General features: G+C 32.7%; 13 protein-coding genes and 1 pseudogene across 19 annotated transcripts; 7 read left to right on the forward strand and 7 right to left on the reverse strand.

Moving 5' to 3' along the window:
* Positions 1-11,174: 11,174 nt before the first annotated feature.
* On the reverse strand, positions 11,175-12,575 carry LOC133676969 (UPF0481 protein At3g47200-like). The gene has a single exon (XM_062098796.1). The coding sequence runs from the start codon at positions 12,573-12,575 to the stop codon at positions 11,175-11,177; it is 1,401 nt and encodes a 466-aa protein (XP_061954780.1).
* An 11,124-nt stretch (positions 12,576-23,699) lies between these two features.
* LOC133676651 (UPF0481 protein At3g47200-like) lies at positions 23,700-25,900 on the reverse strand. 2 transcript variants are annotated; one of them, XM_062098364.1, is made up of 3 exons: positions 25,720-25,900; positions 24,903-25,616; positions 23,700-24,722 (listed from the first exon to the last, which is right to left on the reverse strand). In XM_062098364.1, exons 2-3 carry the CDS (start codon positions 25,544-25,546, stop codon positions 23,843-23,845), a joined length of 1,524 nt encoding a protein of 507 aa, XP_061954348.1. In that variant the 5' UTR covers positions 25,547-25,616; positions 25,720-25,900; the 3' UTR covers positions 23,700-23,842. The 2 variants fall into 2 exon arrangements, with proteins under 2 accessions (XP_061954348.1, XP_061954347.1); XM_062098363.1 differs by having other exon boundaries at positions 23,700-25,616.
* A 2,318-nt stretch (positions 25,901-28,218) lies between these two features.
* On the forward strand, positions 28,219-31,235 carry LOC133676970 (uncharacterized; annotated as a pseudogene).
* Positions 31,236-34,663: 3,428 nt separating this feature from the next.
* Positions 34,664-36,638, reverse strand: LOC133676475 (uncharacterized). The gene is made up of 2 exons (XM_062098141.1): positions 36,593-36,638; positions 34,664-36,487 (listed from the first exon to the last, which is right to left on the reverse strand). The coding sequence occupies exon 2, from the start codon at positions 36,415-36,417 to the stop codon at positions 34,723-34,725; it is 1,695 nt and encodes a 564-aa protein (XP_061954125.1). The 5' UTR covers positions 36,418-36,487; positions 36,593-36,638; the 3' UTR covers positions 34,664-34,722.
* Positions 36,639-47,205: 10,567 nt separating this feature from the next.
* Positions 47,206-48,111, forward strand: LOC133676971 (uncharacterized). Its single transcript, XM_062098797.1, has 2 exons — positions 47,206-47,359; positions 47,474-48,111. The coding sequence occupies exons 1-2, from the start codon at positions 47,206-47,208 to the stop codon at positions 48,109-48,111; spliced, it is 792 nt and encodes a 263-aa protein (XP_061954781.1).
* Positions 48,112-49,364: 1,253 nt separating this feature from the next.
* Positions 49,365-51,217, reverse strand: LOC133676972 (organic cation/carnitine transporter 3-like). Its single transcript, XM_062098798.1, has 2 exons — positions 49,701-51,217; positions 49,365-49,536 (listed from the first exon to the last, which is right to left on the reverse strand). The coding sequence occupies exons 1-2, from the start codon at positions 51,215-51,217 to the stop codon at positions 49,365-49,367; spliced, it is 1,689 nt and encodes a 562-aa protein (XP_061954782.1).
* A 1,486-nt stretch (positions 51,218-52,703) lies between these two features.
* On the forward strand, positions 52,704-61,159 carry LOC133676579 (mitochondrial fission 1 protein A-like). The gene is made up of 5 exons (XM_062098268.1): positions 52,704-52,986; positions 59,439-59,577; positions 60,425-60,546; positions 60,627-60,690; positions 60,793-61,159. The coding sequence occupies exons 1-5, from the start codon at positions 52,894-52,896 to the stop codon at positions 60,876-60,878; spliced, it is 504 nt and encodes a 167-aa protein (XP_061954252.1). The 5' UTR covers positions 52,704-52,893; the 3' UTR covers positions 60,879-61,159.
* A 4,683-nt stretch (positions 61,160-65,842) lies between these two features.
* On the forward strand, positions 65,843-68,827 carry LOC133676541 (uncharacterized protein At5g39865-like). Of its 3 annotated transcripts, none has more exons than XR_009835628.1 (3): positions 65,843-67,343; positions 67,821-68,198; positions 68,316-68,827. XR_009835628.1 is itself a non-coding variant. In XM_062098223.1 (1 exon), exon 1 carries the CDS (start codon positions 66,137-66,139, stop codon positions 67,373-67,375), a length of 1,239 nt encoding a protein of 412 aa, XP_061954207.1. In that variant the 5' UTR covers positions 65,843-66,136; the 3' UTR covers positions 67,376-67,579. The 3 variants fall into 3 exon arrangements, 1 of the variants encoding a protein (XP_061954207.1); XR_009835627.1 differs by having other exon boundaries at positions 67,821-68,044; XM_062098223.1 differs by lacking the exons at positions 67,821-68,198; positions 68,316-68,827 and having other exon boundaries at positions 65,843-67,579.
* Positions 68,828-71,785: 2,958 nt separating this feature from the next.
* Positions 71,786-75,085, forward strand: LOC133676627 (DNA-directed RNA polymerase V subunit 5A-like). 2 transcript variants are annotated; one of them, XM_062098339.1, is made up of 5 exons: positions 71,786-72,359; positions 72,819-72,995; positions 74,248-74,361; positions 74,695-74,764; positions 74,859-75,085. In XM_062098339.1, exons 1-4 carry the CDS (start codon positions 72,045-72,047, stop codon positions 74,740-74,742), a joined length of 654 nt encoding a protein of 217 aa, XP_061954323.1. In that variant the 5' UTR covers positions 71,786-72,044; the 3' UTR covers positions 74,743-74,764; positions 74,859-75,085. The 2 variants fall into 2 exon arrangements, with proteins under 2 accessions (XP_061954323.1, XP_061954322.1); XM_062098338.1 differs by lacking the exon at positions 74,695-74,764 and having other exon boundaries at positions 71,787-72,359.
* A 588-nt stretch (positions 75,086-75,673) lies between these two features.
* LOC133677453 (pentatricopeptide repeat-containing protein At2g35030, mitochondrial-like) lies at positions 75,674-78,061 on the reverse strand. Its single transcript, XM_062099534.1, is given in 2 exon segments — positions 75,674-75,961; positions 75,963-78,061. Coding segments are annotated over 2 exon segments (1,893 nt in total). The 5' UTR covers positions 77,828-78,061; the 3' UTR covers positions 75,674-75,933.
* Positions 78,062-78,436: 375 nt separating this feature from the next.
* LOC133677456 (uncharacterized) lies at positions 78,437-80,579 on the reverse strand. Its single transcript, XM_062099536.1, has 2 exons — positions 80,223-80,579; positions 78,437-78,809 (listed from the first exon to the last, which is right to left on the reverse strand). Exon 1 carries the CDS (start codon positions 80,394-80,396, stop codon positions 80,250-80,252), a length of 147 nt encoding a protein of 48 aa, XP_061955520.1. The 5' UTR covers positions 80,397-80,579; the 3' UTR covers positions 78,437-78,809; positions 80,223-80,249.
* Positions 80,580-85,372: 4,793 nt separating this feature from the next.
* LOC133677454 (cystathionine beta-lyase, chloroplastic) lies at positions 85,373-90,260 on the forward strand. Its single transcript, XM_062099535.1, has 13 exons — positions 85,373-85,606; positions 85,708-85,876; positions 85,965-86,077; positions 86,418-86,488; positions 86,627-86,718; positions 87,021-87,108; positions 87,194-87,305; positions 87,689-87,785; positions 87,871-87,952; positions 88,622-88,739; positions 88,889-88,996; positions 89,093-89,195; positions 89,834-90,260. The coding sequence occupies exons 1-13, from the start codon at positions 85,541-85,543 to the stop codon at positions 90,007-90,009; spliced, it is 1,395 nt and encodes a 464-aa protein (XP_061955519.1). The 5' UTR covers positions 85,373-85,540; the 3' UTR covers positions 90,010-90,260.
* Positions 90,261-92,033: 1,773 nt separating this feature from the next.
* Positions 92,034-98,161, forward strand: LOC133677267 (uncharacterized). 3 transcript variants are annotated; one of them, XM_062099192.1, is made up of 8 exons: positions 92,034-92,128; positions 93,269-93,454; positions 94,474-94,579; positions 95,316-95,498; positions 96,368-96,856; positions 97,143-97,226; positions 97,303-97,386; positions 97,805-98,161. In XM_062099192.1, exons 2-7 carry the CDS (start codon positions 93,407-93,409, stop codon positions 97,365-97,367), a joined length of 975 nt encoding a protein of 324 aa, XP_061955176.1. In that variant the 5' UTR covers positions 92,034-92,128; positions 93,269-93,406; the 3' UTR covers positions 97,368-97,386; positions 97,805-98,161. The 3 variants fall into 3 exon arrangements, with proteins under 3 accessions (XP_061955176.1, XP_061955175.1, XP_061955177.1); XM_062099191.1 differs by lacking the exon at positions 92,034-92,128 and having other exon boundaries at positions 92,160-93,454; positions 97,791-98,161; XM_062099193.1 differs by lacking the exons at positions 92,034-92,128; positions 93,269-93,454 and adding an exon at positions 94,810-94,923.
* A 1,069-nt stretch (positions 98,162-99,230) lies between these two features.
* Positions 99,231-101,339, reverse strand: LOC133677590 (two-component response regulator ARR9). The gene is made up of 5 exons (XM_062099672.1): positions 100,736-101,339; positions 100,537-100,640; positions 100,336-100,413; positions 99,836-99,906; positions 99,231-99,702 (listed from the first exon to the last, which is right to left on the reverse strand). The coding sequence occupies exons 1-5, from the start codon at positions 100,842-100,844 to the stop codon at positions 99,381-99,383; spliced, it is 684 nt and encodes a 227-aa protein (XP_061955656.1). The 5' UTR covers positions 100,845-101,339; the 3' UTR covers positions 99,231-99,380.
* Between the last annotated feature and the right edge of the window lie 18,481 nt (positions 101,340-119,820).

A 119,820-nucleotide genomic window follows, 5' to 3' on the forward strand; every position in this document is an offset into this window, starting at 1 on the left:
CTCACGTGTCACTTGGTTTTGGTCCTCGTATTACGATCCACCATTTGCACTTTCGCCATCCAGTTAAAGTGAGCCACGTTTCCTTAAGGTTGTATGAGCGGGCTAAGTTATCCAAATTTATAAACAGACAAAAGGTAGAAAAACAAGTCATATAATCCTAATATATCAAAAAAAACTTGGTCCTACGAAAAAATAGTGATGGCTTCTTGCAACTGTTATGATTTATGATCAATCATACATGAAGAACGTGCAAGATCACCATTCCAATGAAAGATGCCAGAATATCATCTTACAACCAACATTGCAGCTTGTATAATCAATACTGCTCCTTGAGAAAAGGGAGTTTATTTTACAAAGAGATGAAATGAAGAACAAAATACACAACGCCAAATTAACAATTCAGACTGTCATAGGGAGAAAGATACACACAGAGGCACAGTTGATGTTTAGGATGTCAAGTGCTTGAATCACTTGATGGAGATTAACACTTAGCCACAGTTACCATTATTATTGAGAGGGAATATAGCGACATAGCTCTGAATGACAGTTAATACAATGGTAAAAGTTGCAGCAACAAGTGCAATAAAGCTCCAAGGACTGCTAAAATAGTCATGCAGCCACTCAGCTACCCATTTCTTGATCATGCTCTTGTGGTCCAGTTCAATTAGCCTTTTCACATCACTATAAGCGTAAGGGTTGGGTACCAGGTTTGAGACATCTGATTGAAGAGATCAGCGACCTCCTGCTCACGAACAAATATACTGAAAACACCCTCTGATTGCAGAACCTTCACGTCTTCGACATCTTGAATTAACGAATCCAGGAAGCATGCGTAAGAAGTGACCCAAAGTTCACCAGATGCATCACAGCATGTTTCATAGGCTATCAAGTTTAAGAGCACGGACTTGAATGACTCTTCTATGGTTACTGGCGGAAGTATTAGTCTGCTACCACGGACTGATGATTTGAACTCCACATCTGAGTAAGCATTAGTCCAGTTTGGCCTGAAGCGAATCCCCACTGTTCTAAGGTCCTTGGCAGAACGGTATGAGTACCAGTCACTGCTTCTTGTAGAACAATGGATGCAGGCTTCTTTGTTGATGTGATCGGTATGTAGAAGTCCAAGGAGATGGACAGGCTGGTGATCTTCTGTTTCTCTATTTCCCCACGTTTTTTTAGGTTGTTTCCAAATACATTTGCCAGCAAACTTCTTTATCATCTCCTTGATTGACTCTTTTCGAGGAGGACGTGCACGAATGTGCCATGAAATCATTGATCAATTTATTACTTCCTCCTCCTTCCCCTTTTCCGAACCTCAAATTCATCAATGACCAGATGACTTGGAAAGGGAGTTGGTTCTCTAGCAGTAACAAGTCCCTTTTAACCAGAACCACCTGATGACCAGGCATCTTTAGATCTACCGGCCTGCGCAAGAGGAAGACAATAAACTGGAGAATGAAGCAACCATCAAGAAACATTATCTGAGTGAATTTCTCATCATCAAACTCATCTGTCGAATCCTCAGAGTAGCATCTTCTAGCGTCAATTGCCACCTCTGCCACCTTGCAGTAAAAGTCTTCAATGCATATTCCACTATCATCAACGAACTTGCGCGTAAATGTAACCTTGAGCTTCTCCATATCCCTGAGTTCAGGCTTTCCGTGGTGATAAGGACCAATGGAGACCAGAGAGGGGTCATAACATTTCTGGTTTGATTGAACCTGTCGAAGCAAACGTGGGACCTTTGGAATCTGTGGCGCTTGCATTTGGTTGTTACCAGTCTTGATCTGCCCTTCAGTGACGATGAATGCTAGCCACTCAGGAGGTCCACCTGAGAAATGTGAGTTTGCCTCCTGTGGGATTGAAATTTCTAGTTCTTCAGCCATTATTAGTACAGACTACAGAATTCTCGACAAAAGAAGGGCCTTTTTACCGGTTCACTCAGCGTAACGTTGACATGTATCCATTTATAGTACTAAACAAATTTAGATGGAAAGAAGAATCTTACCTTGCTTGGCATGGGGGATTTTTATTACTGTACTTTAACTAAAGCATGAGATCTCGTTTTGAAGAAAGATCAGTGGGATGAAACTTGAGAAAGGGATATAAATGATTCTGTTAATATGACAAAATTCAAGAGCTAGAACTTCATGAGGTGAAAGTGATGTACTTGAGACAGATTTGTCTCATAATAGTAATCGTTGACTGAAAATAACAATGAAGCTTAATTTTCTTGCTCCAGCTAGATAAATAGGAAGTTATCAGCAATTTGTTCACTTTAGAAACAAAAAGAGTGAAAACAATACAGGAAAAGATAATAATCATAAATAAAGTAGATGATTATGACCCATATTAAGCAGATAATTTTGACTACCAAAACCAAAAGGTGAAAGGTTCCCCATATTTTTAGTCACTCAAGTTTACTGTCACTTCCAGCTGGATTCCCAAAATAAAGTGATAAGATATTCCAGGCTTGCTTTACGGGAAATACTATGTTGATTTCCTTTATATTTCTATTTTAAAAGTATTTTTTAAAAAAATAAAAAATTTTATTTTAAATTAATATTTTTCTTGATATTTTTAAATCATTTTAATATGCTGATGTCAAAAATAATTTTTTAAATTAAAAAAAATATTATTTTAATACATTTCTGAGTGAAAAATATTCTAAAAAACAACCATAACTATACTCTTAAACACATTTTAATACCAACATGACCTCTATTTTTGGCGATGGTATGTTCTACTATGGTAATTTTACCATTTTATAACATGTCCTGCTCTTTATCCTAGGAAAAGAAAAATATAAGAAAAAAATTATATTCAGCAAGTATCTTTAAAAAAACAAAAACAAATATTAAATAAGATAAATGAATGTCAAATGATAAAAAAATATTAACTCGTATTAACTTATAAAATATATGTCTCATGCTTTTTGATCAGAAACACTAAATATGAAAAAAAAAACCATAAAAATTGATTTTTAACAAATAAAATATTAAAAGATAAAATAAAAAAAATTAAATCAACCACACAAAAGGATGTGAAAGAAAAAACAATAATTAAAAGCTAAAAAAAAAGTGCAAGATCACTTGGATTATCTTGTTAAACTCACGGGTCATATAATAAAATTGGAATAACCCTATAAAAAGGAAGATGAAGGAATCCATAAAGCTTATTCTAAATAAAAAATCATCAAGTAATGGGATCAAAAAAGAAAGAACAAAAAACAATGCAAACCTGTGATTAAGGCCATTTGATTAGAAGTAACAAACCTTGAAAAATCATAAAATTCAAATTTTAATAAATGATGAAATAAAAAAAAATTATTTAAAAAAGATTTGAAAGATAAAATAGCAACTAAAAAGATGAGACCAGATTTTTTTTAAAAAAAGAATGGATTATTTTTTTATTGAAATGTTAAATTAAAAAAAATCAATTTCACAAAAGAATTGAAGAACAAACCGAGAATGAAAATCAAATCTTAAAAAATAAAAAATAAATAAAGAATCAAGACCAAATTTATAAAACAAAAATAAAGGATGGAATTGAAAAAAATAAAAAACAACTTATAAAAAAGCTAAAAATAAAAATTAATAAATAAAAAAATAAAAACCGATACTTAAGTATACTAAAAAAAAAATTGCTCTGAAATTTTAAATGGGATATCGAGTAAAGAGAGTACAAAAAAAAAAAAAACAACTTCGACGATAATTTATCTATCACAACCCAACACACGGTGAGGAAAGGGACGGCATGATGAATTGAATGACATGATGAGAACAAATTCTTAATTGTTGTATGAATTAGCACACGCGCCAAAGCGCTGCGGCTTCTACCGTGTTCACTGTTCTGACAAGAGTTTTTTTTATATATTTTAATTATTATAAAAAAAACTAATTTCCTTCTCAACCAACCTATTATAACAAAAAAAAAAAAACTAACCGAAAATACAAAAATACCTCCAAAGAAAGATCGAATAATTTTTACTCCTTATTTTAGTCTTTTTGTCTGATCTTATGAAGAGCAGGTAAATGATCAGGTAACATGTAAAATAATAATAAAAAAAAAGTAGTATATTTTGTTCCATCAATATGAAATTAGTACATTATTGTTCAATCAATATCTGACACTACTGATTTTCTAATCAAGCGGTTGGATGATTCAACAGTGAACTCTTTTAGAATGGCATGCACTAATCATCTCTGCTCTCGTAGTAATCATGCTCTAATTTTAAAACAAACAGATGCCTGTTTTACTTTCCGAAGAACGAATTGAATTTCAGTAATCACAAACAAAACAGCGGATCCCTCGAACAATAAACAGACACTTTGGCATGCAGCATTAAATTTAATTTGTTTTTCTACGTATTGGCTTAATGTGTTTCCCTCCTCTATTTTATATGGGATTGCCCAGATAATCTTCAGATTCCTGACGTATTGATGGTTGAGATCAGAGTTTAGGAAGGTCGTTCACGATTTATGGGTCTCATCCATGTCCCTGACATCTGGTGAAGGAAAGATTGTGAAGACTATAAAGGCTTTAAAAGAATCTATTAAATTGTGGAACAGTGATTCAATGGGTAACATTGATGGGAAGATCAAAGCCTTAGATCTGGAATCTGAATCCTTTGCGGGTTATAAAGAAAACAGAGAGTTATCAGCAAAAGAATTGGCAAGAAGCAGACTGGTTGTTAATGAACTTGGAATTCTGTACCGAATGCAGGAATCGATTTGGCATCAGAAATCAAGAGTAGTGTAAACTTGGAGACACAAACACTAGATTCTTCCACATAACTACCACTGCAAGGATGAAAAGGAAAGTCATTTTCTCCTTGAAAGTGGATGGAAAGTGGATGGAAAGTAAATGTCCAAGCTTTCTGTCGTGTTTTACAAGCTCTTCTCCCTGGATAAAAGGTACAGACCATCCTGTTCGACCTTGGAATTTCAGAAGTTATTACGTTCTTCTTCATCTGCTCTGGAAATTTCTTTTACAGTGGAAGAAGTTAAGTCTGCTATTTGAGAATATGTTGGTAATAAGGCACTCCTTTTCATAATCATAAAGAAAGCTTGGGACATTGTAGGAGAGGTTGCAAAGTGCATCTTTACATGATAAAACCTTCATGCATTTTAATATTTTCTATAATAATATAATTGTGAGGCCCATAAATCATTTTAATTGTAAGCCCAATAGTTATATCCTAAAGTGCCTATTTCTTTTAGCCCAAATGCATACGGGCCCAACAATCACAAAGTTTCCACTCCCTTCTCTCTCTTCAAATCTTATCTTACAATTTGGTCCTCTTTCCTTTATCTCTTGACTAAGTTTCTCCATCTTTTCTAGTTGTTATATAGCATAGCTATATGGGTCTTTTTCTTTACATAAAAATGTTATAAATTTTAAGGTTTATGTGGGTTTGTTTGAATTGATTTGTGTGTGGGTAATCATATATGTATATGAATATAAATTGAAATGGATTAGAAATGAATTGATATATAAATTTGTTTAATTGATGTGTTAGGGCTCTAGGCACGGGGACGCGCCAACGAAAACACACTGCCTAGAATTCAGCAGCGATGGACAGCGACAGCCTTGCATATGCATAAATGAATTCGGCAAGCAGCGTGCAATGATCTATGCGAGTCTTTGAGCTACTACTTGGCATGGACGTGAGGACTTAGATACTGGACCTTCTAAGTCAGCAGCTGAGGCAGCAGAACAGGCAGTTGGGACTGCCAAGTAGACAGCCAGGAAATGGGGGAAGTTGCAGCTTCATGGGAGGCAAAACGTGGGAGCATAACTGGGGTGTTCTCCATGTCACTAAGTCCTGGAAACATGGGATCATGGGTAAGAGGTAGTGCTCCACTATGTCCTGAAAACATGGGATCATGGGTTAGAGGAAGTGCTCCACTAGGCCTCGAAAATGAGGGATAATGGGAAGGAGCCTGCAGCTCATATTTGTCTATAAATAGGCTGCCAAGCCTCTACTGTGTAGCATGCGATTTTGTGCATAGCACACACACTCTTGTTGTGTATTCCTTTGTTGATGAGATAAATAAAGGTTGAGAGGGATTCTTGTAATCTTGTTGTGCTTGCTTGTGTTTGTTCTATGTTTACGACGATGCAACTGTGAGAACCTCCTTGGGTGAGCGAAACACATAGTCGTAGGAAAACACGAGCGAAAAGGGTGAGGCAAGGTTGAGTCTAGTCGGGACTAGACTGCCGCATCGGGTTGAATTTCGTTGCGGAAAATTTAACCCCGTGACATGATGTATTTTTAAAGTATTTAGTGTAAAAGAACTTGAAGAACTTTAATGTTAAGAATAAAATAGGGAAACATGGAAGAATTGGGTGGAAAAATGGAAAATCTATGTCTGAGGTTTAAAATGCCATAATTACAGTTTGGTCCCTAGATTTTAGGCAAATTATGATTTTGCCCCAAGATTCTAGAAAATTATAGTTTAGTCCCTGGTTGTAAATGATAATTTTTTAGTCAGGTTCTAATAAGTAATTGAGATTTATTGGTGGTTTATTATCAAGTACTATTGTTTTTATTTGAATTTAGAATTAATTCTATTTTGCAAAAAGATCCTTGTATCACTGATAAAAAAATGGTCAAAAATTACAGTTTTCATGCTTGTTATGTAAGTGTGAGCAATTAATATAAATATATCATAGAAGTAATTTTATTTTGAAATTTGATAAGTTATTGTGAGTAATTAATATAAATATGTTTTGTGTAATATCTACAAAGCTTGTGTTTGCATCTTTATGTTTATTATGGAACATGAGTTATATACTTTACATTTCGAACTCAGTCACAATATGTGGCCTGACAGCTAGGCCATGTTTAGTACCTCATGTGTCACCTGGGTTTGGTCCTCATATTAGGATCCACCATTTGCATTTTCGCCAGTCAGCTAAAGTGAGCCTCGTTTCCTTAAGGCTGAATGAGTGGGCTAAATTATCCAAATTTATAAACAGACAAAAGGTTGAAAAACAAGTCATATAATCCTAATTTATCCAAAAACTTGATCCTACGAAAAACTTGTGATGGCTTCTTGCAACTGTTATGATTTATGGTAGATCATACATGCAGAACGAGCAAGATCAACATTCCAATGAAAGACGTCTGAATATCATCTTACAGTCAACATTGCAGCTTGTATAATCAATACTGCTCCTTGAGAAAAGGGAGTTCATTTTACAGAGATGAAATGAAGAACAAAGATACACAACGCCAAATTAATAATTCAGACTGTCATAGGGACCTTTGGAATCTGTGGCACTTGCATTTGGTTGTTATCATTCTTGATCTGCCCTTCAGTGATGATGGATGCTAGCCACTCATGAGTTTCGCCTGAGAAATGTGAGTTGGCCTCCTGTGGGATTGAAATTTTTAGTTCTTCATCAGCCATTATTAGTACAGACTACAGAAGTACTCTACTAAAGAAGGGCCTTTTTACGTTAACATGTATTCATTTACAGTACTAAACAAATTTAGATGGGAAGAAGAATCTTACCTTGCTTGGCAATGGGGCATGGGGGATTTTGATTACTGTACTTTAACTAAAGCATGAGATCTCGTTTTGAAGAAAGATCAGTGAGATGAAACTTGAGTAAGGGATATAAATGATTCTGCTAATTTGACAAAATTCAAGAGCTAGAACTTCATGAGGTGAAAGTGATGTACTTGAGACAGATTTGTCTCATAATAGTAATCGTTTACTGATAATAAGTGCAATTTGTTCACTTTAGAAACAAATAGAGTGAAAGATAATAATTATAAAAAAAGTAGATGATTTTGACTGCCAAAACAAAAAGGTGAGAGGTTCCCCATATTTTTAGTAGCTCACTTTTACCGTCACTTCCAGCTGGGTTGCTAAAAATAAAGTGATAAGATATTCCAAGCTTGCTTTACGGAAAATACCACTGTCGCTTTGCTACCTTCTGTGCCGCCAATCATGACCTCTATTTTTGGCGGTGCTATGTTCCACTTTGATAATTTTACCCATTTTATAATATGTCCTGCTCTTCGCCCCGGGTTGAAAGGAAAGAAAAATATGAGGAAAAAAATTATATTCAACAAGCGCATTTAAAAAAAATATTAAATGAGAAAAATAAATGTCAACTCATCTTAACTTATAAATTTATATCCCATTCTTTTTTATCAGAAATACTAAATATAAAAAAACCATAAAAATTAATCTCTAACAAATTAAATAAAAAAATTAAATCACATAAAAGAATGCAAAAGAAAAAACAATAATTAAAAGCTAAAAAAAAATGCAATAACACTGGGTTAACTTACCAAACACACGAGTCACGGGTCAAATAATGAAATTAGAACAATCCCATAAAAAAAGATAAAGAAATCTATAAAGCCTATTCTAAAAAAAAATTCAAAGTCATATAATGATAAAAAAAATAAAATTAAAAAAAAACAATGTGAATCTAAACACAGGTCATTTGATTAGGAGTATCAAACCTGAAAAATTATAAAATCTAAATTTTAATAAATTAAATATCAAGAGATGAAATTAAAAAAAAATCATTAAAAAAGTTTTAAAAGATAAAATAGTAATTAAAAAAATAAAAACCAAATTAAAAAAAAATATGATGGATTATTTTTTTTTAAGGCTAAATTAAAAAAAATCAATTTCACAAAAGAATTAAAAAAGAGACTACCAAGAAAATAAAGATCAAATTTTAAAAAAATTAAAATAATAAAAATAATTATTAAATGGTGAAATTGTAGATAATTGAAAATTTACAAAAGAGACAAGAAAAAAATAAAAAGAAATAAAGAATCCAGGCTAAAATTTTTTTAAAAAATAGATTAAAGGATATAATTAAAAAATATAAAAAAATTATAAAAAAATCAAGAATAAAAACTAATAAATTAAAAAAATTGCTTTCAAATTTTAAATGTTAAGTGTGAATCTTCATCAAAACCCAACACGTGTTGTTTGGGGGGGGGGGGGGGCATGATGGATTGAATGACATGATCAAAACAATTTTTTCTACCCTTCGCCTGAAAAGGGTTTTTTTATATATATTTTAATTCGTGTAAAAAATTAATTTACCCCTCAATCAACCTAATACAGCAGCAACAATAATAATAAAAAAAACTACTGAAAATACAAAACTACCATTAAATTTAATTTGTTTTTATACGTATTGGCTTATTGTGTTTCCCTCCTCTATTTTATATGGGATTGCCCAAATACTCTTCTTCAAACCACAGACCTATCCACCTGGTGAGAGATTCAGCAAATTAGGGACCGAAACCCTTCAGATTCCTGACCTAGTGATTGTTGAGATCAGAGTTTAGGAAGGTCGTTCAAGATGGATGGGTTTCATCCATGTCCTTGACAACTGGTGAAGGAAAGATTGTGAATACTATAAAGGCTTTAAAAGAATCTATTAAATTGTGCAACAGTGATTCAATGGGTAACATTGATGGGAAGATCAAAGCCTTAGAGCTGGAATCTGAATCCTTTGAGGGTTATAAAGAAAGCAGAGAGTTATCAGCAAAATAATTGGCAAGAAGCAGACTGGTTGTTATTGAACTTGGAATTAAAAGTGTTTGAATTAAAAACAGTGAAAGAGTAAATAAGATTTCCAGATTTTAATCTGAACAGTAGCTGTTTTTTACTGTTTTATTAGCAAGAAATCTTACTAAAGTGTTTCTTGTAATTGCTGGAGTTTGAGGTATTTGAAGTGTGTTTGAAAAACAAGAGAATAGAAGAGAAAACAATATTGATACTGCATTTTTTTATTAAGAATGAATTAAAACAGAATTGCTTAATTGTTGACAGTAATCTCGTACATGTTTATAGAAGCAAATTCCAACTGAAAAAGCTAAAATAAAGCCATATTCTATTAACAAACTAACAGATTAACAAATTCCTAATGACTAGGACAAGCTATTATTATTGCAGGAAAATATAAACTAAAAACAGGATCTTTGACCGCAGCATCTTGAAGCAAACTTCAACAGGAATTCTGTACCGAATGCAGGAATCGATTTGGCATCAGAAATCAAGAGTAGTGTAAACTTGGAGACAAAAACACTAGATTCTTCCACATAACTACCACTGCAAGGACGAAAAGGAATGTTATTTTCTCCTTGAACGTGGATGGAAAGTACATGTCCAAGCTTTCTGTCATGTTTTACAAGCTCTACTCCCTGGATAAAAGGTATAGACCATCCTGATCGAGTTTGGAATTTCAGAAATTATTACCTTCTTCTTCATCTGCTCTGGAAGTTTCTTTTACAGTGGAAGAAGTTAAGTCTCCTAGTTGGTCATAAGGCACCTGGTCATGATGCCATCAATTTCTTTTTCATAAAGAAAGCTTGGGACATTGTAGGAGAGGCTGCATATTGCATCTTTACGCTACCGTCACACAGTGCATGCAGTGCCAACAATCACGAAGTTTCCACTTCCTTCTCCTTTCACGCTACTGTCCCTTTTTTCTACAATTCCTTCTCCTTAAATCTTATCTTACAATTTGATCCAATTGCCTTTATCTTTAGAGTTAGTTTCTCCATCTTTTCTAGTTGTTATGTAGTATAGCTATATGGGTCCTTTTCTGTATATATATATATAAAGTGTTCTTTCAGTTATTTTGTAAGAACTGATCAGCCCAGTTTCTATTAATTCACAATATGTGGCGTTACAGCTAGGCCATGTTTTGTGCCACATGTGTTACTTGGGTTTCGTCCTCGTATTAGGATCCACCTTTTGCATTCTCGCCAGCTAGTTAAAGTGAGCCACGTTTCCTTAAGGTTGAATGAGTGGGCTAAATTATCCAAATTTATTAACACACAAAAGGTAGAAAAACAAGTCATATAATCCTAATTTATCCAAAAAACTAGTGATGGCTTCTTGCAACTGTTATGATTTATGACCGATCATACATGAAGAACGTGCAAGATCAACATTCCAATGAAAGATGCCAGAATATCATCCTACAACCAACATTGCAGCTTGTATAATCAATACTGCTCCTTGAGAAAAGGGAGTTTATTTTACAAAGAGATGAAATGAAGAACAAAGATACACAACGCCAAATTAATAATTCAACTGTCATAGGGAGAAAGACACACACAGAGGCACAGTTGATGTTTAGGAAGTCAAGTGCTTGAATTACTTGATGGAGATTAACACTTAGCCACAATTACCATTGTTATTGAGAGGGAATATAGCGAAATAGCTCTGAATGACAGTTAATACAATGGTAAAAGTTGCAGCAACAAGTGCAATAAAGCTCCAAGGACTGCTAAAATAGGTATGCAGCCACTCAGCTACCCATTTCTTGATGATGCTCTTGCGGTCCAGTTCGATTTGCCTTTTCACATCACTATAAGCGTACGGGTTGGGTACCAGGTTTCGAGACATCTGATTGAAGAGATCAGCGACCTCCTGTTCACGAACAAATATATTGAGAACACCCTCTGATTGCAGCACCTTCACGTCTTCGACATCTTGAATCAACGAATCCACGAAGCATGCGTAAGAAGTGACCCAAAGTTCACCAGATGCATCACAGCATGTTTCATACGCTATCAAGTTTAAGAGCACGGACTTGAATGACTCTTCTATGGTTATTGGCGGAAGTATTAGTTTGCTACCACGGACTGATGATTTGAACTCCACATCTGAGTAAGCGTTAGTCCAGTTTGGCCTGAAGCGAATCCCCACTTTTCTAAGGTCCTTGGCAGAACGGTATGAGTACCAGTCACTGCTTCTTGTAGAACAATGGCTGCAGGCTTCTTTGTTGATGTGATCGGTATGTAGAAGTCCAAGGAGATGGACAGGATGAGGCACTTCTGTTTCTTTATGTCCCCACGTTTTTTTAGGTTGTTTCCAAATACATTTGCCAGCAAACTTCTTTATCATTTCCTTGAATGACTCTTGTGGAGGAGGAAGTGCACGAATGTGCCTGATGAAATCGTTGATCAATTTATTACCTCCTCCTTCTTCTCCTTTTCCGAACCTCAAATTCATCAATGACAAGATGACTTGGAAAGGGAGTTGGTTCTCTAGCAGTAACAAGTCCCTTTTAACCAGAACTACCTGATGACCAGGCATCTTTAGATCTTCAGGCCTGCGCAAGAGGCAGAAAATAAATTGGAGAATGAAGCAACCATCAAGAAACATCATCTGAGTGAATTTCTCATCATCAAACTCATCTGTCGAATCCTCAGCGTAGCATCTTCTAGCGTCAATTGCCACCTCTGCCACCTTGCAGTAAAAGTCTTCAATGCATATTCCACTATCATCAACGAACTTGCGCGTAAATGTAATCTTGAGCTTCTCCATATCCCTGAGTTCAGGCTTTCCGTGGTGATAAGGACCAATGGAGACCAGAGAGGGGTCATAACATTTCTGGTTTGATTGAATCTGTCGAAGCAAACGTGGGACCTTTGGAATCTGTGGCGCTTGCATTTGGTTGTTACCAGTCTTGATCTGCCCTTCAGTGATGATGAATGCTAGCCACTCATGAGTTTCGCCTGAGAAATGTGAGTTTGCCTCCTGTGGGATTGAAATTTTTAGTTCTTCAGCCATTATTCGTACAGACTACAGGCTACTACTATAGAAGGCTTTTTTCTTGCTCTTTCAGTACATCGTTAACATTTATCCATTGATAGTACTAAACAAATTTTGATGGGAAGAAGAATCTTACCTTGCTTGGAAGTGGGGGGCATGAGGGTTTTGATTACTGTACTTTTACTAAAGCATGAGATCACGTTTTGAAAAAGAGTACTACGAAACTTGAGATTGGGATGAAAATGATTCTTTTTGGATGACAAAATTCAAGATCTAGAATGTCATGAGGTGAAAGTGACACACCTGAGACAGATTTGTCTCATAATATATAGAAAGTTAGAAAGTGACACACCTGAGGTGAAAGTGACACACATGAGGCAGATTTGTCTCAATAGAAAGTCTTGATTGAAAATAACAAAAAAAAACTTCTTTTTTTTTCTTTTATAAAATTAGAAAGTTATTGTTTAAAGTAAATTGATTTCTAAAAATTAATTGGTTAAATTGGTCGATCAGTTTAAATTAAGTATCAGTTAAATTAAATAAATCACTGATTAAAAAATAGTTGATCGATTCAATCGGTGGAATACAATTCCTATTCAAATTATAATTTTCTCGTATGAGTTTAGTTCCTTAATTATTTATGACTTATGCCTATAAAAATGTTTGTAGTGCAACATTATTCAATAATACAAAAGAAGAGAGAATAACTAAGAGAGCTTAGAAATAAACACTTGGGCTGCGTTTGTTTTTCGGAAAATGGTTTCCGAAAAATTATTTTTCAAACTTTCCTGTGTTTGTTTATCATTAGAAAAGTTGATTAACGGAAAACACTTTGCAGTCAAAGGAAAATTTGGTTTGGTTTTCAGAAAAGTGTTTTCCTTTTATTTTGGGCGGAAAACACTTTCTACAAGTTGTGAAAAATTTAGAAATGTCATATTATTTGCGGATCATATCAAATTTGGTCCTCAAACTTTTGATTGCTATATATATTTTATTTTGAATATTTTTTTTTCAATTTCATCATTTAGAATTTAATTTTTATATTAATTTTGGTCTTATTTTTATAATTGTTATTTGCTTTTCACTTATTATTTTTTAATTGAAATTTTTTATCTATCAAATTTGATCATCATTCTTTTGATTATTACGTATTTTTATGTGAAATAATTTATAAAATGTTAATTATTATTATTTTAATTTCTTCATCTTTCAATTTTTTTTATTTTTTAGATTTGATCTCTATTATTTTGATTATTATTTATTTTATTTGAGATAATTTATGAAATTATATCAATTTCATTCTCATTCAACTTTTTAATTTATAAGATTTTTTCCTCATTATTTTAATATACTTGAAAAAAATAAAACTTTAATAAGTTATTTTTTAGCTTATTTTCCATGACGTAACCAAACTCTGAAAAGTGTTTTCCAACTTATTTTCCATTACACTACCAAACATTGAAAAATAATTCACTTTTCCGGAATTCACTTTTCAAAATAAAACTACTTTTCAGCAAACAAACGGGGCCTTAATAGAAAAGGAGAAGAAAGCCACCCTATTACTAGTGCATGATGAGAGAATGCAAGGCAAAGAGAACATGTGGTATCTAGACAATGAAGTCAATAACCATATGAGTGGAGACAAATACAGGGTCATAGAGCCTGATGAAGTGATTAGAGATAATATCACCTTTGTGGATCATTCAAAGGTTGCCATCAAAGAAAAATATACGGTTTTGATTAAATTGAAAGATGAAAGTCATTAATTTATTGGTGATATTTATTATATACCAACAGTGAAATCAACATATTGAGCTTATGACAATTACTGAAGAAGAGGTATGAGATTGAGATGAAAAATTATACTTTGACATTACTTGACACTAAAAGGGTTATGATTGCAAAGGTAGCTATGAAAAATAATAGAATGTTCTTGCTAAACATAGAGATAAATGTGTGAAGGATAAGACTTGGTTTTGGCATAGGATACTTGGGTTTGTAAATGTTTCGCAATGCTTTTTAAGCAAGCCCAACACATATTTCAACTAGGTTAAACTTGGTTTTACCCTAAACACACCACAAAAGAGATAAGATAGCTAGTAGCAAAATCAATCAGAACTAAAAGAAAGAAGCAAGAGCACAAATTGTAACAAATAATTAAATGAATGAGTCAAACATCGCATGGGCATAAATCATAACAAGTAATAAAGTGAATCAATATAGTATCATCCTAGATCTTGAAGTGATTGTTATCTTTGGCTTCTTTATTTCAATTATGATTGATTATGCTTCTAGATGTTGCCTCCTCTCTCTTGTGGTGTGTTTAAAGTATCAAAAAACATTTGTTAGCTGCTCTTTAAAAGGGTTTTTATAGACTGACTCTATCCTTCAAATGAAAGAAAATCATTTTCCTTCTTTGCCATGAATTCTAACTTTATTTTCTTTATTGATATTGTGAGCCAATTTTAGGGAAGAAAACATGTGAATTAAAACTTCTATATTTCTAGAACAATTATAAAGAATCAAGGTTTCTATCCAACAAGATTGATCTCATAATTTTTAGACATCGAAACTCGATATATGTGCTAAAAACCAAGACAGTGTCTAGGTCACAGGGATTCTTGGTTCAATTCAAACTTTGTATTTTGACTTAATATTTGGGCTTAAAAAAAAGTGGTTTCTTTCTCTATATAAAAATTGTAAGCTTATGTCTTAATTTTTCAAAATGGTATATAACATATGAAATAGAATTGTAAACCAATTAGTGCTGAAGCTTGTCTAGAACAGACTAACCATTGTTTAAACTCTAAGCTCAGCTCATTATTTATCTTCTTATAAATATTCCCCTCTGCACAAGCATCATACCTTAGACCAGTAATTGCATCAAACAAATTTTTCATCAGCTCTCCATATCTTTCCAACTGATCCAAACCATTTAGCTATTAGCTCTCCATCTTCTTCAATCGCAACTGCACCTAAGCTCACAACTGTTCATAAAACAAGTTAGAAATCACCTTTTCCCAAATTCATACAAAATTGTAAGTTCAGAGGTGCATATTATCACACAAAGAAGATGAATGGAAGCATTTTGAGAAACAAGACAAGGCAAAATCTTTCAGCTTGTAAGTTGTTCATGAAGACAAAATTAGACCACCATCATGATTTGGTAACATATAACATTGAACACAATATTCTTTAATGCAATAGCATGTGTAATGTTTCTCGATTAGTATTGATTACTGATGCAAAACCAATTGCTAGGATATGAAGAAAAAAAATTACTTGTTGCTGCCTCACACATTACATCCATTATGTATATACTAAAATAATATGTTGTTATATTGTTGATCACTGTAACACAATACATAAACTATTATGGATGTCAGTATTAAAAGAACGATGTTATAGTTGTTTTCTCATTTCAACCATTGAACTTAAAAGATCATTATTATAAAATTAAATTTCATGTTGTTGTTGAGATTTAAAAAAAGGACTAAAATCAACACAAAAAAAGCAAGTCTTTTACATTTTTGATATTAAAGGCACGAAAAACTTCAACTTAGTTACTAAAGTTTTACTTTATGCATTATTTGATCCTTATACTTTACTTGTATGATATTTAAACCTTGAAAAATTGAGAAATCACGGAGGAAATCATTGACAAAGAGAAAGAAGAAAGAAAAGTTTTGGTTGGTATCATAAAAAAAAAAACCGATCTTGATTTCTGTAAAGATATCAACGGTCCTAATAATGCCAAGTGTCAGAAGATTAGCAATTAATATTGTTAACATTCTGTTAGTAGTGTTTATTAGTAAAAGAGAATCTGGTAGCATTATATTGAGTGTTAAAGAAAGCATATTCTCCGTGTAGTATCTTCCAATACTGCATATATAAAGTGAGAAATAGTAATGTAAACAGTTAAGCAAAAACAACAATATAATAGTGCATGAATTTCATCTTCTGCTTCTCTGTACAAACAGAACCTCTGTTCTTCTTCCTTTATACTCTTTATTCTTTCTTCATTTCTGTTTCATCTTTATATCAATATTATCTGTCTATCATGGTATCAGAGCGTTGGAATTCTTGATCTTGTGGCCATTAACTTTTGAATTCTGGCTTTATTCTCATTCTCTTCATGCAATTCTTGTGTACTTGTTGATGTGCCTATCAGCTATTTGATATATTGCCTAACAGAGTCTCTTCTTCAAAACTTTAGTTACTCTATTACTTCACTGATCATTACAATCTTCAATTTTCTTCTTTCACTTCCTACATTCTACAATGGTGACTAGTTCTCAACTTCAGATTATCCAATCTCCCATCACTTTTTTGCTTCCTGCAATCTCTACTGCTATAACAGTGAAGCTTGATGATACAAACTATCTCATATGGCAATTTCAAATGAAAATTCTTCTTAAGAGACATGGAATTCTAGGATTTGTTGATGGTTCCAGGAAATGTCCAAGTCGATTTGATACAGATTTCAATATTGAGGGTGTTGAATTTGATGATCATCAGATTTGGAAAATGCATGACAGAATACTGATGCAGCTATTTATTGCCACTTTTTCTTCTACTACCATTTCCTATGTCATTAGCTGCATCAGTTCTCATGATATGTGGATTCAATTGCAAGATCGATTTTCTACAATAACCAAGGCAAGAATCTTTCAGATGAAGAGTGAACTTTAAACTATCAAAAAAGGTTCAAAACTAGTGTCTCAGTATCTGCAGAGAATCAAAGATGCACGTGATCATCTCTCTGCAGCAGGAGTTTATTTTGAAGATGATGATATTGTGATCTTGGCTCTCAATGGCCTTTCTTCTTATTATAACACGTTCTGATGTATGGTTCGAGGTAGAGATAATGTGTTATCTCTTAAAGATTTTCGCTCTCAATTGCTTGCTGAAGAAGCTACTATTGAGCATACCCATTCATCATCTCCATTTATCTCTGCCATGCTGGTTCAGAATCAAGTGTCTCAAGGCAAGGCTCTAATTCTTGATGACGGTAATTCTAATTCTCTTTCTCCTAGCTCTAAGTCAGCTCCATCTTCTCATTTTTCCTCTGGCTTCCATGGAGGTTTTAACGCTTATTAGAGTGGTTTCAATGGTCATAACACTAGTAGTTATTTTAATCACCGTGGCTCTCAGTTCAAGGGTCATGGTAGAGGTCGCAATAATTTTCACTCTGGGCAACGACATTATCATACTCAACCAAGCTCTAGTCCTGGTATTCTTAGTCCTGGAACTAATATTCCTTCTTGCCAAATCTGTGGTAAGAGAGGTCATGTCGCTGCCAATTATTATCAACGTCACAACCAATCCCCGGCCCCTACCTCTTCTGTTTAATGTCAAATTTGCTGGAAATATAGGCATTCTACCATTCAATGTTATCATAGAGGCAACTTTTCCTATCAAGGCCGACCTCCTTCCACCAATCTTAGTGCTATGACTGCTACCTTTCCTCCATCTCATGAACAATTTTGGGTGGCTGATACTGGAGCCACAACTCATATGATATTTCATTTGTCTCAACTTCGCTCGGCTACTCCTTACTCTGGTCCTGATGCTATCACCACTGTAGGAGGTTCAAGTTTGAGCATTTCTAGTATTGGCTCTTCTGTTTTGACTATTCCACAATGCTCCTTACTATTACACGAAGTGTTGCATGTTCCTAAGGTATCTCAACATCTGTTATCCGTTTATAGGTTGTGTAAAGATAATCATTGTCAATTTATTTGTGATGACTTTGGTTTTTGGATTTAGAACAAGATCACGGGAATGTCCTTCTCAAGGGCTTGTATAGTAATGGTTTATATCCTATCCCTTTCTCTGTTTCTTCTAGTTCCCACACACCTTTTCAACTTGCTTCAATTTCCCATCGTAATCAGTATTGCTATCTTGGTCAACAGGTTACAACCAGTCTCTAGCACAAGCGGTTTGGTCAACCCTCTAATAACATCACATCCACTCTTCTCACTCAGTCTCAGATTCTCTTCACTTCAGATCCTACCAAGTATGTTTGTACCACTTGTTTAGAGGGCAAAATTACTAAGCTTCCTTTTCCATATCCAACAATTAAGTCTATCCACCTTTTAAAAATCATCCATAGTGATGTTTGAGGTCCTTCTCCCACAATGTTTGTTGAGGGCTTTAGATATTATGTTAGTTTTGTTGATGAATGTACACGGTACACTTGGATTTTTCCAATGATCAATAAAGGAGAATTTTATTCTATCTTTGTCCATTTCCATGCCTTTTTAGTTACTCAATTTTCTGCTACACTTAGGATCTTTCAAAGTGATGGAGGTGGTGAGTATATTAGTACTAGCTTAAAAAATTATCTTTTTACCAAGGGCATTGTTCATCAATTGTCATGCCCTTATACATCTTAACAAAATGGTCTTGGTGAGAGAAAGCATAGACATATTGTGGAAACTGCCATCACTTTATTACAAACTGCTCATCTCCCTAATAAATTTTGGTTTCATGCTTGTGCTCCTTCCATCTATTTGATTAATAGATTGCCTTATCAAATTCTCCAACTCAAATTTCTTTTTTTCTTGTTGTACGGTTCTTCCCTTGTCATCCATCACTTGCGCATCTTTGGTTGTGCTTGTTTCCCTTTACTTCGGCCTTACAACACTCACAAACTTCAACCCAAAACTTTCACTTGCATTTTTTTAGGGGTATGCCGACCAATATAAAGGGTATATTTGTTTTCCTCTTCATACCAATCATTTCTTTATGTCTCAACATGTCCTCTTTGATGAATCATTATTTCCTTATACATCTGTGCCTATGCCTGCAGTCTCTTCTTCTCTGCATGTGCCTGCTGTCTCTCCTTCTTCCCCATCTGTCTCTCTTCATAACTCTGTTTTACCTCATGTTTCTTCCTCTCCTTCCTTTTCTTCTCCTGATTCTGCATTATTACCTCCTTTTTCACCTGGTCTGTCTTCGCCACCTTCATCTAATTTGACCTCCCCTACCCTTTCTTCTCTACCCGTGGATCATGACTTCCACCCTGAGCGCCTGTGTGTGATTCTGCCTCTCTCCCCTATGAACCTTCAACCCATGACTACCAAGTCTAAGAGTGGCATTTCCAAAAAAAAAAAAGGCATATTCTGCCTCTATTCAGTCTCTTGCTCTTTCTCAGTTTGAACCTCGTTCCTTCAAGATTGCTTCTACTATTGTTGAATGGCAATCAGCCATGCAGGAGGAAATTGAGGCCCTTCATGCCCAGGGTACTTGGGACCTTGTTGCTTTGCCACCTGACAGAAATCTTGTTGGTTGTAAGTGGGTCTATCGGCTGAAGAAGCATGTTGATGGTTCTGTAGCTCGCCATAAGGCTAGATTGGTGGCTAACGGGTTCAGTCAAGAGGAGGGTATTGACTATGGTGAAACCTTCAGTCTAGTGGTGAAACCTACCACTGTTCGTTTAGTTCTTGCCCTTGCAGCTCACTTTAATTGGTCTTTGCGGCAGTTTGATGTTAAGAATGCATTTTTGCATGGCATTCTTTATGAAGAGGTCTATATGACTCAATCTCAAGGCTTTGTTAGCAAGTCTCATCCCTCTGATTTTGTCTGCCAGCTGAGGAAGTCTTTGTATGGTCTTAAACAGGCTCCTTGTGCTTGGAATGAGCGATTCACCAGTTTTTTGCCCAGCTAGGGGTTTCAAGCCTCTTTTGTTGATTCCTCTTTGTTTGTTCAGCACTTTTCTCATGGCACTCTGATCTTGCTCCTCTATGTTGATGATATCATTCTTACTGGCAGTCATTCCTCTCTTTTTCCATCTGTTATTGCTGCTCTGTCTCAGGAATTTGATCTCAAAAATTTAGGTCCATTGCATCATTTTTTTGGGCTGTAGATTTCCTATCTGCCTTTTGGTTTACTTGTGTCTCAAACTAGCTATATCACTGACTTACTTGCCAGGGTTGATTTGCAGAATTCAAAATCTTGTGCTACTCCTTGTCTTCCTCATCATCACCTACTCAAGGATAATGGCCAGCCATATTCTAATCCACAACAATACAAGAGCATTGTAAGAGCCTTGTAGTATCTCACTTTCACAAGGCCTGATTTTGCCTTTCCGGTGAATCAAGCTTGTCAGTTCATGCATAATCCCATGGTCTCTTATGTTGTCGCAGTCAAACGTATTTTGTAATATCTCAAAGGTACCTTGCATCTTGACCTTCACTTTCATCCTGGTCCTTTTCATTTGCAGGCCTACAGTGATGCTGATTGGGTTGGAGATCCTAATGACCGCTGGTCTGTCTCTAGTTCTCTTGTTTATTTTGGTTCCAGATCCATTTCTTGGGCTTCTAAGAAATAACATACTGTTTCTCATTCGTCTACAGAGGTTGAATATTGCGCTCTCGCTATCACTGCTGCAGAGCTTGCCTGGATTCGTCAACTGCTTTGTGACATTCATATTCCTTTACTTCTTCCACCTTTAATTCATTGTGATAATATTTCTGCTATCTCCTTTGCTTCCAATCTAGTGTTCCATTCCTGGATGAAACATCTCCAAATTGATTATCATTTTGTTAGGGAGAGGGTTATCATGGGTGATTTACTGGTCCAACATGTCTTCTTTACTAATCAGTTTGCTGACATCCTCGCCAAAGATCTTTCCATTTCTTTGTTTCAGCATCATTACTCCAATCTCATGCTTGGCTCTTCCCAGCCTGCGATTGAGGGGGCATGTAAAGATATCAACGGTCCTAATGATGCCAAGTGTTAGAAGATTAGCAATTAATATTGTTAGCATTCTGTTAGTAGTGTTTGTTAGTAAAAGAGAATCTGGTAGCATTATATTGAGTGTTAAAGAAAGCATATTCTCCGTGTAGTATCTTCCAATACTGCATATATAAAGTGAGAAATAGTAATGTAAACAGTTAAGCAAAAACAACAATATAATAGTGCATGAATTTCGTCTTTTGCTTCTCTGTACAAACAGAACCTCTGTTCTTCTTCCTTTATACTCTTTATTCTTTCTTCATTTCTGTTTCATCTTTATATCAATATTATTTGTCTATCAATTTCAATTGGTTCGTCTTAAAAAAATAAAAAAAAATCAATAAATGTGATTTTTCTTTTTAAACATGCCTTTTGAACCATGAAAATTAAAAAACTCTATTTTTTAAAAATTAATTTTGATCATTTTTTATTAATTTTTTTATTATATTCTAAATTTTTATTTTGTAATATTGATATTTAATTTAAATTCTTTAAACCTCATTTAAAATACGAGCCTTAAATGATCATGTGCTCACTCTAAAAGAAAAAAAACAATCAAGCTTCAAAATTAAATTTCTCTTGTCCATTGTATTGAAATTTACATGTTGAAAATTATATACTTTTTTTGTATCCCATTGCGTAGTATGTTAAAGTTTTATTTAGTCTAAATTTGTGTTGAAAGTTCATTTCAAAGCCCCTAACTCAAAATTACACTCAAGAAAACATCAATAAAAAAACAACCCTGAATAGATTGATTTAGCACACAATGCCCTTAATTTGCTCTCATAGCATTAGCCTAAATGAAATCATCTTGTGTATTACAAGCTGACATAATTCATTACAGTTTAATTCCCTTCCTGAAACATTACACATTCTGTTGAATAAGAACTATATATAGTTTCTACTGTTAAAGTAATTCAGATCAAACATAAAAGGAAGCTAGAAAATTCTCAATAATCTGTTTATTATGAGTGCTTAAATTAACCTAAATACAAATGAATTATATATAGGTTAAACTGAAAATATTATTCTACCCTTAATAAATAAGACTAGATAAATATTATTTAACATCTCCCCTCAAACTCACGATGCGACAGCTACAAGCATCGAGAGTTTGCCAACTAGAAAACAAAAACGAGAGATAGAATACGCGTTGGTAAAGAAATCTGCAATCTGCAAGGAAGAAGGAACCAAAGGCAAAGTAATGGTGTGATGCTTGAGATGATGACGAGTAAGATGACAATCGATCTCAATGTGCTTACTTCGCTCATGAAAAACCAAGTTGTGAGCAATCTGAATAGAACTCTGGTTGTCACAATACATAGGAGTAGGATGAGAAAAGAAAACTCTCATATCAGCAAGTAACCAACGTAACCAAACAATATCTTTGGTAGTAGATGTCATGGCAGAAGCTGAAGGAAAGTCGAAATACCAAATTTTGCAGAAGCGGAAGACAAAATATCACTCCAAAAAAAATTGCAGAAACTAAACGCAAATACCAAATAGCAGAAACTAAAGAGAAGATGAAATACCAAAACAATTGCAGAGACAAAACAGAAATACCAAATTGCAGAAGCTGAAGGAATGTCGAAATACCAGATTTTGCAAAAGCAGAAGACAAAATGTCACTCCAAAAAAACATTGCAGAAACTGAACGCAAATACCAAATTGCAGAAATTGAAGAGAAGATGAAATACCAAAACAATTGCAGAGACAGAACAGAAATACCAAATTACAGAAGCTGAAGGAATGTCGAAATACCAGATTTTGCAGAAACGGAAGACAAAATATCACTCCAAAAAACATTGCAAAAACTGAACGCAAATACCAAATTGCAGAGACTAAAGAGAAGACGAAATACCAAAACAATTACAGAGACAAAACAGAAATACCAAATTGCAGAAGCTGAAGGAATGTCGAAATACCAGATTTTGCAGACGCGGAAGATAAAATATCACTCCAAAAAATATTGCAGAAACTGAACGCAAATACCAAATTGTAGAAACTGAAGAGAAGATGAAATACCAAAACAATTGCAAAGACAGAACAGAAGCTGAAGAATCCAAAATAAAGGTTCAGATATTAATTCTTCAGCCGCAAGCACACAACTTAATCTTCATCATCCATCTTTTAATAGGCCAAACAACCCATGTCTAATGTTTTGAAAAATAGATCTGAAGTTAAGCTTCAAAGGAATGCATTCAGTGTGCTGGAACATCCTACAGGGAATGAAGTGGATCATGATAATGATTTTGATACCAGCAGTGGCTTTGATATTGGTAAACATGATTTCTACAGGAGCAGCGAGTTCCATAAAATTAGCAAGACAAGGGTTCGACCAACCAGGCTCTGATACCATGTTAAAGTAATTCAGATCAAACATAAAAGGAGGCTAGAGAATTCTTAATAATCTGTTTATTATAAGTGTTTAAGTTAACCTAAATACAAAGGAATTATATATAGATTAAACTGAAAATATTATTCTATCCTTAATAAATAAGACTAGATAAATATTATTTAACATCTACATCATTGCAACAGTATTAGCGTGTTGAATTATTCTTGGGTGGGTGCGCTGTATAGTACGTCTGAGTGGCGGTAAGAGCCAAACCAACAGCCGCGGCAGCAAATGCAATGAAGGCCCAAGGACTATGAAAATAAGTTTGCTGCCACTGAGCTACCCATTTCTTCACGATGCTCTCACACTGCTCATTTATCTCTCTTTTAACATCATTATAAACTCTAATATCAGGTTCAAGAAAACTGCCCATATGGTTGAAGAGATCCGCAACCTGCTGGTCAGGTCCATGGAAATTAATAATTATGCCCTTTGATCGCAGCTCTTTCACGTCATCAGCATCGTCAATCAGCGAATCCATGAAACATATGTAAGAAGTGATCCAAAGTGGATTGAGTGCAGCAGATGTTTCGAAGGCCACTAAGTTTAAGAGCATGGACTTTGTTGACTCAACTATGGTAATTGAAGGAAGTTTCAATGTTCCATAGAGAGATGATGACTTGAACTTGACATCCGTCAAAGCACTAGTCTGACTAGACATGAAATGGATTCCCACCTTCTTAAGTTCCTTGGCAGAATAATACAGGTAATGGCCACAACTTCCTCGAGCAACAACTGGCTTTGTCGGAATGAATTTCTTAAGACATGTGGCCAAATAAGACAAGCAATGGCCGCATCTTCGTGAAGACGACTTGCCTTTTATGTTGTGAGAACCTATGAAAAGAAAATATAGAAGTTGAAGAAGATGGGCAGGTTCTTCATCAGGCTGCCATTGCGAATCATATCCTGAGGCTTGCCTCCCCTTTCTTAGTAGTAACCACAAAAGCCAAGCTGGTATCAGGAGACATAATTCCATCACGGTAAATGCTGGCACCATGCTCAAGAAAACCAGGTCAGGATTATAACTGCCAAAAGTGCGTGATAAAACAAATGGAAGAGCAATTGGAAGAAACATTAACAGGAGACAAACGGTAGACCAAAGTAATTTTCGAGTCCGCAATGGTTGATCTTTCGGGTTGAGAATATGGAAAAAAAGAAAATCATTCACATGTTTCATTCCATGATTAGTTCCATCTTTTTCGTACCTCAGACTCGTCAGTGATTTCAGGACTGGAAAAGGAATCTGGTTCTCCAGTAATAACAAATCCCGCTTCACACCAGCAACTTGCCGATCGGTCATCCCTAAATTTTCATAATTATTTGTCACACAATGGATGAATTGGATAATAAAGCATCCATCAAGAAACATCATCCGGGTTAATGCCTCGTCATCAACGGCTTTCATGTCGTTCAAGTTGTAAAATTCTCTTGCGTTTTGGATACCCTTTTCTACTTCGCTGAAGACGAGTTCTATTTCTTTTCCACTATCTAGGATGAATTGGCGAGCCATCGAAAACTTTAGGATTTCATTTTCTCCGAGAGGCGGAGAGTGGGCATTATGATGAGCCGGAGAGTGGTAAGGCCCAATTGAGACCATCGAAGGACTGTAGCATTCCTCGGTTTTTTTTCTAAGCTCGTCTGCAACTTTCGGAATCTTTGGCCCGAGTGGCTGGTCTTTGTCCTCTCTGATCATTATGGTATTAAACCACCGAGAACGGTCATCCTTTTTCGGTAGGTCATTTCCTAGTGTTTCATCCATCTTCAGCTCTTGAGGTTGGTTGTTATGAATCCCTTCCTCTTTGTTGGTCGATGGATCAACCCTTATTTCACTTAGAAGTGTTTCAGACATTGTTGACACAGACTACTAAGCACCAGCTATGATCATCCGTTGTTGGGGGCTTGATCAAAGATACTGGTAGCTGGGAGACAACATTAAAAACGGTACCAAATATCAGAACAAAATATCCACAGAACACATAAATATGCAAATAAGTAGCTGTGCTAGAGTAGTTTTGAACTTACAAATGACCGGATTTGGTACAAGAAAAGGCCTCTTCTTTCAAGGTGGCTCCTTATTCTCCTCCGTTGTCTTACAAAATCAGCACCTTTTGCTTCTTGTATCTAAAAAGATTATTTCTTAGTTGTTTCTATATATTGCATTCAGCAATTCCTATACTTACATTCATCATCCATCCATATATATATATATAAGAAAAAACATAACAATTATCAACAAGAAAAAAGTATTATAGGATACTAACGCATCAACACTCTTATAATGTTAAATAATATTTATATAGTTTTATTTATTAAAAGTAGAATAGTACTTTCAGTTTGACTTATATATGTTAGAGTACAGTGATGATAAGTGTAAACATGATTACCAAGTTTGTTAGTTGGTTAGTTGTTATTCAATCAATTAGTTAGTTAGCAAAGTTAGTTACATGCAGTTAAATTGTTACAGCTACATGTATATATATAACTAACTAACTAAAGCTGAGATTAAGAAAAATATATACATCTTAACATATATATCTTAACAATATATACTCTATTTGTATTTAGATTAAAACTAAACATTCATAATATACAAATTATTCAGAATTCTAATCTTCATTCTCTATTTGATCTCAATTAATTTAATATCTACAACATTACAACAAAAAATCATATACCAGCATTTGAAATCATTGAGAAACTATCGACTTAGATTTTGTGGACAATAACAAAAGAGGATTTTGTGGACAGTAACAAAAAGAGAAAGGGAAATGTGCATGGAGACAGCTAGCAAAGACTAATTTGAAAAACAACAAAGAAAACATCAAAATCACATACGACAAAGAATTTATCAACTTAGTTTTTATGGACAATGACAAAAGAAAGGGCAATATGTATAGAATCTGCAAAAACTGATTTGAAAAGCATCAAAGAAAATGTCACTATCAGATACCAAAATGTTGCATCATAGCAAAAAATACCACATCGCTCTCTTACGACTGCCATGAGATACTACGGATTAATAAGATAAATCACCTAATTATATAAACCATCAGATAATTAATTCCGTGGGTGATTAATTATTTGATTCACTATAGGTTGATTTATTTATATTTATTTATTTATTTACTATTTAACATTTTAATTTTTTAATTTCTTTTTTCTTTAGTTTTTTTAACTTTTTCATTTTCTAATTTCTTTTTTATTTAGTATATTTGACATTGCAATAATATAGATTTGGGCTTGCCAGCTTTTTTTGTCTTCCTATTAATGAAGATGTTGATTGTCAAAGAAATATTTAGTTGCTTAGTTGATGCATAGTTTGGCATAAAACTGAATTTTAAGATTTGATAACTATTAAACCCCTTTAATTTTCTCCTATTAGAAACTGGGTTGCATGGACCAGAAAAAAATTTAGGCTGATTTTTTTATTACTTAATTTTTTTTAATTTGATCCTTTTAAATGTGGTTTTTTTTTTAATTGACCTAATGATTTATTTTTGTTGCTTAGATATAAGGATCTTACAATATCAAAGAAAAGTTCCAAAGCACTTGGTTGATGCTCAATTTGTTAGAATAAAACTAAATTTTGTTGATTTGGAGCAATTAAGACCATTGTAGCTGGACCGGTCCAAGTTTGTTAAAAGACCGGCCGGTGCAATAACCCAGCGGGTCGACCCATGACTCGGACGAGACATGGTTTTTTTTTAATATGGTTTTTCTCTTATACAGCTCTTTTTATATATTTTTTTTAGTTGGTTATTAACACTTTTTAAAGTTCATTATATAAATATTAGAAACATGTATTGTTTTTTCAATGTGAAATTTGAAATTTGAAATTTTTTAATATATATATTCTATATTCCCAAGAAAAAAATTATTTTTTCAATGTAAAATTTGAAGCCTTTTTGTATACATACTCTATGTTCACAAGAAAAAAGTTACGTTTTTTCAATGTAAGATTTGAAACCTTTTAGTATATATATTCTATGTCCCCAAGAAAAAAAATTATTTTTTCAATGTAGGATTTGAAGCCCTTTCATATATATACTCCATGTTTACAAGAAAAAAAATTATGTTTTTTCAATGTGGGATAAAAAACTTTTAAAAATATTCTTTTAAACTTCATTATTACAACATGTATAGTTTATATTCAAATAAATTGTTTCTTAATTTTTTATATAAAATATTAAAACTTTTAATATTTTTTTAAAATTCTTCTTGGTTGACTTATGAAACCCGGGACCCGACTCTTTAGCCAGATCAATCCTCGGATCGGGTTTGATAATTATGGGTCAAACTATTTTTTTGTGCAAAAAATAATATTTAGATATTAAAATAGAGTTAAATAGTATTATAAAAAAATAGATAATGCATCCCCTGTTATTCATTCCCTCCAGCCTGCCAATATGTTTTTCGTTGCCCTTGTGACAATATCTTGAAAAATGAAAGCCATATAAATGGTAGAGGAGCAAGAAAAACATCCATTTTTAAATAGCAAAACAAGCTCACAAAGAGGAAGAAATGGCGGAGTTGTTCGTTAATCAGGCGAAACAATATGCAGAGACAAGGCCAAGTTATCCTCAAGAACTGTTCCAATTCATTGCCTCAAAAACTCCCTCTCATGACCTTGTTGTTGGGTATACGACCAAAGTCCCACATTGACTAAAAATGAGAAGGATCATGGGTATATAAGGATGAACAAATATCTCCATTAGTATGAGGCCTTTTGGGTATAGCCCAAGAGCAAATCTATGAGGGCTTAGGTTCAAAGTGAACAATATCATACCAATATGGAGATAAGTGGTGTCCATAGTCCTTACAAGTGGTATCAGAGTCAGGCCCCAGAGTTAGCCATGATGGATGAATCCTCGGAACGCCGAACAAAAGGTGGTGGGCCCCCAATCAGGATGTAATCCATGGATCAGCTCTATTGGATAGGCGGTGTGCTCCCTTCATAGACGTGTCCTGATCCCAACACAGTGAAGAGGAGTTGACCTAGAAAGAGCAAACTCTCAAGTCAGGTAGTGCTCTCCGGATGCTTCATGGACGTGTCCTGACCCCAACACGGTGAAGTAGAGAATGAAGAATCCTGGTTGGTTGAGAGTGGACGGATGAATGATCGGTTTGAGGGGAGGCTCGGTGGTCCTTTGTTCGAGGGGAGGATTGTTGGGTATACGACCAAAGTCTCACATTGGCTAGAAATGGAGAGGATCATGGGTATATAAGGATGGACAAATATCTCCATTGGTATGAGACATTTTGGGTATAGCCCAAGAGCAAATCTATGAGAGCTTAGGCCCAAAGTGAACAATATCATATCAACATGAAGATAAATGATGTCCATAGTCCTTACAAGTTGGCACAGGAAGTAGGCAGGCTGCTCGATCGGTGAGTTCTCTTGCCCTCCTCTGTCTCTTATCCAGTTCCTTTACCTGACATTTGTGTTGATTGCAATTCTTGATAAGACTAGTATTCTAACCAATCCAAGTTTCTTAATTTCAGCTAGCTGGGATATACAAGCATATAACAGGAACAGACACAACTTTCAATTTATTTATTTTTAATTTGATTTTTTTATCGTAAATTTAAAAAAAATAATATTTTTAAATTATTTTAATATATTAATATTGAATTTTAAAAATAAAAAATATTTTTTAAATATTTTTTAAAAATTATTTTAAAATATAATTACTATTACACTTCCACGCACTTTAAAAGTTAGAGTTGGGCCACTTATCACTGAATTGAAAAAAGCATCTGTGTCCCTGTTGTGGGCTCTTGGCTTTTGGTATTGTCGTGTTAAAGTGTTCATTTCTATGTCAAAAACTAATCTTCAATGTTAAAATGGGCCCTCTATAAGATTCTTGCTTTTCCTTTGACAATTCTAACCACTAACATAGATATAGTGGTCTCTGATCAGTTGCTTCGTGTGGTCAGCAATGCTTTGCCTGAATGGTAGCTAGCAGGCTTGTTTATCTTTGTATTTTAAAAAAAATTAAAAAAATTTTAAATTTTTTTTATTTTTTTATTAATTTTAAATTAATATGTTTTTAGTATTTTTAAATTATTTTAACGTGCTGATGTCAAAAATAATTTTTAAAAAATAAAAAAAATTATTGGCATGCATTTTGGCACGAAATGTTTTTTGAAAAGTAACCGCAACCACACTGTCAAACAAGCTTAGCAAGCATCAAATAAATGGTGAAATGATATATACACAAGAAATTTCAGGAATACTGCAGTATATGATATTTTTTTTGGTTAAAATTGTAAAAAGGGTTTCAAACTCGCGATTTCACCCAATTTTACCTGATTTTAACCTAATTTTACCCATTTTTTAGTGTTTAAAGCGTTTTGCACTTTAAGCAACTCGGAGTTTAACAACCTTGATTGAAACTCACATATAAACTCTCATACATATATTGAATTCTAGACCAACATCTATAGCACCTAATATTTTTTTAAACCCTGTTTGTTTTTGCGTTTCAAAAATATTTTTTAAAAAATTTGAAATGATATAATACTTACAATGTGCTGATATGCAATTTGATATAGTCATAATTTTATTGACTATTTATTGATGATGTTTCCAAAATAAAATATGTTTATAGAATATCTAAGTTGGGTTTGTATTGATCACAATTTGGTTCTAATAATCATGTTTGAATTGATTACAATGCTATTTAAATTGATTCTTAAATTATTGAATACATGGCATCTAGAAACAATTCCTCTAGTAATAGACTTGATGTGAGATGACAACATAGTATAGATATTGATAAGAATTCAAAAAAAATTTATAATTTTCCTTATATTTATAACAATTCAGTGCAAGTATTGTTAAAAATTTTCCTTATAAATTTATAATTTTATGATCTGAGTTTGTATTATATTTTTCATGTCGTGTCAAAAATATATTTTTGACAACCTTGACACAAGCCTAAAATAATTGGAATTTGCACCAAAACTTCCCAATGTGAGCTACCACCATACGCCTCCAGTAATGTCAATGAGTGAACTTGAACAGACTGTCAACACAATCTAGTGTTGATCTAGTGACTTTTGCTCAAGCCATGCATTGGTTTGATCTCCATGCATTTTACCAACAAGTAAAATGGATACTCAAAAAACCTGATGGAGTCGTCGCTGCTTGGTGCTACACAGTTCCTGAAGTCAATGACTCTGTAGACTCAGTCCTCAATCCATTTTACTCCATTGATTCTGATCCCTACTGGGAACCGCAGCGTAAATTGATCGACGACAAGTATATGAGCATTGATTTTCCCTTTGAGCCAGTTGAAGGAGCTGATCATACAGGACCATCCAAGTTTGTAGCAGAGAAACTGATGGATTTAGATGAGTATTTTACGTACCTAAGGTCATGGTCTGCGTATCAAACGGCCAAGACAAAGGGTGTGGAGCTACTGAGGGATGATATGATTGAGAGTTTCAAGCGTGCTTGGAATGAAGATGGGCACGACGAAAAAGTCGTCAAGTTTCCTGTTTACCTGAGGATTGGCAAGGTAGGAAATGCATGAGATTGTAAATCAAATGGTTCCCTAACTAGATAAATGGAAAATAAAGTCAGACTGAAAGTTAAGATGTTCCTGAATGAAAAGTTCTCTGTTGATCAGTGTAACGCTCATGGAATTAGAATGTGGTTTATCTTGTCTCTACCCCTTGAAGGCTGCTGCTTAATTACTTTGTGTTAGTCAAAATGTCCAATCTTCCACCATCAATAAGTTGATGTTCAACCAAACAGCTGAAGAATTAGCAGGGAAGTTACTGAAAAAAAGGGATTAAAACTGACGCTGGATATGAAGTTTCTCTGGCAATCTATTCTTCAAAATACGTAAGAAAAATTAAGAGTACAAGAACAAAATCATGCTTGGGTTCCAAAATTCCAAAAAATCCAAACCTTACTTTTAAGCCCCATAAAGCAAATTTCATCCCAGCACCAGAACTTCTGCTCGGATCTTTTTCGTGCAGCTCTACCAACCCAATCCACAAAAAGATTTCTGTAATACTCTACGTTCATGGCAAATTAATTTGCTATGGCTTTTGCATGCACACTATTTTTATTCGTAAATAAATTAAAATGATATTTTTTTTATTTTTTAAAATATATTTTTAACACAAACATTTCAAAACGATTTAAAAACACTAAAAAAAATTATTTGAAAACTATAAAAACAAATACAACCTTGTAAGTTGCTCTAAATAACTGCTTTGTCGAATCCTAGACAAATAACTAGATAGATAAATGTTCATCCTTATCTTATTTTTAAGTGGCATTTGCATAATGCAAATCTATATTATTTGCTTTTTTTTATCTTTTATAGCATGTTTGAGAGTGTGGTGGTATTTTTTAAAAAAAATATTTTTTACTTGAAAATACATATTAAATTATATTATTTATTTAATTTTTTATATTAATACATCAAACCAATAAATAAACACAAAAAAAATATTAATTTGAAACTAAAAAAACTTGCCCACAATTAACCAACTCTTGCCATGAACACTCCTGCTTTCATTTGTTTAAGATATCGCTTTTACATTCTTCTTCACAGCAATATCATTTCTTTGAACAAAAACTCTTGTTTATAAATGTGGTTAAAATTAAATTTTTTATTTAAAAATATTTTTTTATATTTTTGATGTAAAAAATATTTTTTTACAAATAAAAAAAATATATATTATTTTAATATATTTAAAAAAAATAAAAAAAATATTTTTTTAATTGTGTTTTATTCAAAAAATTTGAAGGAGATCGCTTGATGACGTAGTATTTTCCGAATTTGATCGCAATCCTAATTTTTTCTTGTCGGGTCCGACCTAGTTAAAAAAAATTAAATTTTTATTTTTATTTTTAATTGTGTTTTATTCAAAAAATTAGAAGGAGATCGCTTGATGACGTAGCATTTGCAGAATTTGATCGAACAATAAAAAATATTTGATATCAATATTATTTATTTCATGATGTAATAGCAGTAGTTAAATTTATAATATTTAAATTAAAATATATATATTATTTTATAACCTCAATTTAAAAAACATTCTTTTAACCAAACACATTAAACTATTTTTTGTTCAACCTCAATTTCAACCACAGTTTTAACCAAATATATATTTTTTTAAACCAACCTCAACTAAAAATACTTTTTATAAAACAATTTTTTTCAAACCATTACTACAACTACCACCACAATATCAAACACACTCGCAAGTCCCGCTGCAAGTTCTCTCTATAGACATGCTGCCACTTCATCAGCCAAAGTTTCTATAGGTATATGTAAGCCCTCTTCCACTGATCATTCATGCAGAAAGAGAATTACGCTATAGCAAAATGCAATTATGCAATCTCTATTTATTTAAGCAGAAAAGCATGTATAGAACAACAGAAAGTAGTGCATTTAGCTTGGCAGATTTAAGAGCCTTGCTCAAAATATAGACGAAGGCAGTATACATATTCCCCTCTGCAGAAGCATCATACCTAAGACCAGTAATTGCATCAAACAAATTTTTCATCAGCACTCCATATCTTTCCAACTGATCCAAACAATTTAGCTATTAGCTCTCCACCTTCTTCAGTCGCAGCTGCACCCAAGCTCACAACTGTTCATAAAACAAGTTAGAAATCACCTTTTCCCAAATTCATACAAAATTGCAAGTTCAGAGGTGCATATTATCACACAAAGAAGATGAATGAAAGCATTTTGAGAAACAAGACAGGCAAAATCTTTCAGCTTGTAAGTTGTTCATGAAGACAAAATTAGACCACCATCATGATCTGGTAACATATAACATTGAACACAATATTCTTTAATGCAATAGCATGTGTAATGTTTCTCGATTAGTATTGATTACTGACGCAAAACCAAGCTAGGATATTAAGAAAAAAATTACTTGTTGCTGCCTCACCAATAAATCAGCTGTGAACCCCCATTACATTGCATCCATTCCAGTATATACTAAAATAATTTGTTTTTATATTGTTGATCACTGTAACACAAGACATAAACTATTATGGATGTCACTATTCAAAGAACGATGTTAAATTTGTTTTCTCATTTCAATCATTGAACGTAAAAGAATATTATTATAAAATTAAATTTCAGGTTGTTGTTGAGATTTAAAAAAAAAAAAGAAGCTAAAATCAACACAAAAAAACAAGTCTTTTACATTTTCGATATTAAAGGCACGAAAAACATCAACTTAGTTACTAAAGTTTTACTTTATGCATTATTTGATCCCTATTGGTCTAGAATTTTACGTTATGACATTCTACTTTATTTTTATGATATTTAAACCTTGAAAAATTGAGAGGGCACAAAGGAAATCATTGAAAAAGAGAGACAGAAAAGAAAAGTTTTGGTTAGCATCATAAAAAACCGATCTCGCGGTTCGTCTTAAAGAAGAGAATTCAATAAATATGCTTTTTCTTTTTAATTAAACATGCCTTTTGAACCGTGAAAATTAAAAGATTTTATTTTTAAAAAATTAATTTTGATCGTTTTTTATTAATTTTTTACTATAATCTAAATTTTTATTTCTTATATTTATCTTTAATTTAAGTTCTTTAAACTTCATTTAAAATACGAACCTTAAATGATCATGTGCTCACTCTAAAAGAAAAAAACAATCAAGCTTCAAGATTAAATTTCTCTTGTCCATTGTATTGAAATTTACATGTTGAAAATTATATATTTTTTTTGTTTCCCATTGCGTAGTATGTTAAAGTTTTATTTAGTCTAAATTTGTGTTGAAAGTTCATTTCAAAGCCCCTAACTCAAAATTACACTCAAGAAAACATCAGTAAAAAGCGACCCTGAACAGATTGATTTAGCACACAATGCCCTTCGCTCTCATAGCATTAGCCTAAATGAAATCATCTTATGTCTTAATTACACAAGCTGGCATAATTCATTACAATTTAATTTTCAACCCCCTTCCCTTCCCGAAACATTACACATTCTGTTGAATAAGAACTATATATAGTTTCTACATCATCGCTTGCAATAGTTAGTTCTTCTTGGGTGGGTCACGTGGGTGCATTGCATAGTACGTCTGAGTGGCGGCAAGAGCCACACCAACAGCGGCGGCAGCAAATGCAATGAAGGCCCAAGGACTATGAAAATAAGGTTGCTGCCACTGAGCTACCCATTTCTTCACGATGCTCTCACACTGCTCATTTATCTCTCTTTTAACATCATTATAAACACTAGTATCAGGTTCAAGAAAACTGCCCATATGGTTGAAGAGATCCGCAACCTGCTGGTCAGGTCCATGGAAATTAATAATTATGCCCTTTGATCGCAGCTCTTTCACGTCATCAGCATCGTCAATCAGCGAATCCATGAAACATATGTAAGAAGTGACCCAAAGTGGATTGAGTGCAGCAGATGTTTCGTAGGCCACTAAGTTAAAGAGCATGGGCCTTGTTGACTCATCTATGGTAATTGAAGGAAGTTTCAATGTTCCATAGAAAAATGATGACTTGAACTTGACATCCGTCAAAGCACTAGTCTGACTAGACATGAAATGGATTCCCACCTTCTTAAGTTCCTTGGCAGTATAATACAAGTAATGGCCACGCCTTTCTTGAGCAACTGGCTTGCACTTTGTAGGAAAGAATTTTTTAAGACAAGTGGCCAAATAAGACAAGCAATGGCCGCATCTTCCTGAAGACGACTTGCCTTGAGAACCTATGAAAAGAGAATATAGATGTTGAAGAAGATGGGCAGATTCTTTTTCAGGCTGCCATTGAGAATCATATCCTGAGGCTTGCCTCCCCTTTCTTCGTAGTAGTAACCACAAAAACCAAGCTCGTATCAGGAGACATAACTCCATCAAGGCAAATGATAGCATCATGCTGAAGAAAACTTGGACATGATTATAACGGTAGTGGATAGAACGGCGTAATAAAACAGTTGGAAGAAACATAATTAACAGGAAACAAACGGTAAACCAAATTAATTTTCGAGTCCGCAATGGTTGATCTTTCTGGTTGAGAATATGGAAAAAAAGAAAATCATTCACATGTTTCATTCCATGATTAGTTCCATCTTTTTCGTACCTCAGACTCGTCAGTGATTTCAGGACTGGAAAAGGAATCTGGTTCTCCAGTAATAACAAATCCCGCTTCACACCAGCAACTTGCCGATCGGTCATCTCTAAATTTTCATAATTATGAGTCACACAGTGGATGAATTGGAGAATAAAGCATCCATCAAGAAACATCATCCGGGTGAATTGCTCGTCATCACAGCCTATTATGTCGATCTCGTTGTAAAATTCTCTTGCGCTTTGGATAGCCTCTTCTACTTCACTGTACATGAGTTCTATGTTTTTTCCACTATCTAGGATGAATTGGCGAGCCATCGAAACCTTTAGAATCTCCGCTTCTCTGAGATTGTTATGATGACCCGGAGAGTGATAAGGCCCAATTGAAACCATCAAAGGACTGTAGCATTCCTTGTTTTCATTTCTAAGTTTGTCTGAAACTTTCGGAATCTTTGGCCCGAATGGCTGATTGTTTTTAGTGTCTTTGACCTCTCTCATTATGAAACTAAACCACGAAGAACGCTCACTCTTTTTCAATGAGTAATTTCCTAGTGTTTCATCCATCTTCAGCTCTTGAGGTTGGTTGTTATGAATCCCTTCCTCTTTGTTGATCAATGGATCAACCCTTATTTCACTTAGATGTGTTTCAGACATTGTTGACACAGACTACTAAGCACCAGCTATGATCATCCGTTGTTGGAGGCTTGATGAAAGATACTAATATCTGAGAGACAACATTAAAAACATTACCAAATATCAGAACAAAATATCCACAAAACACATAAATATGCAAATAAGTAGCTGTGCGCTAGAGTAGTTTTGAACTTACAAATGACCGGATTTGGTACAAGAAAAGGCCTCTTCTTTCAAGGCGGAGTTATTCTCCTCCGTTGTCTTGCAAAATCAGCACCTTTTACTTCTTGTATCTTCAAAAAAAAAAATATCTCAGTTGTTTCTATATATTGCATTCAGTCCCTGTACTTACATTTATCATCCACTCATACATACATACATAAAGTTATACATGTATATCATATAAATAAGTATATATATAGGATACTAACGCATCAACACACAACTAGAACATTACAACATAAAATCATATACCAGCATGTGAAATCATAGAAAATATCAACTTAGATTTTGTGGAAAATGTGCATGGAGACTGCAAAGACTAATTTGAAGAACAACAAAGAAAAATATCAAAATCACATAGGAACATGTGCCATCACAGAGAATATCATATGCCAACATGTGGCATCATAGAAAAAATACATTACTCTCTTCGACTGCCATGAGAGACGGATTAATAAGATAAATCAACTAATTATATAAACCATTAGATAATTAATTACGTAGGTGATTATTTGATTCACTACATATTGAGTTTAAGATATAATGAATCAAGTAATTACGTAATGATGTTGATACCTACTTGTTGTGTTCCAGATAATTAACAAGTATGCTAACATGTGTCAATACTGGAAACTAAGTTGTATTCATACGAACATTACAAAAAATATTATATTAACAAAAGCCTCAATGCCTAGGGATGTTGACGAGTCAAAGAAATATAGTTTCTTAGTTGATGATCAGTTTAGTAAAATAAAATTTTATTTTAGTGGTTTAAAATAATTAAAACTTTGAAGATTAAATTTTAAGATTTAGTAAATATTAAGCCTTTTTAATTTTCCCTTGTTAGGGACTGGAAAAAAATTTAGGTTGGTTTTTTTTCAAGTCCTCAACTTTTTTTTTTAATTTGATCCTTCAAGATTTGTTTTTTTAATTGACTTAATGGTTTATTTTAATTTCCTAGATATTGGGATCTCAAAACATCGAATAAAGGTTTCGACACTTGCTTGATGCTTGGTTCATCAAAATAAAACTAAGTTCTTTTGATTTAGAGCAATTAGGACTTGAGGGACTAGATTTTACTCTAAAACAAATACGGGGAACTAAAGTTAATGTGTAGTTGAAGATTGGCTAGCGCGTGTTTTGCGATGAAAGTCGTAGCACTCTAGTGGCACATGCGGCTTCTCTAGTGATGAAACACTGCCTTCTACAATTGCGTGGGAAAATCTTATGTCTTGAGATAAGCATGTGACATGAAGATCGATCAATAGTTTGTCGCCAATAATAATTTTTTTTCTCTCTCCTCTTCTCAAAACTCGTTGTGATTTATCCATAATTCAGAATTGATTCTTATTCTTTTGATTACTATTTTTTTTTTTGTAGAATTTGTTTTTTTCAAGTTCAATCTTCAATCTAAAATTTTAAATTGTCCTCTTATTTTTTTTTTTCAAATCATATCCTCATATTTTAGTTTCTATATTTTGTTTTTGGTCTTTTGTAAAATTGATTATTTTTCAATTTCATCCTTCAATATAGAGTTGGTTAAGAATTGAGCTTCTTTGTTTTTCCCGATATGGTGATCCTGATATTAAGACCTAGGTCACGGGTTTAAAAGGTTTATCTAGGCTGGCATTGATCTTTTTCTTTAGGGTTAATTTTGTTTACTGATTTTCTTTTTTAAATTCATCATTCGACATTGGATTTTAATTTTTTTTTGTTTTGACCATCAACATTGGGTTGGTTTTATAATTGAGTTTCATAATTTTTTCTCAGTTTACCTTCTCTTTGGATTCGCATAATCCAGGTAGTGGGGTTTGGTAAGTTTACCTGAGTTTGCAAAGTTTTTTTTTCTTTTTGTTAATTGATTTTTTTTCAATTTCACCCTTCTAAATTGGATTTGTTAGAAATTGGGTTGTGTGATTTTTTTTTAATTTATTTTATGTTAGGTTATCTCAGTCTCATGACTCGTGCTCTATGTTTGGCGTTCTAACTGAAGTTGACTCGTTTGGTTTCTTTTGATTTTTTTTTTCAAAATTTTTCATTTTGCATTGTGCTGGTTATGAATTGAACTTTGTTATTTTTTTTCTTTTGACAAGCATTCACTTTTTTTTATTTAATATGATCAATTTACTGTTGTTGCTTTTTTTTCACCTAATTAAATAATACCAACTTATTTGATCTAATATACCGAGTTATGAATTCTTCAGACTTCTTTAAAACACATCTACAGGATATAAGCATTTTTTTTACACTAAAAAAAAAATTTTGTTCTAGCCCACAGCATAGTGCATACTCTTGGAAAAAGTGAACTAGATAGTGTTTTCGGATTAAATGGCAGAGTTGATCAAGGAATAAAGGCAATATTAGAAGGCTAGGGTTAGGTTACTTGTAAAACTGTTTTATTAAAGAATTGTTTCAATTAAAAAAATTAAACTCTTGTATTAGATTTCATTAATAATTTATTTTATTTTTCAAAACATTTTTTAAAAATGAAAACTCTCTCTATGTAAAACTTGCATAGTCCTACCCTTACTTATTTGATTATTAAAATTTTAATATTATATCAAGAATATTTAAATCAAAAGGCTTAATTTGATAAATAAGATTCCATGATTGTTTTTATATTATTGTATGATATGTTTTAATTCATTGCTTAAAAACACTCTTTCGTGGATTTGGGCACGAAAATCTGTGAGCTGATGCTTTTCTTTTCTAGATTGATCCCTCGCATGATAACATGATGTTTGGTGATTGCTAAATTCAAATGTCAATTAAGAAATTAAAGATTATCAATGTTTTCTAATGAAAAACAATATTTCCGAAGATTTTACAATTTAACAAAGTCAAAAGATCCCCAGTTGAATCAGATTAGAGGTGTAAAGTTGACAGCATGAACGTTATATCAAGATTCTGTTTGAAATTGTAATAGCGGTTGCAGTTCAAAGTATTTTTTGTTTAAATATATATTAAAAAAAATTTAAAAAAAAATTATTTTTGAAATCAGCTGATCAGCACATCAAAACGATCTTAAAATATATAAAAAAAATTAAAAATTTAAAAGAATATAGTTTTAACTATATTTCTAAACAAAATATATATAGACATATTTTGCATATTTAAAGATAAATGTACAATTTATTGTTTAGTGATTGTGTGTTCTATGGTTTATTTTAATAAAATAATTAAATTTGGGTCTCAATCACTATACCATATTTGATTAATATATAATATAAAAGGCTTAACCCAGGACTGAAAGAGCTTCTAATGAACTAAAAAAATGAGAAATATATTATTTACTTTTTTAATTTTTTATTAATTCTATATATAAAAGTCGTAGGATCAAGAACATATTTAACATGTCATGCCCAAACCAAACCCTTAAGACGGATTTTGCATATTTAAAGATAAATATACTATTTATTATTTAGTGATTGTGTATTCCATGGTTTATTTTAATAAAATAATTAAATTTGGATCTCAATCACTACACCATATTTGATTAATATATAATATGAAAGGCTTAACCCAGGACTCAAAGAGCCTCTAATGAACTAAAAAAATGAAAAATATATTATTTACTTATTTATTTTTTTATTAATTCTATATATAAAAGTCTTAGGATCAAGAACATATTTAGCATGTCATGCCCAAACCAATGTCAAACACACCCTTAAGACAGATTTTGCATATTTAAATAGAAATATACTATTTATTATTTAGTGATTGTGTATTCGAAGGTTTATTTTAATAAAATAATTAAATTTGGGTCTCAATCACTACACTATATTTAATTAATATATAATATGAAAGGCTTAACCTAGGACTCAAAAAACCTCTAGTGAACTAAAAAAATAAGAAATATATTATTTACTTATTTAATTTTTTATTAATTCTATATATAAAAGTCTTAGGATCAAGAACATATTTAGCATATCATGCCCAAACCAAACCCTTAAGACAGATTTTGCATATTTAAAGATAAATATATTATTTATTATTTAGTGATTGTGTATGCGATGGTTTATTTTAATAAAATAATTAAATTTGGGTTTCAATCACTGCACCATATTTGATTAATATATAATATGAAAAGCCTAACCCACGACTTAAAGAGCCTCTAATGAACTAAAAAAATAAAAAATATATTATTTACTTATTTAATTTTTTATTAATTCTATATATAAAAGTCTTAGAATCAATAACATATTTAGCATGTCATGCCCAAACCAATGCCAAACACACTTTTAAGACAGATTTTGCATATTTAAAGATAAATATACTATTTATTATTTAGTGATTGTATACGCGATGGTTTATTTTAATAAAATAATTAAATTTAGATATCAATCACTACACTATATTTAATTAATATATAATATGAAAGGCTTAACCTAGGACTCAAGGAACCTCTAGTGAACTAAAAAAATGAGAAATGTGTTATTTACATATTTAATTTTTTTTATTAATTCTATATATAAAAGTCTTAGGATCAAGAAGATATTTAGCATGTTATGCCCAAACCAAACCCTTAAGACAGATTTTGCATATTTAAAGATAAATATACTATTTATTATTTAGTGATTGTGTATTCCATGGTTTATTTTAATAAAATAATTAAATTTGGGTTTCAATCACTGCACCATATTTGATTAATATATAATATGAAAAGCCTAACCCACGACTTAAAGAGCCTCTAATGAACTAAAAAAATGAAAAATATATTATTTACTTATTTAATTTTTTATTAATTCTATATATAAAAGTCTTAGAATCAATAACATATTTAGCATGTCATGCCCAAACCAATGCCAAACACACTCTTAAGACAGATTTTGCATATTTAAAGATAAATATACTATTTATTATTTAGTGATTGTATACGCGATGGTTTATTTTAATAAAATAATTAAATTTAGGTATCAATCACTACACTATATTTAATTAATATATAATATGAAAGGCTTAACCTAGGACTCAAGGAACCTCTAGTGAACTAAAAAAATGAGAAATGTGTTATTTACATATTTAATTTTTTTTATTAATTCTATATATAAAAGTCTTAGGATCAAGAAGATATTTAGCATGTTATGCCCAAACCAAACCCTTAAGACAGATTTTGCATATTTAAAGATAAATATACTATTTATTATTTAGTGATTGTGTATTCCATGGTTTATTTTAATAAAATAATTAAATTTGGGTTTCAATCACTGCACCATATTTGATTAATATATAATATGAAAAGCCTAACCCACGACTTAAAGAGCCTCTAATGAACTAAAAAAATAAAAAATATATTATTTACTTATTTAATTTTTTATTAATTCTATATATAAAAGTCTTAGAATCAATAACATATTTAGCATGTCATGCCCAAACCAATGCCAAACACACTCTTAAGACAGATTTTGCATATTTAAAGATAAATATACTATTTATTATTTAGTGATTGTATACGCGATGGTTTATTTTAATAAAATAATTAAATTTAGGTATCAATCACTACACTATATTTAATTAATATATAATATGAAAGGCTTAACCTAGGACTCAAGGAACCTCTAGTGAACTAAAAAAATGAGAAATGTGTTATTTACTTATTTAATTTTTTTTATTAATTCTATATATAAAAGTCTTAGGATCAAGAAGATATTTAGCATGTCATGCCCAAACCAAACCCTTAAGACAGATTTTGCATATTTAAAGATAAATATACTATTTATTATTTAGTGATTGTGTATTCCATGGTTTATTTTAATAAAATAATTAAATTTGGGTCTCAATCACTACACCATATTTGATTAATATATAATATGAAAGGCTTAACCCAAGACTCAAAGAGCCTCTAATGAACTAAAAAAATAAAAAATATATTATTTATTTATTTAATTTTTTATTAATTCTATATATAAAAGTCTTAGGATCAAGAATATATTTAGCATGTCATGCCCAAACCAATGCCAAACACACCCTTAAGATAGATTTTGCATATTTAAAGATAAATATACTATTTATTATTTAGTGATTGTGTATGCGATGATTTATTTTAATAAAATAATTAAATTTGGGTTTCAATCACTACACCATATTTAATTAATATATAATATGAAAAGCTTAACCCATTACTCAAAAAGCTTCCAATGAACTAAAAAAATAAGAAATATATTATTTACTTATTTAATTTTTTATTAATTCTATATATAAAAGTCCTAGGATCAAGAACATATTTAACATGTCATGCCCAAACCAAACCCTTAAGACATATTTTGTATATTTAAAGATATATATACTATTTATTATTTATTGATTGTGTATACGATAGTTTATTTTAATAAAATAATTAAATTTAGGTTTCAATCACTACACCATATTTGATTAATATATAATATGAAAAGCCTAACTCAGGACTCAAAGAGCCTCTAATGAACTAAAAAAATGAGAAATATATTATTTACTTATTTAATTTTTTATTAATTCTATATATAAAAGTCTTAGGATCAAGAACATATTTAACATGTCATGCCCAAACCAAACCCTTAAGACAGAATTTACATATTTAAAGATATATATACTATTTATTATTTAGTGATTGTGTATTGGATGGTTTATTTTAATAAGATAATTAAATTGGGATCTCAATCACTACACCATATTTGATTAATAAATAATATGAAAGGCATAACCCATGACTCAAAGAGCCTCTAATAAACTAAAAAAATTGAGAAATATATTATTTACTTATGAGAAATATATTATTTATTTATTTAATTTTTTATTAATTCTATATATAAAAGTCTTAGAATCAAGAACATATTTAGCATGCCATGCCCAAACCATTGCTTTAGACCGTGATTTTATATATAAGAACATACGAATAACACTACAAATATAAATCGATGATATGTTTTGAGTTATTTAAATAATTATCAGTATAGTATGATACAATTTAATATTATTAAATAATATGAGATAATAATCAAGGATCCAAATTAATAATTTAATATGATTTTATTATCTTTTAACTTTTAACTTTTGGCTTTTATTAACTTATTTTTAAGCATTCTTAGAGTTTTGATAGTGAAGATAAAGTTTTAATGAAATTTTGAATAGTTAAAGTTGATTTAAGAATATTATTTTATATTATTATGGGTTTGTGTGATGTATAAATAATTTAATATGGTTTAATTTAATAAATAGTATTGAATCTTTTTAATTTTTTAAGATAAGATGATATATTTAATTATTGTTAAAGAATAATATAAATTATATATAAATTATATATTAAAATTTATTAATCAAATGTTCATGTCACAACTCTTATTTATTTAATTAAAATTAATTTATTGCACAAAATAACTATAAATTTTAAATTTAAACGGTTTTTATTGAAAAAATTATTTAATAGAAAATATAAATTATATTTTAATGTTGCACCTAACAATTTAATTTCATATTTTATAAAATTAAATATTTTGACATTGATTTCTGTATAAATCAATTAACTCTTAATCCATTTGCCACATTTTACCAAGAAGTGATCGATTGGCTACTCAAAATAACCCCATGGAATCAATTGCAGCCTCAACCTACTCAGAACCTAAAATTAACTACTCTGCAGACCCAATCTTCCATCAATTTTACTTCAATCTTCCATCAATAAATCTCGTGGGACCTAGCCACCACATATAAATTAACCTCCAGTTAAAAAAAATCAAGCTTATATAACAAGCACATAATTAAATATAAGTAAAATATTTCAAATACAAACTTAATATAAACATAAAACTAAAATATTCCCAACACAACTTGATATAAACATTCCAAACAACGAACTTAAACATTAATAATTAAAAAAATAAGATTATTCTACGCTCCTAAGAGATTTATAACTTTCTATTTTTGTCAATCCCATGTTATATTTCTTTTTTTTTTCCTAAAACGCACCCGATTAAAGCTCATTCCACTACCACTAGAAAAAAAAATCAGAAAAATATGAATAAAAATTATGATACCATATATTAATTAATAACATTCTTCATATATGTGAAAATCCATGACAACCTCTTAGATATATAAAAATATTATTTATATTTTTTTAAAGATATATAAAGATTCAGCATCAGAAATGGGAGCTCATCCATGCATGCGAAATGGAGAAGAAAGACTGGGAAGTGGAGAGGGAGTAAAGAAAGGAATTTGACATACCTTGAAGATCTCTCTTGTGAACGGCAGAAGCAGCAGCAGCAACAACGGATGAGAGAATGAAAAGCTAGGATTAAGATGAATGTGTATAGGATATGATTGGTATTAGCAAGAAGTCTTAGTGTAGTTTTGTCCAAAAAAAATCCTTTCATGTGAAAAAAGATGAGATGTATTTTTTTTCTTTAACTTTTTTGATTTGTTGGAATACATTTTTTTGATGTTTTTTAACTTAGGAATTACGGTGGAAAAATCAAAATATTTTTTTAAAATTTATAAAAATATATCATTTGAACATAAATTTCTTTTTACATGTTTCTTTTTTTAATTTTTCTTGAAAAAATGGAGTAAAACTCTGAAAAAATCCTAAAAGGTTTTCAAGTTCTCTATTTATCTTAGGATTGGGAAAGTTACTAAACCATTAACTGGATTAGAAAGGAAATTGATTTGTTCCACTAATTATTTATTTTGTGTTTGAAGAAATTTGTTGTGAAGTTCAAAACCATGAATACAAAATGATTCAACCCTTGCTATCCTAAAAGAAAAATAAAGATAAAAGGAATAAAAAAATTAAGAAGAGAACATTAGCTTATTGAATTAATATAATTAATTATAGTTATTAAACTCGATCTGATACAGCAAATCAATTCAATGATATGTTAATTTAAAACTTGATTTGAATTGAGTTTTTAAAAAAATTAATTTGGACATCAATAATGATTTGATAGATCAAGTTATGACTCAATTAATCTAGTAAATCAACTAATCGTCTAGTTGATATGATAAAACTCAAATGACATTCAGTGAAGTCAATAATAAATAATATTTACAAAAGTTTTATTCAAAACAAATTATTTTATGATTAATCTGGTTTTATCTGGTGTAAACTAAACAATGCCTCCAGATCCTTGATCAGGTTAGATTCTATACTGGGTCTTACTATGTAGCTCATTTGTAGACTTTTTTTGGAACCATGCTGCTGCTACGGTTTCTTCCAAGAAATTGCCCGAGGAGGCAGAGGCAGAAGACTAGACCATGCTGTAACAGGCAAGAGTCGCTTCTCGAACAAAACTTGGCCATCACTCCCATTCGAAACTTGGCGCCTACGCACTGAAAATTGAAGATCTGTTGCCCTCATCATCCATGACGTTAACCCTATCATCCTAGTCCTGCCTCAATTATCGACCACACCAGCAAAATTGGACCAAGCTCTTCTCTCAAAATATACATGCCAGCCACACGTTTAGGGATGAGTAAAATAACTGATTAAACCGAGAAAATCAGAAAAAAATAATTGAAAAAACCAAACCGAAAAAAAACCGATTAAACCGATTAAAATTTTAAAAAAACCGGCTTGTTTGGTTCGGTTCGGTTTCGGTTTTATAAGAAAAAACTGAAAAAACCGAACCGAACCGAAACCAAAAAAACCGTAAAAACACAGAGCCAAACCGGAAAAACCGAGCCAAACCGAGAAAACCGAGCCAAAACCGGAAAAACTGAGCCCAAAATCGGAAAAACCGAGCCAAACCGGTTTGAACTGGTTTTTGCCCTAAAAAACCAAACCGAACCGAAACCGATCGGTTTGACTCGGTTTCGGTTCGGTTTCATTTTTTTAAAAAAAAATTTGGTGTGGTTACTTTTTTGATAAAAACCAAACCGAACAAAAAATAATCACTTTTAGCCACATTAGTTTCTTAGCATTCAGTATATTTTCAAATCATTTTTCTTTCTTTCATATAAAATTTCTTCAATAAATTTCTGAAACCTTAAATTTTTTTTTTCTATAATAATTTGAGGTGAGAAAAGTAAAGTAACGATTGTTTTTTAAAATAATTTTTACTTGGAAATACATTAATATAATATTTTTTATTTTTAAAAAGTTATTTTCAACATTAGCACATCAAAACAATACGAAAATACCAAAAAACATTATTCAAAGCAAAAAAATAAAAAAAAAATTAATTAAAAATAAAAACACTTTTAAAATATAAAAATAAACATACTCTAATGCATTACCTTTTCCCAACCTTTTCATTTGCTCTGAAAACATACCTAATTAGCATTGTGCAGATAAATCAAACCCAATATCAAATCCACTAACAAGAGGGACCATTACAAGAAGAAGAAATCACATCATATACATTGAATTAAGTCAAAAGTCTTTCATAATTATTAAGAAAGCATAATTAGTCAAACCAAATGGAAGCATCAAAATTGGCTACCCATGAAAAATAGATAATGCATCCCCTGTTATTCATTCCCTCCAGCCTGCCAATATGTTTTTCGTTGCACAATATCTTGGAAAATGAAAGCCATATAAATGGTAGAGGAGCAAGATAAGCCAATCACATCCATTTTTCAATAGCAAAACAAGCTCACAAAGAGGAAGAAATGGCGGAGTTGTTCGTTAATCAGGCAAAACAATATGCAGAGACAAGGCCAAGTTATCCTCAAGAACTGTTCCAATTCATTGCCTCAAAAACTCCCGTTCATGACCTTGTATGGGATGTTGGCACAGGAAGTGGGCAGGCTGTTCGATCGGTGAGTTCTCTTGCCCTCCTCTGTCTCTTATCCAGTTCTTCTTCCTGACATTTGTGTTGATTGCAATTCTTGATAAGACTAGTTCTCTAAGCAAGCCAAGTTTCTTAATTTCAACTAGCTGGGATATACAAGCATGTAACAGGAACAGACACAAGCCTAAAACAACTGGAATTTGCACCAAAACTTCCCAATGTGAGCTACCACCATACGCCTTCAGTAATGTCAAGTAGTGAACTTGAAAAGACTGTGTCAACACAATCTAGTGTTGATCTAGTGACTATTGCTCAAGCCATGCATTGGTTTGATCTCCATGCATTTTACCAACAAGTAAAATGGATACTCAAAAAACCTGATGGAGTCATTGCTGCTTGGTGCTACACAGTTCCTGAAGTCAATGACTCTGTAGACTCAGTCCTCAATCCAATTTACTCCATTGATTCTGATCCCTACTGGGAACCGCAGCGTAAATTGATCGACGACAAGTATATGAGCATTGATTTTCCCTTTGAGCCAGTTGAAGGAGCTGATCATACAGGACCATCCAAGTTTGTAGCAGAGAAACTGATGGATTTAGATGAGTATTTTACGTACCTAAGGTCATGGTCTGCGTATCAAACGGCCAAGACAAAGGGTGTGGAGCTACTGAGGGATGATATGATTGAGAGTTTCAAGCGTGCTTGGAATGAAGATGGGCACGACGAAAAAGTCGTCAAGTTTCCTGTTTACCTGAGGATTGGCAAGGTAGGAAATGCATGAGATTGTAAATCAAATGGTTCCCTAACTAGATAAATGGAAAATAAAGTCAGACTGAAAGTTAAGATGTTCCTGAATGAAAAGTTCTCTGTTGATCAGTGTAACGCTCATGGAATTAGAATGTGGTTTATCTTGTCTCTACCCCTTGAAGGCTGCTGCTTAATTACTTAGTGTTAGTCAAAATGTCCAATCTTCCACCATCAATAAGTTGATGTTCAACCAAACAGCTGAAGAATTAGCAGGGAAGTTACTGAAAAAAAGGGATTAAAACTGACGCTGGATATGAAGTTTCTCTGGCAATCTATTCTTCAAAATACGTAAGAAAAATTAAGAGTACAAGAACAAAATCATGCTTGGGTTCCAAAATTCCAAAATTCCAAAAAATCCAAACCTTACTTTTAAGCCCCATAAAGCAAATTTCATCCCAGCACCAGAACTTCTGCTCGGATCTTTTTCGTGCAGCTCTACCAACCCAATCCACAAAAAGATTTCTGTAATACTCTACGTTCATGGCAAATTAATTTGCTATGGCTTTTGCATGCACACTATTTTTATTTATAAATAAATTAAAATAATATTTTTTTTATTTTTAAAAATATATTTTTGACACAAACATTTCAAAACGATTTAAAAACACTAAAAAATTATTTGAAAACCAAAAAAACAAATACAACCTTGTAAGTTACTCTAAATAATTGCTTTCTCGAATCCTAGACAAATAACTAGATAGATAAATGTTCATCCTTATCTTATTTTTAAGTAGCATTTGCATAATGCAAATCTGTATTATTTGCTTTTTTTATCATTTATAACATGTTTGAGAGTGTAATGATAATTGTTTTTTAAAATATTTTTTACTTAGAAATACATTAAATTATATTATTTATTTAATTTTTTATATCAATACATCAAACCGATAAATAAACACAAAAAAAATATTAATTTGAAACTTAAAAAACTTGCCCCCAATTAACCAACTCTTGCCAAGGACACTCCTGCTTTCATTTGTTTAAGATATCGCTTTTACATTCTTCTTCACAGCAATATTATTTCTTTGAACAAAAAATCTTGTTTATAAATGTGATTAAATTTAAATTATTTTATTTAAAAATAATTTTTTATATTCTTGATGTAAAAAATATTTTTTTACAAATAAAAAATATATATATTATTTTAATATATTTTAAAAAAAATCATAAAAAACAACTAAATTCAATAAACACCTCTCTCTTCACGACCACTGTGGCAAACTAAAGTCAGTTTATGGTCTCAACAACATTATACAGGCCGAAGACGTTGCTTTTTCTTGCATATATGAACCCAATCATGACAGGACTTTGGACCTCATCAAAAGATGGGCTTTCCTCATTAGGACGATATTGGAGCTGCTCTGTCAAAGTTGTAACAAGTTGAGCATTAATTCCCCCCCTGATAAACAGACCGAAAGATTTTCAGGTTCCTGTTTAAAATGTGATGTCCACGAAATTAGATTGAACCGAATCAAAGGTGGCAAATAAAATATTTTAATTTAGAAAAGTAGTGTTAAAAGTGGCAGAAATGAATGACATGTAAATTTTCTGTATCGCCATTACATTGCAAGCTGTTCTTTCTCTTCTTGTTCATCCATGGTATCACTAAGCGCCACACCTCTTGTCTCTGGCAAACAGAAAACAAACACACTAGAGCACAAGATCACCAAGCCAAACACCCCGTATGACAAGACCTTGTTACTTCTCCCAGCAGAAATTAGAATTGGGCTAAACACAGCTCCAAATACAAGTGCTTGCCTTACCATCGACGAGGCTCCGTTCCTGACGCATGTTGGAAACAATTCCAGTGTGTAAATCATTAGCATAATAAAAGCTGTACAGGCACTGAAGTATGATACCAGCTCCAGTCCAGTTAGCACCACTTCCTTCCAGTTCATGATGCACATTATGCTGCAAATGCCACCTAATGTAGTGAATGCAAGAAGAGATCCCTTTCTGCTCCATTTGCTTACGATAAAGGAAAAGATGATGTATGATGGTATTTCAGCTAAAGCATTGAATGCAACACTCAAGTAGATGTTGAAGCCCAAGTTTCCCACTGCTAAAGGCATGCTGTAATACACAATTCCAATGCCAAAACCTGTTAGCATCACAATTAACAACCTTTGAAGAGCCCATTTTCTCACGAGTAAAATCTTGATTGGTGAGTAGAGGTTAGTTTTTGGTGCTTCCTTTTCGAGGGAAATGTAGGGTAAGCACAAGTTCAGGCTTGTTGGACCAAGTCTATTCAATATTGCCATAGCAGCTTCTTTGCGGCCTTGCAAGAAAAGCCAGCGGGGAGATTCGAGTACTAAAAGATGAACTAGTACACAATACAAGATGGATGGAGTTGATGTCCATACATAGATAGTTCTCCATGAAGAATTTCTGTTTATATACGCTATACCTGGCAAAGATAATAGCCCTAATGCAAAGGAGACTCCAGCAATGGTTCCCATTTGGCCACGCCATTTGCTTCCTACCTTTTCAGTGGCTAACACAAGAGCAGTTGCTCCAATTGCTGCTCGGCCAAATCCACTTAAGAATCTGAAGGCAGAATAGATCCATACATTAGTGGAGAAAATGGTCATGAGAGAAGCTATGGACATTGTTAGACAAGAAAGTGTTAGCAAGTTCTTTCTGCCAAGAGAAGTGTCAGCGAGTGTGCCTAGAACGAAACCGCCAAGCAAGCAACCGAGACAGAAAGACGATGCTGGCAGGCCTTTTATGAAGGAGCTTGCACATTCAAGATCCCAATCCGATATGATTGTCTTGTAAGTGTGTCCATTCCAGGCCCATGAAGACTTGGAAAGGTCACATATGTTAGCACTTGAGTTGCACATGCCATTGCTGATGCAGTGCCACGCCGGTTCCGAGTCTGCGTAGACACTAATGAATGTCTGCTGAGCATCAAAGAACCTTGATAACAATACAAGGGTGGATTGAACTAATTGGGTCCATCCAAAATCTCCTATTACCCTTTCAACAACCGAATCAAGGGACGCCTGAGGTTCATCGACAGCCGAATTTTCTGGCTCCGCCAGAAGGAATGAAGGCAACAGAGGGCTGGAATCTGCCATGCTGTGATCCTGGTTGTGCTATCAACTAGCAAGTCTACAAGTAGAACTGAAAATGAAGGGGTGTGGATACATGGCGGAGACATTTTGGTTTACTTAAAAGTCTAAGAATGGGACCAAATGCCTTGGATTTGGAACCCCACTAAAAGATTTGGTTCTCCCACAGAGGCTTTAGACTTTCGTTTCAGAAAACTTTGCTATGAGATGAATTTAATACTCAAGCTTTAAGTGCAGGAATCCACTTTGGAATAATTAAAAACACATTCAATGACAGTCAAGCATGAAACATGTGTTCAGAAAAGAATGCCATTGTTTTAGTTCCTTCCACTTTCCCAATTCCCATCTGCTAGCATTGGAATTTTTTTTACTTTTCCTTCTAATAAAAATAAAGAATGATCAGAGACTGTTGAATCAGTTCATATGTTCAGTGATTATTTTTTAAAAATATTTTTTGTTTAGAAATATATTAAAATAATATTTTTTATTTTTAATATTTGTATATTAAAATATTCAAAAACATAAAATACAAATAAATTTAAATAAAATAAAACTAAATTTTAACCCACCTTTATTTAAGTCCTGTTCCCAAACGAGAAAGTGTCTTCATACTACCAGTAATAAAAACTCTGATGTAACTTTATAAATATTGAAATAATCTTCACTATTTATAAGAGCTTTCTTGAATAACACCTTATAAATACTTTGGACAAATCATAAATCTTAAATTCTTAAACACAAATTCATTTAAACAAAGCTATCCCCTTGATTTTTTTGAAGATTTATGGGAGATATTTGGAAGTGAGGTAATGATTATTTTTTTAAGTGTTTTTTTAATATATTAAAATGATAATGTTTTTTAAAAAAATTAATTATTTTTAATATTAGTATATCAAAATATCCAAAAATAAAAAAAAATAAAAAATAAAAAATAATTTTTTTTAACACAAAAACAAATACCATATATTTTTTACATACCACAATAATTAAAACTTTGAAGGTGCTTTTTTAAGATATAATAAAGGGTATTTTTTTAGTCGGATTCCGCTTATTAAAAATTTAAAAGTAGTTTTTTTCTTTTTTCATAAGAAAAGTTAGGCTTTTTTTTTAATAGGAGATTCGTCCACTTTGAGACTGGTCATTTTTAATAAATTATTATTTTACGGCCCTCCATTGTTAGATAAGAAGTGTTAACATCCATAAGATTTATTACACATTTTTTTATTCAATGATAAGAAATATTTTAAAATTAGTGCATGCATGTCTCCATTAAAATTAAATTTATTCTTTGAATAATGTTTTTTTTAAAAGCATTTTTTAACAAATTTATACATTTTCTCAAAAAATGTAAATCACAAGTTTCAAATCTTACAAAAAACTAAAATATCTTTGCTATTTTTTTTACCCTAAATAATTGTGTAATATAATATTAAAAAAAAACCACTGTCTTTCCATCCTTTTACCTAAAATTGAAGTTATAGAATAAAACTCATCCATACAAAAGTCAATTACTTAATCCTTAATCCATGCTAACAAATATCTCCTCTTCTCCACCCTCTCCATCTCTTACAAGCCTTTGCCTACAAAACTACATACATAAACCAAACTAAACCCAGCACGAACCTATAAATATAAAACAACCCTTTAGTAAACGTACCACAACCCCTCCAAAACAACATTTAATGGATGTGAAGATCAGAGAGGTCTTCGAGTCCGTCGGTTCCTTCTTCACCGGCGATGATCATATCCCATGGTGCGACCGTGACATCATTCATGTAAGTATATTTGTGGGTTCTTGAGAATTTGTTGTTGATCATATGGGGTTTGGTAATTTAGCAAAAGTCGTTGCCTTTTTTAGATATATAGACTCGGATTTCTTGTTTTACATATGTTAGAATGCTTAACCATGTTGTGGTTTAGAAAATATTGGTATTCGTGATGCTGGAGTTGATTGTTATGACAGAAAGATTAAAACTTGTGATTTTTTTTTAAAAAATTTTTCTTTTGGTTTATGTAAGGATTGATGATAGATGTTGAATATGAGAGGAATGCAAGGAAAGGGTGAAAGTGTTGTGTGTGGTCCCGCACCATGTGATGGTGGGACCACCATATTAATTAGTAAGAGACAGCAAGGCAAGGCTGTCTCTTTGAATTAATAGAGGAGCTGCCACTGTAGAGGCAGTAGAAAAAAAAACGGGAGAAAAACAAGAGAAAAGAGAAGAAGAGGCAGCAGAGCAGCCTGTGTTCGTTCTTCGATTTCCAGCTCGTTCACCGTTGGATCGGGCTGAGATTTTGACAGCAGCTTCTAGACACATTCCTCTTCATTCTGGACGGTTGGATCGAAGATTGGTGGTGTGGAAGCTGGCCGTTTTGACAGAAAACGGGGCTGTCAGTTTTGTGAGTTTTTCTCAAATAATTCTCCTTTAATCTTGTTGTAATCCGAGAATAAGTAGTTCTTGATGATATATATGTTGTATCCCTTAGTTGAATCTGAGGAAGAACAGTTGTGAACCCATTATTTGTGATAGTGGAAGTTTTTAGGTGGACTCCGGTCCCGTGGTTTTTCCCGCATCGGGTTTTCCACGTAAAAATCTTGGTGTTAATTTGTGTGATTATTTGCATTATATTTGATCATTGTTTGAATCTGTTTTTTACTGCACAAAGAGGGAAAAAGGATTGGGACTTGTGAATTGTGAATGTATTCCGCTTAATTGATCCGGTTAGTTGTCCCGAGTTTTCCCAACAAAGTGGTATCAGAGCCTGGTTGTGTAGATTGAGTTCTTGTGCAGTTAAAATGGAAAAGGAAGATTCGGGCATGATAAAGCTCACTTCCTCAAATTATTTTCTGTGGAAAACAATGATGGAGGATCACTTATATTGCAATGATTTGGCTTTGCCGATTGAATGTAAAGGAATAAAGCCTGATGACATGGATGATGCAAAATGGAATGGACTAAATAGAAAGGCTACCGCTAATGTTAGAAAATGGGTATCTTCTAAGTCCATTAATCATATTTCTCAAGAACATGACTGTTATACAGTGTGGAAGATGTTGGAAGAAACATTTGCCAAGGAGAGTGCACAAAACAAGGTTTTTGTAATTAGAGACCTTGTGAATTTGAAGTATAGAGATGGTGAAGATGCTTCAGTGCATATAAATGTATTCCAAGGGTTCTTGAATCAGCTGTCATTGATGAACCTTGAGTTAGCCGATGAAATGCAAGCATTAATCCTATTGAGTTCATTGCCGGATAGTTGGGAGACTTTGGTAGTGTCACTTAGCAATTCTACTCCGAATGGAAAGCTCACTTTGAAAACAGTGAAGGATTGTATCCTCAATGAAGAGAAGAGGAGGAAAGGGACAAGCACTTCCGAGTCTCATGCACTTGTTACAGAAAGTCGAGGGAGAAGTCAAAGCAGGTTCTCTCACAGCAAGCAAGATGGAGAATCCAGCAATAGAAAAGGCAAATGGAAGCCAAGAGGAAGATCTCAGTCAAGGAAGGGTTTTAAGTGTTATTATTGTGACAAGCCTGGGCATATGCAAAAAGATTGCAGAAAGTATAAAAGAGATAAAAAGGGTAGAGATGAAGACAAGAATGAAGAGAATGGTACAGCTGCAGTTGTATCTGATGGTGATGTTGCCATTGTGTGTGATGATGGTTGTGTTAATCTTGCATGTCAAGATACCACCTGGGTTGCAGATTCAGCAGCTTCTTACCATGTTACACCCCGACGTGATTTTTACACATCCTACACTGCTGGTGACTTTGGTCAAGTTAGGATGGGAAATCAAGGGATGGCTAGTGTTGTGGGCATTGGAGATATTTGGTTGGAAACCAATACTGGGTGCAAGTTGCTACTCAAAGATGTTAGGCATGTGCCTGATATGCGCCTACATTTGATCTCTACTGGTACTCTTGATGAAGAAGGCTATCACAGTTACTTTGGAGATGGTAAATGGAAGCTCTCCAGAAATTCCCTAATTGTTGCTAAAGGGAAGAAGATGGGTCTCTACATGTCACAAGCCAAGGTGATCAAAGGGGAGGTAAATGCAATTGAAGATTGCTCTACTGATTTATGGCATAAGCGGCTTGGACATTTGAGTGAGAAAGGCCTTGGAATCCTTGCCAAGAAGAATTACCTTCCTTTAAAAGGTATGAACTTGAACACATGTACTCATTGTTTAGTTGGTAAACAACATAGAGTTGCATTTCAAAGATCATCTTCACATAGAAGGTCACATGTTCTTGATTTAGTTCATACTGATGTTTGCTCAATGATTGATAAGTCTCTTGGAGGTGCATTGTACTTTGTTAGTTTTATTGATGATCACTCCAGGAAGATTTGGGCTATTTGTTTGAAATCCAAAGATCAGGTGCTTGATGTCTTTAAGGATTTCCATGCCAGAGTTGAAAGAGAAACTGGTAGAAAGCTGAAATGTGTTCGAGCAGATAATGGTGGTGAATACAGGGGTCCTTTTGAGAAGTATTGCAGGGAACATGGTATCAAATTGGAGAAGACAGTTCCTAAGACTCCACAGCAGAATGGAGTGGCTGAGAGAATGAACAGAACCATTGTTGAAAGAATTCGATGTATGCTCTCTCATGCAAAGCTGCCTAAGTCCTTTTGGGGTGAGGCAATGAAGACTGCAGTTGCCATGATCAACCTTTCTCCATCAGTTCCTCTTGAGTTTGATGTTCCAGATAGAGTTTGGAAAGGAAAGGATGTTTCCTATGCACACTTGAGAGTGTTTGGATGCAGAGCATTTGTACATGTTCCAAGGGATGAAAGGTCTAAGCTTGATAGCAAGACAAAGCAGTGTATTTTCTTGGGCTCTGAAGATGATGAGTTTGGTTATAGGTTATGGGATCCAAAGGAGAAGAAAATTGTGAGAAGCAGAGATGTTATCTTCTTTGAAGATCAAACCATTGAAGACTTTGAACTGAAGGAGAAAACAGAGTCTACTACTTTTATTCCATCTAATTCAAATCCAGCACCTACTCCACAGTTATCTTTGATGCCTGCTAATCATGGGGGAGACTTGCAAAATGATGAAAATGGTGGTTTTCTTAATGAGCCATTAGTTGGTGATCCTGAATCAGCTAATGATGATATTGATGTTATTCCTGAACAGGTTATGCAGGAAGCTCCAGATGAGCCACAATTGAGGAGGTCAACTAGACCTCGCCAACCTTCCACCAAATACTCTCCTCATGAGTATGTGCTGGTTACTGACGGGGGAGAGCCAGAATGCTTTGATGAAGCTATGTCACATGAGAAGAAAAGTGAGTGGTTGAAAGCAATGCAAGAAGAGATGAAATCCTTGCATGAAAACCATACCTTTGAGTTAGTGAAACTTCCTAAAGGTAAGAGAGCACTCAAGAACAAATGGGTGTTCAGGTTAAAAATTGATGAACATTGCTCACAGCCAAGGTACAAGGCAAGATTGGTTGTGAAAGGTTTCGGTCAGAAGAAGGGTATTGATTTTGAAGAAATCTTTTCACCAGTGGTCAAGATGTCTTCAATCCGAGTTGTGCTTGGCTTAGCTGCTAGTTTGAACCTTGAAGTTGAGCAACTTGATGTGAAAACTGCCTTTCTCCATGGTGATTTAGATGAGGAAATCTACATGGAGCAGCCTGAAGGTTTTGAAGCAAAAGGTAAAGAGCAGTTAGTTTGCAAGTTGAAAAAGAGCCTATATGGATTAAAGCAAGCTCCAAGACAATGGTACAAGAAGTTTGATTCTTTCATGGTGGATCATGGTTATGACAGGACCACTTCTGATCATTGTGTATTTATGAAAAGGTTTCCAGATGGAAACTTTATTATTCTCCTGTTGTATGTGGATGATATGTTGATTGTTGGCCATGATGCTAAGAAGATTCAGATGTTGAAGGAAGAGTTAAGCAAGTCTTTTGCAATGAAAGACTTAGGACCGGCAAAACAGATTCTTGGCATGAAGATCACACGTGACAGGAAGAAGGAGAAACTTTGGCTATCTCAGGAGAGATATGTCCAAAAGGTACTCGAGAGATTCAACATGAGCAACTCCAAACCGGTTTGTTCTCCACTTGCAAGCCACTTTAAATTAAGTTCTAAGCAGTGTCCTTCAAGTGATGAAGAAAGAGATGAAATGGAAAAGGTTCCTTATGCATCCGCAGTTGGTAGCTTGATGTATGCCATGGTTTGCACAAGGCCGGATATAGCTCATGCAGTTGGTGTGGTTAGTCGGTTCCTCTCCAATCCTGGTAAAGAACACTGGTCAGCAGTGAAATGGATACTCAGGTATCTCAAAGGTACTTCTAGTTTCAGCTTATGTTTTGGTAATGATAAACCTGTGTTGGATGGATACACAGATGCAGATATGGCTGGTGATGTTGATTCTAGAAAGTCCACATCAGGATACTTGATGAAGTTTGCAGGGGGAGCAGTCTCATGGCAATCAAGGTTGCAAAAATGTGTGGCATTATCCACTACAGAGGCTGAATATATTGCTCTTACTGAAGGGGGCAAAGAGTTGTTATGGATGAAGAAGTTCTTACATGAACTTGGCCTAGTTCAAGAGAACTTTGTGTTGCACTGTGATAGTCAAAGTGCAATCCATCTCAGTAAGCATCCTACTTTTCACTCTCGGTCAAAGCACATTGAAGTTAGATATCAATGGATTCGAGATGCTATGGAGATGAAGTCATTTGTTGTTGAGAAGATCCATACTGATGACAACGTGTCAGATATGATGACCAAACCTCTACCGAGAGAGAAGTTTGAGTTTTGTAGAAGGGAAGCAGGCTTATCAGAGCCTCCTAAATTGAAGCTTACATGTTGATCGCCAATATGGCGAATTCCTCACATGGTGCGTGAGGGGGAGATTTGTTGTGTGTGGTCCCGCACCATGTGATGGTGGGACCACCATATTAATTAGTAAGAGACAGCAAGGCAAGGCTGTCTCTTTGAATTAATAGAGGAGCTGCCACTGTAGAGGCAGTAGAAAAAAAAACGGGAGAAAAACAAGAGAAAAGAGAAGAAGAGGCAGCAGAGCAGCCTGTGTTCGTTCTTCGATTTCCAGCTCGTTCACCGTTGGATCGGGCTGAGATTTTGACAGCAGCTTCTAGACACATTCCTCTTCATTCTGGACGGTTGGATCGAAGATTGGTGGTGTGGAAGCTGGCCGTTTTGACAGAAAACGGGGCTGTCAGTTTTGTGAGTTTTTCTCAAATAATTCTCCTTTAATCTTGTTGTAATCCGAGAATAAGTAGTTCTTGATGATATATATGTTGTATCCCTTAGTTGAATCTGAGGAAGAACAGTTGTGAACCCATTATTTGTGATAGTGGAAGTTTTTAGGTGGACTCCGGTCCCGTGGTTTTTCCCGCATCGGGTTTTCCACGTAAAAATCTTGGTGTTAATTTGTGTGATTATTTGCATTATATTTGATCATTGTTTGAATCTGTTTTTTACTGCACAAAGAGGGAAAAAGGATTGGGACTTGTGAATTGTGAATGTATTCCGCTTAATTGATCCGGTTAGTTGTCCCGAGTTTTCCCAACAGAAAGTTTTAAGATAGAGAATAAAGGGTTTTCGTTTTTTTCTTGTTTTTGTTTTGAAGTAAGAAAATTGACGGCAATAGAAATCAATTTTGCTAAAAATATAGGTCCCGTCTGGAGCCGGTTCATTTTGTTTGATTATGGTTTAATTCATTTTTCTTACTGGTTTTGGAGGCATTTACAATCAGGTTGTGTAGATTTTGTGTGCTTGACAGTTCGTCTATATCATCATTTTTTTCCTGGAATGGAATCATGTCACACTGCTCTTTTGCTTTGGAATATTGTATATGCTTGCTCTTGCTTTCTTCACTGCTACTTGTTCAGCTGAATGGCCGTCTCCTGATGTTTTTCCTTTGTATATTTGAAACTTAAGATTCGTTTAACTTTAGTGTCCTAGTTTGCTAAAGAAGTTCTGTTATTGTCCTTTGTCATGGTATGTAAATACTTTAGAGCAAGAACTGCGAAATCTTTTTTATAAAAATGGAAAATGAAGTGTTGGAATGCTTTTTCTCTGATGTTGCATGTGTTTCATTCAGTCCCAACTCCCAGGTCTTTAGCATTTATATTGCCTTTGCTACTTAAAAATACTAAGGACCTATAAGTTGTTTTGCAAGCATTGAATCAATAGTTATTTCAATTTTCCATGATTTTGTGTTTTGGTTAACACTCTATCCTTTTGATGCCAGGGCTGTGAGAGGGAGGTTGCAGAAGCTGCTGAAGGTGACTCAGAGGAACTTAAAAGGGATAGCATTATGCGATTGTCATGGGCTCTTGTTCACTCTAAACAACAAGAAGACGTGCAGCGTGGGATAGCTATGCTTGAAGGTAAACGACAAAAATTTTCTGTCATTTTTATCTTACCGCATCCAACTTCTTCATGCTTATGTCTGCATGCAGGACATATTAGAGAAAGTTGCTCCTTGTGTTTCTTTATGGAATAGATTGTGTTTATTTGGGATTTTAGGGGTCGGCGCAAAATTGGTAAATTATTTGAGGTTTAAACATGTTTGGAGAACAGTGAAGTTGGTGGCAAAGAGTTGATGATTTGAATCAGATTAAGCTACTAGTTTTCTGGTACAGATCCCAAATTTTGAGTTGTGTGGCTTGCTTCCAGAGGATTAAATAATGAGGAAAGCCTTGGATTTGTACCTTTTGTAATTGGAGAAAATGGATGGGATTCTACTGCATATACTTTTGGCAGCTTATCTGCAAATATGTATTAGGTAGAATCCTTGCTTGTCTAGTTGGTGTTGGCTTTTCAGCCACCATAATACTGTCCCTACATCAGTAGTTTTTAGCATGCTTCATGCCACGTTCCCTTCACTGTAACAATTCAAAATAGTAGTCTTATAGTGATTGTATTCCTGATGAATTTTTAAAGTCATTTATGAAGTTCACTATGCTACCACAGTTTTGCAGAAGAATATTTTCTGCAACATGCTTTCTTCTTTTGGTATCAACTGTAAGCGATTGAAAATGTTGACTTCATGAACTAGCTAACTAGCAGGAATATTGAAAGGGAGTCCCTAGATAGACCATTGCCTCTTGTATGTAATTGCTTCCCCTTGTGAGCTAATTCGCTCTTAAGTTTGTATGTGTCTTCCATTTTAATTTTCATATCTTTATTTTAAATTTGCGTGCTCTTTCTTGAACTAAATACCCTTTGTTGCAGCATCATTGGCAAATAGTAGCTCGCCTTTGCAACAGAGAGAGAAGATTTATCTTCTGGCTGTTGGATATTACAGAAGTGGTGAATATTCAAGGAGCAGGCAGCTGGTGGACCAATGTCTGGAGGTCTCTTGTGTTTATGTCTGCATAAGTGCTGTTTTCTTTTTGTTTTTTGCTTCTTTATTCTGAATTTCAACTTTTTGTAGATTGCACCTGATTGGAGGCAGGCTTTGGTCCTGAAGAAGACACTTGAAGATCGAATTGCCAAAGGTATGCTCACTTTGAACATTTGTACTCTCATGATAGCATTAATCTGAATAAGTTTCAAAGGTATTTGTCTGAACAATGCTGAAAGTGTTTGTCAAAATGCAGATGGTGTTATTGGAATAGGCATCACTGCTACTGCTGTGGGACTGATAGCTGGTGGAATTGCTGCAGCATTCGCTCGCAAGAAATGACAACTCTCAATCCCATCAATGTGCATAAAAAATATTTTTTAAAAAAAGCAGCTTTTTTTGTTTTCAGCTTTCTAAATAATTTTAGATTATGAACAGTAGCATCACTCAGTTATATCCATGTTACAACTGCTATATTGTTTGTAGACAATAGCATTACCTAAGTAGGAAGCTTGAGCTATGAGTTGGTTCTGCCATATGGTCATGTTTGAATCAATAACTCTCTGTACCTAGATTCTTGTATTTTGTATAGCAGCAGCCTTGGAAAATTTGAATTTGCTGAAGTGTGTGTGGACTTGTAGTTCGTGTAACATAAAGCAAGAGCAAGATTGAAGAAATCTCTATTGATCTCCATACAGTGCAGGATTGTTTCTTGTATATGTTAGGATGCTGGACCAGCATTGTAATAGTATTTTATGCGTCGTCCTATTTTTTATGAGAAAAGGTTGGTTCTTTTGATATAAAAGAGTCACAGTCATGATTGAGGGAATTACAAATAAAGTGGGGGGTGGTTCCTGATTCCCGAATCCAGGTTTATCACATTAATTGTTTCCCTAGGCCTATTATTGCTCGACTAAGCTAAAAAAACGTGAGCTATAGTTATTACTACAGGTTAAATAAATTTTTTTGACAAAAAAAAAATAAACAAGTTTTAGAAATGTGTTTTTGGTTAAAAAATTATAATTATAAATCAAAAGGTTTATGTATAATTTAATTAAATATATTGAGAATTATTTATGGTAATAAATACAAATAACAAAGTATTAATATATCTATTTAATTTGTCTCGCTGCATATTGAATAATTTTTTTCTAATGCAAAAGAATTAACATGTAGGTGTTACTAATGTGTTTTTGAATATCGAGTAAAAAATACAACCATAATTCAAAAGGTCGATGTTAACCTATAATAAAATATAGTAAAAAAACATCTATAATAAAATATAGTAAAAAAACATGTAAAATCTCAAAGTAGTTTTTAACATAATAGAAGAATGGAACAATATTATAATTGCTATAATGAAAAATCATTTTCTTAGTCTTTGTATAATAATTTTTCAAAAAAAAATGTAAAGAAAAAAATTATAGAAGAATAAAGATAAGAGCAAAAAATATATATATAAATAAGAATGATAAATGTTTAAAGTGTAAAAAATAAAAATAATATTTTTTTCCAAAAAAAGTGTAAAGAAAAAAAACTAAAAAAATATTACAAAAAATAAAGATAATAAAAAAAATGGTGGTATATAGGCCAAGAGTAAAATGATAAAAATACCAAGTATAAATATAAAAAAAATATTAAAAAAACTTGTTTTCTAAAAAAACAAAAATTATAATTTTACCATCGCTACAACACCGCTTTAATAAAATAATTGGCAAAAATTACAATTATATTATTTCTACAAGAAAACACCATTTCTTTTTTCTAAAAAAAACAAAAATTACAATTTGGTCACTACTACAATACCACTACAGTAAAAACAAATTGGTAAAATTTATAATAATTTTATTTCTACATGAAAACATGATTTTATTTTAGTATATGCACTAGTTAAAATATGCAAGCATTTCAAATGTGTTTTTTTTTAATCTAATTTTAAATGAAAAGGCCTATGCATGCATTTAATTAAATACATCCAAAACTATTTATATCAATAAATGCAAAAAAATAAAGTGTTAACGTGTTTATTCAACTCTTTTCGTTATAGGTTGAATAATTTTTTTTTCTAACAAAAAAGAATTAATGTATAGGTGTTATTAGAGCATTTTTTGACATGGAATCAAAAATATAACCGTGAATCAAAAATTCGATACTTACACGTAATAAAAATAATAAAGATCATATATGTTAATAAAAATATGTAAAATCTCATGTAGCAAAAGAATGGAATAATGTTACAAATTGCTACAACAAAACAACTTTTTCTTAGTCTTTGTATAATAATTTTTCAAAAAAAAAGTGGAAAGAAAAAAATTAAAAAAAATTACTAAGAATAAAGATAAGAACAAAAAGAATGATATAATAGGTCAAGTGTAGAGTGATAACTATTCAGAGTGTTAAAAATAAAAAAATAATATTTTTTCCAAAAAAATATGTAAAGAAAAAACTACAAAAATACTACAAAAAATGAAGATAAGATAAGAAAAAAAAAGAATGATGATAAATAGACTAGTGTGAAATAATAAAAATGTCAAGTATAAAGAAAAAAAATAAAAAAAAACTTGTTTTTTTTAAAACAAAACCCTAAAAAATATAATTTTATCATTGCTATAGTAAAAACAATTGGGGAAATTTACAATTATGTTATTTCTACATAAAAGCATCGCTACAGTAAAAACAATTAGCAAAATCTATAATTAAAACCCTAAAAAATATAATTTTATCATTGCTATAGTAAAAACAATTGGGAAAATTTACAATTATGGTATTTCTACATAAAAGCATCGCTACAGTAAAAACAATTAGCAAAATCTATAATTATACTATTTTTACATGAAAACACCATTTTGTTTTAATACATGTAATAGGATCAAGCCCTAGTTTAGGAGTGCAATCTAAACGAAAGCTTTCAAAAATTCAATTTTTTTTCTACTTAAAAGTATTTTTTTCAATGTTTTTAATAATTTTAAGAGGTTGATGTCGAAAATAAATTTTAAAAAATAATAATAAAAATATTATTTTAATATATTTTTAATTAAAAAATATTTTAAAAAACAATTATTATCCATTAATTCGTTTTGCAGGACAAAACGACCTCGTGTTGCTTTAAGATTTATGATGAAGTGAGAAGACTTTATTTGAACCAGGCTTTATTCGCAGATAATGATAGGATAGATGGTGAATGTAATTTGCAAAATAAATTCCCGAGAGTTTTTTCATTAAAATATAATACAAGGGAAGTAAACAGAGAGATATTTTCATTAAAATGTTAATTGTTTTAGCATGCTAATATCAAAAATAAATTTTAAAAAATAAAAAAATATTGTTTTGATATATTTTCAATAAAAAAAACCTTAAAAACTAATTTTTATCATATTCTGACAAGCTCTGGGTGTTTTATAATCTTTTTAAAATAAAAAAAATCCTCATTTTTTCTGGTATATAGCTTACCCTGAAAAAAAAATATAATTTAACTAACCTTTTTGTGACATTTCTAGTTTGTAGATCAATAGTCGTGTCTCGTGAAAGCTTGTACGTGTCACATGTAACTTGCATTGCGAGTGGCTTGTTATGAAAAAGTGATAGCTATAGCTGAAGTTGTAACTTGTACAGGTAGAGGCAACAAAAAGAGATGAGAGAGAGAGAGAGAGAAAGGGAGGAGAGAGAAAAAATGGTTAGCTTGCTGGGCTGTCAATTATTAGCTCAACTAAATTACATGGTGGCTAATTTACCCATATTCTAGCTACTATAGTGATCGTTTGTTATAATTAAAGTGTATTTTTTGCAAAACTATTATTCATGTTTTGTATTTTTTTTATTTTAATGTATTTTTTTTTAATCTCATCTTTTTATAAGAAATCAAAATCAATTAATTTTTAATTAAAACTGAATTACAAAAAAAATTGATAATTAAATTAAAAAAAACATAACATTTTACATAACCATAATAATATACAAGAAGATGCGTGAGAGAATAAACAATAAAATCTTGCACAATAAAAGAAACCTCACGTCATTTAAAATAATACATATTTACTCCTTGCTAGCTGTCCGGACAAAGAAATTATTGTACGAGCAAATTTCGGTCCACGGTACAAAACTATTGCATGTGCTGCGAGCCTTCAAGTCCATATCTTTTGTACATCACCAAAACGAGATGGGCTAGATTCTGAAAAATAAAAGGCAAAAAGAAAGACTAAATGGTCTAAAAGTCACATGTGATCCTCCTACTTTGTGCATTGGTCAAATCAAGTCCTCTAATTTAACTTTGATCAAATCAACCCCTTTACTTTCGATAAAATACGATATGAGATCCTGTGTCCTATTATATCATAACTCACGGCATTCCAGCGGCCGATTATATAGTGATAAAGTTGGATTAAGGGGCTCATGTCAACATTTATTAGAAATAAAGGGGCTGATTTGAGCCAATTTTACGCTAAGGGTTTGATTTGATCAGAGGTAACAAGCAGAGGAAACAAACATGCATGTCTAAGAAAAAGACAGAATTTACAGAGTGCTGCAAAGTTTTTAAGGATTTGTTTCCTTTTCCAGATTTTTAAAGGGCTGAAGAACAACAAAGATGGCATGGCACGACAACGACTTCACCAGCTCAACCTCACATTGCAACAAATGAGTCATGGTCTGTTCTGCCCAATTATGCTTTAGTGGCTATGGTGGCCCAGCAAATTTATAGCCTGTCCTTCTCAGCTTGTTTGCCATGACTACTTTACACACAAAGACAGATTGGATCCATGCCGATGCTGCTCATGATTTTCTTGCCAAGTTGTATTGATAAAGAAAGCATTTCATCCATCCTTGTTCTAGGCAAGGTAGGGAAACAAATATAGTTTGCCCTTAAAACCTGAGTAAAAATCACAGTAAGAGGTTCTGAATCTTTTTTCCCTCGAAATTAACACTAATTTCGAAATCAATATTATTGTATTTGCGAACAAATATAAATTTGATTAGAAGACAAACAGAGATATACCTTAAACATTGCCATGATTGCGTAGATAAATCTTATCTTTTGATTCAAATTTCATTTCCTAATTTAGCCTCTAATCTGACAAAATATAGCTCTAGAACACCAAAGATTTTATCCTTGATCAATTCAAAAATTCAAAGAAAATTCCAAACCTCCTGTCTGGTAGTGCTGTGCAGCTTCTTCTTCTTTTTTGTTAAGATTACATTTAAATAATATATTTTTTAAGATTTTTTTAATTTTTGTCATTAATATATTCGAATTATTGAAAAACATCTAAAAATATATGAATTTAATGTTTTATCACTAAAAAATTATTTAAAAAACAGATCAAATCTCAAAAAGAAAACACTCCCATGATGACATCCATCTTCACCTTCCAACTCACTTGAAAGCTCTCATTCACCAGCGCACACACTCTTCTTTATCCGAACTTACCTCTGTAGTTCTCTCTATCAACCTTCTCATACCTAAAACCCAGGCCAAGAAAGCAAGAGCAAGACTGGAGAAAGCAAAAGCTCCCCAACAAGCAAAAACAAAACAGAAGTAGAGTAAACAAGAAAGGAAGCAATACAACAGTAGCTTGTAGAGAGTCAAAGACATCCATTTCTCCATCATGGGCTGTTATGCTTCAAGACCAAATACCCTCCTCACAGAGAACCACCATCCTGAAGAAACCTTATCTTATGCTTCTCCTGCTAAAGATAAATCTATGTTTTCTCCACAATATTCTTCACAATCAGTCCCTAGAGCTTTCTCTTTTCGAACCCCATTGGTCCACCATCCACCTTCAAGGAAAGGTGACTCTCACCACCTCGTGTCTCTAACTTCCTCCACTTATGGCTCTCTTGTCCTCGTTGACCCCAAAAAGAACACCCCAAAACCCTTTGATCAGCCACAATCACCAAGAAAATCAACCAAAAAGATACATAAAGCACAAAATAATCGAGACCCTTGTGAGCCTTTATCCCCTGATTCTGTCATTAACACTTGGGAGCTCATGGATGGTCTTGATGAGGATGATGGCCTTGATTTTGAAATCAATTACTCTTTTAAGCCAAGATCATCACATTCTGATTGTGCTATCGAGTTTACCTCCAAAGCCAGTTCTCTTCATCATCCGGGTTCTGATGGGTGTGTGAAAAAGCTACATGCTTCCTGTGATTCGGTGAAATTTGAAGTAGTTGCTGAAAAGCCAGTTTCATTGTCAAAGCCATTATGGAAGCACTTTTCTGAGGAATCATTGCTTTCAAAGATGGATCCCAATGTAGCAGCAAGTTATACGCGTGCATTGTCATCAAGGCAATTGGGGTGTCACAAAGAGTCCAAGGATGCAACACCAGTGGAATCTAGTCCCATGAGTTGTACTTTATCAAGTAAACATGGGAACTTTTTGAATGACAAAAAAGGCAAAATTGTTCTGTATTTTACAAGTTTGAGAGGAATAAGAAAAACATATGAGGATTGCTGTGCGGTTAGAATGATATTCAGAGGTTTCAGAGTTGCAGTTGATGAAAGAGATATTTCAATGGATTCTACCTATAAAAAAGAGCTGCAAAGTTTGCTAAAAGGGAAACCAATGAGCCTTCCACAAGTTTTTTTTAGAGGAAATCATATTGGCGGGGTGGAAGAAATCAGGCAGCTAAATGAAGCTGGTGTATTGGCAAAGCTGTTAGAAGGTCTTCCTGTTCTAGATCCCACGTTGGTTTGCGAGACTTGTGGGGATGCAAGGTTTGTGCCATGTCCAAATTGTAGTGGAAGTAAAAAAGTATTTGATGAAGAACAAGAGCAATTGAGAAGGTGCCCAGATTGCAATGAGAATGGTTTGATTCGTTGCCCTGGTTGCTGCTCATAGATTGTGCTTACAATGCTTCAGTTTGGTTCTTGCCTACAAAATTGCAACTTTTATCTTACTGCTTGTAATCACCAATGGCATTGAAAATTGTTTGTTCTCATGATCTGTTTACATTGCTACTTCTACAGTCCTATTTGTCAAGCTCTTGGGTATAATTCCCCCCTGTCTCTCTAAACAAGATCAATAAGAATCAACATTTTTTTATGCTTCTTTGTTTATTTTAGCTTTCAGGATTGTGATCATTTGTCTCTTCTTTTGGTGGAACATTAAGTAAAGATGCATTGGAATGAACATGCAGAGATTTTTTGTGTTGCAACAGTGTTTGGTGAATCTACCCATTACTGTATTTGGTCCATTCATGACATATCTCCACTTTGAGTAATGTACTCGGAAATTAGAGTGATTATAATGGGTATATTTGATGATGAGAAAATCTAATTATCAGGTCCGTTGGTCCACAAAATTGATGCTGCCACGTGCAGATTGAATGACTGGTAAAGATGGAAGCATGGATTCTTCTCTGCCAATACCTGAAGAAAGTCTTCAAAACAAAAAGGCCATACCAGTGGTTCAGAATAGCAAATGATGAACCAATCTCAGATAAGCCTGCTTGCTGCATGATATCAGTGAGAAGAAAAACAGACTGTCCCATGATGTCCATTTTCCCAGGTATTGTATTTCATCTCCTATGCCTTGATGTTTGAACTTGGACTAGATTTTGAGCTAGGGCTGCAACTGCCTTCAAAATCTCAATCTTCCAAACTGAAAATCCAGAGATGCAGCCAAAACAGGCATGAGGAATCCTTTGACAGCATCATAGATGGTACTGATATACAAACGTGATCATTGTCACTAATTAAAAAAAAAAAAGGGAATTCTTAGGATAGATCTCGAGCAACTATTTCACTATCAAATTGAATATATATTATAATTGTGGCAGAGAAACTACCCCAGCTAGCACAAGACCAAAGTTACAACGACAGTGTATCCCAGCGCATATAATCCCGGAGTACACTTCGTATTCGTATCATGTTGGCCTCCGCACGCCTTCATGTGGCTATGGCAGCGGGACATATCAAGAGAGATTCTTCTCCGGGCGGGAAGCTCTGGTCCCCGGGCAGGAGAAAGACGGCGCCGTTCTAATCACCTGGAGGAACCATGTTAGAACAATGCCAGATTAGAATCCTGGGTCGTCCTATGACCTTTTCCACACCCACTACAAGAATAAATCATAAATGCATTAAATGCTGCATGTCCCTGAAGCATATGTCTCCATGCGCAGGGCATCTCCTGGATTGAGTTGGGCGCAATTCTCATTTATTGGACACTGTCCATGACATAAGCATTCACTCCCATCGGTAATCCACAACTCCTAGATAAGAGATTTTGTATTCAGAGGTAGTTTGGAGCTATTGTTCAATTTATTTTTATAAAAAATTTAATTTTTTAATATTTTAAAATTGTTTTGATGGGTTATGTCAAATATAAATTTTAAAAAATAAAAAAATATTATTTTAATAAAATTCAAGTGAAAAAACAATTTAAAAAATAACTATTATTAAACTATCAGATACTCCACCTCTTTGCATGAAAATTAAGGAATCTAAGTATCCTCAACCTTCCTGACAAATTTATTTTATAAGTTTTCAGCTCTCACATTTTTTTACAAGAAAAGAGACACATCGTCATTGTAAATTCTTCAATAACCAATAAATAAATAAATGGCAAGGAGGTAAATAAAGCTTTCAAAGGATACTCAATAACACGTTGACTCCAAAATTTATCAATTTTTGAGAGTGTTTTATTGTTTTAGTTAATCATTAATTAATTATATATAAAAAAAGATAATCACCCTCACTTAGGTGGGGGGGTATAGAGTAAATTTCTAATAAGGTAAATAAAAAAATCCCATTTATTTAAATAAAACTTGTTTTTAAATAATGCTGCCCTCATGCCCGTATGATATACCCCATGCTATGTTATGGGCATGATGATTTTCAACTCTTTTTTTTTTTCTTTTTCTTTTTTTTTTCTAGAGGCAAAGGGTACTTTAAGAGATAATTTGGTAGGACGTCACAGCAGCCTTGTGGCTACTTTATGAAACATCATCTTGTGGGTATCCCTTTCAACTTTCAAGTAAAGCTTCATGTGCTTAGATCCCCAAGAGTTCACTTCCTCGTAAGCTAGCTACGCTGTCGTTTTCAAAAAGAATCATTCTATCATATATCATGTGATCATCATTAATACATCTGTCTCTTTTGAGGATAAATATTTATTATTGATTGAGATTTTTAGATTTTTAGAGTTAATAACCTCCAGATTCATAATTTTTTTTTAAGGAGAATACATTATATAATTGCCTGTTATCAATTATTATTAGGACGCCTAGACCTTCAGTTTTGGCTCCACAGTTGAGAAATTTCTCAGGGAAGTTAAGAGAAATAATGGGTGTTGAATTTTAGAATTAATTTTTTTTTATTAATATGGGTATCTAAGTCAACTTGCGTGCACCTCGACTAATCCCACGAGCTCTTAAGTTAACGACTATGTAAGTCTGCAATAACTTTGAGGTGTGTGAGATTTGAACTTGTAATCTTTAAAAATCAAACTTAAAATCTGACCAATTAAACTATATCCTTCAAAGTTATATATATTATATAATTGCTTGTTATCAATTATTATATCGCTCTATTAGATATAAACCCATTGTAAATATATTATTGAATTATGTTAAATTTATGTGTTTTTCTTTATTATTCATCATAATTGCAGCAGGTTTAACAACAATTCTTTTACATCAACAATTCTTTTGCTTTATTTGGTCTGTGTTGCTTTTACAAATTGGGCATTATATAATTCGGTTAAATTAAAAAATTGCTGGGTTTAGTACCGTGCCATTTCTTTTTTTATTTTTAGCATACTTATGCAAGAATTAAAAAAAAAACCATCAAGTGCAATGAAATTTTGTCTAGTCACGAGTCAATTTTGTTGAGTTAATTAAATTTTATTAAATCAATATTTTTTTATTTAATTTAAAATCTAAATTAATTCGTTAAACCTGACTTAATAACTATATAGAATTATTAGGTTATCAAAACTCCATCGAAAGAGAACAAAATATAACCAAAGTCGAAACAAAGCCCAGCAGGATGGGCCTACCAAGAATCCAGGCCCGTTTAACGAGATCACCCTTACTGCAGTGATGTCACGCGCCAGACTATCGCGTGGGATTTCACGAAAAACGATAACTTCAGACAACACAGAAGTAAACGATTTTGCGAATGACGAGAACTTACTGTCATTGAACATTCAAATCTTAAACGAGAACTTTAACGTCACTGCTTAATTACCTAACCACCTCACCCGCAGGTTTTTCCCTTGGACAGGAGGCAGATTTCCGGAAGAAGAAAAGAATTCTGGCTGTGACGTAATAACAATCACCCTCCATGTTATTTCTGGGTGAAACAGTAATGGCTGTAAGCAGAGAGCACCGGTAGTGGCACTGTAAATTCCTATAAATCCCAATTTAAGAAGGGAAATATCTCACACCCACAGCTTTAGTTACCGTTAAGCAATGTGGTACGATCATATTTAAAAAAAAAAATTATTTTTATTTTTAATTAATATTTTTTATCCTTTTAATATTTTGACATTAAAAATAATAATAAAAATATTATTTTGATATATTTTCAAATAAATATTACTTTAAAAAATAACAAAATAACAATTAAAAATATAATCATTATTATATTTCTAAACAAGTTGATCAATATAAAATAATAATCATTATATATATATATATATTATTAATTATTGATTTTAAACAGGCAATTAAATATAATCAATTAAAAAAATAAACAATGAAACAATCTATTTAATAAAGTATATGTTTTTTTTAGAAATTATAATTTATAACCCAAATTTTATTGTGCGTGTAATATTTTACTTTATATATTATTCTACAGTACAATTTATTTTGTATGCATCAAGAATGTAAATTATAATTTTTTAAAATATAAAGGGTAAGTTTAAAAATTATTAAGCTAGAGGAGGATCAAGATAATTTTTTTCTAAAATAAAAGATGATTTAATATTTGAGCTAAAACTTCAAGAAATATAGGTCTAAGCAGGTATGAAAGAATTTGTTATTACAAAGTAAGATTTATTTATATAAAAGATTACATTACCAAAAAAAATTCATAATGCTTTTACCTTTTTATTATATTTTTAATATTATCATTTTTTTTCTCTAAGTTTAATCTGTTTCCTCCTGAGATTTTGGTATTGTTCACTTTTAGCATTTCTTTGAAAGATTTATAAATTTTTTCTTTATCTATTTTTGCTTGAAACTTCATTTTCTGAATTTTATTTGGAGTATTGCTTCTTCTTTTTATATATAATAACATAAATGATAAATAGGAAATTATTGTATCCCTGTATTATACCCCGTGAGCCAAGGCACACATGTCACCAGAAATTGGAGAGATCAGTCTACTGTGAGAATGTTCTCACCATAGAAAGCACAACTCATCGTTCATGCAGTTCCAATTTGAAGAAAGTAAACAAATAATCTGACAAATAAAGGCACAGTTACAGGCTTCCATTTAGAGAGAGAAAAAATAACAGACATAGTCACGTTCGTTTCAAAGAGAAGAGGTTCTTGGGAGAAATGGAGCAAAATTTACTAACGGAGAGACCGAATGAAGAAGAAGGAGGAGCTCATCAAGAAAAAGAAAATGGGAGTTTTGGAATGGAGTCTCTGGGGAGGTGCTTGAGCAGCTTTGTTGATGAAGGTAGCACAGAGAGCCACAGATACTATCTTTCCAGAAGAACTGTGCTTGAGATGTTAAAAGATAGAGGCTATTCTGTTCCAAGTTCAGAGATTGACATTTCTTTGCAAGATTTTAGAGGCGTTTATGGTCAAAACCTTGATATTGAACTCCTCAAGTTTTCTGCCACCCATAAATCAGATCCTTCAAAAAGGGTATGTTGATTCTAGGGTTTGTTGGTTTTTCATTTCTTATTTGGTTACTGAGAAAATTGTATTGAAAAGGAAGTTTTTATTTTTTGGGTTTGCAATGTATTCCCTTTTCCCGTATGATTTTTGGATGGGTGTATTGGAATTTGTGTCAGTAGATGAAATCAATCACTGCATGTACATTGATCACCTTTATCTGCACCCAAGTTAACCTAAGATTGCAGTTAATTAATCATGCATGTGGTGAAAACCATGATTGAAGCTGTTCAGCTCAAGTAGCATGATAATCAAAATGAAACTGAATACAGTTGACTATGGTGGATGGTGAGATAACAACGTTTGTTGCTGTGATAATGTTTTCTGAATTGTGACTACAAAATTGTGAGATGGAAGTATTATATCAATCACACCATGTTTTTGGTTGAAGGAGTCAGTTAATGCCATTACTGGTTATTTGAATTGCAGATGCTGGTGATTTTCTGTGGCCTTGGTGTGGTTAAAGTTGGCATGATTCGTCTCATTACGGTTCAGATTACTGACAGAGACAGTTTGACTGGTCTGATATTAGTCTTGCAAAACAACATAACTAATCAAGCTATGAAAGCTCTGGATCTTTTCAAATTCAAGATTGAAATATTCCAGGTATGACTCCTAAGTAATTAATCTTATTTCCATGCTTTACATATCTAGATGTTATTAAGAAAGGGCAAAAAAAGCCACTGCCTAGTTATGTACCTGTTAATGTAGAATCTTGAGTAGGAACACTAGAGTTTTACCCTTCAGCGATTCTGCACGAAGTGGCTGTTTTGATGTATGGAATCTTCATTTTCTCTTTTCCAAGCCCAGGACTCTTAATATTGGACTGGGCAATGGCCCTTATTCTTCTTTATGTATTAAATTCATCATGCCATATTTTTATTGTTGTAATGGATGGTGTGAAATAGCATGCAAATCCAGTTTTAGGTTGTTGTTTGAATTTCACATCAAATGTCCTTGTTTGAGTTGTCTTCTTGATGTCATAATGTTAAGTGTCTTTTGGGTTCTTATCCCCATTAACTGTGGCTCATGGGAGTTTTGTGCTTTAGGTGGTACTTCTACAAATTGATTATTGCTGCATTTTTCTTCTTTTTTTTGTTGAGAGAGGTCAGAATGTTCTTCATTGAGTGCTTCTGGAGGATGTCCATAATGAGAATTAACAGTGGTGGAAACTTTCTTTATTGCATTCTGTTAATTTTCAACCGGATTCATTTCACTTGCAGCCTCCAAGAAAATTTTAATTATGCCCCCTTGGTATATCTTCATAATTACTTCTTGATTGCAAATAAATGAGAAGTGATATATCGAAATTCCATTGCTTTGCGAATCATGGGGCCATGAGCATGTCAAAATTAAATGAATTGTTAGGAAGCAATCATATTTCAAAATTGCATCGGCAGAGATGGTTTAATGTTGGAAATTGTTTCGGAAAAACATGTTCAGCTGTTTATAAGTTGTTGACAGAGCCATGCAACAATAGAATAAATTAGACTGCACCCTTGTTCAGGTTTAGAACCTAAAATGCAGGAGTTATAGTTGAAAATCAATATTGTTCAGAACAAATTCTTAGGTTACTGTATGCCCAAATTTGTTAACTTGTGCACTTTTTATCTTATGGTAATTTAGTGCGCCCTCTTGCTTTACAGCATAGACAGTGCTGAACTATTTCTACATGACTTTTCTCTATATAATTTTGTTTTTGGATATTAGACAAAGGGTGAATATTTAGACAGTAACTGCCTATGTTAATGTAGCTTTTGGCAATATGTAACTTGTATGCTGATTGCTTTTTGTGTTCCAGTCACGAAGTTCTATAATTATGTTCCTAGTATTTGACGATGGTTTGGTTTGTTCTCAGATAACTGACTTGCTTGTTAATATCACAAAGCATATATTAAAGCCAAAGCATCAGGTGCTAAGTGAGCAGGCAAAACAAAGGCTCTTGAAGAAGTACAGTATAGAAGAAAAGCAGGTCAGCTTTGAAACCAAGAAAAGCTATAAATGATGTCTCCTGGAATATATTTCTCGCTTGCTCCCTTGCTATGTTTATTGTTTCTTAAATGGTTAATTACTTTTCTTGATTGATTTGTCTGAATATTGTCTGTCACAAGGATATTAAAAAATAGCTGGGATGATATTAGAATAAGACACAAGCAGAAGGCTCGCCTTGAGAAAATATGATCATCCGAATTTCTATATCACATGCATGGTAATGGTCAATGCATCAATATAATAGATTCTAGCTGTATTCACTTGATTAGTAAATGATTAATTATTCTCCTAAGTATTTTCCCTAGTTGTGCAGTGGTTAATGATTCAAAAGTTGTGTTTTTACTACACAGTCAAGGCATGACTGACTAATTCTCTCAATCTGAGTAATGTTTCATTTCTCATATTATTTATAATTTACTTGACTGGTAGCCTCAACTCTCAATTCTAATATTAATCTTCATTTCCTGTATTTGACAGCTTCCTCGACTGTTAAAGAAAGATGCAATTTCACGATACTATGGCCTCGAGAGGGGACAGGTGGTGAAGGTCACCTATGATGGTGATATTACCGGGTCACATGTAACTTATCGTTGTGTCTGGTGATGTAATGTGTTGTTCACACTATGTCTTACTGTGGATGTTGTAGAATCTGTTGTGTGTTATGCCTGCTTGTGCTATGGATACTTTTCAATGACTTTTTATCATTGGTACTGTGTAGCAACCTTATCTTCTCTATGATCTCCTTCTTTCTTTCTGGCTCTTCGAGTGAGGTACGACTTGAACCAGAGAGTTAGAAAGAGTATAACTGTAAGAATGGGGAATATTTTGGGAATTGAAAGCATGTAGTCTGTGTTTGGTTTGAAACTCGACCATAGTGGGCAACCTTATCTCATTAGTTATTTGAAATTGGAAAGTCTCAATAGAAAGAAAAGTGGGATATATCAGATAAGACTAGCAATGGGCTCCATGGATAAATCCTCCACTAGCTACTTAACAATGCTTTTGCCAATTCTGCTAAGGTATGGGCTGGTCTGTTACAATTTCAGGACAGATGGTGCATTGGGAAAGCGTAGTGTTTGCTTATTAATATCTAGGTTATTTCCAGCAGGGTCCCCTCAATAGGGTAGATTCAGCAAAACAACGCAAGCCAGGAGCCCAAGCTGCCTGCGGCAGCTATTCTCCAATAGGTTTTGAATTGTCAAGTTCTGCAAATATTTTTCCCCGCCCATTACAAAAATGATTGATTTTTCCTTTATTTCATATCATCATATGACCACTCTAATGACAGGAAATTCTTGCTCGCAAGACCAAAATGTTATTCATTAAAACACAGTGCACTTTTGGAGAATCAAGAAAAGAGTACCCCATGCACCAAATACATTACACTATAGAACTGAGCTTCAATTTTGGTACATTGACAGCCATCAATTGTGATTCACATTTACAGTGTTTTATAATTAGTCAATCAAATGAATATACTAATATCACATGAATCCTTCTGCCTAGAAATCCTTCATTGTTCATCTTTGACTGCATTTTCATGAAGTTTTGGTTATCTGAGTTGATGAAAAATCTTCCTCATCTACAAAATCATTATTCGGTACATGCTCTGCCTTCTTCATCTCTGCATGAATATCATGGACTAAAGAATAAATACGATTAGATTGATAATGAGACTTGTCACGAGCTAAAAACACATGAACCCTGTTTCCAACTTCAATCCAACTGCAACCAGGTTGCTTCTTCAATCCCTTTTCTTTCATTTTCAACCTCACTCTCGAGGCTTCTCTCCATTTCCTACCAGAAGCATATATGTTAGACAACAACAAATAGGTTCCTGCATTCTCGGGATCCTCCTTTTCGAGCTCTTTTGCAGCCAGCTGCCCTATTTCCAGATCCCCATGGGCATTACATCCAGCAAGTAGACCGCCCCAAATAGAGGATGATGCCTTGGTCCCTATATGCTTAATAAAATCATAAGCCTCCTTGAGCCTCCCTGCTCGGCCACATAAATCCACCAAACATGCATGATGATCCTCTCTTAATTGTATGGAATTGTCTCTCCTAAGCTCGTCAAAGTAGTTTAGTCCCTTATCCACTAAACCAGCATGGCTGCAAGCATTGAGCAATTCCACATAGCTAACATCGTTAGGCTTAAACCCTAAACCCTGCATGTCCTCGAACAATTCAATTGCCTTCATCCCACATCCATGATGTGCATAGGCTGCAATCATGCCATTCCACAAAACCAAATCCCTCTGGCCTATCACCACGTCATCAAATATTTTCCTTGCAATACTCAACTCCCCGCATTTCGAGTACATATTCAAGAGTGCAGATGCGACAAATGTCCTATCCTGATAAACACTTTTACTGATCAACAAATGAACTTGCTGCCCTTCACCAAGACCAGCCAAGTCACTGCAAGCTCCCAAAACATTAACAAAGGTCCCCTCATTAGGCTTGGCTACACCATCCTTTATCATTCCCACAAAGACCTTCAATGCTGATTCACTTTCTCCCTCTTGAACATACCCAGTTATCATGGTCGTCCAGGAAATAACATTCTTTTCAGGCATCTCATTGAACACCTTCCTTGCCCTTGCTAGCTCTCCATTCTGAATAAATCCTGTGATCATTGTATTCCACGAGGATAAATTCCTTTCAGGCATCCTCTCAAACAAATCAAAAGCCTCATCCAGCCTCATATTCTTGGCATAACCAGTAACCATCGCATTCCATGACACAACATTCCTCTCTGGCATCCTATCAAAAACCTTTCTAGCCTCGTCAACTCTCCCAGACCTCGCCAACCCCATAACCATCGTAGTCCACGAAATCACATCTCTTTTAGGCATTTCATCAAACCTCCTCCTAGCCTCCTCTACCCTTCCACATTGAACCAACGCAGCAATCACTGCATTCCAAGAAACCACATTTCTCTCATGCATCCTCTCAAACACCTCAATAGCCTTATCTACCTCCCTATTTTTTCCATACCCATCAATCATTGTATTCCAAGAAACAACATTCTTCACTGGCATCACCTCAAACAACCTCTCAGCTTCCTCAATCCTCTTCAACCTCACATACCCACTTAACATCGCAGTCCAAGTGACCACATCTTTAATTGCATCAACTCTATCAAACAACCTCCTTGCTTCCACAATCAATCCACATTTTATATACCCAGAAATCACTGCTGTCCATGTCACCACATCTCGTTCATGCATTTTGTCAAACACTTGACGTGCGTCATTGATATTCCCTTCTCTACTTAGCCTAGTGATTAGCCAATTGGAACGTGCTATGTCAGAATTGCGAATGCAATCTCTATTAGGTACTGAAATCTTGCTTGAATGATAGACGTTACATAGAATTAAGGGTAGTTTATTAGTTTTTCTTGAATAGGACAAAGTGTTTGATATTTTAAACACTGATTGCATTTCAGAACACAGCAATCGACAAGCACCCAAGTCTTTGTTTTTTTATCAGAGACAAAAGGAAGCTTATCCTGCTTAAGAAACTCAGACAGGCCGGCAGAACCTGCAATCTGACCGACCTGGTTTAAAGTAAAAACCTGGTCACAACCTAATTCTTAACATGTTAACTTTTTCATATTATTCAGGTAAAAGTAAAACTAAGTCAAAACCTAGATCGTAAGTAACACACTAATTTTTTTTAATAAAAAATTAATATCAAAACAATAATATTTTAATTTTTCTTAAAAAATTCTCGTTTAAGATTAACCCTTTAGACAGGAACTCGACCTTGTCCTGAATTAATCCTCTTAAAACTATGTTCAAAATAACGCTCAACTAGTTCTTGAAGTTTTGTTAAGATTTGAATATAAGAAAATTCGAGATTTTTAGTTGTTTCTAACAGATGTATGGAATTTTAATGGCTTAATTCATTAATTTAATTGTGTATTTGCTAAAATCTTTTAATTTTATCTTTATGTTAATAATATTTTTTTATTCAGATATTATATGATATGCGAAATTTGTCGAAATCATATTATACATAATGTTTGTTTCATTTTCCATTTAATAATATTTGATGCAAGAAAAATAATTAAAATTAATAGGTCTCACAATCATTTACAATTGCGTGACAGGCAGAAACAGCAGTCAAGATAATTTCATATCTCTAATGCCTTGCAGGAGCAAGGCTCACTAATAAATCACACCCCCCTTGCAGTGCCAACACAGAACAAACTAAATCGAACGTTCCTTTCATTGGTATATTGACAGTGCCGCCGATCTATATACAATTCATGATGGCTGGCGTTCAACCATCAGTGCAATGGAAAGAACAATTGAAACGTTCATCTTTTAAATCTCACACCTTGCAAACATTCATAGCACAATTGCAGAGGATTGAGAGCTCCAAATTCTGCAGAATAGTCTCCTCTTCTGTGGATATGATCTGCAAAAGTCCGTTTAAATGAGAGTTACAATTCCAATGTGTTGGAACTAAAATTCCAACCATCTTTGAAGAACCAAAATCTTAAACTGTTAAGTGAGATTATGTCTGGCCGTAAAGGTTCTGATATCAATATCATGTTAAAGAACCATTTCAAGTATAAGAAGGATACAGGATCAACATGCGACCACGAATTTAAGCACATGAACACCTAACACTTTATTTACATAATTTGACAAGGAAATGAATTCAACTTCTGTAACTGGCACTAGATATGCTGAACTTCATCACGATTATTTAACATGCATAGCTAATGTCAAGTTCATGCCCAAATTAGTCTGCTTCAAGTCCCCATGTACCAAACAATCTCTCATTTGTTAAGATTCCCATAAAAAGACAAGGCCATAAGTTGCAAAGATAGTTGAAATAAAGCAATAATTGGATTGTGAGGGTCATAAAAAAAACGTTGGCTAGGGAGTAAACAAACCACAGAGACCAAAATGGAACGTAAGTGACTGCCCCAGAGCAAGGTCCTCTCCCAAAACCTGAGGCATTGGAACAACCTCATAGACCCACCTCTGAGCCCGTGCAGTTAAGAAACCTAGCTTCATTCATATGCCTCAGTAGCAATCCATTAGGAAAGGGTAATGGTCCACCACTATCAATAAATTATCTAGTGAACTAGGACTCAAATTCCCCAAAATTCGCAATAATGAAAGCAGCAATTGAGCTTTTCTCTCTCTTTTCATTGATGAATGAGAAATTCATATATTGAAATTCACTAAGCAGGATGCTTAGCAGAGAAAATAGCCTTCAAATGTCAGACATGAATATCATCATATCATGAGATTAATTGAGCTCCATTCTAAATCCATATTGTAATGTCTCAATCCAAAAGTTTAAGATGCTGAGTGAAACCCAAATATATTATTTATATTATTCTCTAACATGTCAAAGGGCTTAAAACTTACACAGTCTCACACTATATTGTGTTATTAATTAATTTCAAAAGACACAAACACAAACACCAGACAGAAAGTTCAGCCATGCCACCGACAAAATGAAGACATCATGCATCCATCTGCTATTTATCAGCAGAAGCTGGGAACTAAAGAAGAAACTGAATTACAAGAAAAACATATGTCTTTCAAGACTAAATTAAAAAAAAACAATTTATTTTGATATTCTAAATCCCAGCAATTAAGCGGCTGTGGTAGAATTTAACAAGCACCAGAAGACATCAGATTGATTCAATAATTGGGGCCAAAGAATCAAATTGAATCCAATAAAGAAAAAGAAGGATGTTTGGGATGATCAATAAAGAAGCAGCAATTTCCAGATTGAATTAGATAAGAGAAAAGGTTTGCAGATACACATAAGATAAGGCGATAAATATGGGAAAAGAGAGAGAGTTACCTTTTTTTTTTTTTTTAAGGAGAAGGATCAGCCAACATGAAAAAGACCAATATCTCCAGTTCTCAGAGAGCTGGCAAGCTCATCAGCAACAGTCAAGCAAGAAGAAACCCATCCAATAAGTGCCACCCACACCATATTTGCCATCCATAAGGCCATAACCCATGGCATTGCCATTTCCCCTCTCTCTGTTTCTCTTTCCCTTTCTTGCTTTCTATCCTTTTCTCTCCCTTTTAAGACAACAAGTCCACTGTTGTTTTTGAGCTTTTAAGGGATAAAAGATAACCCCATCTCAGGATCAACCCTTCCACACAAAGTTTTCAATTACAGAAGGTGAAGTCAAAGAAATGGTGGAAAGACTTGTGTCAAAAGTTAGTTATTACCGAAGGTGAGGTCAAAAAAATGGAAAGACTGTTAGGTTTTTTTATTTATTATTTTCCTTGGAGAATGAGTTGCTAAATTCGACCTGTCGTGTTCATCGTGTGGATCTGAAAAACCTGAATTTTATAGCTTGATTAAGTATATTTAAAAAATAAATTAAATTTTTTATACTTTCATATCAATTTTATCTATTGATATTAAAATAAATTTAAAAAATAAAAAAATATTATTTCAATATATTTTTTAATAAAAATATTTTTAAAAATAACCGTTATCACAACATTAAATAAACATTAAGTATTTAATTAAATTGAATAAATCGATTATATTTTTAATGATTTAATTAATAAGTTAAAACTTAATTAAAAATGAATCAGTTGAAACCAATGAAAAAAAAAACAAAACATTGCTAATTGGTTAAAAATGATTAACCCAAGTTGATAACCATACCATTTTCTAATTAAATCTCTATTTGACAACTATGTTTGTAAGTTTTTCCTCCCCTTTTCTTTTTTAATTAAATGATAGGAATTATTGCGGACTGGACTGACTTGTATATCCATTAAAATTAAATATGTTATTAAAATGATTTCAAAGATATACTCATTACATTACATAAAAGAAATACTAAATGCGTACTTCAATAGTTTTTGAAATTGGAATCTTGTAAGTTAAGTTGGGTTTTTCTTTTTTTTAAAAAAAAATAGCATCATAGAAAAAATATATATAGTTAAAAATTTATTTTAAAAAATAATGTGATTTGAAAAGTGCAAGTTTCATCTATGATTTTAAAGTCATAGATGTTTTCTTTTAAAAAAATATGTAGTTGAGATAATTTTATTAAATTTTTAGAAGCTATTTTAAATTTTAAATTTAATAAATAATTAAATATTATCTCTATTTTTTATTTCTCCAATTAAATTTTTAACTCTATTGTTTTCTAAAAAACATTTCTTGCTATGCTATTTAAAAAGAAAACCTCAGCTAACTTAGGATATTTTAGACAAAAAAAATTTTATTGTTATTATTAATGTAGATGTTCGGGCTAATTTATATGTACTTTGATTAATTTTACAGGTGCTAAAATTAACAATTATATAAATTATTAATAATTATTATATTAACAATTATAAAGCTAAAATATAAGAGCAGGATGCATGTCTTGATTGGCAAATCAAAGACACATGGATACAATTGTGTGATAAAAATGCTGATATGCCTTGCATGTCTTCTTTAACACCAACTAGTGTGCATTTTTCTTTTAAAAAAAATAGTGTGGATTAATTTAATATATATATATATATATATATATATATATATATATATATATATATATATCTACAAGAAATAATTGAATAGGGAGCAATAATTGATCTTTTGGGGTTTGGTTTATTTGTACGTGGATTGATACTCATGTTAATTAATGCATTAATTTTATTAGATTTGATAGCTTATTTTGTGTTATGATGTAAAATGTTTTTTAAAAATATTTTTTAATTTTTTATATTAACACATTAAAATCATTGAAAAATACTAAAAAAATATCATATTTTTTCAAAACAAATATAATTTTAAAAAGTATTAAAAAATGAAAGCTCATGTAATCTTCTCTATATATATATATAAAAAAAAGAGAGAGCGAAAGCCATCGTTATCAATCAATCATCAATGTTGCACAAACGCATCAAATTGGGTTAGGGTTACATTTAGTCCTTCTTTAAAAAAAAATTGTTTCATATCTCAGATTTACATACAGACATATAGTCCATTAGAAATTTATATGTTGAGAAATAGAAAACTCATAAAGATATAAACACTTCCCTCGTCTTGCCTTATAATTGGATTATCGTTGATGGGGAGCCAAAAGCATGAGAGTTAACTTGATGTTTTTTTTATTTTTTTAAAAAATGCAACTTATTTTGATATTTTTTAAAAAAAGTTAACAGGACCAGGTTATTTTTTTATAATTTAAATTAGTTTAAACCTCAAATTAGCTAGGTGTCAAATCAATATGTTAGGTCAATCTAGCATTTATAACTATGCATGAGAGGTCTTTGAAAAAAAAAAAAAAAACTATCCACCCATCGTATAAGATAAAAGTCAAGTATTTTTTCAAACAAGGTTGGATTGGATGGGTCAAATTATCCTCCATCCAACCATCTCTATTTCTTTCTATTTTTTTCTTTTTTATAAAAAAATATTTTTAGACTAGTTTATGCATTAATCAATATTAAATCCCTTCTTCAAACACCTTTAAAAACTAGATATCCTTAACACGGATAAAAATTTATCAAAATAATAATATTTTTTTGTTATCTAAATTCTTTAACAACAAGTCTACTTTTATACTTGTCAATATTATTATAAATTTTTATTTTTCTTATAAGAATATACTTATGGTCTAATATTTAATGGTTTATTTCCAAGAGAAAGATCCACTAATTCTCATTTATAATTATTCATAATGAATTTTATTTTACTATTGAGCGTCTAATTCTAATAAGAAGTTAAAAATAATTTAACAAGTATCTTTATTATTTTTGTACTTTTACTTTTACTACGCCCAACTTTATTTTTTTTATTGATAATTATTATTTGAAATAGCTTTAAATGAATGATTTTTTTGTAATTATTTAAATAGAAACATGTCTTTAAAGAATGTAGTATTTCTTGATTCTATGATAGTATTAAGATGAATGTTACCACTATTTGATTTGTGTACAAGAAATTGATATACACTAATATTGTAAGCATATATGATGAATACACAATCCACAGTTCTAGATCTTATCTAAATCTTTTTAGAATTAGATACTGCCATCTTTTCAAGACACCCCTATAATATGAGATATTTGTAGGGAAATTTTCTATCTTTTCACAATTCATATGGTGTCCTCTCTAGCTTGCTATATGATAATTTATTATGTATATAATTGATGGTTGGAATTGCTTCTTTCTATAAGTTATGAGGTGATTTTAAATTTATCAATATGATATTTATCATTTCTTTTAAAGTTTAGTTTTTATGTTTTGCAATGCTATTTTATTAAGAAAAATATTATTTTATTAAGAAAAATATTAAGCAATAGTTTGATGGATAACACCATTTTAAAAACAAAATTTATAGAATAGTATTTTGTAATATTCACTTGTATAAAGTCTTATTACCTTTCCAAAAAAAGTTACAGCTTCGTTGAATATGAAAGTCAGGGGATAATTCTTGCATCTCCAAAGGGTTATATTTCTTCCTCTTCGAAAGGATCTCTTTCGGGATAGTCACCGACCTGAAATCATATGGAAGGCTTCAAATCCATGAACAAAATGAGCGGTTTGTACAGAGCATAGTTCTGTACAAACCTTCACTTTGTCTGGCCTATTCATAGCACCATGAAAAAATGATCAAGTAAGAAATAAATAATCGGACGCGGAGCAGAATGATCTTTGAGATAAATCTTAAAGGCCTATAAGCATAGCACAATACCAACAATATAAACCAGGATACCAAAATTGAAGACTGCTAACTTTGGTGAAAATTGTTAAGGATTCCAGCAGTAATCACCTGAACAACAATCATCGTAAGTTCATCAAATGTCAATCGAACAACTTTGAGATATTCAGCGATTGATCGATCTCCTCGTTGAACAAGAGTCAAAGACTCCTTGAGTTGCATTACTCTTGTGCGAGAACGATTTGCATCTAAGCGAGAGAGTCTAGACACAAGCCCTCTTACACTTGCTGGTCTGCAGTCAAGAGACTACTTCGCTATCTCAAAGGAACTCTCTATTATGGCTTACATCTTCGACGTGCTTCGTCAATGGTTGTTACTGCATATTTTGATACTAATTGGGCTGGCAATATGGATGACAGAACCCCCACCACCGGTGCTTACATGGTATTTTTAGGGTCTAACCCAATATCCTGGAGCACAAGAAAGCAATGTGCTGTTGCTTGTTCTTCAACTGAAACAGAGTACCCTTGCATTAGTTGCCACAACTTTTGAAATTGGGCGGCTATCTTCTCTTTTTAGGGAACTTTGTATTCTCATTCAGCGATCACCTCTCATTTTATTTGGTAACATTGGAGCAACTCAGTTGAGTCTCAATCTAGCATATCATTCTCGTAAGAAACATGTTACCATCGACTTATATCTTGTTCGTGAATATGTTGCAAAAGGGCTACTGAATGTTCATCATCAATTGGCTGATTTAATGACAAAAGCTCACCCTCGCTCTCGTTTTGAAGCACTTAGATTCAAGATTGGCATCAATGATGGTGAGTCAATCTTGCAGGGGCGTGTTAAGGATTCCAGCAGTAATCACCCTGACAACAATCATGGCAGCAATCGGCAATCACTCCAGTAGTAGACAACAACCATGGCAGCAATCAAGGTAGATCTCAGTTTTAAATTTTTTCTTTTCTTTAAAAACACTTAATTGGCCTAAACATTCTTCTTTTCTATTAAAAAAGATTTTAACCCGGCCATGATATATGAGTTGTCCCTTTTATTTTTGTATTTTAAAAATATTTTTTAAAAAAAATAAAATTTTTTATTTTTTTCTTTACTTTAAATTAATATATTTTTGTATTTTTAAATTATTTTAATATATTAATATAAAAAAATATTTTATTTTAATATAATTTTAAATAAAATATATTTAAAAAATAACCACAACCTAACGAACAAACAAACATGAAGTTCAGAACTAATTGCAACCATAATTGCAATCCAACTTATAAATTATATCTTGTACGTTTGTTTTTATTTATTATTATTGTGATCTGACGGCTGTTTTATTTTGCTCGTAGCCGCCAAACAGGGTCCAGCACTATTCTTGAGACCCCTCTTTCCTCTATATAAATGTTCCCATTTTAGCTCCTTGCAGTGGCGCCAGTGTTTGTCCTCCCAAAACCAGTCCAAAACCCTAAATTTCAGTCTTATAATGACATCTTCGCTCTCTCTCAAACCCTGTTTCAGCTCTCTCTATACTGAAGTCAGCAACAACCGGGTGAGAAAGATCTCTTTTTTCTTTTTTTGTGCGTGTGGGTGTTTTGTTTATGGACTCAATGAGCTAGTGATTCTTATTTTTTGGGTGTAATGATTTCGCAGGGTTTTGGAAGTGGGTTTTTGCCTACAAGTTTTTGGGTTAAAAAGGACTGCAGTTTAAGGGGGAAGAATTTGACTATAGTAAAGAAATTTGAAGTGAATTGCTTGAAAGATAAAGATATGGATGTGAGAACTTCAGCTTTGGTTGATGGTGTAGCAGAGTGTTTAAATGGTATGTGTTTGTTTTGTTTTTGTTGTGATTTGAATTTATGAGCTTATTGTGTTGCAGTTTTTAATGTAAAGTTTGCATCTTTTTACAGAAATTGAGATTAAGGAACCTAGTGTTTCGACAATATTGATGAATTTTGAGAACAAGTTCGATCCTTATGGTGCAATGAGTACACCACTTTACCAAACAGCTACATTTAAGCAGGTATTGTTGAAAGGGAAGCAACTTTATTTGTTGTGTGTTACAGATGATGAGGGGGGTGAAAAGTGTATGTGTAATGTTGGTGAAGTTTTGATGTATTTTTCATGTCATGCTCATAACGAAATTGGGGCAAGAAAGAAACAAGTTTGGATTGCATGTGATGAGAATAGGAATAGAGAGACATTAGTCTAAGAAGCTTGTGGAAGTTGATATGCTTTTGACATGGACTTAGTTCCTTTTTTAATGTGCTATTTCCTTATTCGTATGGCATAACACTTGCTTAGCATCATTTCATTTTGGGGGCTTTAATGAGTTTTTTTTTTTTTTATGCCTTGTATTGCAGTCATCAGCGACAGAGAATGGTCAATATGATTATACTAGAAGTGGAAATCCTACAAGGGATGCCTTAGAAAGGTATTTTTATTTTTTGTTTGTTGGTGTGTATAATGCTGATGAAGCAGTTTTCACAAGTATTAGAAGGATAGCCTTGGTCATTTCTCCTTGCATCTTCTTCCTTCTAAGCTTATTTCTGTTTTTATTCTTTTTTTTTAGCCTCCTGGCGAAGCTAGATAAAGGAGATCGGGCATTATGCTTCACAAGTGGAATGGCTGCTTTGGCTGCTGTCACTCATCTTGTTGGAACAGGTGCTTTTCACTCTTTTTTTTTTCTCTTGTTTGCACCCACAATCTGTTTTTTTAATCTACCATACCGCATTATTAGCTATGTCTCAAAATATCCTCAGTCCACTATGGTCCGGAGATTGTAATAGGCTCTAAACATTTGGCAACTGTAATTACATAGGTTTGAGGTTATGAGTTCCATACTCAGCACATGTTTGTGCAAATTTGTATTTGTAGAATGTCTACTTTGTTCATAATATGGCCAGAAATAGTTAATCTTGAATTTGTGGAATATTTCATGTTAACTTTGTTCAATGCCATCTTAGGCCAGGAAATTGTTGCTGGAGATGACATTTATGGTGGTTCTGACCGATTGTTGTCACAAGTAACTCCGAAGGCCGGAATTGTGGTTAAGTTAGTCTGGTTTCTTTTTTCTTTTTGTATATCATGATCCTGTTGTAATTGAAAATATGAGATACTTATGCTTAGCAATGCGTAGACGGGTAAATACAAGTGATCTACAAGAAGTTGCATCTGCAATTGGTCCCCAAACAAAGCTCGTGTGGCTAGAGAGCCCAACTAACCCTCGTCAACAAATTTCTGATATTCGCGTAAGAGTCACTTTTTCAAAGTTAGGAAATTTGTTTGTTGATAAGCATTCAGGTTTATTGTTATTGTGGTAGAATATCCTAATTTGACGGTTTGGAAGTTAGGCTATACAGAAGTGTTTGCTATTGATTTTTTATATTATTTATATTTTGCATAAGTGAATAAATGCATTCTGGTTATCCTGCTTCATACTGTGCAAAAAAAAAAAGTTATGGTTGGTTTATAAAAATGGCTGACCAATAGTAACCCGCGATGCAGGGATATATTGTTCATAACTATTCTCCCTGTCTTTTTGGTTGTCTGTTCTGAATAGCCTTCAATTGTTCTTGTATTTTTATTGTTTATTTTTATTTACAATGGTTTGCTGATCTTGTCAAGGTTTCAGAAAATTGCAGAGATGGCTCATGCACATGGTGCTCTTGTCTTGGTAGATAATAGTATTTTGTCTCCTGTATTATCACAACCGCTGGAACTTGGAGCAGGTATGGCCAATGCATTGTGGTTGTAACAATTAGGAACTGCAGTTCTGCCTAGCGCTTAGTTTTGAATTATTCATGTTGCTTGCAGACATTGTGATGCACTCAGTGACTAAATTTATAGCTGGACATAGTGATGTCATGGCAGGTGTGCTTGTGGTAAAAGGGGAAAGGTTATGGCTCTAACTTATGTATTTCTTAGTGCATTTGTAAGGGATGTCTTTTGTTTCCTTTGCTATCTTTAAGTTTAGAAAGTTTGCTCTCTTCAGAGCTCTTATCTGTCTTTTCAATCAGGGTTACAAACTGCTTGAGTATAAAGAAACCCATTGGCTAAATACAATTCTACCGCATTATGTGTATTGTTTGGTGTATTTCACTTGCCTTTTTATAGCCATTTGTGATATAGAGTTGAAGTGCCCTATCACTTGTGGTCTTGTGCTTTTTTGTTAACATTGATCTTGTGATTGGAGAAAACCTGTTTGCATACCATACTTTTAATGCCTAGCAATTTATTGTGTTTGCAAACAGTTTTTTCTGTCAAGCTGATGGAGTTCCATATGATGAAGTTGTTGTTTTCTTTTTCCCTTGAGAGGATATAGTTGCTGTATTCTAAATTCTGTATTGGAACTGTTCTGCATGACACACACATGCTCATGCTTTAAGTTGGCAAACTTAGTATAAATACTTGAGGTCATTATTCTCCCTTAGCCAGTATAAATATCTGCAGTGACTACCTATGTAGACTAGCCAGTATAAATATCTGCAGTGACTACCTATGTAGACTTCATTTCTTTTAAACATTTATAATTTATTTATTTCTGAAGTCTTTCCTGCATTACCAGCTTGGCAAGAGATCTGTATTTCCTCCAAAATGCAGAAGGCTCTGGGTTAGCACCATTTGACTGTTGGATTTGCTTACGAGGCATCAAAACCATGGCCTTACGAGTTGAGAAACAGCAGGTGCTAATTTGAATTCACTCATATTTATTGTATATTGTACAATCCGATGGGTGGAAAAGCTGAGGTCAAACTTGACCAAATAGTTTCTTGTGAATATTCTGATGACCTATCTGTAACAACCCACTTAGTAGGATCTTTGCCTTTGGCAGGAGAATGCACAGAAAATTGCTGAGTTCCTTGCAGCACATCCACGGGTGAAGAAAGTAAATTATGCAGGTCTTCCTGGTCATCCTGGACGTGATTTGCACTATTCTCAGGTGTGCCTGATGTTAGGCTTAGCTTCGATACTAACTGTGTTCTTGCAGTGTGAAACCTTTTATATAAGAAAGCCCTTTTATTAAAATCTCTTGCAGGCAAAGGGTGCAGGATCAGTGCTTAGCTTTCTCACAGGATCACTGGCTCTCTCGAAGCATGTTGTTGAGACTACCAAGTATTTCAGCATAACTGTCAGTTTTGGTAATCATTCTTCCTACTCAAAGCTTCTCATGACTTGAAAATATTTTTGGGGGTAATTTAAAATCCAATTAATAAAACCCCTGAGATATCTGCATGGTGAAAGATGATGTTGGAGATACAGACCACTATTGTCTTTGCATGTTAGAATTTGAATGCATGTCCAATGAATATGCAACCAGAGATAATGAAGCTCGAAAAAAAAAAACCACCAGAGGGATTTTGGCAACAGATTATTCCTCATGTGTATTGAAATCTTAGGTCATGGGAGTACTAGTTTTATGTTATGGTTTCCACACCTCATAATACAGATTCAGTTGATATTCAATATCACCATAACCTATGCATCTCATATTTCTTAAAAGCTAAGGTTGTGAATCTTGAAAGTTCCATGAGAGGGCATTCATTTGCTCTAATATATGCTTGCAGCAAGAGGCTTGCAGATTTAATGTTTGCCTCGTGTTGCGTAGCCTCCAATTTTAAAATCCAATCTGTTAACAGTATATAGATGTGGATTGTCATGTTGCAAATCCTGTCTGATCAAATTGAAATGTGATCATTGTGAATGTTTTGAGAACCGATGTTTTTTAGCGCACACTTGGTTGCAAGCTGCCTCCTTACTATGTAATTGTCTATTGTAGGGAGTGTAAAATCCCTTATAAGCATGCCCTGCTTCATGTCCCATGCAAGTATACCAGCTGCAGTACGAGAAGCCAGAGGTCTCACTGAAGATCTTATTCGTATCTCAGTGGGGATAGAGGATGTCAATGATCTGATTGCTGATTTAGACCATGCATTAAGAACTGGACCATTATAGATGTTTGAGCGTCTCCAAATTTAAACCCAAATTTTACGCCAGCCTTCCCCCTGCCTTTTTACCTGTAACAGGCAAATAATGCACAGTTATTTGAATTATGTTGAAACTTTATAGCATAAGTATTTGTTACCTGGGGTGTTGATATATTGGATGGTGTTGTGTTGTTCGTGTTAACAATTCCACTGTATGCATTCAAAACAATAAAAGTTGGTAGAGCAGCTTTCCAGCTGCTGCTTGTGTGATTTGTTCTATCCAATTCTATCCATGGTATATGCAATTAACTCAAATAGAAACAGATCAAAACTACAAGATGGTGTTTGTTTTGCTCAATAACAAAGGGCGAGGCGATTAGCATCTTGCTCTAAGACTGACCTTGAAGATTAACCCCACCATGTTCATTTTTTGAAATGCACCTTTCTTAGGGATGCATTATGGCAAACAGTAAAAGATTTTGAGGCTTGAATGAGTGAAACGTTTAAAGATGCATGATCGGTGAGCGAGGCCAACAAGCATTGATGATTTTGACTTAACAGGCAATACGAAGGAGACAAGCAAAGATTTCAGCCAGATATCTGTCCCAAAAATGGAAAATGCCAAACATTTTGTCCTGCTGAAGGTGCTTCGGGGAAACTCCACCTTCACACAACCATTGATTGATTTTGTTTCTTTTCCAATTGGACTGCCTAGTTGTTTTCTTAGCTGTACAGAGCCCTCACTTTGCAAAGCCAGTTTTTGTATGATTGGAATTCAAGGGGATTTGAGGCATTATCCAATTATGTAGTCCAATCATTGAGCCACCCCCAAATAAATAGTATGTAATTTTTGCAACCATAGGGTTATATTCACAATGGATATATTTTATTTATGGTCACAAAATATGATATTTTTATTTTATTTTATTTTATTGACATAAAAAATATAGAAAACACTAAAAAATATCAATTTAATATTTTTTTCAAATAAAATATATTTTTAGAAAGCATTTGAAAGCCTGGATCATTTTCTAAAAATTTTTTAGATGTTTTATTTACTCTTTACTGTTTACCAAGGGAATTAGAGTTTTATACACTAAGAACTTTGTTGTTATTATCATAATATAATCTGTATATATATATATATATATATATATTAACATATTTCCATTAAATATAAATTTAAAATAAAAAATTTGGGGATTTTCTTTTTTATTTTGCATTTATGCATTAGCTGAGTTGTTTTCAATTAAGGTGGACAATCTATCATTGTCATTCATGTTCATCATCACCCTAAGTAACAGGTTTAGAAATTCCAAAGGGTCAACTTATAAAGTACAATACTTTCAGTCCTTCACCAAAACTCAACCAATCATCATATATAACGACTTCCTTTTACACCTATTTATATATATATACGACTTCCTTTTACACCTATATATATATATATTATTTACTCTCAATGAACTCAAATATTTATAATATTTATAATCATTTCAATAAAAATTATTTACAATGTTATATTTAAAGAGACATGCTTACTTCTTTTGTCTTTATGACTTTCAAGTAAGAGATTGATATTCATAAAAAAAATTATTAATATTTTTTAATATATTAAAAGAACTAACTTAGTTTAAATTAACATAAAAGGAGATTAAAATGACCCTTTATTATTAAAAATAATGATAATAATAATTAACATGGACTTTTAAATAAATTCTTAAAAGAAGACTAAATTTTGAAGGAATTAATAAATTAGATAACTCTAATTGAATTATCTGTAATCAATACCAATTTATTAATTAATTATTTTCTCCCTCCAAATTTAAATTCACGTTATAAAAGAAAGAACAGCAAATTTGGTAAAAGAAAAATCCAAAAGTTGACCAACATTTGACCATGCAGTACACCAACGAAGACTAGAGAGTCCCAATCAATCACCACCACCTGATCTCTTCACTTGTCCCCACAACTCCCACGATTATCCACGTGGCATGATTCCATGCTTCTTCCCACCCATAAAAATAAAAATATTCCTCTTCATTACCAGATTAAAAAAAAAAGCAGACACCATTATCGATCCATAAAAAACCTCTCCCTCTCTCTTTGTTATCTCTTTCTCTCTTACAAAATTTCCAATTTTTAAGGTAGATTAATAATAATAATAATAATAATAATAATAATAATTATCGAACGTTGTATTTTATCCGTTTATTATTATCATTTTTTCTTATATTTATTTAGCTGTCTGCATTTATTTTTTACTTTTTGTCGAAATTAATGTTTTTTTCTTTTCTTTAATTGTTTTTTTGTTTTGATATTTTTGTTGTTATTGTGATTCTAGGGTTTTGGTTTTTATTTTTGGTGAATTATGGTGATCAAATTTTTCTTTTTGTTATTTTGTTGAATTGTGACAGGGTCTGTTTGGTTTATGAGAAAACTGATAGATAAGGGAGGGGAGGTGTTTGGTTCCCGAGAAAATTGAGGGGGAATGGTGTTTGGGCTTGGAAAAGCTTTGAACTTGATGCGAAAGGATTAAGCTTTATAACGTTTTTTTTTATTATTAGTTTTGTAATTAGGGACTTGGGAGGTTATGTATGAACCTGAATTATTAAGGAGAATTAGAGTTAGAGCTGGATGGATTGGAATACAAATCCTGTGTTTGAACTGTTTTTCCATTGTTAATGGTTGTTTCAAAATTGTGAGATAAAAGACAAGTTGTGTGTTAAAGGGTGTTTTTAAGCTTGAAAAGGAATGAACTTGGGTGAGAGAAGGATTGGAGATTATTTTTTTTCTTCGTTGTGTTGTAATTAGGGGTTTAGTGGTTTAGGATTAATATATTATTAACGAAAATTAGTGCTAGATTCAATGGAATTCAAACTCAATCGTCAACTATTTCTTAAATGCTAAGTTGTAATTTGATTTTGCTAAGGTTAATTCTCCGTGTTCTAATTGTTATTGGTTATTTAAGTAATTGGATGCTCTGCGATGGAAAATTTTTCTGACACGCTAACACCTTTTTATACCTTTTTCCTTTTGCTTTTGGGTGCTCCTGCCTGCAGAATTTACTAAGTTCTGGTATTTTTTCGAATCCCCACTACTTAATCCTTTGCTTAGGTGTGAGCACCTGGACAATCTGATGTTAAATAACATGGTTAATTGACTTTTCTTTTCGCTTTATTGGCATAGCTGATTTTGATGGAAATTATCTTTGGTTTTTTGTTTAACATCTGATAACATTGGAGGACTAATTCGTGAATATTGATTCTTGTGTATGCTTGTTTCAGTTTAGACCCTTTTTCATCAAATCTAATATTTCTTGAAGCCTCAAGGAAATAGCATGTAAAATAAAATAGACTAATGAAGGATATTGTCACATAGAAGGTTATTCAGCTTGTTCTCCTTTTCATTTCCAATATCAAGAGATGTCGAGCGGACCAGTGAGAAGGGTCTTACCAAAAGACATACAAGTTGTAAGTTGTAGATCTTTGAATTTTAGAGTTGATGAACTTTTGATATGTGCTATCTTGTTCTACTAATTTTAGCAGTAGAGTTATTTTGTATCAAGTAAGCAGCCAATGAGGATAGTTGAAAAATGCTATTTTTTGTTGACAAAATTAGTTTTGACCTTTGGCTTCCTCAAGCACCTTGTATAACAAATGTAGTTCCGAAATGTTTTCTCTTGATAGGCTACTTGACCCTGTGTTGGAATTGTTCTAGTTGATTTTCGCGGAGATAGATGCAGGAATTTTTGAACTGATTACATGTCTTCGTTGCTAGATAGCAGTGCCTTATATATAACCATTAGCACATTTTGATTCTTTCCTAAGGCCTTTCCCTGATAAATACTGAATTGGAAACTTGATTTTAATATAGAAATCCAGGTCCTAATTGGAAATTCTTCTTCATGTACTGTAAATTTGGAAGTATTAGCTGACATTAGTCACCTGTGTATGAGCTTAAATCTCAGGTTCTTAAGTTAAAGGTCAAATAACAGACAACATTTATGTTGTCTTTCCATGCAAGGGTTAATGATACCAGAGGGAATGCATCTTGTCTATAGGATTTTGGGAGTTCAAATCATTATCTTGAGCTAAATCTGTGCAGGTCCTTTGGCCTTTTTTTAACACTCCTCTAGCCATGCATGTGATAGCTTCGCTTTATTTTTATGTTGGTGACTCAGTAGTACTTTTTCTGTGCTAGCCATTCAACATTAACTAATTTAGAAAAAAAAATAGTTGTAAATAACCACGGAGAATAGGACAGTCTGGATATCTGCTATGCACACAATACCCAGTGTGTCCATAAAATATTTTTATGAACAGCTGTTAATTAGAGATTGTCTCTCATCTATATCTTTCTTTGGGAAAAATGGGTTTCTGCATCAAAACTCTTTTCATGGGGTTGAGGGATCATTAAATAATCTTTTAGACCTTGACATAACAATGCAGTCATAAAAAATCTCCTATGGATTATTGATGTTTTTTTCCAGGTGCAAAATCTCATAGAGCGGTGTCTTCAACTGTACATGAACCAGACTGAAGTTGTGGAAACATTGTTGGCTCAAGCAAAGATTGAGCCTGGTTTCACTGAACTTGGTAACAATTAATACTGGAACTCCTTGTTTATGTGTTACAGAAAGTTTAATAATGAGTAGATTCTATGCATACTATTTCCTACAGTGGCACTTTTGAGGGTTGCTTATTGTCTTCTTGACCCCTTGAAAGTGCTGCTTAATGTAGTGTTAGGATAACTGGTTATGAGTTTTCCCACCATTTTTAAGCATCATTAGATTATTTGTTCTTTATGTGATCATTTGACAAAACAGTATGTAGCACAATGCTATGGGAGCAATTTTTCAAGCGACTATCAGTTCATGAATGGAACCACTAGGCATCATCAGTCTGCCTGTCTGGATGGATGGGAAGTGTCACATGCATCGGTGAATTCCTCAGTTGTTCAAACTTTAGCTACTGAATGGAATTTAAAATTCTTTTAAGTATTCAATCACATGGAATAAATGCACAAGGACTGGAAAATAAATAAATTGAAAAGTTTGGGACCGGATATTAGTTTAGCGATATTGATTGATATTTTGGGAGCATTCACTTAAACTTACTTAAATAGAGTTAACTCCAACTTTTTTTTGTAAATAGTAGGTTGAAAGTGTTCTTTCTGAAAAAGTTGAACTGGCAAGGCCTGTTGATTATGGTTCCTTTTCTTTTCCCCTTGTTTCCATTGTTACATACTTCTAAACTAATATTGTTTAGCTCAGGAAAAACTTCAAGTTAGGTGATCTTGTTTCATTCTCAAACTTGTAAATTTATTTTCCAGTTTGGCAAAAGCTTGAAGAAGAGAATGGTGAATTCTTCAGGGCTTATTATTTGAGGTTGAAGGTAAAGCAACAAATAGAGGAATTCAACAAGCTGCTTGTGCAGCAGGCTCACTTGATGCATGACCTAAATTCAACTGGAGTTGCCCCAATGCCTCCTTCTAATGGATTTCATATCTCACCATGTAAGACTGCTTTTCTTCCCCATGAGCATTTTACTGTCTGATCTGTAGGCATCGACTCATCAAGAACATTGTGATACATAAGTAAGTCTTCTTATAATTGGGCTCAGCTTTGCAGTTGCGCTTTGTAATTGTTATGATTTGATTTCAGAATCATTATATGACTTCCAGAAAAACTGTTTGGTTGGAAAGAAAGCAAAGTTCTGTAAGTGAGAGATTAAAGGAGAGGAGAAATGGTGGCCTTCTGTCGTGTTTTGTATTAATATACAAGTTCATGATGCCTATTTCGAAATTTCCCAAGTGATAGTAATTACTGTATATTAATAACTAGTAGCCAGCAATTTAAATCTCTTTATCAGACTTGCTACTGGCCATTTGCCCCACTATCAAATGAATTTGTAGGGCATGGGAGGCGACTTGTTGGAAACGTTGTGGAGGTATCAGTTTTTTTCATAGTGGAAAGATGTTAAAGATGGTTTCCTTGTTTTCTTCCTTAAAAATAGATTTAAAAAATCTCCTTCTCTGTCAATCTGTATTTGTGGAATGTGCTATTTTGTAAAGTTTTGCTTAATAGTGTGGTAGATAACACAGTTTCCTTCCTTTTTTGAATTTCAATTTCAATTTTTTGGAAGTCATTTTTGGATATTTGCTCTAAGTATGCTTTTTGTTTAGATGGTTTCTTGACATGTGTTTTGATTGCTGAACTATGTTATCTGAATGTCCTGATCATAATGATATCATTGTGCATTTACAAGGATAATTTGATTTTGAATCTTTTGTGTAGTTTCTTGGTAGAGCATGCTTTCTCCAAACCTGTTATCCCTTGTATGATTCCTGCTTTTTATGGCAACTGGTTTTGGTTTCTTTGTCAGTGCACCAGAATACAGCATGCTATGGTCCAGATCATACAGGACCGACCATGAAGCCAGAGAGCATGCATCACCCCATTGGCTCCAGTTTGACAAATGCATACACTAATGGTGGATCATCATTGCACTCACGTATGCATGCTGCTGTTGAAATATCTGCTCGTGCCAATAGAATTGATGCACCTCCAAACATGCTTTCAATGCAGAGCTCAAACATTGGTCTGCTGCAAGGAATGAATGGGGGAATGATCAAATCAGAAGCTGGTTATTCGGGTACTTCCCCTTACATGTTTGGTGCTGATGGCAATGTCCTAGAAGCACGCCCATCTATTGCGGATGCATCTGTTGCATCTTTCAGCAGCGTAGACTCCAGTTCGCAAGCCTTGAATGAGTCTATTCTGGATGCAGACACTTCTTCATTTGGATTTTTAAGTCAGATTCCTCAAGTTTTCAGTCTCTCGGATCTGACAGCTGATTTTACCCAGAGTTCAGGTTTGTTGCCCCACCTTATATTTACCTCTTCTCTCATCTCTTTATTTTCCAATCCCCAACTCGCCCTTTGGCGCACTTTTGCACAAGATTGCTATTTTAGCTGTTTGTTGGCCAACTGAAAAGTTAGGCAACAAACCTCTTAGAGGACTCGATTATGAGCACTCGGGTTGGTCATTGATTAAATTGGAGTCAGCTCTTAACTTGGGTCCTCTGTTGCAAGTACTTCTGTGTGGAACATTGACTGGCCAATTTACAAGTGTTACAATTGTTTGCATTCTATGTTCAGAAATATTGGAGAACTATTCAAGATCACCTTTTCTAGCAGCAGACAATGATAACTTCCCAGATTCTCGTGAAAGAGAACATCCAGGTTTTTTTCCCCCTGGTATTCATAATATTTATTACATCACAAAGGAGCAAGCTAATTGGTTGCCCTGATTTTACAGGAGATAATAGAAGGTTGGACTCCATATCAGAAGGCATGAGTTATGATGATTTTGGAAGTGAATAGTAGCCTTGGAATTTCTATGGTGAGTTCTTCGTGGTGATTTTTATTTTTATTTTTATTTATTTTTTTATTTTTTTGTTGAGTTGCTCGTGCTGCTAGTGTTTACTAGATGTTTATCAGTACAATTTTCTATCAGCAAAGCTTATGCTGCGATTCACCTCTGCTGCGTCGGAATTAAGTTCTTTCATGGTGATATTTCTATATATCTAAGATTGCTAGAAATGGTTTGTGTTGGCACATTCTTCATGTCATATTTTTTTGGTATGATATATATATGTATACTTCTAATTTTGGTTTACATAATTTTACTTTTTCACAAAGATGGAAATGTGGAGATACTTCATGCTTAGAGTCTCATCTTTGCCTTTCCTATTTAATTTGTTAAAGCATTTATTTTCTTTATATTTTCATTTCTTTCTTTCACAGTTTTGTTATTGCAGGTCCAACTGCATCCCTAGTACAGGTTTTGTAAATAGCAATTTAGCTTTGGGAGAAGCTTCAGATGTAGAAACCACTGGAGATATTGATTGGCGTGTAAAATTTCGCTGACTTCTGTATGTAGTGATGACTGTTGACAGTAGGATTGTTTAGGGTGAAAAAAAAAAGTTCAAAATAATGCAACAGTACGTTTTCTAGTACCATGAGAATGCATGGTAATAAGTTATACTAAATCTAGGTGTTTGCAGAAACATATATTTGCAGTTTGGTGTGATGATAAGGTTGTTCTTATTGATTGGTCCTTTGCATTATGTAATATTGGGATTTCATTTTTGAATGAGATTCTAAATTTGATATCATTCTTCTCTCTCTGTCTTGGCATCAGATAATTTTTTGAAATGTAAGACAACAGTGCAGATTGGACTGTCCTCTCCTTGTGTCTTTTGTGTGTTGTGTGTTTGGTATTGTATTGGAGATATTTTTAAAAAATATATTTTTGTTGGAAAATATTAATTTTTTTATATCAATATATATTGAAGCTTTTTTTCATGTGAAATATATTTTTAAAATGCACTCCTTGACAATTGCGGTTGATGTTTTTAAAAGTTTTTTTTTTTTGAAATATATAAAAATAATATTTTATTATTATTTTTTAAAATTTATTTTTGATATTAGCACATTAAAATAATTTAAAAAATATTTTAAAGTTCAAAAAATGTTTTTTTTAAATCAGAATTAAAGATAATTATAACTTAGCCCCGTAGTTCATCGTGACAGTAATTTCTCTTGAAGCATCTTGACTAGGTCTGTGTGGTCTTTTTTTTAAAATATAATTTTTTAAAAGCACAAATCACATTTTTAAAAGTTAAAATACACGAAAATGGGATACCAGAACCCTTCCTTCTCCCATCGCAGATGCATCCTCTTCGGATGATATTTGAATGTGAACATGGTTTGAGCGAGGGATACAGAAACAGACGAATAGATAGAAAGGGAAGACACATGTTTCAGGCTCAGCTACTAAAATGGACCTAAACTGCCAATCAGAATCAGTTCCACCATGGATTTCAGAGTCAAGTCACATGAAGATGCATTGATGACAGAAAATGACATTATACGGATTCTGCCAACATATACAATGACCCTTTTCTTTAAAGTTGAGAAACAATCTAACTACATGGTCCATACAAATGGTTGATTCTTACCGCAATCAAATTGATTTCACTTTATAAACTGTAATTTTTTCATTTTATTTATAAATTTTAAACTCTATAATCTTAATTAGTCTGTGTACTACCAGTATTCAAAGTAAGGATGATTAGGATTTAAAAATTATAAGAGCCTGTAACATTTATAATATTCATCGGATCAACTCCAAATTTAAGTTACAATTTTTTTTTTCTTATAGCTTAATTAGCAAAGACAAAATTGAAATGAAATATTTTCATGTAAAAACTGTATAGATGAAGCAACTCTATTCTACACTTCTGTTGAGCCTGTATTAACCAGCATTAACATCTAGAAAGGGGAGAGAATATTATCTGAATTACATTGTAAAAGAAAAGTCCCCATGATTTATCAGACCATAGTAGGGATGCCATTGTATCTAGGTCTGGTTCTATCTGGTGAAAGCCCTTCTTCCATAGCCTTCCTCTTGTTATTGTTGGGCTGTAGTAGTAGTGCTGACGGTTGTGGTTGTGACTCAGGCTGTGGCTGTGATGATGGCTGCTGCACTGGTTGTTTCTGCTCTTCTGACTGAATAGTTGGCATTTCAAGCTCTTCTTGCTCTTCTTGTTTTTGGTTCTTGATTTTAGTTTTCATCATGTGAGGTTTAAGCCTATTCAAATCTGATAGTCTTACTGGCTTCAAGAAAAATTCCTCGGCTCCCTCCTCCAAACATCTGTGTAATGGATGAAAATATGCCAACTACTCAGTTTTATGACATCAAAAAATCAAATTATAGTTTCCTTGTATTTTTTTCCACAAAAGGCCAAAAAAAAAAAAACCAATTCTAGCTTGGTGTGGTCTTTCACCTGGTGATCCTTGAAGGAACATTTTCAGATGACATGATCACTACAGGTATGTTTCTGAGAGATGATGATTCCTGCAAGATCAGAGGAAAAGGAATAAAAAAAATATACAAGTCTATTTAACAACCACTGTTTGATTTCATGGTAAATAAATGTGCATTAAAATCTTTGATGGGTGACATGACACGAGAAGGTAGCACACAGAAACAAAGGAAATCTTTGAATATCTTGACCTAGATTTGTTTGGATACAAAATAGGTGGCAAAATATTCCTATTAGATTTTCTTTGAAATTCTCAAGCAAGTGGCAATAATAAAACACATGTTGACAACCAATCAACAAACATCATTTAGACCCTGAAGATTTCTCAACCTGGGAAAGAATTTTCAAGGAACCCATTTTGCCAGTAATAGAAATGGATCTTAATGGGATTGAGGAAAAGGAAGGGAATATATGATTACTCAAAATGAAGACATGAGAATGGAAATGAAAAAAGCTTATACCTTTACTTTCTTGAGCAAATCATAGCCTGTCATGCCAGGCATACAGTAATCTGTAATAATAAGATTCACTTCCACTTCCTGCAAAAGCACCAAAAAACAAAGAATAAAATCAGAAAAGATGAAAAATTATCAAGAAAGAAGAGGAATCTCTTACGTTGGGGAGGGAGGGGGGGGGCGAAAAGGCAGGGAAAGAAACTTTACCTGGTGATTGTTAGGAGAAACAAATGGTGTGTCTGGGTTGCTTTGTTCATCTTCTTGTAATCCCAGAAACTTCAAGGCTTTGCTACCAGAATCAACTGTAGTAACTGTCATGACAAAAGAATCAGAACCCAACAAGAAAAACCATATCTCATGTCATAAAAACCATTCCTTTTTTAACCAGAGAAAGTAAAGTCAGTACCTTGATAGGATGATGTCTTGAGAAGCCTCTCAATCAGCTTTCTATCTATTAAGCTGTCATCAACAGCTAAAACATGAAACTGGGAGAGTGAATCCCCTGTTATTGCCATTGCATCAACCTCCAGATCCAATATCACCTCAATATAGAGCGCAATAATACAGAAGAAGATTCTTGTTTTTGGTTTTGGTTATGCTATGTATTGTTTTGTTTTTGTTGGGTTGGGTTGGCTTTTGTGGTGTTGTCTCTATAATGGAAGGAGGAGAGTAGAAGAGGAGAGGCGTATTTTGTAGTAAAAAAATGAGACCTTGACAACAAATTCCACGCACCCCACAAAGCAAAATCCGACCAGATATCTTTTCAAATCTGGCAAATTTTCCAAGTTGATTTCAGGATTGAATTATAGGGCAAGCAATGCATAAAAGAAAAACACAAAGACCTGATAAAATAAAAGAATAAAATCTTCATGGGAAAGGTTAAAGCGGAGGAGGAGATGGGGGAGGCGGGTTTTACCTATATGACCCAGACCACTACACAGACCACACAAGGTGCGAGTAGAGAGGACCATATAAATAAGAACGATGGAGGGGAAGGGGAGAATAGGGAGGAAGTTTTGGAGGAAAGCAAAATACATGGAGAGAGAAAATGAATAGAGGGGTGGCAGTGGGACCCATCAAAATCCCCCGAGAGATTCAGGTGATGTCAGCAGAGGTGCCTTTTTCTCCCCAATGTGAAATCATGTGGCTCTTACCATATCTTGAGCAGAGGGAGAATGGTGTGGTCTGTGGGCAAAGAGAGGCCAATTTTCTGCCTTGATTCCCTTTCGAGATTTGCTTCCCATGCCCATACATCACGCCCACAAGCTCATAAAACATTGCTATCCATCCCATTTCTTTATGTCCATCCTTGCTGCCATACATGCATCTCAGCAGGGTCCGGAGAGCTGGCAATTCAACTCTTAAACCAGTGAAAATTAAATATTGAATGGCTATTTTAATAGTTCCATTGATTTTTCATTAGCAACCAAAAGACTGAGCTTGAGACTAAAGATAAGCAAATTTTTTATTCCAAGCTTTTACTAGTAGGTTATTTCCTAGATGATTAGTTCCATTAATTTTTCATTGGCTTAGTGCCTCCAAGTAGAGTTGATGATTTTCTATTCGTTTTGATTTTTTCAGTATTTTTAACAGTTCAATTCTTTTAGTTATTTTTGTGTTTCCGCATGATTTCTAGTTTGTTGCTCAACCCTTCTTCCAAAGAGTGTTCTTAAAGTCCCTGAATAGTAGTTATAAAACTTCCGTTTGATTTTACGAATCAACTTAGTAATAAACTTACTTTTTAAAATTCCAAAGGAAAAGGCTACCAAGTACACACCAAAGTCAAGCAAGTGGTATATGGATAATTCTCCTATTAACTTCTTCTTTTTTTCTAAACAAATAAAGAATTCTCGGATTTTTTTATATATATTAAAATCAGGTTTCATTTTGGTGGTATAGGTCATAGATAAATTAACTAAATTAATATATTCATAAAAAAATATTATAATTTTTATTGGAATTCATACCCAAGAGAACAACACGAAAAGCAAGGCTAGCATATCAACACTACTGGTGTATGCTCTTTCAAAGATGATTATAATTGAGAGAAGAAAAGGTAGGGTGGAGAGAGACGGTCCAAGTTTTCATAGCAAAGAAAGAAAGAAAAAACAAGAACATGTCGCTTTACAAGTCGATCCTCAAGATTGAATTAATTAAAGAAATGACTTTGTACTATGATTATAACATCGCTACTCACATGGAAACTCATAACAACTTTTCCTTGAAATTTCATAACTTTGAATTTTAGTGGATTTTTTCTGGATTTTACTAGGATTCTCCCCCACAGCATTCAAGATTTGCTTGTTGAGTTACAATATTTAGGATTGCATTTTGAAAGTGATTTAAAAAAAAATAAAAAAATTATTTATTTTTTTTGCTTTAAATTAATATATTTTTTATATTTTTAAATCATTTTTAAAATGCTGATGTTAAAAATAATTTTAAAAAATATTATTTTAATATATTTTAAAATAAAAAATACTTTAAAAAATAAATGTTTGAACACCCCCACACGCTTCCAAGCTCATTCACCTTATAACTTTCTGGAAAGCCATGGATTTTCTTCAAGATTGTTATGAAAATAGGTCAACAAATTCTACGTCAAATATAGTTATGATTAGACCCAAAATATTTTGTCTACCGTGCTATTAGATTTCTACTACTATTAGTGATCGTTTTTAAACTCCACGTGAAGTTGACCAAGACCAAGAAAAGTGTGAAGGGAATAGCGTAAATCTGGGGTAATCTAATTATTTTTCTTTAATTATCAAGTAATTGTTTTTTAAAAAAGTTTAATAAATTATATATATATATATATTAATATAAACCGATCTAAATCCTGTATTAATCTGTCAAAACTTATTAGAATCTTATGATTACAGCAACAGTTGATAATAAAGTTTAGATCCATTAACAAGAAAACTAACTAAAGCTAGCAAACGGCACTTGCAAATAATAAAGTGATCAAGGGAGAGAATTTTAGTGGGGCCGATGGAGCTTAAAATCTTCAAATTTCATGCCTTTCTCTGTTTAACCTTAGACTGCACAATTTGAGATCATGTAAATGATGAAGAAAAGTGGTCAGCATTTTGACAATCCGCGTTACCTTTCTTGGTGATTGCGGTTGCTATGATTTCCTTTTTAAAAGGGCATATTTCTGCTCCAATAATTTTGTCAATCGACCTAATTAGTGAATCAAAAACCATGCACTTCTGCTTTTATCGCAAAGGCATGGTAGCCTAGAGACAAGAGTGCGAGTCTTAGCTGTTCGTCTACAATTTGTATTCCGAGACTTCAAGTTTAGTTTTTTTTTTATTACAATTATAAAACAAGATTTAGTTTTGTGGGTCAATCAAGTGATCTATTGATTTTAAATCTAATCCACGTAGTTTTAATTTTAAAAAAAATTCAAGTTGATTCGGTTAATTTATAACCTAAATCTTGAACGAGCTTTATAACTATATCTTTTACCATTTAATATCAGTTTTTATATATCAAAATTGAGTGTTTGTTGAAGACATCTCAATGAAGGTAAGAAAATTTTGAGGGTTTGATTTCCGTTTGGCGGAAGACATTTCAATGAGGATCGGAAAATTCACAGAAATTCAACATCTTTGCTTGAAATGTAAACACTAGGAGTTAAAAAGGAGAAAGGATGCATGCTCCCTTGCCATGACAAGATCTTACCCCCTCAAGTAATTAATCATGAGATGCCCGAGTTAAAATATATTTTAGATTTCATTTTTTTTCTTCCCGCATTAAATATTTAATGTGATGGCTCCAAGGGGATTTACAATTTATATTTTAAATAAATTTGATTTTAATCATCTCAGCACTCCCAGAATATTATGGTGAAATTAAGGAAGACGATCGCTGCCTTGCATTCCCATTGGAGTGCTCCCCACTAGGGTTGTGACCGCAGAGCTAAATGTCTCCCTAATTAAAGTCTTCACCGAACAGCATTCAAATCTTGTGAGAGTTCGTGTTGTCCTTTTGGACCTTAATTATTTGAATCTTGTCTTGATAACAACAGGGAAAAATAAGAGGGGATTATTTTTAATTTGATTTGGTTTTTATTAAAAAAAAAATTAAATTGAATTTTTTTTAAAAAAAATGAATCGAAACTGGTTCAAACCGACCGGTTTTGGTTTGGTTTTTTAGGACTAAAACTGGTTCAAGCCAGTTTGACTTGGTTTTTCAGTTTGGCTCGGTTTTTTTGGTTTGGTTCAGTTTTTTCGGTTTTAGGCTTATAAAACTAAAACCGAACCAAACCAGTCGGTTTTTTTAAAATTTTATCGGTTTTTTTCACGGTTCAGTTTTTTCAGTTATTTTTTTCTGTTTTTTTTATTTTTTTACTCACCCCTTAAGAAATATACATTCAAAAGGTAAATTTCATGCAACATGTTTAATTTCTGTTTTTTAGGGGAAGAAATTCTCTACAGTATCAATATTGGGGCTCTAGAAAATCCAGTAAAAAAATTGAGTGAAGAGAAATGACTGCACATTGAGTGAATGATGATTAAGAGAGAGGAGATTTGCGGATGATCATAATTAGAGGATTTTTCCAAAATTACACTATATAATAAAACAAAACATAGAGATACTGTGCAGTGTTTTTATTTTTACTATTAATTACATTGTTCCTTGAACAGTTCTTTATTTTTTATTATCGAATTCTATTTTTTTTTTTTATAGTTCCATCCCCTTATATTATGTTGTAATAGTTTTTCTTCAGATAACATACTACTAATAAAAAAATATGTTTTCGTCATAAAAGATTCATTAACAAAATATATTTTCCCTCCATAACTTAATTCAATTACTCTCTTATATATATATATATATATATATATATATATATATATATATATATATATATATATATAAACTATTGAGATGATTTCGCTGTCTTGTTTATATAAGCAATGTTTACACCCTAACTTTTTTTAATATTTTTTATAATTTATAATTAATCTACAGCCATGAATTATCAGCAAGTTGCATTCTTTAACCAATAACTAGCTAGCGATAACTTCTGATATTTGTTAAAAAAAATCAAATTTAATCTGCACTCTAAGAAATAGTGGCAGAATCCCATTTTTTTTTAAAAAAATAATTTTACAGTCAATCGAGCATCGATTATTTGTTATTAAAACAAAAATTAAAAAAAAATATATAATTTGAAAGAAAATTCCCTTCTCATGGTTAGCTACGAACATTAAAGAAAAATGAGAGATTCCCCGACACACTTTAAATCGTTGGACAACCTGTCACGTACAATCCAATCCGGCAAGATTACTACAAATTGTTTAGTGGAGCCATGTAAGCAATTGCCAAACATTACATATGATATGATACCCCCCCCCCCCCACCTAGCTACACCAATAATAATAACTAGGATGTGTGAGTATATGTACGTGTGTGTATATGTACGTGTATATGTATATGTATATGTATATGCATCAAATTTCTTTTTATTGATATAAATTTCAGCTCCAAATTTTATTGATTGGACTAGCATGGTCATGACTCATGGATCACGTAGACAGGGAAGGTTTTTTGGGTTTTTGTATTATTATTATACTCAAATCTAGTTGGGCTGAGTTAGAAAAAAATAATAATAAATTGGCAATCCTATCAAAATTTAATTTTTTTAAAATCAAAATAAAATTGTTTTGATTAATCTAAATCAAATTGTTAAATTAACAATTTAAATCTTAAATTGAATCAATAGTTATACTAAATTTAATAATTTTATATCCGTAATCATATAAGCATGCACAATTCTATGAAGAAGAAAAAATCTATTAATAGAAATAATGAATAATTTTAGAGGTTTTTTTTTCTTTACAAAGCTAGAGCACACTTGAACTTGCTTGAACTTGCTATCTAGTGGGGATATGGGATGAGTATGCAAAACTAAACCATCTCTTGTTTAGCAATATCAAATTTAGTCACAAATTAGTTTAATTTAATCAGCTAGTTTTAAATAATATTATTATAAACAAATTTAAAAAAGTACATAAATCTTGTTGGTAATGTCCAATGATTAAAACTTGTTCTTACCTTCACTCGTATTTAGTTTATGAAAGCATTCTCTTTGATTTTTTTTTAATTTTTTTTTTTTTGCTAGAAGCAGCTAATCAAGATGCTATAAATCTTATAAATCTTTTACCTCTAGTTTAAAATTAGATCCTTAGCCTGTGCTATATGCTATAGGTCAAATCATTTAAAAATATAAAAAAAATAAAAGATGTTACTAAAGTGTTTTTTCAATAAAAAAAAATACTATTAACTAAAAAATGATATATATTGAATGAAATCTTTTTAAATACTAGGATGGTAACATAATAAATAAGACTATTTTTTTAAAACAGTAAAACGATGACATTTTAGATTGAGTCGAATCAACCCTAGCTAATTTGCAAAACTTCTAACTTGGATTATGAAATAATGATAACATCATAAAAAGCAAAACGAAAGAAATTAGAAAGTCCAATTCCCAATAAGTATAAATGTTGTAGGATGAAAACAATATATATATAGTAACCTCCGGAAACTTATGTAAAAAATTAAGCGTAATTCAACGAGCATATCAAAAGTTATGGCTTTTTAGAGTTGTTATTCTGGTCTGGTAAATCTTCATCTAGTTGTGACAAACTTATTATTGACTGCTCAAAATCACTCGTTATCACAAGTCCAACAACATCACTTGAGATCTGTTGTTTGTGGTTTGAATTTCATCTCCACGTCAAAGAACCATCTCAACCTAAAAGTTTAAATTGTTAGGTGAAACCCAAAAATATGATTTATATTATTCTCTAACATACTCCTTCAAATGAAAACTAAACCATCTCTTGTTTAGCAAAGTCACAAATTAGTTTAATTTAATCAGCTAGTTTTAAATAATATTGTTATAAACAAATTTAAAAAAGTACATAAATCTTGTTGGCAATGTCCAATGACTAAAACTTGTTCTTACCTTCACTCGTATTTAGTTTATGAAAGCATTCTCTTTGATTTTTTTTTTAATTTTTTTTTTGCTAGAAGCAGCTAATCAAGATGCTATAAATCTTTTACCTCTAGTTTAAAATTAGATCCTTAGCCTGTGCTATATGCTATAGGTCAGATCATTTAAAAATATAAAAAAAAATACAAGATGTTACTAAAGTGTGTTTTCAATAAAAACAAATCAACTATTAACTAAAAAATAATATATATTGAATGAAATCTTTTTAAATACTGGAATGGTAACACAATAGATAAGACTACTTTTTTAAAATAGTAAAACGATGACATTTTAGATTGAGTCGAATCAACCCTAGCTAATTTACAAAACTTTCAACTTAGATTATAAAATAATGATATCATAAAAAGTAAAACGAAACAAATTAGAAAGTCCAATTCCCATTAAGTATAAATGTTGTAGGATGAAAATAATATATATATATATATATATATATATATATATAGTAACCTCCAGAAACTTATGTAAAAAATTAAGCGTGATTCAACGAGCAGATCAAAAGTTATGGCTTTTTAGAGTTGTTATTCTGGTCTGGTAGATTTTTATCTAGTTGTGGCAAACTTATTATTGACTGCTCAAAATCACCCGTTATCACAAGTCCAACAATATCACTTGAGATCTGTTGTTTGTGGTTTGAATTTCATTTCCACGTCAAAGAATCATCTCAACCTAAAAGTTTAAGTTGTTAGGTGAAGCCCAAAAATATGATTTATATTATTCTCTAACATACTCCTTCAAATGAAAACTCTTTGAGTTTGAAACTTACATATATTCACACTATCTTGTGTTTATTTTTTATCATATAAGATAAGATGGTGAAAATTGAACTCGTAACTACTCAGTTAACAAAGCTCTGATACCATGTCAAAGAATCATCTCAACCCAATAACATAAGCTTTTAGATGAGATCTCAATAATAGCTTTATATTATTTTTTAACACCCCTCCCAAATGGAAGTTTTTTGAACTTGAAATTTACCCGGGCCTACTTTACTTTGCACTATTAATTAGATTTTAATTAGAATAAAATTGACAAGATTCGAATACGTAATCGTTTGGTCAATAAAACTCTAATACTATCTTATCATAAAAATTTAAATTATAAAATAAAATTTTAAAATATTATTTATATTATTTCCTAACACTTTAACAACCTACCATTCCTTTTTATAAAAACAAGGTCAAGATTACCTCCACCCAGAAGTTACCAAATCAAACCCTAATTGTCCTTGCACTCCATAATTGCCGTGTTTGTTATGCAATCTACATACTCGGGCATGCCATTAAAGTGGCCAAGACCCCCCCCCCCCCCCTGTTCATGAATCGCTATAGATGTTTTGGCCTTGATGGGTTGATATGTACAAGGCTAAAATGGAATGGGTGGACGCATCTAGGCCATCGATATCCCACCATTCTAGACAAGGTTTATACCTACATCATAACAGTGTGATTCTAGCTGAGCTTGTCTGCCTAAGAACCAACCTCACACGTTCACTCGTCAGATTTCATGATCGCCTTGGCCCTACCTTTGTATCAATGACATTTGGTATTTCCATCGACCAAATATACAAGTCTCTGGGATCTTGTCTAATTATTATTATCTAATAATTATTTTTTTTTATTTTTTTTAAATGAATTTGATTTAACGCACATGCGTGTGTATACGAGGGGATTGACCTTCAACTATAGATTATTTAAATAATCGGTGAACATTTAGGGCTCGAACCCCAAAATTTTTATGTGGATGTCAGAATTTTGAAATTCGTTCTCCTTTTGCTACAGATTATCAATCCATACTGTTGAAAAGTCATTAGATCAAATAAAATGATGTGCATCTACAACTGCCAGATTACGTTATCCTAGAGTGTTATAAGATATGCTGAAGTTTTTTCTTTTTTAATTTATCTCCTTCAAGGCACAATTTTAAGTTGAATTAGCTATAACTTAGTATCTTTAGTTTAATGAAAAATTAATCCTAGTAGTTTAAAAAAAATGTTCTAAAATTTGTTTATAATATAGTTATTTTGTCAAATCTATGTTGTTTTTCAATTAATTTGTTAAAATAGAAAAAAGAAAACAAAAGAAGATAGATGGGATTTCTTTTATAGAAAAAAATGCATTTAAAAAAACTATATATATATATATATATAAAAGGAATAAATAATTTTGGCACAATATAGGGATTAATTACGTTATAATTTACCCTTTCAAGTTTTATGTGATGCTGTCATTTTCTTTTTTATCTCAAGATCTAGACTCTTACTGTACATTACCATTTGGAGCTTAAACAAAGATTAAAGTTTTTAAATATCTATATCGATTTAATGTGCTTTTACATTAAAATCATAGTTAATTTTGAATACATAACACGTTTTTTTATAATGGCCCGTGTAATTTGTTTTTTCAATTTTTTTTTAGCAAGGAAGGAACCAAAAATAATTTCAAAACCCTAAACTATAAAACCAGATAAAATTAATGAGATAACAATTCAATCGAAATTAAAAAAAAATACAAAAGGACCTTATTCAAAGAAAAATCCCCTTTCAATTGGAGTATTAATAATACAGACACACTAAATTTCAAACCCTAAAAATGCATAAATCTTCATTCAAACTCAAATCCTCCACTTCCTCTCAAGCCCCTCCTCCATCGTCATTTTCGGTGTCCTCTCCTCCATCTCTTCATCTAGTTCCATAAATCACTCCACTAGAGGCGTTGGAGAAGCTTTGCAGTGATTAAAAATCAACAACTAGATTGCTAGAGGTCTTAGTCGTGGCTTGAGTACATACTAGAGTTAGATACTTAGATTAGGTTGGTGATGCACTGGTGGAAGAGGAGAGACTCTCGATGGTCCAAGATTTATATATGGTTTTGTCTTTTCAGTTGTTTGGAAGGAGGTTTGAAAGGGATTGAGATATTAAGCTCGAAAATTAATGGAAATATTTCTCTTTTTTATATATATATAAGTTGTGATGATTTCTAGTAGTTTCCCCCCCTTTTTTTTAGCATTATTTGATTTCTATACTTTCCATTCTTGTTTCATTTTCTTAATTGTTTTATTTTTTTAGTTTTTTCTTATTTTTTTAGTCTTTCTATTGATTGTGATTGATGGCCGTACATTATATATATATATTAAAAAAACTTCATACAAAAATAAATTTTCCCTGGATAATAAGATTTAGATCTATGTTCATCATGTAAAACAAGTTTATCATAGCACGAGAAACACTCTAATATTTAAGTTAGTTTTTTAATTTAGTTGCTCTAATGAAAAGCAGGTAAAAATTCAAAAAGTTAAAAATAATATTTTTTGGTGTGTAAAGAAGAGATTTATGTATTCTTTCACATTAAGTGTGTTATCCATGTAGTGGATAATCTAGATTTTTTCTTTCATTATTGGTATAAAAAAACATTGTTACTCTGAATATTTAAAAATTACAATACTATCAAACACACACTAAATCTCACACTCTAGCACAATTATACTAATTTTAAAAGCTTCCATGGTGTGGACTCAATTAAACAATTAATAAAAACTAATGATCTCATTTGATTAATATATAAATTATTTTAAAATCAATTATTTCACCCGCCCTCAAAACCCTCCTATAATGTGATAAACAGATTAGCAAGTAGAAGCTGATTTATTTGCTCTTTCCATCTGAATGCAGGTAGAACAGTAGATTACACTAACTATATGCGTGTTTTTTGAGTTTTGACAAATTTTCCTTACTACTTATAATAATTGAATTCTTTCTAACAAAATGATATCGAGATTCATCAACACAAAACCTTTACACTCTGTCTAATAGATTAATTTAGTGATTTATTAACAGAAAATCTGATTAGGTTAGATTTATTTTCTGATTATGATGAAAATTAATCTCATCAAACCCATATAAATGAACCTCGTAACTTAATTAATTGGACTAAAGTCAAGTGAAACTTAAACGAATCAATTTTAAGAACTTTTTTTTAAAAATTATTTAAAATAAAACCATTTTATTTTATTTTTCATCAAAAAACCATTGTTTTTGAAGATAAGTTTAGATTGATTTGTTGATTTCCAAGTTAATTTGATCAATTATCAAAACCTAAACCTTGATCCGGGTATGATAGTTACCTTGATCTTGATAAAAACATTGTTTTTTGAGATAAGTTTAGATTGATTTGCTGATCTCCAAGTTAAATTGATCAATTATCAGAACCTAAACCATGATCCGGATATGATAGTTACCTTGATCTTGATGGGTTTTTGGCGGGGCCACCTTACAGATCAGAAAGCGAGTTCAAAATCAAGAAAATCAATAAATCAAAACGTACATGGTGCGTTCGTAATCATGAGATGTTAAATCATCTTGTAGAGAGTATAAGACTACAAGCAAGGGAGGCATATCTTGTCATCACATGGCTTGTTGTCACACAAATAGAGAACTTTGACAGAGGAAATTCCTACTTGATTAGAAATTAGGCTTTTTGGGTGCCATATATATATATATATATATATATATATATATATATATATATATATATATATATATATATGTATGGCCCCCCTTCCTTTTGCTTCTCTCCACATGGTTCCCTCCCTCTCCTTCATTTCTCCCATATCTGAAAGAGAAGATGGCCTTAAAAGTTGATTTTGGGTACCACGTTATATTGGCATATCAGTGGACACTCATCATGATCTTTTATAGTCACCCCATCAAGAGGGAAAAAAAATCATCATCTATTATATATAATCACTATTAATTTGGTAAGATACGGCTTCCATGGTGGTTCAATCATGTTCCAATGAAATATTGCCTTCTCAAGAAAAAATATTATTTTTTCCTTTTTTTTTGGAGTCGTGAGGTGATTAACTAAATTTCAGGGTTAGTTTTATAATCTTTTCATTTTTACATTAAACCATGTTCATCTCTTTTTTTAATCAGATCATCCAAGAGAAAATCCATGCAAAAAAAAAAACTTGATAATCCATCCTCCAAGAGAAAATCCATGTAAAAACTAAGGAATCCACAATAATTTTACTTCAACTAGCTCATTAGTAGGGACACTATAGAAATGTATTATTTTTTTTAATTCTAATCTCTTTACCATGGTTTCTTCAGTCGAAAGGTCACTGTAGTAGTAAGTTAGGAATCCATGCGTTCGAAAGAATGATTCATACAAAATAAAAAATTAAAAAAAAATTGTTATAAATGGCGCAGAAAGAGAGTTCACAAACTAACCTACCTTATTTTTTTTTTATTTGACCTATACAACGAAAAATTGCTTAGGTCAATGTCAACGAAATGACAATGCTGGCATGCTGAGAAATTCTGAACATGATATGGTGGACCTAAGTCTGATCCTATTGAAGATTCATTTCATTAATGGCGAACTCCTAAGATGTGCCCCTTCAACTAAAACATCATCCATTTATGAATATTTCACCCTTTCCCCCCCTTGATTATCGAACAAATTAAGATAAACTAGGTGGATAATACAATATTAAAAACAAAATCAATTTTTTTTTCTTCAAAAAAAGAGTCAATATTCGGCTAATGTCTCTATATTTGTCCTAATTGACCGAAAGACTTGGAGGGAGGAATTAAAAAAAAAGGTTTCTAAAACTACATGAAACCATACTACAAATTAACAAAGAGAAAAGGGGGGTGGGTGAAGGGATTAGAAGGAGGAGGCAACCACTTAGGTTATTAGATCAGTTAAATTATAGCGTCTCAAAGCTTCGATACAATGAATCCTCCACAGAAGCTATTAGATTTATAAGATATAGTTTTACTTTGCAGATATATCTTTTGGAGAACATACAAATTCAGACAAGAGATTAGTTAAAGCTCTATAATCAACACATAAGATTAGGTCATGGGTGCATATCATGGCCAAATCATGGGCACCATGGCTTAAAATAAAATAAGTTTCATACAAGGCCAACCCCATTTGCCCAAGTAGAAAGATTTAAAGCAATATAAAATTAATGCCACAGATTGATATTTGAAGCAGAAAAGCTTAATTAAACCATTGTAAGAACCAACAGGGACCTCGGGAATCATAGCTGAAGAACTACTTTTCTAATTAAAATTAAAAAATTCAGTAGACAAACAAGACTGGATTAAGCCGATTGACTGAGAGACATTGGGTTGTTGATTTCATCAGAACTGTGCACCAAAATGTTAGTCATTGTTTATAAATATGGATGCCAATAGTACAAGTAACTTCAATTATTAAAAAAAAATTATAATTTTTCTCTCGAAATTTAATTAGGTGGATCATTCAATTGCTTGATCCATGAGAGGAACGCAAGGTTATAAAAATCCTCTCACATCTTGTTGATCTCTGTATTCTTCTGCAAATGATGTTACTCATCGAAAAAGAACCAACAAAAAACATTAATTACAAAGCCATTGGCTTGTTTAGATGAACCACATGATGCCATATGTATTAATAATTCCTAACCAAACAAAATAGTAATTAATTACAAATCATTATCATCTTTTCTCCCAAACAAATCATGGGAAGGTCAACCTTCAATGGGATGATAAAATAGATTTTCTTGGATCTTCTTGAGCACAGGAGTAGATATGGTGATGGACGTTTTATCGAAGTCAATATTAATTATTTGATATCTATTTAGCGCAAGCATTACGTGTTATTATGCTTGCCTTTCTTCGAAGCAAGCCGTGCTGTACATGTATTTTGATCAGAAGAAATTAAGCCTAATATACTTTGATTGACTTCTTTAGTTCTTCACACTTCGATTTCCATAACTGAGGGGAAAGAATCAACCGAATGCATGTTGGAACAAGTATCAGGGATGTATAGGATGAGAATTTGATTGCTTGATGTGTTGGAAAAATTATCAAGCATTCTCTCCCTCTCCCTCTCCATACTCTTGAGTCTTTACATGCTAGACTTAGGTTAATTACGCTAGATACAACACTACAGTGACTGGGACAAAGGAGGCAATCTCAAGAGATAATTGTATTCACAAAGATCCCTTTTGGGATTAATTTACATGCAAATCAAGTAGTAGTAAGAAAGGCTACAATTAATTTGTACTTTATAGAGCAACCTAGCTCTAGTTGTTAGCTTATACCCAGACAAACCCAGCAAGCCATTGGGACACTAAAACGGATTAAGTTAAACAAGGCCCTAATTCCACTTTACCATTGTTGCAAACGTGCGCAGAGTCACAGACAACACATACTATTATGAGAAAAAAGTCTACAAATTATCCTTTGTATATTACCCTAATTAGTAATTACATTTATACATGTTCATTCAATTCTTAATGGATTATAAAAAATCTTGCCTATCAGTTTTTTTTTTTAGTGGACCTTTTATTTCAACTTCTCTGACCACTTCAGTTTATATATCCCAACAAGATAATTAAGTGATAATTTTCAAAATAGCTCACTGATTTTTAATTTTAGGAAGTCAGGAACTAGAGGAAAGATCTAATATCCATAAAAAATATTTCTCCACATTCCAATGCAGTTGCAAATATTCTCCTACAATTTTCCAAAAAACGTTTTTGACAATTTAATTTATTATTCTAGCAATTGGGCAAATTTGCATCTGATAAAGCTTAGGATTCCACATGAATGATATCTTCTCTAATAGATCAGTGCCGTGAAATATGAAAAGTGGTTAATGGTATTGGTGCATCCAGTCCTCTTTCTTTCACTTTTTTTTGTCTGGTCCTCTTGTTTCTTTGTTCCTTTTTATCTTCTTGTAATCCTCCATTCTTCTTCTTCTTCTTTTTGTTTTTAAATTACCTTTATTGTTATTAATATCAACATAAAAAATTTATGACAATAAGTGCCACATTCTTTAAATCTTAATCCTAGCATAGTTTTAAAATTCAACATGGAGTTTACCCGAAACAAAACTAAGGTCACGAATAGAGGTTTCAACTTGAATAAAAAAATCGTAATTTTTGAAATAATCAAAACAAAATAGTTTTGATAATATTAAAAAAAAAAAACGATTTGATATTCAGGTTTTAACATGGTTAGGATAGTTCGATCAGGTCACTAGATCAACATGAGTTTCTTACCAGGTCATAGAGATTTTTATATATTTTTTTTGAGTTCCAAGTCAATTGAATTTAGACCGACTTGTTGGGTGATGGGTTTTAAAACATGAATGTCACTTGATATCATCTATTATAATAGTTAAATGCTGGGTTTAACATTTATAAAACAGAGAGCAAGAAGATGGGGTTAGGAAGGGGGGAAACAAAAAGGGAGCAAACTAAAACAAAATTGAGAATAGAGGGATCAAATGTAGCGTTAACCCTCGTGAAAAGTGAACACCTTGCACGAGGCAGATGGACATGGCGGATCCATAGACAGTGTCCCAAGCACAAGTCAAGCAAACATCTTCAACAAATTGTAGTTATTAACTGTTTCTAAAGGTGGGATGGTCCCAGTCTCGCATCCCAATAAAGGTTTTGCCATTCCAAACAAAAGATCCTTTATAAACTGGGAGCTTTCAGGAATCATGATTCTTGCCGGGCATTGTGGGTCGACTTTTCTTTTCTAAAGAACATGCAAAAGGCTATCCGTGGGGCTAAGGCGTCCATGCCTTGTAGTCTTCTTTTTCTCAGAAGAAGAAAATAGGTAAGCAACGAAGAAAAGAAAAAAAAAAGTTGAGCAAATTTCAGGGAAAGAAGAAGACCGATATATACATAAAAAAAACATGTGCTTTGACCTCATGATTGTGTGTTTTCTTTTATAATAATAATAATAATAATAATAATAATAATAAAGAGCTTTATATTCGAATTTGTATATAGTTTGACAGAAGACATTAATGCAGCTAATAATTTAAGGTTTTATTAACATAAAATAATAGAGGGGAAACGAAAGAAACATATTTGGGTGCAAAATATGTGTTTCCCATAAAATAATCTTGAAGGGTACAATTAAGAAAATCAAAATTCTCAGAGTAAAAAACATAAATTTCTCATAGTGTAGGGTGTCATGGTCCCCTTATCATTAAACTAGGCTTAATTCTTCCCACAAGAAACAATGTGCATGTCTTTTTCATCCACGAACATTTTAAAAATTCCATCACACCCATGTCGGGCTAAAGCTTAAAGAACCCTCAATGAATTGAAATAATTGGACGTGGAGGCGTCCAACTGCGGAGGATGGATAAATTCCTTGGGCAAATTACAAAGTCGATAGGGAATTAAATATAGCACGGTTTTATACATTGTTATAAGACCTCAGTTCTGCTTATAATCCGGTTCAGGGTATGAGTGGGTCAATTTTATGCCCGTCAAGCGGCGACTTAAATAAAATAACATTGTTTTAGTTTAAAAAAATCTCAAAAAAACAAAAATAGCATCTTTTTGGACAAAATTTTTTAAATCAATCTTATGAAGGTCGTCGTGCTCAGTGATGTTTATGGTCTAGTTAGGTTAGATTTGGGTTAAAAAAATCAACTCAATCAAGATATGTGGAGAGAATATAACATGGATTAAATCGAGATAATCAGTTCAAACTAAACATAGTATTTTGTGATTTTTAAATTTGTTTTTTAGTTTTTTTCTCTTGACACTGTATTTTTGGTTATTTTTCTGTTTTCTTGACTAATCAGGTTCTTAAAAAACTCATAGTTTTACTAATTAAAGAGCACATTTTATTTTCCTCCAATTATTATTTTTCAACAATTAAGATATGCTCAGGACGTTGAAGTTTATTATCAAATTATTCTTTATGTTCGATTATTAAGCGACATTTTCATTTAAATTGGTATTATATAAGAAAAATTTTATCCATTTTATAAAAAATTAAAATATAAAAAAAATATTATTTTTTTAATTATTTAATATATGAATTACATTCAGCTCATATAAAATTTATATAGTTATGCAACAAAACATGTAAAAAAATTTATACAAAATGTTTGATCGTTTTCTTTAATTAGATGATTAAAATAATTTTATGGTTGTCTTGAGTTATTCAATTCATTTATTTATTTTTATTGATTATAAAATAATTAAAAAATACTTACCTTAATTATTTTCTTAACACATGTTATTATTTTTAAATTTAGAAAAAAAATACTAACACAAAAAAATAAACTTACCTTCTCCCACCATCATCTTAAAAGTTGTCCTCAAATTAAAAAGTATAAAAATAGAATCAGAGATAAATAAACCACTTAATTATATCATTAGTTAAACTTTTCGATGATTGGTTTTCAGCGTGTTCGCCATTAAAATCACAGAGAAATGATCCACATTCAGACGTACAAGATTGAGCATGTTCGTTTATAATAATATTTTTTAATTATATCCATCTTTGCTTTAAAAAATAATAACATGCACGGTTAAATGAACATGGTGATGATCCACCCTATCGGTCTAGCTGCCCAATTATACATGCGATTCTTTTATTTTTTTTTTCATTAAAAAAAAAACAGATAGATTTCTAGAAATTAAACGGATACGAAGATCTTTTTGCCAGCCTGAATTTTGCAGGATTTTATTTTTATACCATCATAAGGCTTCACTTTAGGATCTGCAGGTCAATCATGGGAGTTGTAAGGCATCTTTATAGTGTTTGATGTTATTGTATATGGTATATTTAAAAAATATTTTTTATTTAAAAAATATATTAAAATAATTAATTTTTTTTATTTTTAATATTAATACATTAACATCATATAAAAATACATAAAAAAACTATTTTTAAATCAAATACATTTTTAAAACGCACTTAAATGCAAATTTTACACAAAAACTAACCATGGAATTATTTTTTTGGGATATGATTTTGTTTTCGGGTTTCAAAAGCGTTTTTATAAAAATTTAAAATTATTTTATTTTTTTTCTTTACTTCAAATTAATATTTTTTGGTGTTTTTAGATCATTTCAATGCGCTAATGTCAAAAATAATTTTAAAAAAATAAAAAAATATATTATTTTGATATATTTTCGAGTGAAAAGCGTTTTGAAAAACAATCACAACCACACTCCAAACACGCTCATAATCATTATTATGTTCAACAATATATTATGATCAAACTTATTATAATGAATAATACATCAAATCACAAACATTTTTTATACACAAAAGCTTCGTTGCGTGTGATTTTGAGGGTAGAATTATGCATTGCTTAACCCATTCCAATGCAAAACGGTGCCCCTAAGACGCCATATTGGGACATTTGTAAATGTCCTTAGGATATCTTGCTGGGGGCATCCAAAATCTTTCTCAAAATCATTTCTTGCTTTGGATGCCACATGAATGGATTATTAGAAAGTGCCTTGAAAGAATATTAAGTACAAAAGCTTCTTTACAAGCAATATTCAACACTGGATGATGAAAAGATATAAAGCAAATAATGCAACTTCAGAAAGTAGAAAGTATCTCGGCAGATTACTTAATTAGAGCCTAATTACGCTTAACAAAGTCATGGCAAATAAAAATGAAGAACCAATCGGATTTCAAGCTCGGTTATTTTCTACATGGACAAGATTTATTTATTTTTTTTGGGAAAAAGGGACATGGAATTCTAGGGCAATAATTTGTGTTTGAGTGGAGTGTGGACAAACCCTAAAAAGCATGATGTATCCTCTACTTTGAACTTGTTCTTGGGCTTGGGTTTGGACTTGGTACTCTATATTCATCCTGGATTTTTCTGGTAATATGAGCTGAATCAATCAAGCTTAAGAAGCTAAGAACATCAACCTTCCAATCCAGATGATAAAAACGATTAATTTTTTTCTTTCACGAGAAAGTTTAACTCAACAAGAGCAACCAATAAAGACGTTTATATGTGAACTTTTGGACTCAATATTGAGAAGCTTGAAGGAGTTTTCAAGCTTAAGTTCTCCAAGAAAATGAATACTTTGACATTGATGGGGCTAAAATGATCAAATTATATTTGATAATGCTTGGAGAAAAAATTCGATTTGCTTGCTTTAGGCTCTCTTAACATCACTCTTTTCTTTATGGTCAAGCAATGGGTGGACCATAGGTCTTAATTTTTTTTCCCTCCCTTTCATAAAACAACCATGCATTTAGCACTTGGTTTTAGATCAGACATTAGGCAGTTTGGGGCCATTTCATTTAATTACTCCTTAGACCACAAAAACTGACCAAAGCCAGCACCAAAAAAAAAAGAAAAAAAAAAGAAGGAAGTTCGATTTGGTATTTATGTATGAAAAGGCCTGCGAGGAACTTCAAATTTTTATGGACCTGTTTCGCTGTTTATGCCATGAGCTATCGAGTATAAAATAATGGTCCCAGCCCACATTCATATATAGTGATGCCATGTCTATCGTTTATAATTTTCATATGTCACAACTAATGTCATTTTTTTTTTTTGTAACATAGGGTGTCCGGGCCAGCTTACGCGCACCACAACTAATCATCAGGCTCACTGAACATCCTACAAGTCCAGTGAACATGTAAGGCATTGCGAAGGTGACAGGCGTGCATA

This window comes from Populus nigra, chromosome 17 (genome assembly GCF_951802175.1).
Source record: "Populus nigra chromosome 17, ddPopNigr1.1, whole genome shotgun sequence".
NCBI classification, from domain to species: Eukaryota; Viridiplantae; Streptophyta; class Magnoliopsida; order Malpighiales; family Salicaceae; genus Populus; species Populus nigra.

Bases quoted from the DNA above. Each gene is read 5' to 3' on its own strand.
- LOC133676972 (XM_062098798.1), bottom strand. From the start codon at position 51,217: ATGGCAGATTCCAGCCCTCTGTTGCCTTCATTCCTTCTGGCGGAGCCA. The intron at 49,537-49,700 runs GTAATGGCGATA...TCTGTTTATCAG, and splicing joins GAGAAAGAACAGCTTGCAAT to GGGGGGAATTAATGCTCAAC.
- LOC133677456 (XM_062099536.1), bottom strand. From the start codon at position 80,396: ATGGCAATGCCATGGGTTATGGCCTTATGGATGGCAAATATGGTGTGG.
- LOC133676541 (XM_062098223.1), top strand. From the start codon at position 66,137: ATGGGCTGTTATGCTTCAAGACCAAATACCCTCCTCACAGAGAACCAC.
- LOC133676969 (XM_062098796.1), bottom strand. From the start codon at position 12,575: ATGGCTGAAGAACTAAAAATTTCAATCCCACAGGAGGCAAACTCACAT.
- LOC133677454 (XM_062099535.1), top strand. From the start codon at position 85,541: ATGACATCTTCGCTCTCTCTCAAACCCTGTTTCAGCTCTCTCTATACT. The intron at 86,719-87,020 runs GTGCTTTTCACT...ATGCCATCTTAG, and splicing joins CACTCATCTTGTTGGAACAG to GCCAGGAAATTGTTGCTGGA. The intron at 87,786-87,870 runs GTATGGCCAATG...TGTTGCTTGCAG, and splicing joins ACCGCTGGAACTTGGAGCAG to ACATTGTGATGCACTCAGTG.
- LOC133676627 (XM_062098338.1), top strand. From the start codon at position 72,045: ATGGAGCAAAATTTACTAACGGAGAGACCGAATGAAGAAGAAGGAGGA. The intron at 72,360-72,818 runs GTATGTTGATTC...TTTGAATTGCAG, and splicing joins AATCAGATCCTTCAAAAAGG to ATGCTGGTGATTTTCTGTGG. The intron at 72,996-74,247 runs GTATGACTCCTA...GTTTGTTCTCAG, and splicing joins TCAAGATTGAAATATTCCAG to ATAACTGACTTGCTTGTTAA.
- LOC133676971 (XM_062098797.1), top strand. From the start codon at position 47,206: ATGGCGGAGTTGTTCGTTAATCAGGCAAAACAATATGCAGAGACAAGG. The intron at 47,360-47,473 runs GTTCTCTTGCCC...AATTTCAACTAG, and splicing joins GCAGGCTGTTCGATCGGTGA to CTGGGATATACAAGCATGTA.
- LOC133676579 (XM_062098268.1), top strand. From the start codon at position 52,894: ATGGATGTGAAGATCAGAGAGGTCTTCGAGTCCGTCGGTTCCTTCTTC. The intron at 59,578-60,424 runs GTAAACGACAAA...CCTTTGTTGCAG, and splicing joins TGGGATAGCTATGCTTGAAG to CATCATTGGCAAATAGTAGC. The intron at 60,547-60,626 runs GTCTCTTGTGTT...AACTTTTTGTAG, and splicing joins TGGTGGACCAATGTCTGGAG to ATTGCACCTGATTGGAGGCA.
- LOC133676475 (XM_062098141.1), bottom strand. From the start codon at position 36,417: ATGTCTGAAACACATCTAAGTGAAATAAGGGTTGATCCATTGATCAAC.
- LOC133677590 (XM_062099672.1), bottom strand. From the start codon at position 100,844: ATGGCAATAACAGGGGATTCACTCTCCCAGTTTCATGTTTTAGCTGTT. The intron at 100,641-100,735 runs GTACTGACTTTA...TTGTCATGACAG, and splicing joins CAAGACATCATCCTATCAAG to TTACTACAGTTGATTCTGGT. The intron at 100,414-100,536 runs GTAAAGTTTCTT...GTGCTTTTGCAG, and splicing joins TTTCTCCTAACAATCACCAG to GAAGTGGAAGTGAATCTTAT.
- LOC133677267 (XM_062099192.1), top strand. From the start codon at position 93,407: ATGTCGAGCGGACCAGTGAGAAGGGTCTTACCAAAAGACATACAAGTT. The intron at 94,580-95,315 runs GTAACAATTAAT...TTTATTTTCCAG, and splicing joins GCCTGGTTTCACTGAACTTG to TTTGGCAAAAGCTTGAAGAA. The intron at 96,857-97,142 runs GTTTGTTGCCCC...TTCTATGTTCAG, and splicing joins TGATTTTACCCAGAGTTCAG to AAATATTGGAGAACTATTCA.
- LOC133676651 (XM_062098363.1), bottom strand. From the start codon at position 25,546: ATGTCTGAAACACTTCTAAGTGAAATAAGGGTTGATCCATCGACCAAC.